Source organism: Anabrus simplex, chromosome X (assembly GCF_040414725.1).
Source record: "Anabrus simplex isolate iqAnaSimp1 chromosome X, ASM4041472v1, whole genome shotgun sequence".
NCBI classification, from domain to species: Eukaryota; Metazoa; Arthropoda; class Insecta; order Orthoptera; family Tettigoniidae; genus Anabrus; species Anabrus simplex.
In genome coordinates this window covers 29,373,254-29,517,432 of record NC_090279.1, presented here as the reverse complement: position 1 = coordinate 29,517,432, position 144,179 = coordinate 29,373,254, and the positions used below count along the sequence as shown (strand labels likewise).

The following is a 144,179-nucleotide window of genomic DNA, read 5'->3' as shown; positions in this document are numbered from 1 at the left end:
AGTTCATATTTGCATGTGTAGAGGGTTTTACAAGATTTTCCTGGTTATTTCCGACTATGCTGGCTACCGCTCAGTCCACCATTACTTGTCTAAGTTCAATCTTTGCTTCTTTTGGTCCGTGTCAATATATTGTGTCTGATAATGCTAAGGCTTTTACATCTAATCTATTTCGTAAATTCTGCTTTGACCTGTCGATCTCTCATGTGACAACTTCTGCTTATTACCCTCAACCATCTCTGGCTGAACGGGTTAATCGTAATCTCAGGTCCGCGCTTATTGCCTATCATCATGAAGATCATTCTAGATGGGACACGTCCCTGCATTGGTTAGCTTTTGATTTGAACTCGGCTGTTCATGAATCACATAAGTTTACTCCAGCTTCTTTGATGTTCAAGTTTGTTCCCAACACGCCGCTCTCTAACCTCTGGTCTCTGAGTGATATTCTACCTGAGACAATAGATCCAGATAATATTAAAGATCTTTGGAAGAAGGCTAAAGCCAATCTTAAAGTGTCTCATGAAAAAGTCAGGGAAAGATATGATCGTGGACGGAGACCCACCCCTTTGAAGGTAGGCGACCAGGTGGTGGTCAAGAATTTTGTTCCCGCGGGCAAGCTTGCCCCCAGATTTCACGGGCCGTGCATAATTCTTGATTTTCTTACGCCGGTCACATTGTTATTAAGCAATCCAGCCACCGACAGGATATTTAGGGTTCACCTGTCGCAGGTGAAATCTGTATAATTTCTGTGCTAACTTGCTTCATATAATTTTGAAAGAAATATGAAGGTTATATTTTTTTTGAGGGGTTTCACTTTTAAGGCCTTCTGTCCTTGGAATCTGTTTCCTTAGTGTGTAACCATTTATTGTAAACCTTCCCCGACCAGTTAAACTGCCATCCTGTCCTTACCACGGCCATTACCACGCTCCCGTCTCCTGCTCCACTACACACAGTGGCTTGTATATGAAACGAATTTCTCCACGCCGCTGGCCCCTCAACCTCACCACAATTAATGTACCCTAAAATCATTCTGGTCCAACAAAAATTCTGCCGCCGAGCTTTAATGTTTCAGTGCCCCCGCAGCAGCGCGGCGCCGTACCGCTACTGAGGTAGGGTATGGGCCCGCCCTTCTCCAGTGAGGCCAACCAGTGTACGGCTAGCCGGAGTCCTCCTCCCGGCCAAGGCTGATGTGCGGCGCACAACCTGTAACTGGCCCGCGACCTACATGTTCGCCGCGGGCGCGGCGTGCTTCAACACCACTACTCCTCTCATAGTGCGGGCGAGCGGTATCTCAGGGTACTTGAGGGGTCCGAGCGGCCTCCTCTGGACACAAGCTGCAGCGGCCGGTCTGGCCATCCAACTTAATCAACCTTGAAAATATGTAATCAGCTACATGGACATTTAATATCTACAATTACTGCAGTTTTGAATCCATCTGCATTATCTGGTGGACTTAGAAAATTTTTCCTCAACTTTAAAAACTAAATGTTTTTCTTCTGAATTCAACTTCTACAAACATAAAGACATTACATCAACTATAACTACAAACTATTTTGAAACTGGATCCTATCATTTAAGAAAATTTGGTTGTAAAGACTTCTACCATTAACTTCGATATCAACATCATAACTTGGACCTTATTTTAAAACAAAAGTTTATGTTCTTCTGTGTTACCCCTTGGAGGAACTTTTTTTTGGGGGGGGGAGGTCTGTACCGGGTGGTACACCTTCACGCCGCTAATTTAAACCTTGCGCCAGTCGAAACTCCTCTACTGGAGGAAGTCTGAACTTTATCTACTGTGTTAATTTTCAAGTTTCTCAGAAGATGTCTCTACTTGTAAATTTTGAAGTTTCTGAACTGGGTCATTTTCGATGTATTTTTATTTTGCCTGTGGTAAGAAGTGTGAACATTCTCTTCTAGATGGCACTACTGAAGGACTACAATTATGCACCCTAGCGCGAAGTGAAAGAACTGTGTGTTTTGGAGAAATTTTGAATTCATAAGTTTGCTCTTTGTTAAATTTCTTTCAGTCATTGTTTAAGTTGGCAATATTAACCCTTTCTTTCCGCCAGTTTTGAATTTGACCAATAATAATTTTCTGTAATAAATTTTCTACCAATAATGTGTTTCTTCTTCATCTTGTGTAGGGGTTTTTGTGGGTAGCCAATAAAATTCTTGTGGGAGGGTGTTCTCATTCCTGAAACGCCTCGAACTTTCCACGAGGGTGTATAAACTGCTGATTTTCGGGTCTCCGGGCCACTTCAGTAACCACTATCAGTGTGTAAAGTACGTAGCAGGGGGCGGGAAGCACCTCTTTCGTCGAGCAGCAGTTCAACCATCAGGTAATGGCCGTTTAATTACTTCTTTTCTTGCTCGCTCAGCAGTTTAACTCTCGGGGCAGGTCCGAAGCCTTTCACCATGTAACTTTCCTCTAAAATGTAAAGACACTTAGTTTCAATCCTATCTTTGTAAACTACAAATTGGGATAGAGAGTGCTTAACCCTCTCGAGCTCCCACTCATATTGCTGTGAGGTGAACTTACTTTCACAACCGTTTCTTCCTTAACGTAATGTAAATTGTTTCCTTCTAAAAGTCACCTCTTTAGTATGGGATTAGCCCTTGCAGTAACGGCCTAGTGCCAAGTAGGTTTTATATAAAGTGTAGTAGGAGTGCAAGAACGCCTCCTCCCAAGTTGGTATTTTAGAGGCCATGTAATTTACCTGTTTCTTTACTTAATAGGCCTCAGTAGGTTGGGTATTTTTACCCCTGTTTTCATATCCTTGGAGGACAACTTGAATGTGGAGTTTGGTGTGGCCTTTGATAGGCTTAAATTTTGAGAACGAGTGGCCCCTTCTTGAAAATTGAGTTGTTGTATGCCTCGAGGAAGCTTTACCGTGTAAAGAGGAGCAAGTGCTCCTAGGCATGATTGGGGTTTTCTCCCTCTTTGTTGAATTCTGTATATCGTAAGGTTGGGCTTATAGCTCAAGAATTGTGTGTCTGGCTCTCGGAGCCCAAATCCTGTAATCACTGTAATTGTACATTTTCGAATTGTGTTTCGCCTACTGAGTACCCGTTCTATTTGTTATTTCTTAATCTTGAAAAGAAAATATAACCTTGTTAAATTTTATCTTAACTTTAATTTCGTATTTTGAGACCTGTTCACCCCCGCACCTTCTTTCACCTCTGCTAGTCCACCAAACCACGGTAACATTAATTACTGAATATAGAAAGTAATACACAAGAACTACACAATTCCAAACTGCAATTAAGCCTATCCTAATTACAACAACAGAATTTTTAATAAAAGTTTCTACGGATACTTCTACTACACCAGTACTACACAAATATTTTACAATAATAAAATAAGCACACTAAATTCTAATAGGATATTACTCGTATACTACTGTACAGTACACTACAGTAATTTTTAAACTACTTTCAGACGTATCCTAATTTCGATGACGGTACCGCATGTCACTACTAAGCACAAACAGATATGAACTTTGCAAGAACTACTGTACTCAAAGATTACCAACAAAGCTAAATGCTTAGACAAATTATTATTAGTATTACGGTCTAATAGATACACACGAAAGATAACACACGAATATAGCAGGCAAGATACGGCACTATCTAAATGTACTGTACCTATACTACAATGTATCTACACTACACTACACTACGTTTGGTTAAATTCTTAAGTATCGAAAGGATTGCCGTACACGAAGAAAAACACGAATATAACTGTCAAGATATTATCTAATATATTATACCTTATCTTCACTATAATTCTACTGAAATGTGGTTACGTGATTATTACAGCTGGTGGATTACTATTATTTTCCCTACTCCACGTGACTGAGAGTAAAAGTGTCCTTAATTAGGCCTACTGAAAAATACGAGGTTGTCTACAATAATTTCTCAAATATTTCTATCAAAACTATTCCTACTACTCCAGGGACTCTAACTGCAATTAGGCCTACTGGGATATATGAACTTTATTATTATTAGCTAACCGCTCATAAATACTGAAAGATCGAGGGAGTGAAGTATAAATTACGGATACTTTAACCTACTCAGAAGTACAAATGACTGGAATACAAGGCCAGCTGATTTATATTTATATTTACTTGACTACACTACTCCATTTGTTCACGACTGTAGTCAACAATGCAATATTTGAATATGAGGAGCGATAATAATCAATAACAATACAACGACTGTTAACTACTACCGAGTAATCTCTTTGACTACTTTTTAAATGGAAGACAGGCGTATAGTCTTTTTAAATGTAGTAAATTATTACCTTCGCGATAGTTCGGACGGATATCTATACGAAATACCGGAGGAATTTCGGCGGAAGTTACGGTACTATTCCTTATGATAAGCTGCCTTTGTAAGTATTATACCAACGAACCTACAGATATTCACAAATATTTTAAAAGTTAATATTATTACCTAAAAGTTAATATTATTACCTAAAGTATTTACTAAACCTAAATTCGAAACAAGGTACACCTAGCTAGCCTACTTAACCTAGAAAACGTAAATTACTGAAGACCAACTGAATTACTTGTTATAAAATTTAAATAAATATCACTACCAACAAGCACTAAACACCACTATATAAATAGCACTAAATGAATCACAAATACAAAACATTAAGCTATTTCAATAATTTTAACTACTTTATCACTACAATAATGCAAGAGCTCTCTCAACAGCCAACCGTTCTCAAGCGCATCCAACAATGCAAGGTCAGATCAGGAAATAATTAAATCTCAACTTTTAAGATTAACGTATTGAGGTGACAATTAATAAATAGATAAACTAGCATCAAATCAATTACTATTTAGGATACAACCACGAAGTGACAAGCGTGAAGAATGTATGTTATAGTCATGTGGTAATGATCCTTCACTATCAGCACATCAGTTGTCTTTCATTATTTTTTATAAACAAGAGAAAGGGCAAAAAAGTATTCGTTATCAAAATAAATGCCATTATAAGGCAACAAACCTGAACAATAGACAAGGCATAATATAACGTACTGTAAACTAGTTTTAACCCTAGAACACTAACCCTTCGTAAATTTTACGACAGTAGGTAGGAGAACGGTATAGTTTAATGCCTTCCGCGCGTGCGTGCGTGCCGCTATTTTGTGTAGCTGATTTTTTCGAGCAGTTATTGACTGTGGCATGTGCGATTGTTGATATCTTTGCTCATTCTTGTAATAATTGGGTGGGTGTCGTCATATTCACGAACGGTTAGTGATAGTGTGAACTTATAAGTATAATGTTTCGTCATGCCTTTTTTACATTTATACATATTTAATTTATTTTCTTGGTAGTTTTGGTTTCTTTGTGATGTAAATAACCTACATTCATAATTTAAGTGTTTATTTTAATATGTTGTGTTATAAAATTAATTTTTTTTATAAAACGTGTTCATTTAATACTTTTTGTGCGCCAAGTTTTCTACATTTAATAAATAATCACATAAAATTGTTTAATATCTACGTATTTTGATTCATGTTAAGTTCACGACACTATAGGAATTCTTAATAACCAAATTCTTGCCAAATATAAGCTGTTCCGTAGAAAATATAACAATTATAAATTGGAGTAGTCAAATTTACGAAGGTTTTCTAATAATGTGTGGCGAAATAATAATTATGAGGCTTCGTTTACATCAGTAGAAAAGAATGTGACGATATATTATTAGGCCCATCCTCGCATATAAGAAACTTCGATAGACCTTGAATAAACTTTATGCAAGAATCAGATTAGAAATTATGTTACCAGAAGAAAAATTTGGTCCGAACGGTTATTAAGGATTCCCAATTTTATAATTATGAGATCGAACTATAGCTATTTTACCTGGTTATAAAATCCATACAGGAAACTTCTATAAATAAACACTTTATTTAAAGCATGCCAATAACAATATTAGATCATTAAGTTTAAGGTTCCGGAATCAGCACATACTTAGTTAAGCTGATTATACATAATGAAATCAAACTGTTACAAGGGCATAAGAAAACATAATTGCCCAAAGTTAAATCAAAATGGAATAAAACATTTTGACGCCTAGCGCCGATGAAAAGTGTTTTTCTAGCCTGAAACCAACAGATATATTTAGCCAGGAACATAATCCAATCCTCTGAACAGCGTCTTTCGCCAGGAACACGAATATCCGCCTGCTGTCGACTCCATCTTACTCCAGACTACATGGGTCATTCGTATTTTGTTTGTATCAGATCATTTTCCACATTGTCGCCACCAGGTGCGCCACCAACTTTAGTACATAGTCACGCCAACAGGTAGCGTTCAAATGCACACCAGCTGCACAATAGTTCCTAAGGTTATCAAGTTCCGTATTAACGTTACAAAAAATATTCCTACAATAATAGGACAATACAATAATGTATTTGTGAAGCACGTTCTATATTTTCTGTTTATTTGTGATAACTTTTGATAGCTCTGTTCATGAGGCATTCTTTCGAAATATGTGTTTATGAATCAAGTTCCTTTTCTGTGTATTTATGAAGATTATGAAAACTAACCAATCTCATTTTCAGTGTCTGTGTCGTTCGTCTGCCCTCTTTGACATCCTGCCAGTTTTTCCTGAGCCCGTCGAGCAGCGCTTTCTTCCACTCCTGTGGTAAAGGGCCTGTCTGTCTTCTGGGTGCTGTCTCCGCCATAAAACCCTGATAGCTTTTCGTCATACTTCTGAAACAACCCGTCATTGATTTCATCCTCACCGAGCTGAGTGGCTCAGACGGTTGAGGCGCTGGCCTTCTGACACCAACTTGGCTGGTTCGAACTTGGCTCAGTTCGGTGGTATTTTAACGTGCTCAAATACATAAGCCCCTTGTCATTAGATTTAATAGCACGTAAAAGAAATTCTGGGGACTAAATTCCCGCACCTCGGCAAATCCCAAATCCGTAAAAGTAGTTAGTGGGACGTAAAGCCAATAACATTATTATATCAATTTAGGAAGGCTCGGAACATAATGGGCTGACTGCAAGGGGTCACACTCTTGATTATGAAACTATAGGGACATATATTAACAGAAATAATTACAATATATACATTTACTAGCGCTTTCCCCGCGACTTCGCTCGCGTCATAGATGAGTTATGTCCCATTATATTATTTTATTTCCCATTTTCTTTTGAAGTCCACTGAACCAACCTTACGCGTTCATCGACTTTTGTACGAAATGTAAGACATGAACATAAATGATGTGTTTTCCCGTCCCGGCTTCGGTCGGAATTGGAAAGTTTCACGCGTGTTCCGAGTTCGCTGTTAAATGAAATTCTCTTGTAATAACAGTAGCTTCTATTATTTTTTAACCCCGTCACACGTAATCTAGTGCCATTGCACAACTTAGGTGGTTTGAGGTTACGTAACAACATTACAGGTGCTCCTACTTTCAAACGAAGTTTGTGAGATGGTAATCCTGGAGGATTAAGGTAAGGTAAGGTTTGTTCTGCCCGAAGGCAGGTCTGAACCTCCGCAGAGGTGTCCCGAGCCGGAGTTTACGTGCGGTAGGGTGGCCGGTTTCTTTCTGCTCCTCCATTCCCTTACCCCCACCAACAGCGCGTGGCAACCCATCCACTTCTCGACCACGCCCAATGTTGCTTAACTTCGGAGATCTCACGGGATCCGGTATTTCAACACGGCTACGGCCGTTGGCGGAGGATTAGGAGTATTTAGGAATTCTACTGGATAACTGAGAGCATCTTCCGCTTGTAATACCGTGTCGACCGATTTAGACTCTATTTCTTCTGCATCAAAATATGTAAGCAATGCTTGATTTAATTCAGGGACTCTCAAACGCCCAAAATCTCACGCGTGCAAATCGAGGCGCAAGAGCTCCGTGCACTGTGCATCGGTCCCGCTCGGCTTGGCTCGCACCAACGCCTCGTCTCTGGGCTACTCGGCTAAGCTCGGCTCAACTCGGCTCGGATTTGGAGCGCTACGGAGCAAGTGAGGAAGAGGGAGACAGGGGGAGCGAGCGAGACAGGCGTGGGGAAAGAAAGAGACAGCGCTATTGCTCCAAATCGAGGAGTGGGGGTCTGCACTCTGGTCATCGAAGCGAAGTCGTCTTTTGCACCGTGCACAGTGCATACACCAGGCGCATGCACCCTGAGAGGACCTGATTTAATTAATTAGCCGTCTCATTAAAGTAAACCTGCAAAAATCAGGAAACTTGATGAGCATTTGGCAATAGACTGCCTATGGAATGCTAAAATTGACCTTGTACTTTGAAAGTAGGCATAAAGCCGGGTTGGATGACTTGCTTAGCACCAAAAGATGTCATTTGAAAACAGCTGCTATGTTTTCTAATTCGATCAAAAAAATTACCATGATCTGGATGGGCACCCATTAGTAACTCTACAATGGTTCAGGTGGAGATTAGAGTGGTGGCAGCAGAACCTTGCCAGAATCGCAACACATGCCTGGTGTTTCATCTTTCCACTCGAGAGCATTGCAGAATTGGCATTTATGGATGATTGTACTGTCCCCGTGAAAATTGGCGATCTTATGAATATTTTAACAAGTGGAAAGCAAAAATTTTATTGTCTGCTTGAAGCCGCAACACATCACTTGGGAAGTCGTGGCGAGCCGAGAACGAGTTTTTTTTGTCGTTCAGAGGGGTGCGATACGTCATCGGCGAGACTGTGCCAAGGTTATAGCAAACCACGTGACTACCTTCGCACGCGCGACCCAGCTTGTTTCTGGAATAGTCTGCGCAAATTAAAGGAGATCATCAGCCAATTACCGTTCTCGCTGAAGAACACACCTCCCTGGGCTAATTAGATAAAAGGCTTTGCTTCGAGTGAATCGCTCTCTTAATGCTTAATGCTCTTTATGCTCTTCTTAATGCTTGTTCGCTGCGTGAGACATCACATTACCGGACCACGTGGAGAGAAAATTTTCAAGTCAAGTCGACGTCCGTTCTACCAGAATTTAGTCTGATAATTAGTGAATTCTGTGGAATGAAAACGCCTAGGAGCCAAGTTAAGTGTGACAGTGTAGGCGAGCTGTTTATATTCTGCGTGTGCTTGTGCAAAATACTTAATTTTGTCATCTCAGTTACAGCTTGTGACCAGCAATCAACGGAAGACGTCTTGGAATTGAACGTCTCAAGATGAAGAATTCCGCAATTACCAACATCATTTCATCGAGGGACATCCATCGCAGAGCCTCCATGGAGCTGTAAAAATGTAAGGCGTCTCTGGTAATGGGAAGGAGACTGGCCGGAGTATGCTGAAATAACTGACTGTCGACGGGAATCGAACTCTACAAAAACTTGAGTACCTTTTTAATTTAATTTATCTGTCTTATCTTTTGTACAACTAGAGGTCTTTCTTCTTAAGTCGTAGATCTATCAGTTTGCTGTAGTTAAAAATGTTTCATTTTCCTACTTCTTAAGGTGTCGTGGTAGACTAGGTACGTGTGAATGAAATTTTGGAATCTATTAGTGTAGACATGTAGGTTGTCTTTGAATGACTTCCCATGCTTAAGGAGCTTAAGTTTAATAATCACTGACCACACGATAAATCTGCTTTCTTTGTAATATTGAAAGTTACCGGACGGAAAATTTGCGTGTACATCTTGAGTGAATAGGGTCGAACCTAGTGTCTTTTAAAATCACTTGTTGTTTTTATGATGAAGTCATCTAATTTTTCGACATTCCAGGAGAATCAGTAGATGTAATAATCACTTAAATAATAATAATATTGACTAAAGATCGGGTAAAACAGATGTAAACGCTCGTGAGCCATAAAACTACTGTAGAGTTCCTAAATGTGAGATGGAATGTGCTCTGTTCATGAAGGGTCTGGAATACGGCCTATCCTGAGGGATATTTGTTGCATAATTGAGTAAATGATGAATTAGTGGTGATATTGATTTATTCTTGTGTATTTGGAGCGCAAGATAGATTATAATTAGTGGAGCACGTGTTTGCGAGTGTATTTCACAGGTAGGAAGTAAAAATAATGCGAGTAAGGCTCACGCTTGCGGTAAATTCAACCTGTAGCCCACATGATGGTAGTGCTTATGGATTTTACTAGAATCTTCCATTATAATCTCATGAATTAGATGAACTTGTGCTGATATGTGAAATGTGTTTCTACCAAGTGATACCCATGACTTCGATCACTAGCCACCATTAATGTAGGAGAATTTCTGTACACGGATTATTCTGCTAGACATTACGCGTCCCGATCACTAATAAAAATCATAAATAAATTTGCCAAATCAGGATTCGATGTAAATAGTGTACATAAAAACGTGTTTCCCTAGTGTGAATATGTGTGTGTAAATGTGTATATTTCTCTTGTGCCATGTTGATTTCATTTAATTTTGATCTGGTCGCGCACTCGCTGTGACGCGGATCACATTCATCGTTGTGTGTTGCCTTAAGAAATAATTTCATGCCCTTAAGGGAGAGTTTAATTAAATTAAGTCAAGGAAGACTAGGAAGGAATTTAATTTATTTTTTTTAATTAGCGAGATTTAAAAGGAAAGATCATCTCGTTACTTTGTGAAGGCACTCGTTTTGTAAACAGAATTTATTTAACTAGCTCACACGTTGGTAATGTAAATTTCTAAAAATCTGAAATACTTTAAGATTAATTTGAATAGAAACGAAATGCAAAGATCAAAGGTAGAAATTTGTCAGCCACATGATTGCTTTGAAACATTGTGAAAATAAGTCATTAATAATTAATTAAAAATCATTACTCTGAAATGCTAATGATGAACATTAGGTAAATGATGCGGTGGAGAATTAATAAGAACACGGTCGTGTGACAATGAAACGGGTTAATTGAATGATAAAATAATAATAATAATAATAATCAAGATAATAATTAATTAATTTTGAGAATTTTGGAAACAGTTTTTCTTTGCTACTGAAGTTCATGTTGGTGTCATTGATCAACATTAAATACTGTAAATGACCAATTCGGTTGTGTACATTGTAAAAACCACGTGTTGAGACGACTTTAAGTTGGTGAAACTTTGAACACATGTTAATTTATTTAGTTCTTTCAGTCAAATGTTTGGTTTAAAAAGGCAAGTGGCCTAATTACTTCTTTGGTTTCATTTACAGCACAGTAGAGCTGGAGATATGAACACGTGTCACTCTAAATCGAGGAAGAAATCCGATATTATGAAAGCTCTGTTATGTTAAAGGAAAATATCATCAAGAATATTTTGTTATCTGTCTGCTTATGTGAATAAATGTCAGAGTGTTGTTTTAATATTTCTTTTTATCCTGCTTGGTCATCAATCCTTAACAACCCTTAAATGCCTCTAGAAAGTGATAGCCAACGATCGAACGGTCCACCTTGGGATTCCTCGCTCGATGGCTGGGCTTAGCTCGGGAAAAATGGGGGCATTTAAGATGGCTTAATCCAAGCGTGGGGCTCGAGATTGGCTTATCCAAGCTCGAAAATGATCTTGTGCTGTCCAGTGTTTATGACATTGACAAGATCAGATGACCAAGTAAATTAGGCTGACTCTGACACATTTATTCGCCCAAATTCTTGTGGCTAACATAAGCACATGTTAAATGTAACTTGTATGAATATTGTTAAAAACAAATTCTTGCTGGTAATTAGATATTTGAATTTGCTGCAATGATAATTAATTAAAGTTAGATTCATAATTGCGACCGATATTGGTGAAAATTTGGAACTTTCATGATATCGACAAATCGGTGCCTTCATAAATTTGATGGAGTTCGATTCCCAATATTTCAGTATTCCGATCAGAATCCTTCCAGTACCAGAATAGCCATTTAATGAATAATTGTAACTATGGAGGACTTAAGGCAGATGTTGTTGGCTATGGAGGAGAGGATTAATGCCAACTTGAATATTAGTCAAACTAACCTAGAGAAAAAACTTAATGATCTTAGTGGAAATCAGGCAAACTTAGAGAAAAACTTAGAGAAAGGACTCTCTGAACTCAATAATAGCCAGGTGAACTTAGAGAAAGGACTCTTTGAACTCAACAATAGTCAGGTGAACTTAGAGAAAAATTTAGAGAGGAAACTTAGTGACACTCAGGTACACTTAGAAAAAGGACTTAGTGATCTCAGTGACGCACAAATAAACCTCGAAAAATCTCTCGGGGAAGCTATTGAAGAAAAGTTGACGGACATTAAAAACCAAACTGAAGAGGGTTTAGGAAAAATATGTTCAGACATTAAACTTTTTAACGGCAAGCTAGCCTCAATGCAGAGCGAGCTCGTAATAGTTAAAAATGATTTCGCTACCATGAAAAAGGAGGTAAACGAAAACATTGCCAAGTCTATGGCGGGCATGTCCAATGAATTCAGTGAACGACTGGCGAACGTTCAGCAGGACATATTAACTGGAATCGACAAATACAAGGGCGAAGTCGAACAATCATTCCTGAATATTGAGGAAAAGATTGACACAAATTCAGAGGACCTTAAGGTTACAAAAACGGCTTGGGCGAAGAAATTCATTGGATTAAACGAAAAGCTACAACAAGTCGAAAAGGGCATTCTCGACAAAATCGAGACATCCCAAGTCGATAGCTCGGAACGGATGGATTATATCCACGAGTCACTGGAGGATAGTTGGGGCGAAATAAAAACGATCAAAACCACCCTGATGAATGCCATACACAAGGTCACGACTGAGTCAAAAACTGAAACCGAAGGGATTCGAAAGGAGTACACGGATGGAATCAAGGAGCTTGTACATGAAATGCATCTCCTGAAAATCCAGAACGAAAACACTAGCAAGGTCACTAACTCATTGTTAGAGAAGCAGGCGTTACTGGAGCAACGTGTAACCGGCACGGGTCAGACGTCAACTCCACTTGCAACTGCAGGGACAGGCGCTGCGAATACAATTGACATTTCTTCAGAGCCGACGGTAAACGCGTCTCAAATGAATACAACCGGCCAGACGCAAATAGTAAATATAATTCGTCTTCACGAAGACCAGCCCAAGAAATTCAATAACGTTAGAGGAAACGTGACTCCGAAAGGCTTCATTCGGGAACTGCAGGATTACTTTCGCGATGCGAAAATTCCACCAGAAAGGCAGTTAAGAGTCACCGAAAAATTCCTGGAAGACTCAGTTCATACCTGGTTCGTCGCATTTCGATTTTCGTTTGACGATTTCGAAAGTTTCAAGAAAGCATTCCTGGAGAAGTACTGGAATAGCGACGTCCAATACAACCTTAGGACGGAGTTATACGCCAGGAAATATGCATCATCTACGCCCACGAGATATGCGGACTTCCTATCCAGTCAATTAAGAAAATTAAGGGAACTAGACTCACCACCATCAGAACCTGAGTTGGTTAAGTTGATCACACGACAGTTACCACCAGATGTGCAGAGGATCATGATAGCCTCAAATACTCAATCTGCAATCCAGGCTGAGGCGTTACTAAGACAATTAGACATGACGTCCAAGGAACCAGTTCGTCAGGGACGAAACTCGGAACCTCAGATCCATCAGGTAACAACGAATAAGGAGGAAGAATCGAAATCAGTCAACCAAGGGAGAACGTGGAAACGTAACCCTGGAGGGCAAGATTCACCTCGTGATCGATCGCCCGTACGCAGAAATAGACCCATTAGAAACTGGGAATATTCCAGACGTAACGAGAGGAAGCGTCCATACTCAGATTACCGAAGGAGCTGGAAACGAAACCAGGACTTCCGCCACTCAAGAGGAAGGAGAGACTGGCGAGAAGAAGAAAAGGAAAAATATCTAAAGGACCTTCAAAACTCGACACAGGAAAACGAACGATGGCGAAGAGCAATCCAAACCCAGGATACCAACCCTGATATCGTGGGGGCGGAAAGCCTTCAATACCAAGAGACCAAGGCTCGGGGAAGCCAACATAACAACTCGAGTCAGGAGCACAGCCAAGGTGCCATTAAGAAAAGACCTCATCTCCAATGAGAAGAGATAGAACGAATCCTGAAGGCAAAATCAGCAAACTTCAAGAAGGAGTGTGATACAGGTCGACGCACGGACTACCGAACACCTACACCACTAGCTGACATCGTGTAACCATCTGTTAAAAGGGAAAAATAAGTTACTGAAGATGGAAATAAAACTTGTGGAACACCCTGTATGGAGAGACTAGGCTACTGGATGCCAGGAGCGGAACGAAGAACTCCGAGTCTCACACCTGTCACGAGCTCAATTAAGTTATTACCAGGTGATTCATCAGCCAATTTTCCGGAACAATAGTAATGGACACTGTTATGTAATAATTTCATCTACAAACGAAATTATATTCCAACCAAGGGAGAGATGTCCCCGTGAAAATTGGCGATCTTATGAATATTTTAACAAGTGGAAAGCAAAAATTTTATTGTCTGCTTGAAGCCGCAACACATCACTTGGGAAGTCGTGGCGAGCCGAGAACGAGTTTTTTTTGTCGTTCAGAGGGGTGCGATACGTCATCGGCGAGACTGTGCCAAGGTTATAGCAAACCACGTGACTACCTTCGCACGCGCGACCCAGCTTGTTTCTGGAATAGTCTGCGCAAATTAAAGGAGATCATCAGCCAATTACCGTTCTCGCTGAAGAACACACCTCCCTGGGCTAATTAGATAAAAGGCTTTGCTTCGAGTGAATCGCTCTCTTAATGCTTAATGCTCTTTATGCTCTTCTTAATGCTTGTTCGCTGCGTGAGACATCACATTACCGGACCACGTGGAGAGAAAATTTTCAAGTCAAGTCGACGTCCGTTCTACCAGAATTTAGTCTGATAATTAGTGAATTCTGTGGAATAAAAACGCCTAGGAGCCAAGTTAAGTGTGACAGTGTAGGCGAGCTGTTTATATTCTGCGTGTGCTTGTGCAAAATACTTAATTTTGTCATCTCAGTTACAGCTTGTGACCAGCAATCAACGGAAGACGTCTTGGAATTGAACGTCTCAAGATGAAGAATTCCGCAATTACCAACATCATTTCATCGAGGGACATCCATCGCAGAGCCTCCATGGAGCTGTAAAAATGTAAGGCGTCTCTGGTAATGGGAAGGAGACTGGCCGGAGTATGCTGAAATAACTGACTGTCGACGGGAATCGAACTCTACAAAAACTTGAGTACCTTTTTAATTTAATTTATCTGTCTTATCTTTTGTACAACTAGAGGTCTTTCTTCTTAAGTCGTAGATCTATCAGTTTGCTGTAGTTAAAAATGTTTCATTTTCCTACTTCTTAAGGTGTCGTGGTAGACTAGGTACGTGTGAATGAAATTTTGGAATCTATTAGTGTAGACATGTAGGTTGTCTTTGAATGACTTCCCATGCTTAAGGAGCTTAAGTTTAATAATCACTGACCACACGATAAATCTGCTTTCTTTGTAATATTGAAAGTTACCGGACGGAAAATTTGCGTGTACATCTTGAGTGAATAGGGTCGAACCTAGTGTCTTTTAAAATCACTTGTTGTTTTTATGATGAAGTCATCTAATTTTTCGACATTCCAGGAGAATCAGTAGATGTAATAATCACTTAAATAATAATAATATTGACTAAAGATCGGGTAAAACAGATGTAAACGCTCGTGAGCCATAAAACTACTGTAGAGTTCCTAAATGTGAGATGGAATGTGCTCTGTTCATGAAGGGTCTGGAATACGGCCTATCCTGAGGGATATTTGTTGCATAATTGAGTAAATGATGAATTAGTGGTGATATTGATTTATTCTTGTGTATTTGGAGCGCAAGATAGATTATAATTAGTGGAGCACGTGTTTGCGAGTGTATTTCACAGGTAGGAAGTAAAAATAATGCGAGTAAGGCTCACGCTTGCGGTAAATTCAACCTGTAGCCCACATGATGGTAGTGCTTATGGATTTTACTAGAATCTTCCATTATAATCTCATGAATTAGATGAACTTGTGCTGATATGTGAAATGTGTTTCTACCAAGTGATACCCATGACTTCGATCACTAGCCACCATTAATGTAGGAGAATTTCTGTACACGGATTATTCTGCTAGACATTACGCGTCCCGATCACTAATAAAAATCATAAATAAATTTGCCAAATCAGGATTCGATGTAAATAGTGTACATAAAAACGTGTTTCCCTAGTGTGAATGTGTGTGTGTAAATGTGTATATTTCTCTTGTGCCATGTTGATTTCATTTAATTTTGATCTGGTCGCGCACTCGCTGTGACGCGGATCACATTCATCGTTGTGTGTTGCCTTAAGAAATAATTTCATGCCCTTAAGGGAGAGTTTAATTAAATTAAGTCAAGGAAGACTAGGAAGGAATTTAATTTATTTTTTTTAATTAGCGAGATTTAAAAGGAAAGATCATCTCGTTACTTTGTGAAGGCACTCGATTTGTAAACAGAATTTATTTAACTAGCTCACACGTTGGTAATGTAAATTTCTAAAAATCTGAAATACTTTAAGATTAATTTGAATAGAAACGAAATGCAAAGATCAAAGGTAGAAATTTGTCAGCCACATGATTGCTTTGAAACATTGTGAAAATAAGTCATTAATAATTAATTAAAAATCATTACTCTGAAATGCTAATGATGAACATTAGGTAAATGATGCGGTGGAGAATTAATAAGAACACGATCGTGTGACAATGAAACGGGTTAATTGAATGATAAAATAATAATAATAATAATAATCAAGATAATAATTAATTAATTTTGAGAATTTTGGAAACAGTTTTTCTTTGCTACTGAAGTTCATGTTGGTGTCATTGATCAACATTAAATACTGTAAATGACCAATTCGGTTGTGTACATTGTAAAAACCACGTGTTGAGACGACTTTAAGTTGGTGAAACTTTGAACACATGTTAATTTATTTAGTTCTTTCAGTCAAATGTTTGGTTTAAAAAGGCAAGTGGCCTAATTACTTCTTTGGTTTCATTTACAGCACAGTAGAGCTGGAGATATGAACACGTGTCACTCTAAATCGAGGAAGAAATCCGATATTATGAAAGCTCTGTTATGTTAAAGGAAAATATCATCAAGAATATTTTGTTATCTGTCTGCTTATGTGAATAAATGTCAGAGTGTTGTTTTAATATTTCTTTTTATCCTGCTTGGTCATCAATCCTTAACAACCCTTAAATGCCTCTAGAAAGTGATAGCCAACGATCGAACGGTCCACCTTGGGATTCCTCGCTCGATGGCTGGGCTTAGCTCGGGAAAAATGGGGGCAGTACCAATGGTTATCAAGCTGTTATCTTCGTAATTCATTTCAGGATCGTAAGGCATCCCGGAACGAAACTTAATTTTACATGGACGCAGTCGTCTTTCTTTTCGGATCCCTGGGTGATGTTGCTCATATCGCATTTGAATTGTCCTGTGATATTCGCGATTATTTTGCTGGCGTGTAGCTGCCGTTGCTCTATGAAACTCGGGATTATTTTTCTGGTATGTCAGTGCCGCTGCTCTGTGACCTTGGGGTTATTCTTCTGGTACGTGACTGCCGCTGCTCTATGAAACTTGAGATTATTCTTCTGGTACGTGTCCGCTGCTGCTCTATGGACTTCGGGATTTTTATTTTGGTATTTACTTCCAGCAATGGTACCGTACGTGCGGAAGGATTATTTTGTAAAAATGTGGCTGCTTCTTTTTTAAATTGTATTTTTCTCGTACGGTTTGAGTATCGAGTACGACGTTTCTCAGAAACTTTTGTAACAACAAATGAAGCACTTGTTTCTTCGCACAGACATTCACATACAGTACGGTACCTCAAAATGTCCGTTAGAGAGATTACCAGTAAATCGCAATCTTTTTACGGGATTAGCTTCATCACTAAATATCCAGTATAACTTTATATCACGATAAACTTCAAAGCGGAATGGAAATATTTTGCCTCCTGCCGTCAACTCACATGTTCCACCATAAGTTGAATCTTCTGACACGATAAGTCGGCACTATTATGAGGAGGAATAGTTATTACCAAGCTGATTTTCGGACAAAATGGAGACAACTTACGAAACAATAGCTTCACGAGCTTCTTTATGCCGCAACTGAGTAGAATATAAAATGTAAGAAAGAGATCTAAATAGACATGCACCGTCACCTACAACAGAAACAATGTTAAGTGGCAACACTTCACCATTAATGTTTAGATAAGTTACTGCCATTATGCTGTGTGCGTGAAAAAGACGTTATCGCGCTGCAGTCTGTTATTTAACCTGTCTCTTTGAAATATCACACACCAGTACGTTGTATCTTCTGGTATGAAATGTTAGTACTCTTCTGAGGAGGAGGAGTAGTTATTAGCAAGGATTGCCAAGGTTCAAACCCTTATTGCTCAAGAGTTCTATCGCACGCACTCACTTCATTACTGGTTGACAATATTATGCAAGTTGCCTCCGGTCTCTCCTTCGTCAATATGAGCGACATATCTTCGAACCATAGACAGCTTTGTTAATGACGCATGCTCGTGCCGAACTGGTACTGCTTTCGCCTAGCCTTTTCTACCAGTTGTATGGATGAAACAATTCATTTAAACTGTAAGCGGCTGCATAACTCACTAACAAAATATAAAACCGTAATAAATCTCATTGATAAAACAATATTCCTGACTTTAAAAAAGGCTGCCCACAGGCAGATTCGAACCTGCATTTTTGCAGTCTGCACTCCGTTGCGCTATCAGCACAACGTAATACAACCTCTCACGAATTTACTCACAAACATTCGTATATGTAGGCCTATATACTGTTATTTGTATTTTCTTTTCTTTAAGGATTTGGTTCATTACCGTCTTAAAATACACGGAAGCGGAGTGAATCGGCACGTGCACGTATGTGTTGGAGAAAGTGCCGCTGCCATTTTTAATTGGCAAAAGCCAAAGATTCATGCGCGAAAGGCAAGCATTTCATCTGGAAAATCTTGAAAATACATATATTTCCGTTGACTTTTCAAGAAATGCAAGATTTTTGCTGTACTATTGAGACGATTTGGATGACTGCATGAATATATATGTAGAATATTGTTAAAAACGGATATTTTGAACACAAATGTAAAACCACATATCATCCCTTTTCACCCCTTTGAAATCGAAATTTTAAAAATTTCTTTTAAAATAGTATTTATGATATATGGAAATAAAAATGTGAATGAATATAAGTACCTACAATATTTTTCACAGAAATGGAGAAAATCAACAAAAAAAGTAAAATCACCTTTCAACCCTTTTCACCCTTTAAAAGAGGAATTTTTTAAAAATCCTTTCTTAGTGCGCATCTAGGCTACGGTAGGAATATGTCCTCAAATTTTCATGCTATTATCTCCAGTAGGTTTTGCTGTGCGTTGATTATCAGTCAGTCAGGACATCTTGCTTTATATATATAGATGCAAGAAATATGCACAGATGATGTCGCTAAACAACTCCTTATCTCCCCTTTTGGGAATCTGTTCCTCAGTATTACTGGAACTGCGGCCTGCTGTTTGGCGTAAGTCAGAGGAAAAGTTGTTCCTAGAAACTTTCTCAGAATGTGGCAGGTGCTCTTTCAGTAGTTCGACGTATGTGTGATGATGCAGGTTTAATGCGGCCAGAGAGCTGTGCAACCCTTCTGGAATAACACCGGTACATGATATTACTGTTGGAACTGTCGTGGCTGATTCTAGTTTCCACAGGCATTGTATTTCTATTGCCACTTCTGTGGATTTTAATATCCTTGTGCCTATTTTTTATTTATCGACTAGAACAATATCTGGCCTATTGTTGCAGAGCGTGACATCGGTTATGCCTTCTTGGTACCATAGTAGTTTGTATGAAGAGTTTTCGAGAACGGGTGGAGGTGTATATTTCCAATATGCAGTTGATGACTGAAGAAATCCATATTTTACAGAAAGTTTCAGGTGAATGATTTTAGCTACCTGATCATGTCGGTGCTTATAATCGGTGTTGGTCAAGGATGGGCAGCCAGAGATGACGTGCTTTATGGTCTCTGTAGTTCTGGAACAGTGGCGGCAGTTGTATGAGACGACTCTTGGATCATTCGTGATGAATCTACGGTGGTTCCGTGTAGCAATTACGTGAATTTGGATGGCCAGAACAAATCCTTCTGTTTCAGGGAAAAGACCAGAGTAGGTCAGCCAAGCGTGCGACGCTGGTTTGTCGACATGAGGCTGATCCAGTTCGTGGGGGCATTTCCCGTGAAGAGGTTTTTCCTTCCAAGTGTCCATATTGATCTCCTTTGTAGGTGGGGTAGAAACCGGCATTTCCGGCGACGATGGATTGAGAGTTGTATAGTTTATGTCAGCTCTGCAAACAGCTTGATGAAGACACGATGTATCAGCTCTCGAGTGGAAATATTCTCTTAGACTTGATATCAAATTGGTTTGTAAATTGACAATGGGTAAGAAGCCTTTTCTGATCTCGGGAGTGTAAGACAATTGATTGCAGATTTAGGATGGTGCATATGGTACCGGGTGAGTGAAAGTGCTGTTTTCGTCTGTAACTGCTGAAGTTCTGATTGGGTCCATTTTATGACGCCAAAGGAGTATGTGAGCAGTGGTACGGAGTACATTATTATTATTATTATTATTATTATTATTATTATTATGATTATTATTATTATAATTATTATTATTATTTCATCCTCCGTAATGCCCACTTCTCTCAGATTTTCCGTAGTAGCCTGTGTTCTCTGTTAAGTAGTTTTATTATTGCGCTGGTTTCATTAATTTTTGTGAATATTGATAAGATGTTTGCCCTCGCATATTGCCTCCTAAGTAATGGCCCTGGATTATATAATGAAGTGTATCACTACCTATTGTTACGTGCCAGCCCTGTCGTAGACCCTTTCACTACTTGCTGAAAGGCCTAAGGAGTCAGATGACCGGGGATCTCCCAGCTGGCCAGGACTTTCTGTGAATTGTACTCATTGGTTGGTTTCCCATTGAGTTTCTGCGAGATACGAGAATGTTTTGTTTCTAGCCATATCACGCGAGCTGTAGAAAGGAGGCTAGCTGCGAACAGTCAGCGTTGGGTTACATATGGCAGAGGTGTTGGCTGTCCCTGGTGACCCACGGGGAGTTGTGGTCCTTGTGTTAAGTGAGCATGTGGGCTGCCATCGTCGTTACACTGGAGTCACGACATTCTTGGGTATGGGACGGAGTACTGTGTGTGCTTTTCTGTGGACTGCGAACTGGAGCCCAGCTACCGTGAGTAATTCCTGCTGCTCAGCACTGTTGAATAGTTGCTGTGCAGTTGTTAATTGTATGCGATAGTAGAGGAGCTAAGGCGGTCACAAAGCCACGGACTGTCTGCCCTCGGGTTAGAACCATCATTGTTCCCAACTAGGGGTCAATGACCCCTAGTATAGTAGAGGTACAATGGCGATTTAGCATGAGAGAGCGAGCCTAACATCACAGCAGCCATCATGAGGGGCCTAACTACACTTTAACAGCTAGTTACACTTCCCGATGCCTAAGAGAGCAAGCCTAACCTCATGAGGGGCCTAACCTTAGTTGTACGGCTAGATGCGCTTTCTGACGTGAACGGTCGTTATCTTGGAGGGGCTTAACCTTACAGGACGTAGTTTTACTGCGAGATGACTTTCCCGACGCTATCTTGAGTGGTAGGACAATGATGATTCTCGCGACGCTATCTTAAGTAGTAGGGCAATGGGGATTCGCATAAGAGAGCCAACGTAACCACATGGAGGAGTCTAACTACGCAGGGCTATAGTTTTACGGCCAGATGCGCTTCCCAACGTGACTTGCACAAGATGGCGGCCATACACAGGTTCTTATAAGAATAAATACTAGAACCTGAGTTAGAGGTTACTGTGCAATATGGCGGCTATACATACGCTCTTACGTGGCCAGCCAGGGGTGCTTGCGCAAGATGGCGGCTATACATAGGCTCTTATGAGACGGCCTAGAGGCACTTGCGCAAGATGGCGGCTGCACACGGTTTCCTATAGAGAAAGATGACGGCCATTGGCGTTTGCGCAAGATGGCGACTATACATAGGCTTTTATGGACAATGATGACGGCCATGGGCGATTGCGCAAGATGGCGACTATACACAGACTCTTATAGAGAAAGATGGCGGCCATGAGGGATTGCGCAAAATGGCGGCTATACATAGACTCTTATATAGAAGATGACGCCATGGGCGATTGCGCAAGATGGCGACTATACATGGGCTCTTATCGAGAAAGATAATGGCCATGGGCGATTGCGCAATATGGCGACTATACTTAGGTTCTTATGGAGAAAGATAACGGCCATGGGCGATTGCGTAAGATGGGGACTATACATAGGCTCTTATAGAGAAAAATGACGCCCAAGGGAGGTTCCATATGATGGCGTCTATACATGGGTCTATTATAAAGAACGCTGCCGGCCATCGGCGATTGTACAAAATGGCGGCATTACATGGGCTCTTATAGAAGAAGATGGTGCCCAAGGGCGGTTGCACAACATGGCGGCTATACATGGGCTATTATAAAGAAAGATGACGGCCATGGGCTATTACACAAAATTGCGGCTATACATGGGCTCTTATAGAGCAAATGCCGGCCAAAGGTGATTGCATAAGATGGCGGCTATAAACGGGCTCTTATGGAGAAAGATAACAGCTATCGGCGATTGCGCAAGATGGGGCTATACACGGCTTCTTTTGGAGAAAGATGACGACCATGGGCGGTTGCACAACATGGCGGCTATACACGCGCTCTTATGGAGAACGGTGACGACTATGGGTGATGGCACAAGATGGCGGCTATGGGCGATTTTACAAGATGGCTGCTATACAAAGACTCTTATAGGGAGAGATGACGGCCATTCGCGATTGCGCAAGATGGTGGCTATACACAGGTTCATGTGGAGAATGATGACGGTTATGGGCGATTGCAAAAGATAGCGGCTATACATATGCTCTTATAGCCTCCTCCTACTCCGACAGGACACAGCCGCCCTCCTCCTCCTCCTCCTCCTCTTCATCATCTGTATAGCAAACCGGCAAAAGGGCAGGGGACACAGCTGCTCTCCTCCTTCTCCTCCTCCTTATACGTATAGCAAGGGGACAAAAGGGCACAGGACACAGCCGCCCTCCTCCTCGTTTTCCTCCTCCTCATCCGTAGAGCAAAATTGGAAAAGGGCAAATAGGCTCCTCTTCCTGACAAAAGAGAAAATGGGAAGAAAGGACACCTCTTCTTTATCTGTGGGGCAGAAAGGCAAGAGGGCTCCCCTTCCCGGCAAAAAGGCCAAAGGGCAGCTCCTTATTCGTGGGGAAAAGGGCAAAAGATTTTCTCTACATTATCTGTTTGGCAAAAGTCTAAAAGGGCTTCCCCCTCGTAGCAAAATGGAAAAAAGTCTCCTCTTTCTGGCAAAGGGGCAATAGGGCTCATCATCCCTACAAAAGGGCTCCTCTTCCTGGCAAAAGGGCAACTCCTCCTCTTTACAGCTACTGAGGTTTGCTCAATCCCTCTTCCTATGGACAGATGCCTACTTACGTTATTAAACTAATGTAGCGTTATCATCTTGTTCCCGTCGCAAAAGTTTTTACCCTTTTCGATTGACGAGGGAGCGGTTGGAAGATGATGAGGTAAGGAGAACGTAATATTTTTTCTATTGCAATTGAAATGAAAACCTACAACCTGTTTTCCAGTCATTGACCGGGTCAGGAATGGAATGAAAGAGGCAGATATAGGCTGTTAGAACGATGGGGTCGCCACTAACAAAGTGATTTATTAATGCCTGATGGATGCTATGAAATGAGAATGGAGAGTGTTGCTGGAATGAAAGAGGACAGGGAAAACCGGAGTACCCGGAGAAAACCTGTCCCGCCTCCGCTTTGTCCAGCACAAATCTCACATGGAGTGACCGGGATTTGAACCACGGTATCCAACGGTGAGAGGCCGACGCGCTGCCATCTGAGCCATGGAGGCTCCTCGATTGCAATTATCATACAAAAATATAGAACTGAATGTAGAATAAGCAAATGTTGTATGTTACTATCCGACAAGGCAAAAGAGGTTCAATGGAGTTACAGAATGCAATTAGCAAAACTGTAGATCTGACAAGCTAATGCTCTATGTCTTCATCCAGCAAGAGAAAACATGTTGACTGTTAAACATAAAACACTTATAACGCAAACACAATAATTACTGTGTTGTATGTGTCTATTCGAAAAGACAAGTTTAATCCTGTTACAATTACTAGAATTGATTGTAGAACGAGCTAATATTGCATGCCTTTATCCGACATAACAAAACATGTTGACAATTAGTGTTGAGAACAGAAAACTTTTAACGCTACTGTGCTGTATGTTTCTATTCGACAAATTACAATTACCACACACTAGAATTGATTGTAGAACAAGACGAAACATGTTTAAAATTAGTGTTTAGAACAGAAAACTTATAACGCAAAATACTATGAGATTTAAAATCTGCGTTATAGGATTAATCTGTGTTGACACAAGCGCACTTCTATGCAGTCAGCCTACACACATAGAATTGCAAATGTTGTATATCTCTATCCGACGTACAGTTGTACATCATCTTAATTACTGCAGATGAAATGATTACTACATAGCAGGGTATACCTATGTTCTAAGGAGATTAATTTTGCGGGATTCGAACACATGCAACAGAGAAACAAATCTGTATAGCGATTTAGTTACCGTAACGGACTAAAAAATAATTCTACTGTGCAGATAAAATGATTTTAGTACTTACCAGGGGGTACCTTTGTCCTACATCATATTGTGTTAAGGAGAAAATTTATGGATTTAAACCCTGTTGTAACAATATAAAAGATTTTTGGGATTCAAGCCTTGTTTAAAGGGGAGAGGAATAGAAGTGTACTTCCTCTTAAATCAAAAATCGCTACTATTATGGAGATAAAATGAGCTGTGAGAGGGATCGGTAATGTATATTGTTAACTTACCTTCATTTTAGGGACGGCTTAGTATTTAGAACAGAAACAATTATAACGCGAAACATTATGAGATTTGAACTCTGCATTATGAGATTAATCTCTGTACTGATACAAACGCACTTCTATGCAATCAGTACACACACACACACACACACACACACACATGGAATTGCCAATATTGTATATCTCCATCCGACGTACTTCTTCATCACTGCAGATAAAATGATTTTACTAATAAGCAGGGGATACTATGAAAAATCTTTTGCCTAAGGGTATGGATTTTTGCGGGATTCGAACACATGCAACAGAAAAAATCTGTATCGATTTCTAACTCTGATTTAGTGGATTTCAAAACCTCGCTCTACGCAGTTACATTAGTGCACACAGGTAGGACTTTGCTAAGATAGCAGGTGTCATCTTAACGACGTAGGCGCACAAAATTTAAAATCTGCATTCTTTTTGACAAGTTCTAACGACATTGGCGTCGATTTTGAACTTCGGGTGCCGACGCAGAATACCACGTGACTGTGACATCACGACCACGTGCTCTTGTTTGTAAACAAAGCCACGTGCTTGGCCACGTTCTTTTTTGAAAGCTCACATCTTGGCGGACCCTAACCTCATTTTTAAGGACAATATATTATCGCTAACCTCACTGCTACCATATTCACGGTGCTAAACCTCATTGCTGTTAACTTGTGCACGTGGTGGCCAGGAATTCAAAATCCATGTGCTTTTTAACAGCTGTCAAGATAACAGCTGCCATCTTTAACCACGTTGGTGCGGTATTCTAAACAAAAGAACATCGCTAACCTCACTGTTGCCATCATGACGAGGCTAAACCTCACTGTTGCCACTTTATGAATGTGGTGGCAGGCAATTTAAAATCCACGTAATCCTAACTCGGTACAATATTCCACGACAGCCAGCCATGGAAATATTTACTTTGAATGTACTGTGTGTTAAATGCAGATCTGTTCTTTTCCATTTCAATATGTAAGTATTGTTAATCTCAGGAAATTGTGTGCTTTTCTACTGTGCGGTGCTAATAATTTACACGTCAACGCCTTCGAAAACAGGATGCTTTTTGTGTATGCATGTGTAGTTTTACGATGCAGAGTAATAGTAGGCAGTGATTATTGTTTTACCGTTTATTCACACGCTACTGCATGTAGCTATCAGGTTGGAGCTGGCAGGTTTGAAGATGCGTTTCCGTAGTTTCTAATTTTTGCACCAGGTAAATCATATAAGTTGTATCTTAGCTGTAATCAATTTTAGACTTTTGGGTTGACGATGTGTTAGCCTCCGGATCGTAAGATATTCGGTTCAAACTGTAATGTTAATCGTGGTAGTGGTGATTGTTGTTTTAAGAGAAATGTAACGTTTAATTCTGTATTTTTGTAGATCGATTTTAAACATTGTGTGTTCTAAGCATGTGCTGTAAGTGTCGAGACCGTCCTACTGTGTGGCTGGGGGCTCGATTAGTGATTGTAGTGTTTCTTGTTTTATGAGGAAGTACATCTCTCCACTATTTATATCGTTCCGCTCACTTGGAGTTGCCCTTCTGTCAATGATTACAGCGTTATCGTTGCACAATTAATTAATCACGTTTTCGATTCCCGGGATTACAAGGAGATGGTAAGTATAGCCTGTTGTGATGTTTTTGAATTCTAATATGAATATCGACAGAAGATATAGTTGCAGAAAATCGCATTTTCTTGCACTATTTTATCTGCATAGTGGTAGTGATTATTGATTTATGAGGAAGTACATCAATTCCTCTCTCCCTGGGATCTAAGGTCGAATCCTATAATTAATTTTACTTTCTCTATGTTATTTGCGATAAGAGAATAGGGTTTGAATCCATGTTTTCTTCTATTGTAACTAAATCAGACTTCGAAATCCATACATTTTATCTGCAGTGATTAAGAAGAAGTATGTCGAATGGAGATATACAACATTTGCAATTCAATGTAGTGTGTGTGTGTGTGTGTGTGTGTGTGTGTGTGTGTGTGTGTACGCGTGCGTGCGCGCTGAATAAATGGAAGTGCCATTTTATCAATAGAGAGATTAATCTCATAATGCAGAGTTCAAATCTCATAATGTGTCGCGTTATAATTGTTCCTGTTCTAAACACTAAGCCGTCCCTAAAATGAAGGTAAGTTAACAATATACATTACCGATCCCTCTCACAGCTCATTTTATCTCCATAATAGAAGCGATTTTTGATTAAAAGGAAGTACACATCTATTCCTCTCCCTTGTAAACAAAGTTTCATTCCCCAAAATATTTTATAGTGTTACAACAGGGTTTAAATCCATAAATTATCTTCTTAACACTACATGATGTAGGACAAAGGTACCCCCTGGTAAGTAGTATAATCATTTTATCTGCACAGTAGTATTATTTCTTATTCTGTTACGGTAACTAAATCGCTATACAGATTTGTTTCTCTGTTGCATGTGTTCGAATCCCGCAAAATCGATTTCCTTAGAACAAAGATATCCCCTGCTATGTAGGAATCATTTCATCTGCAGTAATTAAGAAGATGTACAACTGTACGTCGGTTAGAGAGATACAATATTTGCAATTCAAGTGTGCTCGCTGATTGCATAGAAGTGCGTTTGTATCAACAGTAAGATTAATCCTATAACGTAGATTTTAAATCTCATAATATTTTGCGTTATAAGTTTTTCTGTTCTAAACACTAATTTTAAACATTTTTTGTCTTGTTCTACAATCAATTCTGGCGTGTGCTAATTGTAACTTGTCTTGCCGATTACAAACATACAGCACAGTAGCGTTAAAAGTTTTTCGGTTCTCAACACTAATTGTCAACATGTTTTGTTATGTCGGATAAAGGCATTCAACATTTGTTTCTTCTACAATCAATTCTAGTGTGTGCTAATTGTAATAGGATTAAACTTGTCTTGTCGAATAGACACACACAGCACAGTAATTATTATATTTGCGTTATAAGTTTTTCTGTTTAATAGTCAACATGTTTTCTCTCGTTGGATGAAGACATACAGCACTAGCTTGTCAATTCTGTATTTCTCCTAATTGCATTCTGTAGCTCTATCGAACCTCTTTTGCCTTGTCGGACAGTAACATACAGCGTTTGCCTATCCTACATTCAATTCTATATTTTTGCATGCTAATTGCAATCGAAAAAATATTACCTTCTCCTTACCGCATCATCCTCCTACCGCTCCCTCCTCAATCGAAAAGGGTAAAAACTTATGCGACGAGAAGAATAGAATAACGCTATATGAGTTTAATAACGTGAGTATGTGACGTTCATTTCTATTTGTGCAGGAAGGCATCTGTCCGTAGGAAGAGGGATTGAGATAACCTCAGTAAATGTAAGGAGGAAGAGTTGGCCTTTTCCCAGGAACAGTGGCCATTTTGCTAGAAAGAGGAGCTGTTTTGTAAGGAGGAGGAGCACTTTTGTAAGGAGGAGGAGCCCTTTTGTAAGGAGGAGGAGCACTTTTGCCCTTTTGCCAGAAAAAGGTGCCTTTTCCCCTTTTGTTAGGAGGAGGAAGCCCTTTTAGCCTTTAGCCAAACAGATAATGAAGAGAAACACTTTTGCCCTTTTGCCAGGAAGAGGAACCATTTTGCCCTTTTGCAATTTTGCTATACGGATAAGGAGGAGGATGGCGGTTGCGTCCCGTGCCCTTTTGCCCTTTTGCTATATGGATAAGAAGGAGGAGGGCGGCTGTTTCCCGTGCCCTTTTGCCCTTTTGCTATACGGATAAGGGGGAGGAGGAGGGCGGCTGTTTCCCGTGCCCTTTTGCTATACGGATAAGGGGGAGGAGGATGGGCGGCTGTATCCCGTGCCCTTTTGCCCTTTTGCTATACGCTAAGGGGGAGGAGGAGGGGGGCTGTTTCCCGTGCCCTTTTGCTATACGGATAAGGGGGAGGAGGAGGGCGGCTGTTTCCCGTGTTCTTTTGCCCTTTTGCTATACGGATAAGGGGGAGGAGGAGGGTGGCTGTGTCCCGTGCCATTTTGCCTTTTGCTATACAGATGAGGAGGAGGAGGGCGGCTGTGTCCCGTCGGAAGAGGAGGATGCTATAAGAGCCCATGTATAGCCGCCATCTTGTGCAATCCCGCATGGCCGTCATCTCTCTCTATAAGAGCATATGTATAGCCACCATTTTGTGCAATCGCCTATGGCCGTCATCTTTCTCTATAAGAGCCCATGTAAAGCCGCCACCTTGTGCAATCGCCATGGCCGTCACCTTTCTCTATTATGGCCCACGTATAGCCGCGATCTTTTACAATCGCCTATGACCGGCATCTTTTTCTATAAGAGCCCATGTATAACCGCCATCTTGCGCAATCGTCCATAGCCGTCATCTTTGTCTGTAAGAGTCTATGTATAGCTGCCATCTTGCGCAAGCGCCCCTGGGAAGTCTTATAATGCCTATGTATAACCGGCATCTTCCACACTAACCTCTAAACCAGGTTCTAGGAATTAGTCTCATAAGAACCTGTGTATAGCCACCATTTTGTGCAATTCACGTCGGGAAGGGCACCTGGCCGTGAAACTATAGTCCTGTGTAGTTAGACTCCTCCATGTAGTTACTTGTGCTCTCTTATGCGATTCTACATTGCCCTACTACATAAGATAGCGTCGCGAGAATCATCATTGTCCTACTACTCAAGATAGCTTCGGGAAGGGTATCTCGCTGTAAAACTACGTCCTTTAATGTTAAGCCCCTCCAAGATAACGACTGTCTACGTCAGGAAGAGCATCTAGCCGTAAAACTAAGGCTAGGCCCCTCCATGAGGTCAGGCTTGTTCTCTTAGGCGACGGGAAGGGCAACTAGCTGTTAAAGTGTAGTTAGGCCCCTCTAGATGACGACTGTGTTGTTAGGCTCGCTCTCTTATGCTAAATCCGCAAAATAGCAATTGTACCCCTAATATACCAGGGGTAATTGACCCCTAGTAGGGGAGCAATGCTGGTTCTAACCCAAGGGGAGACCCTCCGTGGTTGTGGGACCGGCTTAGCTCCTCTATTTGCGATTGTGGAATTTCTCTGGAGATGAACCAAGGACCGATCATGGTGTGTCGTTCCTTCATTCCAACCCAGCCATCTTCTGTGTGAGGTGAGAGCACCCTGTCCAACTGAGAGAGTGTGCTCATTCACGTTGAATGGTGTGCGTTATCCTGAAATAAATTAGAGTAATACAACAAACGGTGAGCGATTTGTGAAACTAACAATTGTTAAATTTCTCTTTTGAACTTAACCTAATATGTGTCGTATTGCCGTTACAAGTGCTTTAGGCATCCCAGCCATTAGGTCAGAGGCATCCTGAGTTGGAGTTAACTTGAGGTGGGCTCGCTCCTTCTCTACCCAACAGCATGTTGTGACCAGTTTCCGACTGTTTCCAGACAAACCGCACTGTACCAAATGCCATCACTTCGAGGCCTAATGATATATTTGATTCATTTTCATACCATAATATTTTAAATTTCATAACCATTTTATACGCACAGGATGAGATGGGTATCTCCCTATGGTAATGGAACAGACCATACTACCAGCAACTCTACGCCGAGTGTCGGGTAGTGGAAAATAATCCAACTCCCTGACAGAGTGGTTGAACTATTCTGCGTGGAGGAATTTCCACTCAGTTTGATTACAAGGCATCTGACTTTACATTTCAGGAGAACCTTACAAACAATGTAATCCTACTCCTCACTATGTTTAAGGGTGAGAAAATACCTTCACAGACAGATGAACTGGATATACACCTCGCCAGTCATGTAGGATTTAGGAGGCAAGGGAAAATCTTCTAAGTATTCCCCCAGCAGTGTGTTTCGTGATGTAAATTTGGCTACCTGCCATGTATAGCACAAGTTGAAGCCAAGTGAAGTACTAGTGTGACAGCTGGGCGAGCATGAGAGGGGATGCTGTGAACGCAACGTTACCGATGTAGTAAAGCGCAACGGTCATAGCCAGCTGTTAACACTATGAGAAAAATCTTTATATATAAAAGTCATTGTATGTATGTGGGTGGGTGTGTGGGTGGGTGGGTTTGTACCACATCTCCTCCCAAACCACTGGAGCGATTTCAACCAAATTTGATACACTTATGACTTGGTATCAGGAGAGAAACCACGTGGGGGTAAGACATCCCAAACACCCCTGGGGGCGGGGGGGCGAGGGGGGTCATATATAAAAATAAATGAAAATAGTGTCGAATACATACTTTTCGGGATCGCTGAGATGAATAGTGACACACCAATTTTTTTAAAGTCCAAGTTTAGCCCCCCTTTGGGGTGGGGGCGAGGGGGGAGTGATATATACAAATAATCGAAAATAATGTCGAATACATAGTTTTCGGGGTCGCCAAAGTGAATAGCGACACTCCGGATTTTCAGTATCAGGAGACAAACTACGTGGGGGTAAGACACGCCAGGAACCCTTAGGGGCGGGGGGCGAGGGGGGTCATAAATAAAAATAAATGAAAATAGTGTCGAATCCACACTTTTCGGGGTCGCTGGGATGAATAGTGACACTCCGATATTTTTAAAAGTCCAAGTTCAGCCCCCTTTGGGGTGGGGGCGAGGGGGGAGTGATATATACAAATAATCGAAAATAGTGTCAAATACCTAGTTTTCGGGGTCGCCAAAATGAATAGTGACACTCCGGATTTTTGGTATCAGGAGAAAAACCACGTGGGGGTAAGACACCCCAGAAACCCTTAGTGGCGGGGGGCGAGGGGGTCATATATAAAAATAAATTAAAAATAGTGTCGAATCCATACTTTTCGCGATCGCTGAGATGAATAGTGACACTCCATTTTTTTTAAGTCCAAGTTCAGCCCCTTTGGCTTGGGGGCGAGGGGGGGAGTGATATATATAAATAATCGAAAATAATGTCGAATACATTGTTTTCGGGGTCGCCAACGTGAATAGCGACACTCCGGATTTTTGGTATCAGGAGACAAACCACGTGGGGGTAAGACATCCCAGGAACCCTTAGGGGCGGGGGGCGAGGGGGGTCATATATAAAAATAAATGAAAATAGTGTCGAATCCATACTTCTCGGGGTCGCTGAGATGAATAGTGACACTCCAATTTTTTTTAAAGTCCAAGTTCAGCCCCCTTTGAGGTGGGGGCGAGGGGGGAGTGATATATATAAATAATCGAAAATAATGTCGAATACATAGTTTTCGGGGTCGCCAAAGTGAATAGCGACAATCCGGATTTTCAGTATCAGGTGACAAACCACGTGGGGGTGAGACACGCCAGGAACCCTTAAGGGCGGGGGGGTGAGGGGGGTCATAAATAAAAATAAACGAAAATAGTGTCGAATCCACACTTTTCGGGGTCGCTGAGATGAATAGTGACACTCCGATTTATTTAAAAGTCCAAGTTCAGCCACCTTTTAGGGTATAGGCGAGAGGGGAGTGATATATACAAATAATCGAAAATAGTGTCAAATACATAGTTTTCGGGGTCGCCAAAGTGAATAGCGACACACCGGATTTTTGGAATCAGGAGACAAACCCCGTGGGGGTAAGACACCCCAGAACCCTTAGGGGCGGGGGGCGAGGGGGTCATATATAAAAATAAACGAAAATAGTGTCGAATCCATACTTTTCGGGGTCGCTGAGATGAATAGTGACACTCCAATTTTTTTAAAGTCCAAGTTCAGCCCCCTTTGAGGTGGGGGCGAGGGGGGAGTGATATATACAAATAATCGAAAATAATGTCGAATACATAGTTTTCGGGGTCGCCAAAGTGAATAGCGACAATCCGGATTTTCAGTATCAGGTGACAAACCACGTGGGGGTGAGACACGCCAGGAACCCTTAGGGGCGTGGGGCGAGGGGGTCATAAATAAAAATAAACGAAAATGGTGTCGAATCCACACTTTTCGGGGTCGCTGAGATGAATAGTGACACTCCGATTTATTTAAAAGTCCAAGTTCAGCCCCCTTTTAGGGTGTAGGCGAGAGGGGAGTGATATATACAAATAATCGAAAATAGTGTCAAATACATAGTTTTCGGGGTCGCCAAAGTGAATAGCGACACTCCGGATTTTTGGAATCAGGAGACAAACCACGTGGGGGTAAGACACCCCAGGAACCCTTAGGGGCGGGGGCGAGGGGGTCATATATAAAAATAAACGAAAACAGTGTCGAATCCATACTTTTCGGGGTCGCTGAGATGAACAGTTACACTCCGAATTTTTTAAAAGTCCAAGTTCAGCCCCCTTTGGAGTAGGGGCGAGGGGGGAGTGATATATACACATAATCGAAAATAGTGTCGAGTCCATACTTTTCGTGGCCGCTTAGGTGAATAGTGACATCCCGGAAATTCTTAAATTCCAAGTTCAGCCCCCTTTAGGGTGGGGGACAAGGGGGGAGTGATGTATAAAAATAATCGAAAAGAATGTCGAGTACTCTTCGGGGTCGCTGAGATGAATACTGACACTCCGGATTTTTACTATCAGGAGACAAACCACATGGGAATAAGACACCCCAGGAACCATTAGGGGGGGCGGGGGGCGGGGTGCAAGGGGGTTCATAAATGAAAATAAACGAAAATAGTGTCGAATCCATACTTATCGGGGTCGCTTAAATGAACAGTGACATCCCGGGAAATTCTTAATTTCAAGTTCAGCCCCCTCCAGGGTGGGGGGCAAGGGGGCGTGATATATAAAAATAATCGTAATTAGTGTCGAATCCACAGTTTTTAGGGTCGCTGAGGTGAATAGTGGCACTCTGGACTTTTAAGGTCCAAATTAAGGCCACTTTTGTGGTGAGTGGTTAGGAAGGGAGTTAGATATAAAATAATCGAAAATAATGTCACATCCATGGTTTAAAGTGTCGCTTAAATGAGGAGTGACATTCCGGTTGTCGTTTAAGTCCAAGTTGATCCCCAATTGCCAGGCGGGTGAGGAGTCAAGAACAGAAAATATCCAAATAAGGATGTTTTTTTCTACGTTCCAGTATAACTGTCAGCAGATCTTAATACAAATATTACCTATTACCTGAAAAAAATACTAAGGGGGAAATACACCCCTTGAATCCTTAGATAAGGGTACGAAATGTAATTAAGACTGAAAATGACCGATATTAGTGTTGAATCCATACGTTTCGGGACTACGGGAACAATTTCAAACAAACTTGGTCACTAATGACTTATTATCAGGAGACAAAGTGCGTGGAGGTATGACAACCCTAGCACACCTACGACGGGATGAGGTGTAGAAATAATCGAAAATAGTGTCGAATCCATTCTTTTCGGGGTCGCTGAGATGAATAGTAACGCTCCAATTTTTTTTAGAAGTCAAATTTCTGCCTCCTTTCGCATAGCGGTGTGAAAAAGTGAAAAACAAAATTTCGAAAATGACCGAGAGAATGGACGCATGTGTGTATACTGGACCTACTGTCTCGAGAAATATACCCTAGGGGTAAGAGACCCCTAGCCTCTAAAGTAGGGGCGAAATGTAAATATTAACCGAAAATGACCGAAATTTGTGTCTAATCCATATTTTTCGGGGTCGCTGAGATAAACTGTAACACTCTGGATGCCGTTTAAGATAAGGCTCAGTCCTAATCGGCAGGCGGATGAGAACTGGCAAAAAATTGAAAACGTCCAAAGGGACAGAGTTTAAGTATGTGTGTATGTTTTAGCATATCTCTCAATCAAATTTGGTATACACATGACTTACTATATAGAAAACATTGCTGTGGAGGTCAGATACACCTAGCCCCCGCTGGTGTTGCGGATTGAGAGGGGCTGACGTGCAAAAATAAGGAAAATAACCAATATTAATGTCGAAATCCATTGCTTATGTGTCGCTGATACGAACTGTGACGCTGTGGATAACGTTTAAGTCCACGTTCAGCCTCCATCGAGGCAGGAGCTGAGAAGGGCTTAAAAGTAAATAGTATAAAATGACCGAGATTAGTGTTTACTCGATAATTAAATAATCTAAAACTTGAAGTCAGATACATCTAAATAACTATAAAACTACATGATAAGTCGTAAAATCAACATCTCAAAAATAATTCTATAAGCATTTACTTCACACTCAACTAACTGGTAATACAAATATTAAATGTAAACATTCAAAAACTATCCGGGCAACGCCGGGTACTACAGCTTGTTTACTGTAAAAATACACTTCTGAAAGCAGTGATTCTAAGTCATCATATTAAACAATGAATACCCAGTTCAGATGTGATCTCACAATGCAGTTAAGTTGCCAGCAGAGTAGAACTCTCTACCATTGTGCACTGAACTATCATGTTCAGAGATTGAATCGCTATTCCTGTCACTACCAACATGTATGATGAGTTCTCCGAGCTACACATTCCTCATCCAGTACTCAACTCTTAACTTGTATGCAAGTTCATACTCATTCCATTCCTCACTTGTAACGGCTGCAAAAGCACTGTGCTGATGCACTCTTTATCCCTGAGTACCTGGTACATATTTGTGTCAGCAATTAGTTGCTTCACTGTACTCCAATATGTCATTAGCTAGTTCTCTTAATTCGTATTTATTGCCAGATGTTGAAGGTACTTCATTAATCTGATGGGTGTAGTACAACACGTTGTCACACTTGATATGTTTGGTACCAACTTCAAGTCATGAAGTTATATACCTTCATTTCACCATGGTAATAACATTTCGTTTTCGATTTGAACATGCAGAGTGCGCAGGGTACAAACCGGTTCTCACTACCTGCATATCACCTGCACTGTCCAAAGATAGAAGGTCTAGTGAATTATACTCCCAAAACTTCATTACAGTATAGGATGGACGGAAAAACGTTTCATCTAATAAAAAGGACCGATCTCTTGTCTTTCTCTGCTAAAGTTCTCAAGTACACCAATCTCTTAAGCAGAATTTAGTTTCTTCCATGTTCTTCACACTTATTAAATTTAAAGCCTATTGAAAGCAATACTTACCTCAGACTTTGCGACTCGCCTTGTAATACAGCAACCTTGAAACGAAATGATTCTGGATCCACCTTATTCAACACCAATGCGTATACTGTTGTCAATACAGGACAGCGAATATGAGATTTATAAACTGCAGATCGCCTAATTCCGTCTGATGATGCACTTACCTGTATCATCTAGTAAGTTTTCATTATTCACTGCTCCATTTTACCCAGAGTGGATAGCTTCATCCCATTATCACCTCCCTTCTGATTTTCTTAATAAATGTCTGATGTTTCCTTATCACTGAAGCTCGTTTACTTGCTTGAAAGAAAGGCAAGCTAAAGGAAATTGCACTTTTCTAAACCACGAAAAGCAATTACATTCCCTATGAACAACCTTATTTTAGGACTTGCCATCACCTAACATACGGAGACAATACACTTCCGAAGGAATACAATACATTAAATCAACGGCGTCAGCTAAAATATCGCACAAGACAGTTCAACATTCGCCATGCAAAAGCCGACTGCACAGCTAATTAGGCACCTTTCCCGCCAGTACATACCTCGTTATTACCAAGCTGTGCACAGTACGGACGAGAATTTCTTTTCCTCGAGAGTCTAGAGAAAAATGGCTAAAATGTGGGGAATCTCAAAGCATCTCGAAATAAATGTAATAGTACCACATTCCCTTGAGCACCTTTGCGAATTGCAACAAAATGTTGGTGTTGGAACTTCTAGTTCAAAGTGCGGCATTCGGGTTATTTTAAACAACGGCATTTTTTGTTGATCAGTCCTGGAACACTTCGATTATTTCTTTTGATCTTATATTTAAGTTTATATGAACACATAAAGGAATGACATAGAAAAGAACTTACTTTAGATGATCGTTAGAAATGAACACAAAAATACAAATCAAACTTTCGCAATGGTTTCATGGGCTGTGAATTAGTGGAACATCCTTTTACATTATTTTAAAGACGTAATATTTATTATGAAATGTAAATTTCTCGAACATATGCAATGGTAATTACTTAGTATGTACTTTTTAGAAAATGGAAATTGCAACACCATGAAGGCATAGAGTCGTTTGTGTTGATTTTCAAGATATGGAACGATGCCATGTAGGTACGTAACCGATTAAAGTTTCAGACCCATTGGATTGTTGCTACAAGTCTCCCCACGTGTTTGGTCGCGGAGGAATCAACTCCAGTATATGGACTCTGGTGTGGCGTAGTTGACGTGCAGTCTGTGCAGTGAAGTGTTCCCCGTAAAACATGCCTCGACGTCAGAGAAGAGCACGCTATCAACAACTGTCGCCGTTTGAGAGGGCTCGGATAATTGGGCTGTGTGAGGCTGGATTATCGCTAAAGCTGGGTTCACACGGTGCGAGTAGACTCGGAGCGAGTGGACTCGCATGATGCGTGCGCATGTTTGGCCCGCCACTCGCATCATGTGAACAGTTCATGCGAGTCTAGTTGCCTGAGTTTGAGAGAAGCGAGTCAACTCGGACCGTGCCCAACTTTCTATAAGCGAGTAGCAAATTCAAGATGGCGGAAAGCTTGAAGACGGTGCAAGGAAGGAAGTGGAGCGATATGCAGACAATAATACTTGCACAATTGTACGAATCTGAAGAAGTGTTGTGGAATGCTAGGTTTCCCAGTTATAAAATAAAAGATGCCAGGGATTCAGCGTTGCTACGGATTGCTGAAAAAATGAATATTCCTGGGGTAGACGTCGAAGAAATCAACAAAAACTAAAAACATTCGTAGCACGTACAGAGAACTACTATTAAAAGTTAAGAAATCCAAGAAGTCAGGCACATTACCCGAAGAAATTTATTCACCGACAATGTAATGGTTTAACATCGCTGATGCTGTGAGCTTGCATCCGGGAGACTGTTGGTTCGAGCCCCACTGTCGGCAGCCCTGAAGATGGTTTTCCGTGGTTTCCCATTTTCACACCAGGCAAATGCTGGGGCTGTACCTTAATTAAGGCCACGGCCGCTTCCTTCCAACTCCTAGGCCTTTTCTATCCCATCGTCGCCATAAGACCTATCTGTGTCGGTGCGACGTAAAGCAACTAGCAAACAAAAAAAAACATCGCTGATAGATTCCTGAATGGAGTAATGAATACGAGAAGCAATTTCACCAACTTGGTAAGAGTGTGATATTTATTTATTTATATTTATATATTACTCCGTTGTCGTCTATCATTTATTAAAGGGTCAAAGAATATAATACCTACATTGTAAACCATTCAATATTACAGGGCTGAGTGAATGTTTAACAATGTATTATATTCTTTGACACTTAATAATTGATACATGCGAACACACTATGATTCATTCTTTCAGTGCATCATAGATCGGATCCAACACAGCCGACACAAACGTGGATATTGTAGTCTTTGGAACTCGATATAAAGATTCCAAAGATCTGAGACAGTCACAAGTCGCCAAGTACCGTAGTGTAACCTGGAGTTTTCAGACGGGCAGTTGAAGCCGCTCTCATATTTGTGTTGCATTTCTGTATTTGTACTTTAATCATCTGTAGAAGTTGATGGAACTGGATAGCTGTGAGTCGTAAGTGATTTTTGAATGTGATTTCATCCCCCTCTAGAACTTCACGTAAAAAATGTGTCGACGCACCGAATGCACTACGTCATGCAATCCACTCTCGCGCTCACATTACATTTTCCTTTCTATTTATTTTTCCAACACTATTTACTAACTCGACAATTAACATATCAGCAACAGCTTACGAAGTCCGCCATCTTAATTCAGACGCGAGTACAACGTCGTGTGAACACCCATTACATGCGAGTAGCTGGCCAGAAGAGGCGCACGCATCATGCTAGTCCACTCGCTCCGAGTCCACTCGCATGATGCGTGCGCATATTTGGCCCGCCACTCGCATCATGTGAACAGTTGATGCGAGTCCAGTTGCCTGAGTTTGAGAGAAGCGAAACTACTCGGACCGTGTCCAACTCTCTACAAGCGAGTAACAGATTCACGATGGCGGAAAGCTTGAAGGCGGTGCCAGGAAGGAAGTGGAGCGATACGCAGACAATGAAATTTGTACAAATATACTTACCTGAAGAAGTGTTCTGGAATGCTAGACTTCTCACTTATAAAATAAAAGATGCCAGGGATTCAGCTTTGCTACGGATTGCTGTAAAAATGAATATTTCGAAGAAATCAACCTCTGTGGTGTAGTGGTTAGTGTGATTAGCTGCCACCCCCGGAGGCCCGGGTTCGATTCTCCGCTCTGCCACGAAATTTGAAAAAGTGGTACGAGGACTGGAACGGGGTCCACTCAGCCTCGGGAGGTCAACTGAGTAGAGGTGGGTTCGATTCCCACCTCAGCCATCCTGGAAGTGGTTTTCCGTGGCTTCCCACTTCTCCTCCAAGCAAATGCCGGGATGGTACCTAACTTAAGGCCATGGCCGCGTCCTTCCCTCTTCCTTGTCTATCCCTTCCAATCTTCCCATCCCCCGCAAGGCCCCTGTTCAGCATAGCAGATGAGACCGCCTGGGTGAGGTACTGGTCATCCTCCCAAGTTGTATCCCCTGACCCAGAGTCTGAAGCTCCAGGACACTGCCCTTGAGGCGGTAGAGGTGGGGTCCCTCGCTGAGTCCGAGGGAAAAACCAACCCTGGAAGGTAAACAGATTAAGAAAGAAAGAAAGAAAGAAAGAAAGAAAGAAAGAAAGAAAGAAAGAAAGAAAGAAAGAAAGAAAGAAGACATTCGTAGCACGTACAGACAAGAGCTATTAAAAATTTAAAAAATCCAAGAAGTCAGGCACATCACCCGAAGAAATTTATTCACCGACAATTCAATGGTTTAACATCGCTGATAGATTCCTGAATGGAGTAATGAATACAAGAAGTAAGACTGTGATACTTGTTTATTTACTTCTTACTCTGTTGTCATCTAACATTTATTAAAGGGTAAAGAATATAATACCTACATTGTAAACCATTCAATATTCCCGGGCTGAGTGAATGTTTAACAAGGTATTATATTATTTGACCCTTAATAAATGATACATGCCAACACACCATAATGTATTTCTTCAGTGCATCATAGATCGCATCCAACACAGCCGGCAAAAACGTGGATATTGTAGTCTTCGGAACTCGATACAAAGGTCTCAAAGATCGGAGTCAGTCACCAGTCGCCAAGTACCGTAGGGTTACCTGGAGTTTCAGACGGGCGGGTAAAGCCGCTTTCATATTTGTGTCGTGTTTCTGTATTTGTACTTCAATGATCTGTAGAAATTGATGGAATCGGAGAGCAGTGAGTCGTAAGTGATTTTTAAATGTGCTTTCATCCTCCTCCAGAACTTCACGTAAAATATTTGTCCACGCACCGAATGCACTACGCCGTAGAATCCACTCTCGCGCCACATTTCCTTTTTCTCTGTTTTGATTTTTCCAATACTATTCACTAGCTCAAAATTTAACATATCAGCAACAGCTGATATCCATTCCCTTGCGAGGTCCGCCATCTTAATTTAGACGCGAGTACAACGTCGTGTGAACACCCATTACATGCGAGTAGCTGGCCAAGAGGTGCGCACGCATCATGCTAGTCCACTCGCTCCGAGTCCACTCGTACCGTGTGAACCCAGCTTAAGGACTGTCGCTGCACGTGTTGGCCGACAGGCATCTACGGTACAACGTGTATGGCAGCAGTGGTCAAATGAATGTACCTACATTCGTAGACCTGGCACAGGCCCAGTGCGACAGACAACTGTGAGAGAGGATCGCCGCATCATTCGGATGGCCCGGATGGAACCCCATGGAACAGCAGCGCAAATTCGAGCAGCTGTTGCACCCCACCTTACACAACAAACAGTTGGTAATCGCCTGCGTGCAGCTGGCTTACGAGCCCGTGTTCCTGCAGAAGGTGTTCCATTGACCCCACAACAGCGACGTGTAAGGCTGGCCTGGTGTCGAGAAAGTTCGACGTGGGTCGACGAATGGCATAGGGTCGTCTTTAGTGATGAATCGCGCTTCTGTCTTGCCCGCAATGATCGCCGGAATCGTGTGCGCAAACGTACCGGGGAAAGGGGCCGCCCATATCTTATTGTCGAGAGGCACACAGGGCCAACACCAAGCATTATGGTCTGGGGAGCTATTGGCTTTAATGTGAAATCACAATTAGTGCTTGTTGAGGGCACTATGACTGCTCGACAGTACGTTGATAGGGTACTCAATCCAGTGGTTGTCCCTATGATAACGAACAATGCTAATGGGATGATTCAGCAGGACAATGCCCGGGTTCACACTGCACGCATCTCCAGAGAAGCTCTCCACGACATCACAACCTTAGAATGGCCCGCCAGATCCCCGGACCACAGTCCTATTCAGCATGTGTGGAACATGATGGGTCGACAACTGGACAACCGTCTGCAGCCACCCACAACTCTGGAACGACTGACCCGTGCAGTGCAGCAAGCATGGTTCGCAATTCTTCAGGAAGCGATCCAGGGCCTTATTGACTCCATGTCTCGAGGAATTCGTCAATGTATTGCAGCTCGTGGTAGGCACATCCTGTATTGATTGTTGTCCAAACTTGCGGTCAGAGGGACCTGAAAGTGTAATAATCGAATCACAACCGAACACTCGTCCTGCATGTTCAATTGCAGCAATGTATCATCACTCCTTCTGGGTGTTGCAATTTCCGTTTTCTGCAGGGTGTTTCTGGAGCAGATGTCATAAAATCAGATGTCCGCTTCACACTCGCTCGAAGATACTCCCACTATCCCCCATTTATTGTAAATAATTCACTTTACAGATGTACACAGTGAGCGACATAAACATTGAATCATACAATAATGTTGACTGGACGAATCAGGCAACGTGATCTTGCTGCGACTACCAGAGTCAAGTTTTGTCTGTCATAAACGTGTTAGATTGTTAATAACGTAGTTCTGAATACATGATGTAATGAAAGTAACATGAACATACACTTCTTTAACATGGCATTGCAGTTTATTTTCTGGGTTATCCCTGAAATATTAACGGGCCCATGATTTCCTCTTGGTAGCTATCAATATGCACTCTAAGAACTGCATCGCAGTCAAATGATTAGGCTTAAATTAAATGACTGACTTTTACTCGTAGGTTAAGTGTGATGTTGCATACCTACTTACTTCCCCGTGAATAGAAGGCCAAACTTCCATTCATGACACGACCTGTTGTCCCGTTGCGCACGCTGTCAAAGCCTATCGTTCTCAGTGTGCCACGTAACTGTGGTGTAAGGTGCGTGCTTATGTCCTCGAGAGCCTCATGAGGCATGCTTTTGTGAGAAAAAGCATTCAGAGGTTCTCGAGAAACTTGAGAGATGTCCTCTTGTTTCCTATTCCTAGTGCATAGTGACAAAGCATGGAACTAGAGCTATTCAATACTGGCTTAACGGAAACGTCTCCATTGAGACCTGGGTGAGCACTGACCTGCGTTCACCGTTCGACAACATTGGGCAATCTTCCCTTTTATTGGCTTGTGACGGTACACTCCCCTGTGCAGATTAGAAAGCTATTGGTCTTGGATCACTAGGGCCAAAAGAGCAGGTAAGATATCGAGAAGTTTGCATTTTCCAGAAGTTTCACTTGGAGTTGCTGAGGTCTAGATAAGGAGGTACAGGCCTCACATGTGCTATTGGTGACTTGATCCGGCATGTGGAATGCGGTATCAAGAGTATTAGTTCCAAGGTAGACATTTGTGGCTTCCCCAGAACACATTAGCAATATTGAGACACAACACATCGCAAGGGAAACATTCCTCTACACGATCATGATCGTGTTGATCACCAGTCATATCAGTGCAGAAGTATGGAAAATCACAGACGTTGATCTGAAAAAGCAAAGGGGGTTTGGCTAGGACTGAGAAAGGAGTATGCCTCATACATTTTGTGATTTAGACAATAACACTCTTTCAATTCATGTTTATTACTATTAATTTGCAACATATAAAAGAAACAGAAGAAAAATTCTACTCCTGACATCTCTAAAATACCAAATGAACTAAGATTAGCACAAAATCACATAATCTCTGTGTCACAAAACAATCAAGATCTCGCCACATAATTGCAGAAAACATAACATATCTCGTTCCATAAGCTGTAAAAAAATTTCTTTCTTGAGGAAACCACTTTTCATTGCTCAGAATTTTAATCCAGACCTCCTCGATAACCAACCAATGGCAATGTTATCCAGAAATCATGCCCCACTAAAATGATATTGTAAATGTTATTTAAACACCACTACTAAGTATGTTTTAGATTCACACAATATACTATTCCTCATTCAATTCTGAAGAGCTCGAAATAAATACCCTACACAGGGTGGCGCAAAAGTCACTGTACACTGATTTAAACAGAAGATTGAATTTCTGTTCCATTACAAATACAAACAATGCTAACTGTATTCTGTCTGCATGAATACATCTTCCAAGTCTTTGGAACATTTGCATACTGTATGGCATAGTGTTCTATCACTGTCGAAATCATGAAATGCGTCGTGTATATAGTCTTTTATTTCAGCAATGGTCTGAGGATTATTAAAATCAACAGAGTCCTTGACGACATCACGTAGGAAAAAATCCATGCACGTGATATCTGGTGAACGTGGAGGCATGTCACCCTTCGACCAATCACTTTTCTATGGAAAGTTTCATTTAAATAATCGCGGACGGCAGTGGCATAATGTGGTGGTGCCCAACCATGTTGAAGGTAATTTTCTTGAAAGTTTTCAGCACACGCTGTAAGTTCTGGTAAGAGATAATTCTGAAGCATGTCCAAATACTTATCCACTGTAACTGTTCCGTCAAAAAATATGGTCCAAATACGCCAAATAGTGATATTGCCCCCAGACACCCACACCAGGTTGATTTACTTGTTCTTCTAAGAAAAGATACTTATTCTCAGTATACCAGTACGTGCATTTATGTCCGTTAACTTAAAATTGGCGTCATCAGACTACAGAATGCTATTGAATGGGTTAGGATCATATTTTTGTTCGCCAAGCATCAATTCACAAAACTTAAGACGATAAGGATCGTCTTGAAGTATCCCATGTCGTAAACGTGGTATGTTAATTTTAAACTTCCGTTTGTGTAACATTCTTTGCACTGACCCTCGTGATAAATTCAGCTCACTTGCTAATCGTCTGGTTGATTTTCGCGGACTTTGGTTCACAGCTAAACTTACACGCAATTCATTTTCCTCAATTGTGACTGTTCTTGGGCGGTCAGATCCCGGTGCATCCATAACAGATCCATGTTCTTCAAAACTATTTCGTACGTCGTACGCTGTTTGTCTAGACGGTGGTTTTGATCTAAAGTGTTGTCCCCGTTCATTAACAACTGCAGTAGCACCACTTTTGAAAATGACAAAATTAAACCAAGATTCGTTGGTAAATCACATCAATGCACATCATATTATAAGAAAAACACAAATTACAGAGGACAATGAAATAACATTCTCAACAAATATACATTCACCAGCCTAGTGATACTTGAAATACACAATTACAGTGTATTTATAAGAAAATCATAATTATTGATAAACAATTTGCTAACACCTTAGTGCACATTTCAATCATCGTTTTCAAATTCATACTGCAATGACACTTATCAAGGTTACAAAAACTGCTCTCAATTAGCAGAAATCCTAACAATAGCACCGCCTCTCTTTGATTCTGTAACTTAGGAAATTCTGGTTTGTAACTGTAACCAATTAACACATAGAAAATTCTGAACAGTTTGCACGGTGGCGGCTGTAACCCATCCCCACTCCAAAAAATACAAATATTTAGAAACATACCGGTGTGTGGTTTTGCTTTCTTTGCCATTTGCCTTACATCGCACCGACACAATGGGAATGGGAAGGAAGCGGCCGTAGCCTTAATTAAGGTACAGCCCCAGCATTTGCCTGGTGTGAAAATGGGAAACCACGTAAAACCACCTTCAGGGCTGCCGACAGTGGGATACGAACCCACTATCTCCCGGATGCGAGCTCACAGCTGCGCGCTTCTAACCGCACGGCGAATTCGCTCGGTGGTATGTGGTTTTCAAGGGGCTCTCCACTGAGTTTTCCACACTGAACGAACACGCAAACAACCCCAACACATATACACATTCCTCATATAAAACTATAAACCTATATAATTAAACACACAATAACACCTGCAATGGCAAAATATTCACCAATTCAAACACTTGGTGTGAGCGCGCAAAAACGTAACTTCTTAATGTTACCAACATCATTGAAATAAAACCAGCAACGTCGTAATGCAAAATTACATGTTATGTTTTTATATTGACATTTATAAACTAGAGATTTTTTAATAAGGAAAATCACAATATCATGTCCTTATTTTGACAACATGAAAAGTACAATTTTTATAGTTCATCGATTTACAAATGTGGCTATGGAATAGGAAAGTTGGTGGTATTCTATCCTCTTTGGTATTAAAAGACTTGGCGTGAATAGCTCTACAGCATTTTGTGTGCCCGTTTGCTTTGAGCGAGTCAAGAGGGTGCCAGCTGCCACGTTCTCATATCGGTCGTAATGCAATTGCTGCCTCTCTGTGATCGAACGAAGAATTGCTGTGAAGTGATTTCTTGGCTGTTGTTTCCACAGCCTGTCGGAACACATTCTCTTTGTATCGAAAAAGTTGGGCACGCATGCGCAAAAGGCAGAGTTCCTGGTTTCTGGCTAAAAGCTTAGCTGTCGCTGAGCTGTGACCACACAGCACTCGGCGTGCAGCGCACCAATAGTTACCTAGTTGTGAGGGGAGTTGAATAATTTCTTATTCTTTGGCTGACGCCTTTTCCAATGCACTCTATTTGATTGTAGATAATATTTTTCCAACAGGCAATGTGCTGCAGCACTTCAGCACATAAGGTACGGCCGCCACACAGGACATGACCATCAATGATGGACACTTCTAACCACCTCTCTACACTACTTTGGAATACACCACCATTTCCCTGTCACTATCCACAAGCAATTTCTTTTCAGCCTGCAACATTTTAATGCAGGCATCACACTTTTTATATAATATTTTAATCACTTGCAAACTGATGTAGCTGGCAATGCAGACTAAAATCCATTATGTTTCAAGGGGATCTCTGATGTGAACTACTTCTTCTAATGCAAGATCTAACACATCTAAATTATCAATAACTGTATCATGGCTATTGATATAAACATTATGAGCAAAGTCTTTCAAAGTAAATTCACGAAGTTTTGCAGACCTCATCTTTAATGCACCTAACAGTTTGATCTTTCTTTCAGACTCAAGAATTCATTCCACAGAGGCATTAGAAGTGCAACCACTCAATCTCCTGTAGAGACCAAATCTTCTCTCTGAACTGTCTGTCTACAATTTTGTAGTAAACACATAAGACCAGTGGTAATTATTGAAAACACATTGTGGTAAGTATGTGTATCAAAGTAGTGTATGTTTCACTTGTCAATCTTCCTTCTGCTTATGACATGTGCCTCAGTGCATATATGTTTTAAACATGTAAGGAATGAAAGGTTCATGGTACCAGGACCAGTAATTGGACTAGCATCTTCATTCCTAGTATATGTATCTTTCATGGGATACTGTACGTTACAGACTGACCACCACTTTTGAATTAATTTTAGGAAATGGATTGTGCCATCAGAAACATCTAAACCTTGAGCTTTAAGCAAATACAAATCAGCAACATTCTTACGATCAAAGACTTTACTGCTAATTACACATTTTGCACCTATTGTTGTTGGATACAGAGCCATCCTAGATAATTTTGAAGCCATTTTTAGTAACAATTTCTTCTCTGAACGAAACAGCTCTTTATGATCTGAAAATTTGGCCTGAGTAGTTATAATTTACAGACTGGCTCTGTACCAACATCAACACTGACCACATCACTTAAAACATCAACTGTCTTATCAAAGTTTGGTATAATAAGAGAATGTCACTGCCCATATCATTAGTTCTGGAGAGTATCTTATTTGATTAATTACAGAGAGCTGTAACTGTTCCGGGACAAATTTTACTTCACTAATTCTCTCTGCATTAAACTCACAGGTCTAACTCAAGTGCATTTTTTAAAAGGTACATAGAAAGAATCATCAGAATAACTTGTGAAATGACTTAGCAAAGTGTAAAACTTCGTCCATCTGTCATATTTCCGGTCTTCACAATCACTAAAATTCTCTGTAGGCAAACACACATTTTTGTGAAACATTTGAACTGCAAATGAACTTGAAACTTTAAATCTCAATGTTGCAATCTTAATACATGACTCATCATCCACCTTCACAAACAATGCATAATCTTCCTTCACTATTCCATTGAATGGTTCAACGAATTTCTTCTGAACTTCACAGATGAAGTAGTTAAAATCTGTAAAATTGTCACATTCACACCACTTAACGAAATAACGTATAAATACTAAAAACACCACAACACATAAAAATATCTAGATAACCGATAAAAGGACACTGCAACACTATTTAACACATACAAATATTCGGTGGAAAACAAACCAAAACCAAACCCCATGGCACTACAGCCCATGAAGGGCCTTGGCCTACCAAGCGACTGCCGCTCAGCCCAAAGGCCTGCAGATTGCGAGATGTCGTGTGGTCAGCACGACGAATCCTCTCGGCCGTTATTCTGGGGATTTCGAGACCGATTCGGTGGAAAATTAAAATCGCGAATTCCAGTAGCAAGATAACCTCAACCAACCACACACGTGAGCGGTACAAACCGAACTGAATGTAAACACGCCCCACACGCCGTCTACACGTGGCCCAATGTGACAGCCACTTTGTCACGTATCTATATATGCATTCCGGTCTGATAATATTGTAGTTGGTCCGTGTTCATACGTGAAGAGAAATTGACAATCCTTTCCAACATACGATAAGTCAAAGACGCCAAAATTTGGTTGTTTGAGATGATAGACGACGCGAGGAGGCTGGGTGGTGCGTATACAGACGTAGAAGTACCGCACGATTGAATTTACTGAAAAGTGTTTCTTATTTCTACAACAAGGAGCAACATAATAAATATAAGAGATCCGTCCGACTCCTTGGCTGAATGGTCAGCGTTCAGGCCTTCAATTCGGAGGGTCCCGGCTTCCAATACCGGCAGGGTCACGATTGTAACTGCTTCTGGCTCGAGGACTGGGTGTTTGTCCAACACTCTCCTCTTCATATTTATGCAACACTACCAACACGCAATAGTGATTACATCCCATCACGTAGGCTTGGCGTCGGGATGAACATCAGATCGTAAAACAGAGTCAAATCCAGATGTGAGACACATCTTGCACCCACGACCCCACTGATGTGGGAATAGCGGTAGAATATAACAGATCCATGCCATGGCTGCATGTGACTTATGTTAAATTATCGACAAGAAGCACCAGCAGCCTCAGGAACTTGTAAAGAGAATACACGATTATGTAACATAAGTCGCGCGCAGTTGGTACGATCTCAAAATTGACCCTCTTCCTTTCTCCTTACCAGGATGACGATGAAGTGTTGTAACTGCACGTACAGTATTTTATAATTATTCAAGTTAGTTCACGTACGTAGATTACTAAGTACTGTTCATTAGGTAGTTAAATATTTCATGAAGTTCATATTTTCTCGTTGTCAGAACGTCGAACATTTTCTTTAGTAAAGTGGACTTAGCTATGAAGCATGGTTCATTTACCACGACGCCATCAAGAAACACTGTTTCTCGTGCATTCCGAGACGGAAGTGCGCTGTGTGTCGACACACGGCTTCGAGGAAATTCGCTGTGGCGCATCGAATGTTTCGAAACAGTCAGCGGTGACATTCAGCCAATATTTACTGTTAAAACTGTATTTAAATATACAAGAGGCGGAATAATTCAGGCTTATCGCATTCTATGTTGTACATAGATAATCATGATATAAAACTAGCAATAATTCTTCTTCTTCTACAATTTCCTCATCGCATGTCCGCTGTCATCACGGCGATCGACTCTTGTTCCCAGCAAGTCGGAAAAGTGTGGTGGAACGAAGCCCACAACATTCTCGTAGATTATGTACGCAAGATTTTCTCCTTTTTGCCCTACTCCTCTTTCCTTAAATGTCATCTATAAGATAAACTACAGGAGGTCACTTATTCATTTGAGACAGTCCCATAAAACAGTAAAAATTACAAGAAAGATGATAAATATTAGAGTGGTGCTGCCTAGTACCAGATACTAGCACTAGTATCAGAGGGATGTTTTTCTTTACGTTGTCCTTGGACCTCCCAATTCACTTTAAAGACTTCCATGTCGTCCAGGACTCTTCGTAGTAACAGAGAAGCTTCTGTTCAAGTTTCTCAAGTTCCAAGCGATCTGGGAATTTGCGGTTCCTGCTTCAAACATGGTTTCATTTGGATCTGCAAGTAGACAAGTTGATGTCTATGGAGAGGGCGAACTGTACGTCTCCACATTCGCGGCTACTTCACGTCGAGTGTCAGGTGGAGCTATTAGTTTTAGTTGGTTGGTTTTAGATACCCTGCGATCAGTCAGTAAGCTTCTACGAGTGCAACGTAGAACTTCTTGGCATGTACAGATTTATACCATACAGCTGTGGCACTGTTTCTGGATGAGCGGCCCAATCTGATCATGTCAAAGCATTGTGAGAGGACTTTTGCCTCGGTGTTGGAGCAGTGATAAGTGCAAAGCTTGACCTCAGATACTTAGGCGTATCACTGTGTTCCAGTACATTTCCCAATCACTTCACCTGCAACTATCAGTATTCCCCACGTGAAAAGCATATGTCTGGTTCTTTGATGGATTTGGTTTGAAATTATTATTCCCTAAACGTATAAACCACCACATTACCCCAAAATTTCCAATGATATGACCAAAGTACTCTACTTTCTGATATTGTACGTGACCTCCAGCTCGGAGTACTGTAGCCCCACATCTCGAAGGATGGTGTGCAGGCGTCAGCAACATAAAGAAAACCGGGTGAGTTAGTAATGCGGTTATGGGCGCGCGCTGTGAACTTGCATCCGGGAGGTAGTGGGTTCGAACTCCACTGTCGGCAGCCCTGAATATGGTTTTCTGTAGATTCCCATTGTTACATGGGGCAAATGCTGGGGCTGTATCTTACGAAGGCCACTGCCGATTCCTTCCCACACACAGGCCTTCCCTATCCCATCGTCGCCATAACACCTATCTGTGTTGGTGCGACGTAAAGCAAATAGCAAAACCACCATAAAATAAGACAGGACATACACAACACTGAAGTAAACAGGAACAGAGAAAATGAAGTGACACGGGATTTAAATCATTATCTTGAATGCAGTCCTTGGGAACTAGTTTCAACAGGACTGCTCATACTGTGATCAAGTACGCTGGTGAGAGACCTAAAGCACTCCACATGTTCCAGTGATGTGTCAGGTACTGTCAACTTTATGGGTTGAATGGCATGTTTTCTTACGGTCACTAAGTTAGTATTTTTCGTGTTTAAACTCAGAACTTTTTTTGACCAATCAATTTGCCAATATCTGTGGATTTTCATCACTTACTGCAAACAGAAAAGTATCATATGCATATTGCGGATTATTTATTTATTTATTTATTTATTCATTTATTTATTTATTTATTTATTTATTTATTTATTTATTTATTTATTTATTTATTTATTCATTTAATTTATTTATTACGATTTATTACGATTCAATGGGATGGGTTGAAAGCAATTGTTGAGGAATGTGAAAATAGGTTTGTACCTTTAAAGGTGGTAAGGAATGGTAAAGATCCCCTATATTATAACAGGGAAGTAAAGAGACTAAGGAGGAGGTGCAGGTTGGAAAGAAATAGAGTAAGAAATGGCTGTGGAAGTGAGGAGAAATTGAAGGAACTTACTAGGAAATTGAATCTAGCAAAGAAGTCAGCTAAGGATAACATGATGGCAAGCATAATTGGAGGCCATACTAATTTTAGTGAAAAATGGAAGAATATGTATAGGTACTTTAAGGCAGAAACCGGTTCCAAGAAAAACATTCCAGGAATCATTAATGAACAAGGGGAGTGTGTATGCGAGGATCTTCAAAAGGCAGAAGTATTCAGTCAACAGTATGTAAGGATTGTTGGTTACAAGGATAATGTCCAGATAGAGGAGGTGACTAATACTAAAGAAGTATTAAAATTACCTATGACAGCAGTGACATTTACAGTAAGATACAAAAGTTGAAAACTAGAAAAGCAGCTGGAATTGATAAGGTTTCGGGGGATATACTAAAGACAATGGGTTGGGATATAGTACCATATCTGAAGTACTTATGATTATTGTTTGCATGAAGGAACTTTACTAAATGAATGGAGAGTTGCTGTATTAGCCCCTGTATATAATGGAAAGGGTGATAGACATAAAGCAGAAAACTTCAGGCCAGTCAGTTTGACATGCATTGTATGTAAGCTTTGGGAAAGCATTTTTTCTAATTATATTAGACTTGTTTGCAAAATTAATAACTGGTTTGATTGAATTTTGGCATTTAATAGGGTAGATCATGGGAGACTATTGGCAAAAATGAGTGCAATTGGACTTGACAAAAGAGTGACTGAATGGGTGGCTCTGTTTCTAGAAAATAGAACTCAGAGAATTAGAGTAGGTGAAATTTTATCTGTCAATGTAAAAATTAAGAGGGGAATTTCTCAAGGCAGTATTATTGGACTTTTATGTTTTCTTGTATACATCAATGATATGTGTAAAGAAGTTGAATCAGAGATAAGGCTTTTCGAAGATGACGTTATTCTGTACAGAGTAATAAATAAGTTACAAGACTGTGAGCAACTGCAAAATGACCTCGATAATGTTGTGAGGTGGACAGTAGGGAGTGTATGACGATAAACGGGGATAAAAGTCAGGTTGTGAGTTTCACAAATAGGAAAAGTCCTCTCAGTTTTAATTACTGCGTTGATGGGGTGAAAGTTCCCTTTGGGGATCATTGTAAATACCTCGGTATTAATATAAGGAAAGATCTTCATTTGGGTAATCACATAAATGGAGTTGTAAATAAAGGGTACAGGTCTCTGCACATGGTTATGAGAGTATTTAGGGGCTGTAGTAAGGATGTAGAGGCGAGAGCATATTTGTCTCTGGTGAGACCCCAACTAGAGTAGATTACTTGATTCAGGAACTGGAAAAAAACCAATGAAAAGCACCTCGATTTGATCTGGGCGATTTCCGACAAAAGAGTAGCGTTACAAAATTGTTGCAAAGTTTGGGCTGGGAAGACTTGGGAGAAAGGAGACGAGCTGCTCGTCTAAGTGGTATGTTCCGAGCTGTCAGTGGAGAGATGGCGTGGGACGACGTCAGTGGACGAATAATTTTGGATGGTGTCTTTAAAGGTAGGAAAGATCACAATATTGTAACAGTAAATGTGGTACTTTGGTAGACATGAGACGCAGGGCATGTACCATTCGTTGAAGTGCGTACAGAGGGAGAGGGTTTGTTTAAAAATAAATCTTAAAATTTTTCCCCTGAGTTTATTAACAAATTCAAAGACCATTTTCATCATATTCTCAGAAACCATTTTCCAATTGTTCACCGAGCATGTCACCTCTGTACAGCAGATACTGTAGAAAATGTTCCTCGTCCTAGGGCTGGCGATGTCCTTGGATTCCGGCAGCTCCTCCTTTTCCCATACCAGTGAATCACCATTCCTCCCCCGATGGAAGTTCTAGAAGATCCATCCGACGTCTTGAAGATCCATACGGTGCTGATGAAGGGCGTTGAGGTAGTCCTCGTAGACGATGAACGTGAATGAACATCGTTAAGCCTTCGGGCGAGTTAATGCAAAGACTGCTTCTGCACAGATGAGAGGAAAGTTTATCAATGGTTTTAACAAGGTTCAAACACGAAAAAAAGGTATCTTTGAGAGTTTATCACACGGTGAAATGTCACTAAATTTTGTGCCGTGTTAAATGAAAAGAAGGCCACTAGACTCGAATGAGCATGTAAGTTTAATACTCATAAAAATAAAAGTCCACTCGAAACTTATCGTCGAATTTTAACAGAGTCACTTGAAGTTTGTGGCACTTGGCATAATGTAAAGTAATGCCGCACGACTCAGTTGTTAGTTTGAAACATTGTTCAACGTAATTTAATTGGATTAGAAAATGAAGATGTTTCACTCGTGAATTCGAACTCATTCACGTATTGATAATAACATCAAATTAAAAGACGAAATTAATCATGTATTGACAGTCCTCGGTTCGACTGTTCGTAAAATCGAAACGCACAACTGAATGTTCGTAGAATTGAAACGTGCTGTTTAGTATAATTGAAATGCACAGTTCACACATGCACAGTTTACAGTTCACGAGCTAAAGTTCATGAAATGGTAAATTAGTGACGTGGTCATGCTTGCAATCGAGTAAATCTGGATTAAAACACAGTCTCATAAACTTGAAGTATTTAGTACTCTGTAAGGAGCAAACTGTTCTAAGTCCTGTCCAGAACATTAAACTTCAAATTACGAGCACTCGAAAACGTTCGCAAGTCTTAGACACTCGTGTAGAATAAACAGTCACTTGATAATGTTCAGACGAAGCACAATTTATATCACGTCCCGTCGGAGTAAACGTTTATCACTCACAGTATAAAGAAATCCGTACAAGTCCATATTCGACGCGATTGGGTCAAAGTCTACGGACTCGAAGATTGATAGCCGCTTCACGCTAGATCACGGTCTTCGCGAACCGACTGTATGAACTCCACTGCCTAGCGTGCACATACACACTCTGGCCACACACTCAGGCCACACATTGCTCTGCTGAGCGAAGCAGTACTGTATTTATATTTGATCCGGGCCTCCACATCTCGTTCCATAACTTCATCGCCTCATGTCAGATTTACGTGAAACTCTGCAGGAACGTAGATAAGGGATCGAGTTACACGATGATATTGTTAAATATGTTTAATTATTATTATGGGGAAAGTTATTACCCGTAGTAACTCGAAGAACATTCCACATCAGTCTAGGCTCTGTGTTGTGGTGAGGCATGCTGTGACGTCACCCGCTCTCTACGTCACACGCACACAGCTGTTGCTCGCCATCCAGTCAGTCTTTCGTAGCCGGCCCGGAGCGTAACGCGTAAGTTTTTAAAATTTCTATTGCGGGGACTTAATTTTGTACCGCCGTTACGGTACATCTCCCCCTCCTCCTGGGGAAAAGAAAATTCGATAGGATTTTCTTTTAATGATCTCTCCTGAAATATTTCTTTAGGTTGGCTGCATTGTAAATGCCCTCGATGCTTCCATCCAGCTTATTAATTTTGTATGCCCCGGTTTCGAGAACCTCTGCAATTCTATATGATCTTACATAAAGTGGGCAAAACTTTGCATAAATGCGAAGTTCGGGGTGCGAAACAGCTGGTTTTCTTATCAATGGCCAGGGAGTTTAGATACGGAGTGACACATTTAGAAATGATACCATTATTCTCCATCTCTTTGATCACCGTCCTGGCTTCCTCTCGGTACTTCTCAGGAACTGGATAGGGCCGTTTTTTATAAGGAGAGGTGTCCTTAACATTCAATTGGTACTCAAAATCTCTAATAACGCCGGGTTTGTCATCAAAAACATCAGGAAATTTCTCAAATATTTGTCGAGTTGCCTCTGCCATGCGGGAATCGAACTCTGGGCTTTCAGCCGCACTGGTGAGAAATATGAAGTGATCACGACCTTCGTCGAACACATCCTCAATAATGGGCACTTCCTGGCCCTCGACGGGTCCCCCTTGACCGGGTCTACCCTCTTCGCAATCTATTTCATCGGCAGGCAGAGCATCGCTCATGTTGCCTCCGGTTTCTATGAATGGGGTACCCAGACCTTGGCACTTCAAATTATTACAGTCTACCAGCTGCAACTCTACAGAGTCGATGTTAAAAAATCGTATGACGTTGGCAGGATAATCAATGATTCCCCCATACTTGGCTAGGAAATCTAACCCTAGTATGACGTTGAATATCATCGGCGAAATGACTAGGAATATATGCTCCAACTGGACACCTTCAATGTCAAATGTAACGAAAGCTTGAAATTTACATTTGATATGCCTGTCCGGTACTATCCCTTTAATTTTGATCTGTGCGACTGGTATCAATAACATGTCTTCTCCCCCCTTCCAACATTTCAATTAACCTCTCAGAAATTAATGAAGCCTGAGCTCCAGAATCGATTAAGGCGGTTACGTAAAGGGTATCCAAAGTAATATTAATAACTGGATGTCTTCGTTGGACCTTTGGTGTTGTACGAGTGGGATCTTCATACAAGAGATCTGAGTCATCCAAGTACCAGTAATTAATATTAGTGACAGAAATTATTTCTCCTCTACTCCGGTTTTCAGGCAATCTTATTGTTGTGTTGTCGAAGTTTTTCTTAATTGCGCCTGTCGATTCGGGATTTGTCGCAGGCTTCGTGTTCTGTCTTTTGGCGTGCTCTTGGTATTGTAAAGAGGTAGCGCCAGGTAATCCTTCAACCCGGTTTCGATTCTGGATATATTCGCGAGTTTCCATCTTCTTTCGATCTCGGCTCTCGGCGAATCTCCATCTCGAGTAAGCGACTCAATGGGTTTCTTCCACGTTTGATTACGTCTCCTAAATCGCCGGAAATGAGATAACGAATCACTCCGTGGTTCCACTTCCTCACGGGGTTCGGGATTCGATCTCGGCGGGTTGTTAACTTCGTCTTAGCAACCCTGGGAGGATTTTGTGTATGGGCAGTGTCAAGTTTCCTTAATAAATAATCAAGTTGTTCTAGGTCATGAACATTGGCTGCCACAAGAATTTCTTGTACATGCGCCGGAAATTGTAAAGTTACTACCTGTATTAACTCCTGTTGTGGCAAAGGAGGATCAAAGAATTGCATCTTCTTTAATTGAGAAATGAGAAAGTCAGAATATCGTGAAGAATTAATCGCTGTGTTGTATCTCCTGGAGTACAACTGTAGCTTAATCAAATGTTGAATTTCTGAATTCCAAAACCTCTTCAACAAGGCCTCCTTGAACTCATCATAGGTTTCAATGTTAAATTTAAATGCTGTGTACCAATTTCATGCTTTCCCTTCCAATAATCTAGAAGCTATCCTCAATTGATGATCGGATAGTACTTTATTCTCTTGAAAGTACTCTTCAATGTTGAGGAGGAATTCTGTCGCTGTGTACTCTTCCTTTCCGGAAAATTTTGCAGGTTTATCGTCTGATAATTTTAAAACTGTGGAAATGCTAGAAGTATCTCCGCTAGACCCTTGACATTGGTGTGTAGACACCTCCTTCTCCACCTGAGATATCCTATTATCAATGGTCTATTTTTCCTTGCAATTCGACGTTGATAGTCTTAACTTGTCCACGGATGGAGTTTTCCACGCTCTGGACTTCCTTTTCGAGGTCCTGCTTCACTTCATTTACGTCGCGGCCTATGCGAATGATTTGAGTACGTGCGCTATCTAATTGGGTTTTTACATGCTTATCTGTTTCCTCTTGCTTTGTTTTAAGTAAATTAACCTCATTACTTATTTTCTGGAAGTTAGTCTTAAAAGATTCATGGATGTTATCCTGAATAGAGGCTATTTTTGCTTGTGCCTGTTATAACTGACCACGAGATTCTTTAAATTCTGCCTTTAAGCTTTCAACTTCCTTAATCAATTGATGTGAGGTGGGAAACGAAGCTTTTAAGTCTTCAACTATTTGTAGTTTAAGGTCTTGTTTTACTGTTTCTAAGTTACGGATGAGGCGTTCGTTTATTTCCGTAAACTTAGAATTAATCTTCGCATTAGTTTCTGAGAATCGTTTTTCAATTTCAGAACCAGCTTTAGTATGCCTATTTTCCAAATTAGCATTAACTTCGGTAAACTTGGTATTAATTATTTTAGTTACTTGTGTGATACGACTTTCTAAGTTGGCTGCAGTTGCGGCATTGGCCTCATTAATACGAGTGTTAATCTCATTAATACGAGATTGTAAAGTAGTACCTAATTGAGCAGTTGCAGCATTGGCCTCGTTAATACGAGCTTGTAAATCAGCACCTACTTGAGCATGCGATTCGGCAATACGTTCATTTATGCTAATCTTAAGAGCTTCAATAGCAGCTAAAATATTTTCCATTTTGATGGTAATGTATTTAAACCAAGCAACAAGAAAATCATAAATCACTTGAAAAGAATTCAGATATCACCATTATTGTCCAATGGTTAAAAGTTCATGTTCAAAGTCATTCAAACATTCTCAAAAAGAAAATTCTCCAAGACATTTAAGACACAAAAAAATTATCCCATATCACTGATAAGACTTCTTATAAAAGAAAAGTTAAATCTTGTTAGAAAGTTCTTTGGAATGTTTAATGGCTATTCCACACAAAGCACTGGAAATGTATCTGGATTAAGTTGCTAAGTCACACGATTTTCGTGCGATTTTGTCTATCACTGCACTTCTTAATTTATTACTAGTATTTCAAAATTGAGCATAGAATGGTCAAGTGTCAATTTAAATTCTACTGCACTCATAATTAAGTTCTTATATTGCTGAAACGCTAATTTCTAGTTCTACTGCACTCCAAATCGGCCCCAACACGACTGGGGCGCAAATTTCTCCCCCTCTCATCTGTAACAGTAAATGTGGTACTTCGGTAGACATGAGACGCAGGGCGTGTACCATTCGTTGAAGTGCGTACAGAGGGAGAGGGTTTGTTTAGAAATAAATCTTAAAATTTTTCCTCTGAGTTCATTAATAAATTCAAAGACATGTCACCTCTGTACAGCAGATACTGTAGAAAATGTTCCTCGTCCTAGGGCTGGCGATGTTCTTGGATTCCGGCAGCTCCTCCTTTTCCCATACCAGTGAATCACCATTCCTCCCCGATGGAAGTTCTAGAAGATCCATCCGACGTCTTGAAGATCCATACGGTGCTGATGAAGGGCGTTGAGGTAGTCCTCGTAGACGATGAACGTGAATGAACATCGTTAAGCCTTCGGGCGAGTTAATGCAAAGACTGCTTCTGCACAGATGAGAGGAAAGTTTATCAATGGTTTTAACAAGGTTCAAACACGAAAAAAGGTATCTTTGAGAGTTTATCACACGGTAAAATGTCACCAAATTTTGTCCCGTCTTAAATGAAAATAAGGCCACTAGACTCGAATGAGCATGTAAATTTAATACTCATAAAAATAAAAGTCCACTCGAAACTTATCGTCGAATTTTAACAGAGTCACTTGAAGTTTGTGGCACTTGGCATAATGTAAAGTAATGCCGCACGACTTAGTTCTTAGTTTGAAACAATGTTCAACAAAATTTTATTGGATACGAAAATAAAGATGTTTCACTCGTGAATTCGAACTCATTCACATATTGATAATAACATGAAATTAAAAGACGAAATTAATCATGTATTGACAGTCCTCGGTTCGACTGTTCGTAAAATCGAAACGCACAACTGAATGTCCGTAGAATTGAAATGTGCTGTTTAATAGAATTGAAATGCACAGTTCACATATGCACAGTTTACAGTTCATGACCTAAAGTTCATGAAATGGTAAATTAGTGACGTGGTCATGCTTGCAATCGAGTAAATCTGGATTAAAACACAGTCTCATAAACTTGAAGTATTTAGTACTCTGTAAGGAGCAAACTGTCCTAAGTCCTGTCTATAACATTAAACTTCAAATTACGAGCACTCGAAAACATACGCAAGTCTTAGACACTAGTGTAGAATAAACAGTCACTTGATAATGTTCAGACGAAGCACAATTTATATCACGTCCCGTCGGAGTAAACGTTTATCACTCACAGTATAAAGAAGTCCGTACAAGTCCATATTCGACGCGATTGGGTTAAAGTCCACGGACTCGAAGATTGATAGCCGCTTCACGCTAAATCACGGTCTTCGCGAACCGACTGTATGAACTCCACTGCCTAGCTCCACAGGCCACACACTGCTCTGCTGAGCGAAGCAGTACTGTATTTATATCTGATCCGGGCCTTCACATCTCGTTCCATAACTTCATCGCCTCATGCTAGATTTACGTGAAACTCTGCAGGAACGTAGACAAGGGATCGGGTTACACGATGATATTGTTATATTTGTTTAATTATTATCGTGGGGAAAGTTATTACCCATAGAATCTCGAAGAACATTCCACATCAGTCTAGGCTCTGTGTTGTGGTGAGGCATGCTGTGACGTCACCCGCTCTCTACGTCACACGCACACACCTGTTGCTCGCCATCCAGTCAGTCTTTCGTAGCCGGCCCGGAGCGTAACGCGTAATTTTTTTTTTAGATTTCTATTACGGGGACTTAGTTTTGTACCGCCGTTACCGGTACAATATAAAGAGATAGAAGATTTAATACAATATGTAAAAGTGACGAGAATCTAATTGTGATGGGAGACTGGAATATAGTGGTATGCAAAGGAGGATAAAGTAATATAGTAGGAGAATTCGGATTGGGACAAAGGAACGAAAGAGGAAGTCGGCTGGGTGAATTCTGCACTGATCATAATTTAGTCCTTGCTAATACTTGGTTCAAACACCACAAACGACGGCTGTATACGTGGACGAGACCTGGAGACACTGGAAGGTATCAAATAGACTTCATTATGATTAGGCAGTGATTCAGAAACCCGGTGTTGGGTTGGAACACTTTCCTGGGAGCAGAAGTGGACTCCGACCACAATTTGTTGGTCATTAAATGCCATCTGAAGTTAAAGAAATTGAAGAAAGGAAGGAATGCAAGGGGATGGGATCTAGACATGTTGAAAGAAAAGAATGTGAGGGATTGTTTCAAGGAACATTTTGCAAAAGGATTAAATGAAAAGGCTGAAGGAAACACAATAGAGGAAGAGTGGATATTCATGAAAAAAGAAGTCAGTAGGGCTGCTGAAGAAATTTTTGGAAGGAAGAAAAAATCAAGTAAGAATCAATGGATAACTCAGGAGATCCTAGACCTGATTGATGAACGACGAAAATACGAAAATGCTGGAAATGAAGAAGGCAGAAGAGAATACAAGCGATTAAAGAATGAAGTGGATAGAAAGTGCAAGGTAGCTAAGGAAGAATGGCTGAAGGAGAAGTGCAAGGATGTCGAAGGTTGTATGGTCCTAGGGAAGGTAGGTGCTGCATACAGGAAAATTAAGGAAACCTTTATAGAAAGGAAATCTAGGTGTATTAATATTAAGAGCTCAAATGGAAAGCCACTTCTAAGAAAAGAAGACAAAGCAGAAAGATGGCAAGAACATATCCAACAGTTGTATCAAGGTAAAGATGTAGATGATTTGGTTCGGAGACAGGAAGAGTCTGTTGATGCTGATGAAATGGGAGACCCAATTTTGAGGTCAGAGTTTGACAGAGCTGTGAGTAATAAATAGGAACAAGGCTCCTGGAATTGATGACATTCCCTCTGAATTACTGACTACCTTAGGAGAAACCAGCATGGCAAGATTAATCCATTTAGTGTGTAAGATGTATGAGACAGGAGAGTATAATTAATTTATCTCCCATTTAAAAAAATATAAGAGCGGAAATGAACAATCAAATCAAAATCACTTCAAATGCAATGGAGGTGTCTACCTTGGTGGCAAATGGCTCACAAAAATATCTTACTATCAAGCATTAAATTGTCAATGAACAGACAGGAAGACAATTTCCTAAAATACAGTATTATACAATTTACACTAACTTTTTCTTTTAAACACACAGCTCATCATTAATAAATTTACAATATTTACAAAATTTAACTAATGATGATGATGATGCTTGTTGTTTAATGGGGCCTAACATCGAGGTCATCGGCCCCTAATGTTACGAAATGGTATGACAAATTAAAAGTCCAAAATTCTCAACTGACCAGAACTCAATACGTGAGGACGAAGAATGAATGAATGGACATGAATTTAAAGCAATCAGTGGATGCGACCCGCAATGCCTTACATTCACAGAAACTTACGTAAAACAATAGGATTACTGACCAAGGGACCGTTGCTATAGCGTAACACTGAATGGATGATGCTTGCAGTCTAAAGGGGGTCGAAAATCCAAGTTATCGGCCCCGCATAACGCTAGTTTCCTCTAGGAAGGTAGAATATGGTATTTGTCATGTTGCGGTACTAATCAAAAGTAGCAGAGACTTGCGGTATTCCACAAATTATGGTACTACACACAGGTCATGAAATTCGACATGCAATATAGACCTATGGGTTTTCTCACCTTGCGTCGCCATTTACAGGCAACGCAAACCTATGGTGTTCATCACATAAGAGTACTAGCCACAGGGACCTGCACTATCCTGCGGTGTTCCGCATAGAGTGGGTACTAATCACAGACAAGGCAGGACCATGGTAGCTATCATCTCATGGTCCCGCTCATATGGTGGTACTAATCACAGGTACTGCAGAAGCCGATCGCACGGTGCTCCTATGATACTAATCACAAACCTATTTGGTACCTAATATAGTGGTACTACGCGCAAGTAAAAGCGAACCATGTTGTTCTCCGCATGGTGGTACTAATCACAAGTAGTTTCGTGGTTCCTTGGTCGCCGCTTACGACAGGCAGGGAATAACGTGGGTGTATTCTTGGTCTGCGTCCCCCAACCCACAGGGGGGTTGTGTGTTTGGTCCGCGAGAGGTATTTTATTTCCCTCAAGTCCGCCAGCAAGCCGCTTAAGACCCCCTATCCGCCACCTGGGACGCGCCACGTGGGAGTATCACTTCTCCCCCTGCTACGCCAGCGTAGTAGGTTCGTGGAAATTTTACTCATAATATCCTCTGTATTTAAAAACATTATCAACTCATATACAACATGTGGAGTTATTTCAAACAATAATATACAACTGCTATTAGATTAAAATTTACGTTGCATTTATATATTTTATTTTCTTGTACTTTTTGGAACCTAACTTGCATAGCGACCTGCTGCGTCTTAACCCAAGTCCTTTCGCCACTGCTTTTTAGATAACTGATAAGAGATAGGAATGTGAAAAGGGACACACTGTAGGATAGCAGTAGACAACTTAGCGTAGAAAAAGCGGAACATTTGTAAATATGTAAATTTAAAATTACCTATATATTTGTGAATATTCAGCAGAGAATATGCACACATACATACGGGGATGGAGGCACTTCCGTGTATTTGTACATGCACAATTTTAGGAAAATAAATAAATTATAGTATTAATAATAAATACTATCTCCAAATATTACCCAATACTATTCCTTGCTTCCTTTTTCCTTTCTGCTGATACCTATTTCAAGAATGACTAGCTATTTTATTTATCCTCCTATTACCGGAGTAATAATGTATATCCTCTCTGTGAATACTTCAGTGCTGGCAGCATGGCCATTGAAATTCGTGTCTTTAATGTGGTTTGCCGCTGCGTTATTCATCAAGTGATTCATGGTCACAGATACTATGGTTTTCAATATTTATAAACATTAACTTCCACCGGCTTTAAAGTTATTAATGAGCCCATCTGCGGTGTATGGCCAGACAGTGCCTTTTCCAGTATTCTTCTGCATTCTAGTGTCGTCGGTATGAACCATCTCGCCACTCTCCCCCTCCACCGAGCGAGTATGCGCACGTAAACATTGCGACTGTGGTCTGACTTCTGGCCTCTGGGTTGTCGCCAATAAGGTTCTGTGATGGAAGGACGGCGTGCTTCTGCGCTTGGCGGGGTGGATAGACCCAGGGTGAAGTTGGTTTGATAGGGCTTACGCCCTCGTCAACTTTGCAATTTAATTTCAAATTTTGTTATCATTTAATGCACTTCGCCTGGAATTTTTGAGTGCACTCTAAGGGTTACCTTTACCATACGTAAGTAAGGATATTATGCTGAAGCGTACTGACGATTACGGCAAGATACTACACTGTAACTGTTTTTTCCAACTCATCTTTAACTTGTTCCAACTGGTGAACTGAATATTTCTAAATGCCTTGTTCCCCCATTGTGAGGGAATCCTGAAACCTGAAATTTCTGAAGCTATTTCGAAGAATATAAAGATTACGGAATTTCATGAGCTTGTACTATCAAAATTTATCCCTTCTTTAGCACTGCAAAATTTGTTTCCGCAATATTGTTTTACGACTCAACTATATCTTAGACTCGAGGTTTTATTGCATGGTATTTCGAATTTCTGTGCCAGAAGAAGGAATGGTGGCACATATTCTGAAAGGTTTTCCTCCCTACAACCGATCCTACCTACTCCTCAGGAAGAGCCCGACTAATTTTGTGGAATTAGAGGCTGCTTGTACCTTTGCTGAATATGTCAAGCACGGGGACGCGGCCAGACCCATCTGCCACCCTCCTCCTTTTAACCCGGCCTCGCCTCAATCTAGGGATAGTGGAAATCTTAAAAATGATATAATTGTGGATTACGTGACCACCTTCGGAATGCTCGCCCGTCAATAAAGCGTAGTACTGGTCCTTGTTCTTATTTGTGTGGGTCGAGGCAGCACATTAAAAATAATTGCCCAACCTCTTTCAAAAAACGCAATCAATGACTGAAGGTTGATAGTAATACTTGTGAATCTTGCCACTGAATTTTCTGTGGATTCAGAGAGTTATTTGTCGGGAGGAATGTAATAAAATCTCCGATTTGGTTGAGTCTAAAAGTACCTTCGCGAAGGCAGAGCTGAATAATGAACCGATTGTTGCTTTAAATGACTCTGGTAACGTCACTTTAATATATGATGATGCTTGCTTTTTTTCTATTTGCTCTACGTCGCACCGACACAGATAGGTCTTATGGCGACGATGGGATGGGAAAGGCCTAGGAGTTGGAAGGAAGCGGCCGTGGCCTTAATTAAGGTAGAGCCCCAGCATTTGCCTGGTGTGAAAATGGGAAACCATGGAAAACCATCTTCAGGGCTGCCGATAGTGGGATTCGAACCTACTATCTCCCGGATGCAAGCTCACAGCCGGTAATTTTACTTGGAAGGTTCATTGCTTGGTATCTCCGAAGCTAGCTTGTAGTATTATTTTAGGCACTGACTTCTTGTCAAGGACCGGATTCGTTTTAGACCTCCAGGCTAGACAATTCTACTTTAAATTTTCCTCAAATTGTAACGTCGATATTATTGATGCTCCTTTGGGTACCTTCAGAATTTCTTGTGTAGGTAGACCGCTACCAGGGAAGAACAATGAAATCGATCAGTTGGATCTTGATCATTTGGATTATCAACAAGCTAATAAAGTTCGTAACTTGTGCCATCAATATCCTGAGGTATTTACCAACAAGTTAGGACTGACGGATGTATTGGAGTACGATACTGAACTGTCTGTCAACCAACTTGTTAGAACTCCTCCTTACCTCCTTCGCCTCCTCGCATGCTAGAACTCTAAAGGAATATCGACCAAATGCTTGCCAATGGTGTCATCAGACCGTCCATTTCTCCTTATGCCTCTCTGGTTTACCTGGTACCTAAACCCTCCGGAGGATACCATGCCGTTGTCGATTACAGATCCCTTAATCCCACAAGCATCCTGCAATCTATTCCTTTGCCAGATTTACATGTTTTGGGTGGTTCTCCGCCCATGTTCTTTACCGTGTTAGATCTAAATCAATCCTATTATCAGATTCCGCTCTCTAAAACTTATATTTCCCTGAACCGCCTTCATCAAGGACTGGAATATTTATGAGTACCTCAGGTTGACGTTCGGACTATCTTGCGGAGCAGCTGTTTTAACTAGATTTCTGAATTCTATTCAAGGGGATATCAAGTTTAAGTTTGTTTTCAATTACCTTGATGACTTGTGATCTTCTCGAATACCTTTGAAGAACACGTGGATCATGTCACGGAAGTCGTTGAGCGTTCGTAATAGGCTGATCTTACTGTGAAACTATCCAAGGTAACCTTCGCCAAGCTATATATATCCTTTCTTGGCCATGTCGTGTCGCCCGACGGAGTCTCCGTTAATCAATCTAGGACCCAGGCTATCAGAGAATTCCAACCACCTAAGGACGTAAAAGGTGTTGCACGCTTTGTGGGTACGGTAAATTTCTTCCGCAAGTTTATCCCGAATTTTGCTGTGGTACCTCACCCCTTAACTATCAGAGGCGTAAGGATGTCAAGTTCACCTGGGTCCCTCCCAACAAGAAGCCTTTGAAACTCTGAAACTTGCCTTATCGAATGCTCCTTGTTGGCCATACCCGACTTTAGTAAACGTTTCATTGCACAAACTGATGCCTCTGGAGAAGCTGTTGCTGGTGCACTCTTTCAGGACCATGAGGACGGTCGTAGACTCGTTGCCTATGTGTTTAGGATACTCAATAATCTGGAGAGTAAGTACTCAATCTATGAGTTGGAATGTTTGGCCGTGCTGTTTGCACTTGAGAAATTAAGACCCTTTATTGAACATGTAAATTTCGACCTTGAACCGACCCGAAAGAACGGGCAAAATCACTAGATGGGCACTTAGGATACCCGCTTTTAGTTTTCAGGTTAAGCGTATCAGAGGTTCGGAGAATGACACCGCTAACAGCTTAAGTAGATGTAATATTGTTAGTGTGGGCGCCATTCTTCCGGATCTACCTTTGTTATACCATGAGTTTGGCGATCAAAACGCTGATCCTGAGTTGAATGAAATCACCGACAAGCTTTGTGACGGAATGGTAGTAAAACCTTATTCTCTGGTGAAGGGTGTTCAATGTTGAAAAGGTCGAATTGATGCTAATTTCATTATTGTTGTTCCCAAGGTCCTAGTGCCAATCATCTTCAAATATTATCACTGTTGACGCATTGGTGGTCACTTAGGCACATTTAAAACTAGGCAGAAAATTAGAAAATTCTTCATTTGGAAAATGGTTAAGTCCTGTAAATCTTGTGCTATCAGTAAACACAACCTGAAGAACCGTGTTGGTTTATTTTCATCTTCAGAAGCCTCTCGGCAGATGGAAAGGTCATTCATCGATTTTGTAGGTCCGCTCCCTCGCTCTACCTTGGGAAACATTCATATCTTTGTGTGTATTGACGCGTACTCTGTTTTCTGGGATTATTCCCACTAGATTTATGACTTCTCGTACGTCTATTAAGTTGCCTTAATTCTATCTTCGCATCCTTTGGTGTACCCAAGTTTCTGGTTTATGACAATGCCAGTGCATTCACTAGCCACTTGTTTAAGAAGTACCTATTCGAGTTGAGCATTTCCCATGTTACTACAACTCCAAACTATCCAAACCCATCTTACGCCGAGAGAATGGACAGGAACCTGAAATCTTCCCTGATTGCATATCATCACAATAACCAATCCAAGTGGGATTCTTGCCAACACTGGTTAGCCCATGCCTTCAATTCTGCCACACACGAATCTCATAGTAAAACTCCCATGTTCCTTATGTTCTGTTACACCCCGTATTCTCCTATGTCCAACGAACTTGGTATTAATAATCTTCCCGACCTGGCTAAACCCATGTTCAGAAGAAGAAATTGTCGGTATCCTGTAAGACAGGCAGAGATAAGTACAACGAATGTAGAAAGTAAACTAGGTTGAAAGCTGGTGATCAAGTTTTTGTCAGATCCTATACCATTAGTACAGAAATTAACAAATTGTATGCTAAGCTTGCTCCTAGGTATCAAAGTCCCTGTACTATTTTACAGTTTTTGTCTTTATTATCGGTACTGGGGAGTGACCCCATCACCAAGAGGATTAGGCGAGATCAATTTTCCCAGTTAAAATCAGGTTATGTGTGATCCCTCTTCTCTCTTAAGGGCTTCTTGATAATACGTATGGTATGTAGTTCGGACCTGCGGATGAGGGCTACATTTCAGTAAGAAAATTTGTTTAATTATCTTTAGATTATTTTGTACCTATTCTGGATGCGTGTGAATTTTATTTAGTAACTTTTCCATGTATAGTATTTTTGTTTTGAGTATTGCTTCCTGACCGTATGACCTTTTTCTCCCAAGAAATTGTTTTTAGTAGTGTGCGAATTAATTACAACGTGTTATGATTTTCTGCACCAAATCTTCTGCATTCATGTCTCATGTCAATCTTAATATCACTGTGTAGTAGCTTACTACCGTGTACTTGTTACCATTGTATTTTAAAGTGTGATTGTGGTTCGTGGCGTGTGGATCCTTTCACTTGCGCTATTGGCACCTATTTATTTAATCGTTAATATCTCATTGCTCCTTTGGTTTGGGCGCATGCCTGCTCTGTCCATCATAAAATTGATTCTATCCTGATCATTGAAGATTACTAAATTTTCATCATTAATTTAATAATGTATTATGTAGCAGCCTTTGCTTTGTAGCAAATTTTGGAAAATTGTATATAATATTAGGTCTGTGCATTGTTGTTCACTGATATGAAAACTGTTAAGGTGTCCTAACCTGTATTTATCTTTAACTGTTCTAGTATTCTATTGCCTATGTCTTGTTATCCGACTTTAATTTGGTGATATAACTGTCTATTCCGGTTGTGGTATTGTTAGCTGTGCATTAAACGAACCGAGTAATCTGTTAGGTTAGTTTCTTTATTTGGGGGGTTGACTAGGAACTGGATAGTACCCAGTGTTAGATCCTATTTGTTGAGTTTTGGATTTGCCTGTGGATATTGGTTATTGCGGAACTCTGTCGATCGGACTTGGTGGTGATTGTCTGTTTGCCTTTACGGCATGGACTTAACTGTCTTCACTGCTTTCGGTCTCCAACTTCTGGTGGTACGATTTCCTAATTTCCGATTGGTCTCATGCCCAACTTTTAATCATTTCTGTAATCAGTTGTGAATTACCCGTTAACTGAGTGATCTATTTCTAGTCATTCCTGTCCTTTTGATTTTCTGGTGAGTAAAATTTTACCCTATCTACCTTCTCAAAATTAGGCATCTGGGTTTTTCTTTCTGGTAATGGTGGTTAACTACGTTGTTATTTGTTGTATTTTTGGGGAGCATGTGTTATTAATTCTGCATTCTTCTACAGACCTTACTTGCCTGGTTTCTGTCTCTAAATTGGTGTATTATTCATGAAGTGTGTTAATCTATTGAGTTGTAACGTCCATGTCGTCCTACCTCGTCTACTTGTTATGGTGGTGTTATTTTTCACAAATTGCACCAATGGATCCTCTCCTTTCGAACCTAGTAGGTAATGGTTTTGGTCCTGAGTTAGTTATGTTGTAACGGTACGTGATTTTGTTTAAAGTTTGCATTGTGAGGTGGCATGATGGCTTCACGGCATGTCGTTGAGGATAGTTAGTGCTCCCTTCCCCCCCTTTTTTGCTAACGCATGTCCGTTGAGATTCATTAAGGTTGTATTGTTATTGTGTAGTACAATTAAATGGTTATAACACTTTGGTATGGTCGGTATTGCACTTAATTTACCCCTGTGTGCCCGTAGATTGGGAAATAAATCCTGGCATGCGTTTACCACTCTTCTTAGAAAAAGCCTGGTCTGCTTGCATGTAATTTGTGATTCCTGTATGACTTGGTCTATTCTTGTTTTGTTTTAATTCTCTGCATACCCAGGTAATCTGACGTCATCATGTATTTATCCTGTACTATAAAGTTCATTTTGGATTAACCTGCCAGTCTATTGGTCCTTTTCTCTCCGGAGTGTTTGTATCCGTTGCTATTAATTTTTGGTCATCTTGCCGTTCTGCGGGGCGCCAGTTGAGTATGAGATTAACTAGTGCTTCATAGGTGGTATTGAAGCCTCCGACTATTCGATGATCGGGTCTTTTCGTGGCGTTTTCTCCTTCTTCATCGTTCTATTGAGCGTTTTCCGTCGTCCTAGTTCATGATCTACCATTTAAATTTTATTTACCTTGTTTCATATATATTTCGCACGGTACCTGTGGCTGTGTGGCTACAGTGTGAGTCTACGGATGTCACTTGTTACTGTTCCAGATTTGTCCGAGATCCCTTGTGGATAACCGGTAGGGAATCGTGTCAGGTCTATGCTCTCATTTCCAAATTGGCCACTTAATTGAGGGGTATTTCTAAAACAGTTATTTAAATGAGTATTCCATGGTTGATGTATATGTTTGAAAATTCGGTGAAGTTGTGAGGAATATAATTTAAGATTGGGTGACACTTCTGAATTTCTTTCTGCCATTTTCTGTCCTGCTCCACCATGGAGTTAATGATTGTGTTATTATGAGTTCCTATACCCTAATACTATTCTTGACTTGGTGTTGCTGATACGCGTATCCACCATCTGAAAGATCTTGAAGTCTCAAACTGCAGCTAACTATATTCATCTTGCCTTGAGTAATTATTTACCGTAACCCATGGATATTGATCTTTTTCTCATGTCCAGTTTCTCAGTGTTTCTCTTATTTGTGAGTATAACTATATCTGATCTTATCTCTTCTTTAGACGGGTTATGCATGGAGTGTATACGTAGCATTACAATTGATTAATTGCAAAATATAATATCTAGATTTTGTCGTGTATTTAATGTGTTTAAAAATTTATTTATTGGCTCACTGATTAGTGGTTCTACTCCACTAATTTAAAAAATTAATTGTAATTTTAATTAACTTGGATTACTGTGTAATGTGTCATTGCTTCGCAACATGTTCTCCCTTGGTCAACGTCTGGTTATTTTGAAATTATGTGTGGATTGCTGTTCTCTTAGTATTTCAATTCTGGAAATGATTTGACATCTCTGGGTAGGTCATCTATATGAAGAGTAATGTCGGTGTGGCTGTGTTCGATAATTTGATGTGTTTCTTGCTGTGTTATCATGCATTGCTGGATCAGGTGTTGTGATATGTAGCGTGTTCTTACTTGATTGATGTCTGGACTTATTGAACTTACCATGTTTGTGGTTTGTTGTATTCTGTCAGTATTTTCTTTCCTAAGCTTAACTTATTTCTGTGTATTGTGTATGTTTGAAGTTGTATGTCTATGCAACGGTAGCTTCTCGTTTTCATTGTGGCTGGTGGTGTCTTTATTATGTGGCATTCCGATAGGGTTGCTGACGTGCAGAGAAAACTAATTTGAGGAGATGACTATCTTTAATTTTCAAGCTAATTCTTTTCCTTATATGTTGTCCATAAACTTTCTGCCGATATATTTAATTTTAGCATGATATATTTATGGTTATATATTTCCTAGTACCTGGTCAAGGGCCGTTTAGGTAATTATTGTATTCTATTGTAATCCTGTTCTCCTTTTGCTTTTACTAGTAGTTTTATCCAATGCCATACTGTAGTCTTAAGTCAAGTTAATCCAGTTTAAGATTATGTAAAGGATTTACCTGTTGGATCTTGTGATCTTATAACATGCTCACCAAATTTGTTTTCCTATATTTGTTCATTTCTTTTCCTTGCCCTTCTGGGCGTTTTTAATTTGTTAAATTGGTTTATGCCACCCTTGCAATAATAATAAAATGGAAACCAAATGAAGGCGTTTCTTAACTTACGCAAGTCCGATAAACAATACTAAAATGAATGTCTAACATGTGATAATCTCAATTTGGGTGTATAATCGCGTGCATTTAAATCTAAGAAGGTTTATTATTCTACCAGTGAACATTTAATAAATTGTTCAGTTTTGTGTGTGCACCACAAAGTAACGAAATCTTTGAACAGTTGATACATATGAACTTGCGAGACTTGTTCATTGGAATTAAAACTTAGCAAATGATCTGGAGCATGAGTGTCACCATTTATCTAGAACATTAACAGATTTACCTGCGACTTGCGTGTAGCACCCCTTTAATGCATGGGACTTCTTAATGATTGAAAGTAACTGGACAGCTAGTGTCATTGAAATGCACTCAATTGTTTTTTACTCAATTCATATATGTTTTGGTTCTTAATTGACTATTGGATTCATCTTGCTGGTGGTGCATAAACTGGGACATGTGATCGGTGGTCATTTTCTTATTCGGACGATTCCATTAAAAACTCACCTTGTATCCAGACCACCACCTTATGAAAGTCATTATATGTTGTACATGTCGAGCTTCGGGGAGGGAGACTATTACCGGATTAAGAATTTATACCTCTCTGTGAATACATTAGTGCTGGCTGCATGGCCATTGAAATTCGTGTCTTTAATGTGGTTTGCCGCTGCGTTATTCATCAAGTGATACATGGTCACAGATACCATGGTTTTCAATATTTATAAACATTAACTTTCGCCGGCTTTAAAGTTATTAATGTGCCCATCTGTGGTGTATGGCCAGACAAATCCTTTTCCAGTATTCTCATGCATTCTAGTGTCGTCCGTATGAACCATCTCGCCACTCTCCCCCTCCACCGAGCGAGTATGCGCACGTAAACATTGCGACTGTGGTCTGACAAGTAGGCTTCTGGCCAGTCGCCATTAAGGTTTTGCTAGTGAGCTGTGATGGAAGGACGGCGTGCTTCTCCAGTTGCCGGGATGGATAGAGCGATTATCATGGACCCAGGGTGACGTTCGCTTGATACGGCTTATGCACTCTTGAACTGTGAAAGTTAATTTTAAATTTTATTACCATTTAATGTACCTCGCCTGGAATTTTGGAGTGCACTCTAAGGATTACCTTTACCATACTGTACCATTACGTTACATTTGAGGCAGTAACTATTATGGAAATACAGTGGACAAATATGGCGCGGAGCAGCTTCAGGTGGCGTAAATGCGAACGGAATATAATCTTACTGCAAATCGATCTTGATCAGTAGGCGGAGGTCGATATTGACCAGCAAAAGAGTAAAGAGTTTCCAAGATTGAACAACTATGGACCATAAAATAATTGAATTGACTCGATTCTTGGATACCTTGAGAAGAAAAACTGCGTGAAGGAAGAACTGTACGTTTTACTACCAGACAGCGAAAGAAAATCAACGAATTATAAATACTAAAGTAATTTATATATACTAAATCGAAGGAATAAACCTCCAATATCTGCAGGATACTTCAGGAATCAAAGAAAAACGCCAAGATATTGAAGTAAAGTGTGACTGCAGCCGAGTCAGATATCGACGTAAAGAAAAAGGCCGGAATAGCATAAAAAGTGGCCAATCTACACTAAAAAACGCAGAAAAAACTATTTCAAGTTATAAGCAGTACCTGTTTAGGCGACATAATTGACGAAAAGCAGACCAAAATTGAGGAAATATATAAGAGAAATATTTATATCAGTTGTAAAATATATAAACTCAAGTACACGTATTGGAAAACCTGCAATTCATCAGAGAAATATGTATTCTACAAAATATTTGCTGTCTTTTCGTTGCATGATCCCTGCTGACGTAATGAATCTCGCCTAAACGGATGGAGGAAGATTGCGCAAGATGAGCTCAGCTCAAGCCAAGATGCCCAGCCGAATCCAGCCGTGACGTGATCCTGGGACATGATTGGCTACTCCGAGATGTACTAGTCGATGAAGGAGCCAGCAACGGGAAAGTCGACACGAGATAAGTAATATGGTTTCGAACTTTGCATTATAAAATTTTAATTATTCGCTAGAATATATATATTTGAGGGCAGAAGTGCCTACAGATATATATAAAGTGCCAATAAGTGAATACTATGGTCTGGATTTAAATAATTAACCGCTGACATGTGCTATTTTAAGTAATACAAACCCTGTGCTCGTGAGATATTTGTAGGTTGTTATAAACAAGATCAATATGAGCATATCCATGTTTTACATGCTAATCTACTTGAGAAGACCAATTAATATCGAACTATTTGTGGTTAAGAGGAATGTATGCGATGTACGTAACGTAACCTAGTTTTTATGAGCACTTGATCGGCAGACATGGCCAGTACGATTATTGTATTGAAAGGAAATGATGAAATATTAGGGAGTTGCAGTTTATGAATGGAAACTCAGGTTATTGGACTGTTTTCACCGTAACACAGAGGTTATTGAAATGAAGTTGAATTTGTATTGTTTTTATATGAAGGTATCGGGAAGAATTGAAATATGAGAATTGCATAATGTTGTTAGCCTGAGGAAATGTGAATTGTTCTCGGCGTAAGCAAAGCCTAGATGAGGTTATTGCGAGTTTCTGTGTCGGTTACGGTTTTTAATATAGAGGTTAACAATGCAAGAGATGGAATTAGGTCATGTTTATGTGAATGTATGTTACAGTCCAAGCGTTATATGATCGATAAATAGCATTGATGCCAGACATATCGCTAGGTTATTTGTGTATTACATGCAATATAATCTGAATATACGTACAGATGAAGGAACATCGCATAACTATAAAATATGTCTTATTATGTGAATGTAGATCGGTAGAGTAGGTTTCTAACCTAATTTTGGCACAGCGGTGAATAACTTGAGAGTTGGTTTTATATGCAATGGCACGTATTTATGAAAACATTTGGCACAACTTACGCGTTTACAGCTGATTAATCATCGTAATGGTGGCGCTCTATAGTAAGAATACTTGAATTAATCTTGCACATATAATGTATATAATTATAATAAGCTTGATATCGGTATCGATAGGTACATTTATAGTTGCATTGATATATTTTTAAACCGCAATTAAGAAACATATTACTTATCTCATGTCGTGAAGAAGTTGTAATGAAAATCCAAACCAAAAATTTCAAATGAAAATCCAGTGGATGTCCCAAAGCTAGCCCAAATAATACAAACAGGAAGATATACCACTCCCTCCATGATAAATAAAGAATTATCCCTCTCTTACCCAATGAAGCATATTAAAATAATGAAAATGGTTATATGACCGGATTATATTCAGTTTAATGAATATAATATGATGAATTCAATTATGTTTACCATGAAGATTACTAGTTCAAGAATGATATTATAATATGAATCCAATTTCTTTTCACTCTTGCTAATAATTTAATTCCTATTTTAATTATAAAACATTAGCATGCTAATAAATTAGATCTAGGCTTATTTATCTGTTTCTTTTCCCAAAGTAACTTATAATACGTAGAAATAGGATAGTATTAGAGCTATTTAAGGTTAGATATGCTGAGTAATGAACATCATATCAGGTTTTCACCTACTTGCGGGGGAATTGAATGATTGATTAGAATCATGACTACTCTTCAACGGAACCTACGACTGTTTTGTATAATTTGAGAGTTTAATGAGATGTTTTACCCTGAGAACCAAATGTATACCTCCGACCATCGTACTTATACATGCGAGAGACCCACCGCGTACATGATGGTTATCTTAGTTTTGGGTCATTTGCAGCCGAGGCATGATATTATGATCACCCAACGAGAGTTATATGAGTAGATAGGTGCCGATGACAGGAGAGACGATGGTAGGAAAGGTGTAATACGTAAGTAAAGATATAACGCTGAAGCGAACTCACGACTATGGCAAGATACTACACTGTAAGTGTTTTTCCAACTCATCCTTAACTTGTTCCAACTGGTGAACTGAATATTTCAAAATGTGAAGTGCGTACCGTAATAGGATGTAACTTTGCATCAACTAAACTCTACATTTTAGCCCTGCGGTGTTTGAACAATTTTCGAGTCAAAAACTTATATATAAACTCTTTTAGTTTACCAGGGACTTGCACCTGCTGTGAATTAATATTAATTCTTATTCTTGGAAATTGTAAATTTAATACTCAATGATTGGTAGCGGCTTTCTAGCCCTAATAAGTAGGGGTTAATGCAATGTTTTGGCAGGGTTATTAACCAAGTGGGTTGCTGCAAGGATGTGGAACAAACGTTCGTTTTCCATCTTAATTTTCCTACTTCTGGGTTATATTATTAAATTAATTTGTTTGGTATTTTCGTGATTTTTCGACGTCCTGTTTTTCTTTTGTCTCTTAATATGTACATGCCTATTGTTGTTTGGTGGCCTATGATTGGCCATTTTCCGTAACTGCCTAGCGTATTTTCGTTGCCATGAGAATATTATGTTGATTGATGGTGATGTTGATTGTTGATGGATGTTGGTGGAAATGAATTGATTTCCCTGTTATGAATTTAGTATTGTGGGTTGTTTAACCTGTTTTTCTTTTAATTAATTTTGGCATTTTTCTCTCCCCGATGGCATATTTTCCTACCATGTGTCGCGGACCTTATTATTATTATTTTGGGGTAAACTAATTCTTGGAAAATTGATCGTAATATTCCACCCTTCCTTGTGGGAGCTCCTTGGAATATACCGCAAATAACGTTTCAGTATCAAGAAAATCACTATTTAAGTACAACTATATAACCATTCTCTAAAAGAGGGGGTGTTTCACTGACATGGACATGACACATATGAAAAAGATTTGGAAGTCTTTTAAGACTTTCTGGAATCAAAACTGATAACTTCCCTAAAACCAGTAGCTAATTATAATGAAACTGAAGCAAATATTTATTTAAATCAAGAGAATTGGTCAAACAGACAAAGGTCAGCCTTCCAAAAATTAAAATTACCAAGTTTCGACAGAGACATAATGTTGTGACTATACTTCAAGGGCAATTTTTAAAAAAGATCACTAGAAATTAAGGCCTAACTGGAATCAATAGTTTCAAAATATCACCTTGTCCCTGAAAGTTTAGACAAAGAAAACCCTAGTAAAACATTGCCATGAATGAACCAAATATAACCATACTGTAGAACTTATTTCATAACCACTACCACTGCCCTAAGCTGATTGCATTGGAGTATGCGAAGCACATCCTTGAATGTACAAGTAACCTCTGCCCCACTTGTAGCATTATAATGACGTTAGACATTATTATCAGCATCTCGACATGTTCATTAAGGCTCGTCTCTACCCCATTTAATCCTTCTGATCTGAATGGATTGCATCGACCCACATTTAATATTCAATTGCTTGTAACTGACAAAAAATATGAACTGTATATGCCAAAAAACTTGTGTATTTGTTCATCTCCTTCAGTAGGTATTGACACGATTTAAAAATATTTTTCAGTTGCTGACTACTCTACCAGTTCAAAAAATTACATATATGATGAATGGATCAAATGGACATATCCATTAATATCAATGCTGCCCTACCTGCTGGTCACTACACAAACCATGTTCGACTACCCCCACGACTAGGGAGTGCTGCATTGTTTCTGTGATCAAATATGGCTGGTCATCAGCGGTTAATGAGAAATCTATATGAAATATATTATATGAAATTAGTGAGAGTAAACATGAAGAGGAAGCTGATGATGCATTGGCTGATCCTGAATTTGTTTTTTCCAAAAAACTGATAATGATCACTTTTCTCTGGAGGGAGAAGAAAATTACGAGCTCCAAGTATCTGGTTATAAACTACAAGATGAGATTGACTCTGTACAAAAAGAAGTGTACATATCTCGAAATGGGACGGAATGGAGAAAACAACCATATTGACAATCAGGTGTAAGGTACGTTCCACATTCAGCAGAACCCCTATTTAACATTTTTACAGGGACCTGAATTTTTATTGCTAAATGGGGGTTAACATATATTGTGCCATCATACGTTATTTACACAATGACAGCAATAAAAGGAGATATCTACATTATACACTGGACTGTAGTTACAGTTTGTGCTTCATTTTGGCAATTTTTTTGTTGGTGAATGCAAATGTCTTTAGTTTAAGGTTTTTCTAATAAGGCTATGCATGATTTTTCATAAAAGGCAGGAAAGATACCGAACTCACACAAACCGATTAAAATTACTACAGAACAGCAATCAGTTTGTTTAAACATTATTGCGGATGTTTTCCAAGCAGCAGCCGACTCATTAGCATGTATTTTCTAATTCCAATAGACTGAACACCCATATTACATTTCCTTCTTAAGAACTGCAATAGCATCAGTCCAGAGGATTGTTGCAAACATTGCCAGTTTCCTATTTCAAGCGGCATCACCTAACCTAGGTATCAATTGCAAGAAATCAGCTTCATTTCCCGTATCAAATCCTATTTACAAAGAAACAGTAACAGTAAAAATGTCCACCTATTTGATACTTATATTTGCATTAAGCAAATCAATTAATCACACACAGTACATGTTTCATTCCATTTTGAAACATCTTCAGCTGTATTACACTGCTTAGGTGAAAACATAAGTATTTATCTTTTTAAGAACATCTCAAACAGGTACCTTGTTTTTCTTAAAATCTACATAAATTTAAAATTTGAAATAAATTAAAATCAATGTGGATGGTTGAATGGGGTGGTGAAATGAGAGGGAAATGGATCTGTTTATGGTTAGCCTATTTTAAAAAAATCTATTCACTTGAACAGATGATGTAAAAATGTTTCCAGCACTTTTATCAGCAAAATATTCTGCTTGTCTCCTAATAAAAAGTTTTTTGAAAATATAACTTTCCTTTGTCACTGTTCTGAATATTACAAGGTGTTCTCTTCGTTTGCTCCTTCAAAGGTGATTGCTATTTGTTTTAAATTTACAAAAATAACTCTTGAATTCAGTTAGTTCAGGATCCCTGAAGCTGATTGCTGTTTACTATTAATAAAAGAGCTTCCCTGTAATCTTGTTGCTAAAATCTACTATGTCCTTGGAGGAGCACAGCTAATGCAGCCTTCGACCTCATTCAACCATCCACATTCATTTTAATTTATTGCAAATTTTAAATTTACGTAGATTTTAAGAAAAACAAAGTACCTGTTTGAGATATTCTTAAAAAGGTAAATACTTAGTGTTTTCACCTAAGCAATGTAATACAGCTGAAGATGTTCCAAAATGGAATGAAACATGTACTGTGTATGATTAATTGATTTGCTTAACGCAAATATAAGTATCAAATAGGTGGAAATTTTTACTGTTATTGTTTCTTTGTAATATAGGTTTACCGCGCACATTTTATAAAAATAAATTTCATGCTCCCTGTAGAATAATAACAATTTTACTATAAATATACATGGGAACAGCCATTCTGAAATTTAACAAGATGCAAAGGTACATAACCTAACCTCTGAAATTAGTTATGCACACCACTGTATCTTTAGAAGTATCACATTCTTATTTTATTTCAGAACATAGTAAATTAAGGAATCGTTTACTTCAGCTTTTATTTCTAAGAGTTAACAAGTGCTGTCATTGCACTTATTGCAAAAATATATTATCCCTATGTTTAATACACCAGTCCGTGTTGTGAGAAGACCTCAGACTCACTCAAGATCAATTCACTCATGCGTAGCAACGAATCAACACAGAAGACGATTGATCACATTCAATATAAACCCTGGAGTAGAGTGTATGAATATTGGTAATGGATGAAAACTAACATCCCTGAATTCGCCTGTGATAATGGATGAAACGGTAAAAGGATTCTCATTGTATTGTAACTAAAGGATATTGCACAGATTAATACAGGAATTTTCATAGATTATAATAACATTGTCATTAAAACGAGGGTTCTGTTCTACTACATCGGCTGCGAACAGATGTCAATCAGAGTCAGACATCTCATTTTAGCTCTAAGTGCTCAGGCTCCAAATTCCTCTTCTGCCTTGAATCATCCTTAGCAAGCTTATGGCGTCTTTTGCAGTAGTTCTTAACGTCCCATAACAAAAATTAATAGAAATATAGGAAAATTTTAACATTTCCTTAATGCTAAATGCGAGTTTTGCCCTACAGTGTTTTGAATTATGTAAAATTGAATATAAAATTGCATTGCTCTTATGGAATAATTTTCAGGACCTGAAATTTCTTCCATTAAATGCGGGTTTATGCTAAATCGAGGTCACACAAAACTGGGGTTGCACTGTAATATGAACAATGCTATTGCTTCATTTACATCATGGACCTATATCTATAGGCCTATATGCTCTTCAATATTTTAGTTGTTTATATTAATAATACTTCAGAGAAACGTAAATTTCAATTATGAGTATTCCAGATTGAGTAACATAATGAGAATTGCACCTGGACCCACGAGATATGCTCTTCAGAGGACAGGTGATCCCAGATGTTGACAATGAAGTTATTCATCATTGATAAAATGCTGGAAACCACTTTATGGGAAACAAATTTTGAAATGAAGAGGGTTTTTGCAGATAAAGGGTAAAGCCCATTTCTTTGATAGAGTTTGAAGCATTTCTAGATATGTACGATTTACACAATTTGGAAACAATAGCACTTTCTGTTTTTTGTTAACTGCTAATAATCACAATCAACAATAACATGCAGTTATTTATATTTGCAGGCTTGATTTTGCTGGAGTCTACAAATCAGTGGGCAAATCACTTCGAGAAGTATGGAATGAAGCAGACAGTCACCCTATCCTTCGAGCTACAACATTTCTTCAACGGTCCTCTATGATAACCCAGTTTTGAGCTTCAATAATAAGGAAGAGAGACCAGCCCATAGATGTAATGGCAAATTAACAGCAATAAGAGAAGTTCATGACATGTTCGTTTCACAACTACCTAAAGTGTTTGTTCTATATGAAAATAATACTGTGGCTTCCTTTAGGGAAAATGCCTCTTTAAGCAGTATTTATCTACCGAACCAAGAGGAAAATATGGAACAAAATTATGGCTCCTCTGGGATTTGGACACGGTTTATGTGTGCGCCTCTACAGTTGACAACGCTATACCAGTAAACAGAGAGAGAGAAGTGAACAATGGAAGGAATGTGGTATTGAGACTTGTCAAAGATATTGAGGGAACATGGAGAAACGTCACTACAGACAATTTCATCACCGACTTTACCCTGGCTAGTGAGCTTCTGAAAAAGACCACAATTTCAACAATGATAATTTCCTACTGGAGCATTCCTAGAGACTTAACACTTGCTGATCCCATTTTGCATACTCCTCAAATGGACCCATTCCCAAGAACTCAAATTTTCATACACCATTTAATAATGTATCAGCAAACTCATAAAAACTAACCAGTTCTCCAAAACACAAAATTGAGATGAATCTCTGATGGACAGGTTAGTACAATTACTTACGAAAGATAAAAGGTGAACATCAAAGAGACATATGCACGTGCTGGTCAGGAAAGATTATACTATGGATTGTACACAGGGGTAAGATATAAATAATGCACAAGCAGTCACGAAAATACAAGGACACTAGTGCATGAACAAGAACTGGCTACTTTAGATGTATTGAAAGACAAGGCACAACAACTTACAAACAGTACAACACAAAAAAATCAAAAGGTAATTCACAACCAAACACAAAGGAAATACTACAAAGATCAGTGAGAGTGTCACCAACACTCACAATTAGTTTCACTAAACGGAACAGACATTTCCTAACCAACTGTACAATGAGAAATAAAGGAATATTATGTAACAAATAGAAAAAAAATAAGAACAGGTGACCGAATAAAAGATCAGCATTTTCAATTACAAAATCTGGGCATACAGTAAGAATTGAAATGACTAGAAAATATAAGCATAAGCAAGTTCAAGATGAGACTATTATGCAGTTCAGGAATGTAAAGAAATTTTTAATTCCAGGATTTTTTAGAGAATTGACACACAGAAAGTTCATTTTCACATAAATTCCAAAAGCGTTCCAAATAAAGGAATTAGACATGCAGCTGCACCTTTATGGATACATAATCAAATATTACCACTCAAGAGTCTTGATGATGATGATGATGACGATGCTTGTTGTTTAAAGGGGCCTAACATCTACGGTCATCGGCTCACTCGAGAATCAAGCGCAGTTTACAATACCTTATGGTCAAGAATAAGTCCCATACCAGTGTGAAAATTTACACCAGCATAACACAAAGATTTTGCCCCCTGTCCAACAGCCAAAGAGTGCATCAAGGTAACAGGTAAAGACAAATACTTATATAGACGACATGAAGAGGGGAGGTAGAGGAAAAGCAATGACACATGGCACTAGAAACGCCGAAAACATCCATGAAGAGTGTAGTGTGTACAATCTAAACCGATGATGCCATCCATGTTTGATGCAGGTAATCGGCTGACTTCAGTCCCGTAACTGCAGCAGTGTGCACATGCCAAATGCCAGGAAGAAAGCAGTGGTAAATGACGAATGCGGCAGAGGTGAGTTGACAAGATAAAACCTATGCCTCATCAATCTCTACTCGTATGCAACCTACAAAACAAAATTCACTATTTTGGATAACATAAGATAACAACACCAATGGAAAAACAGCATGAAGCAAACTTCCAGCAACAAATGATGACAGACACGTCAGTTAGATACACTGTATAACTCCCTGTGAAGAAATGCTTTAAAACTTGGTTGATCTAAACAAATGGCAATTAAGCATGTCCTGTCCCTGGAAAAATGTCTGAAAAATAAGAAGTTTTGCCAGGAATATATTAAATTCACGTTAGAATTCAAATCACTTGATAACATATGAGGAATGTGAAAACCTGCAGGAAGAAAATCACTATTAAATTCCACATTACCCTGTCATAAATCATTCAAGTAAAACAGCAAAAACACTTGTTAAAATCAACGCTTCAGTCAAGACTGACAATGGCATTAGTCTTAACTACATACACCATGAAGGGTCATCCACTCAAGAACATCTCTTCTCTATAATCATCTGACTGCGGGCTCAACAAATAGCATTTACGTGTGCATGTCAGATTGTTTAGCAATAAAATGTTGCTCTGTGCAAAATGCAAAGCAGCAAAGCCTTAAAAAAATTGGTTTTTCATAACTCTCCCTTCAAAGTCTGAGATTTGCGGAGCCTTTCTCTTGACAAGACTACTCAAAGAAAACATTAAAGGCTCCCAGTTTGAAGTTGCTAAAGATACAAATGAGTGGCACAATGTGCCGTCCAATGAGAAACCCGCTGACTTAGTGTCCAGACGACCACAAATGAACACAATTGTCAACAATACAGTTTGTTGGCATAGTTATGGGTGGTTGAATTAAGATCTTTGAGTAGGAATAAATGAAAACGTGATGTTCGAATTAATCTCCCAGTTCAAAAAATGCCACAAATGCCTCTTAGAGACTTGATGATGACTTATTCATAACAAAAGTATCAAGATTAAAAAAGGTACAGAGAGTAGCTGCATATTGCTTTCGATTTATCTCAGATTGTTATAAACAAATGTGAAATTCAAGTCCACTGTTCATATCGGAGTTGAACCCTCCACTCAAATGTTGCATTAATGTTCTGTAGAAAATATTAAATCATATTGATTATAATCATAATCATAGATCAAGAAGCCATCTCTTTGTCGGCAGAAGACTGCACAATATCTTAATTCTAGTAGGGAGGAAATATTAGATCATTCTGTATATATATCATCATCTCACTAATCTAATTATCATTGCGAAACAACTTCGACTACTTCATCATGGCACTCAACCCTTAATCACATCTCTGAGAGGCAAGTTTCGGATCCCATCAGCAAGGGGGGCGGCAAAGAAGCAACATTTATGCACGTCTCAAGGGTCGTAAGTTGAATGCAGATACTTCTGAACAATTAACGCGAAATACACAAAGTGTGCGTGTACCCATTTCTGAACACTAGAATAGACTATGCTGGCTCAATTCTCATAAACATTGGAGTGAGATGGAACAAGACCAGACTGCCTAGCTACCAAGTCTCTCCACATAGACATGATACCTGATCTCACAACAACTACATTGCTCGCCTCTCTTTGTTCACTTATTTTCACAGAGGTCACCCCTTGAACATTTACAGTGATAATGGCACAAACTTCTACAGAGCAGCTAAGGAAATCAAGGCTTTTCTGAAAAACAATCCTGAGAAAAACCAGCTCTTCCCTACAACTGCAGGCATGGGACTGATACAGCATTCCATCCCTCCTGCAGCATTACACTTTGATAGAAAACGAGAAGCAGCTGTCAACAGTCTGATATATCACCTTAGAAGAGTGATGAATTCTTATTTCTTGACCAACAAAGAATGGACCACTCTTACAACACATACTCACATCTCCTCGCTAAAGTTAAATGACGACCCTTTTGACACTTCTTACCTAACTACATCAAATTTCCTTGTAGGAGAGAAAAATACTACACTCCCTGATCATGATTATACTTCCTCTCTCATTATCCAGATGGCTGTATATTGAGCATCCAACCCAGAATTCCTGAAAGAGATTGTCAATTAAATATCCCAATAAATAGCCCATAACAACATAGTCACATGCTATGCAGTGGACGATGGCAGTGATCAAATGTGTATCCTAATTAATGTAACAAATGTTCAGGTGAGTAATGGGGAACATACAAAGCCTATTCACAAACACTGTCCTTTACCACATATGAAACAGAAAGGCAAGATCACTCTTGAAGGGCTCATTTATTCATTGAAACTTTAAGTAATATTATAAGTCACCATAGACTAGTATCATCACAGACCACATTAGGAAGGATAAGAATGTTTTCTACTTGCCACAAGATGGCTACAATGTGTGTAGTACGTAAGTGAATTCTGACAGTAAGCAAGCAATCACCTGCAACTTGTATCTACAAATAATTGTATTATCTAGAAGTCAATAATTAATATAATCAACAAGATTACAATGGTGTTTCATTTTGAACAACTAGTAGAATACCCAGGAACAGTAACAAAAAAGTGCTCCTTATAACAACTCCGTGTTTGAAAATATTCACTAAGTCAAAAATATTAGTAGAAATGATACCACCTCCCAAATGATATACAGTAGAGGTCTTTGGATCTATCCCAACCGCTGCGTGATACATAATGCAAGATCTTAAAGAACATGAAGGAAACGTGAAAATTAGGTAAGTAAACAGTCAATCTCATAAAAAAGTGTATCAATCATATGTATTGAAATGAAGGGTCAACCACTCATATCTGTTCAGCAATTTTCTATTTTCAGTACCTAACAATGGCTTATCAAATTATGTACATTACCTCAAGTGAGTTTTCCTGCATTGGCCCTGGCTCTGTTAACTCTGATTTGGTTTCTTTTTTCAGTGGTATCATTTCTGATACATTTTCAATATTTTCCTGTGGAAAATAATATACATAAGTTATGCACGTAACACACATTTACAAATACTGTCACCAACAAATGAGCGTGATAATTTACTACTTCCAAGTATTACAGTTACTTTCAAAATTTTACTACTGTTTAAGAGAGATTTCTACCAGCAGAGGATTTCAAAACCAAAGGCTGCACTGAGAATGGTGTTATCATCCTTGCTCAAACCTAATGTCAGAGAAAGCATGAGACTGAGAACCAAATATAAAGTGAGAAGCATTTTCTAGCCATATCAGAAGATATCCCACCAGAGATGGAATTGGGACCATCTCGCACAAAATTTTGGAAGGAATCTGCCACAGACATAAACACTAAATTATATTAATTGATTTTATGTATCGAATTACGTCTGTCAAATCATTGAGGTTGTTTGAATCACATCCAAGTATTAAAACTGTCCTAAATCTTTTGCCATACAGTGAGAAATATTAATACTATGCTCTTAACATACATTTTGTTTAGACAGACAGATCAAAATCCCTTGAAACATTTGAATCACTTTCTATAATCTGGTTTTGCCATGCTCAGAGGGGATAAACACTGCATTGAGACAGTTCTGTTCATCCAAGTGTAAAAATAAAAAAACGAACATGAAAGAAGCAGGCTTATCACAGTCATAGACCACGGAAAGATTTGATGCAGATCAAACATAAAGCAAGTACAAATGAAATGTTTTACTACTACAAGGATGTTATGCAGTGTTCTGTGAAGAACTGTGCGGATGAGAACACCATCAGTGTTGGAGTGTACATCTGCAGTTACAGAAGCTCTTTCATGATCTACGAAGGTTATCCAATAAATAAGTTTCCTTATTTTTCTCTGCAAACCACATGTTTTAGAATTAACCTGGTACTGTAGGAACTTCCATTGGCGTATGGCTGGGGTAAGGTGATCCTCAACCGCACGTGCTTGCTCTGTGTTCACCAGTACGGCGCTACCTGCCATGGAGCTACCACTTGAAAGCGTTTCCACTTGTGAACTCTGTCCTGTTATTCGCTTTTCCACGGCAAAAAATGAAATGGCTACCAATATACATTGCCATTTGGTGTGAGTTTATAGTGAAAGATGCATGCTCGCATTCATGGTTCCTGGAATGGCAGCAAGATGTACATGATGACAGCGCAGTGCCAGGCCCATTACAGCCACTGTTGGTCAGAATGTGGTGGACAAAGGTTAATGCGTCAGCACTGATGAGATAATGAATCTACTGCCTCCCGGCACGGAAACTGGGCAGTCCTTTATTGCAATGATATTGTTGAATGTCTTGCAGTATTGAAAGGTCTGTGCAAGATGGGTCCCAAGTTTTCTTACTGATGCTCACAAGCAATAACAGAACGAGGTAGCCTGAGCTTTCCTGCAAATGCTTCAAAGAGAGGGAGATCAAATGTTTTCCCGCATTGTTACTGGAGATGAAAGCAGGGTGCATTATTCAACTCTAAAAGCAAAACCACAAAGCATGCTATGGAAGAAACTTGGCGAACATGCTCATAAAAAAGGGCCAAGACCTCAGACTCTTTTTTACAGTTTACTTCACATCGCACCGACAAAAATAGGTCTTATGTTGACAATTGGAGAGGAAGAGCCTAGGAGTGGGAAGGAAGCAGCTGTGGCGTTAATTAAGGTACATCCCCAATACTTACCTGGTATGAAAATGGGAAACCACGGAAAACCATCTTCAGGGCTGCCGACAGTGGGGTTCGAACGCACTATCTCCCAGATGCAAGCTCACAGCTGCGCGGCCTTAACCGCATGGCCAACTTGCCCGGTTAGTCCTCAGCCTCTGTAGGCATAGTTTTGGCTACTGCCTTTTGGGACTGTAATAATGTAGTATTGGTTGACTGACTGCCCCAATGCACTGTGGTCACACATGAGAGGTCCCGCACGATCTTCACGAAGCTCAGAGTTGAAATCCAATGAAAACTTTCTGGTCTTGTCTCAGAAAATATTGCCCATTCAGCTCAAAGGATGCAGGATTTGCTGAAGAACTTCAAAAGGGACCTTTTTCCCCATCCACCTTATTCTGCGGAACTTGCCCCGAGTGATTTCCATTTCTATCCACAACTCAAGTTGCACCTTGGAGGTAAGCGGTTTGCAACTGATGAAGAGGTGGAAGAGGAAGTGCACCGCTGTCTAGAGAGATGGGACCCAACCCGGTATGATGAAGGTATCAAGAAACTGCTGCCAAGATAACAAAATGTTTGGACTGAAATAGTGACTATGTGGAAAAGTAGTGTACGAGTTGTAGATGAAAATTAAATATTTCTCAAAGGTAAATAAAACCAAGCACCATGGGGCAACAACCCCCGTAGGGCCATGGCTTACCAAGTGACCACTGCTCAGCTCAAAGGCCTACAGATTAAGAGGTGTCATGTGGTGAGTACGAACAATCCTCTCCGTCGTTAGTCTAGACTACCTAGACCAGGTCCACCATCTCACTGTCAGATAGCTCCTCAATTTTAATCACATAGGCTGAGTAGACCTCCAACCAGCCCACAGATGCAGGTAAAAATCCCTGACCTGAACAGGAATTGAACCCGGGGCCTCTGTGTAAAAGGCAGGCATGCCATCCCCACACTGCAAAGCCAACACAAGTGTAAATAGCCTGCTTGTATTTTTTGTAAAATAGGGAAACCTATTTATTTGGTGGTCCTCGTACTACGAGACCTTTAAATTTTTCACTTGGATTCATGAAACATTTTATCACTACAGGGGTGCAGGAGGGACTGTGATTAAAACTTACATTCTATTACAAGTTAGTTTACTAATAAAAGCGAATTAAAGTATAAAATCCTAGAATATACTCACTTATCCCATTTAATACAGAAGAAATCGAACAGTAGCTGAACTAAGGAAAGGAAGATAAAATGACGCACAAAATGGAGAGTTTGTTAAAGATGAAGCCATACTTTCCATTGTAGACTTAGTTAAATGTAACAAAAAACTTTCCAGTTTGACACACATACAATTTTAACATAAATTATTACACTATAAACATACCCGTAAAATATAAACACTCTATTATGCAAAGGATGACATGTTTCATTCTACAAGAACATCCTCAGACTCTATGAAATCACACAAAATATGCATATATGTACAGCATTGTTTATGTTGCATAAACTTATCAATGATAGAGAGTTCAGTGATAATATGAGCCAGTACTGACAAATAAGAAATTTACAAGTATTAATATATTGAGAAAACTCCTGAACTTATCTAGACTGCCAATGCCAACTTTGTTGTCACTAAATACTATTTCAGGACTGTGGTCATGGAGAGGTAAATGGAAAGTTTTGAGTATAGCACAAACCTTACGGAGAGGGGAAAGGAAGCGTGAGAGGGGAGTGCCAAACATTGTGGATCCCTCCTACTGGATGTTAAAATCTAGTACACTGTACCTTGGAGAGGAGAGGGGGAAGTAGGATGGAACGAATGGAGCACTGTGGAATACTCTTTCCACACTGGAGAGGGGAGAGAAGGTTATTAACCTACTTCATGTTATAATGTACTTTTATGTAAGGTGTATGAATGCAACTGAATGATTTTAGATGAATAATGTATGGAATTGAAACGGAGAATATCTATAGGATATTATTGTGATAAATGCCAATTTAATGAGTAAGTATGGTCCAGATATTATGTGAGTAGAGCGATGTGCGGGGAATTTTTTAAGTGTGTATGGTCATTTAAGTTGGTTACGTTAGCACATTTTGCGATGTAGATCTCGACTGCTTCCCTAATATTCGAAGATTTGATTTTATTTTCAATGTGTAAAATTTTTAGATCTGTGTTGATGTGTGTGAAATAGTGTGAACTGTCGTATATGTGCTCCCCAAAGGCTGAATGCTGATTATATCTGATCGTTTATTGTGTTCTTTGAATCTTGTGTGGAAATTTTGTTTTGTCTGACCTATATAGGTGGCATTGCAGTTAAGTTCTTGGCACTTGAGTTCATAGACTTGTGACTTTGAGAAAGGGTCTTTTTTGTTTAGGTGCACTTGTTGATGTGTCTCTGCAGTGTGTTGTTCATCCTGAAGGTTAATTAAAACCCTGTTTCCTAAAAATATAACCTACTTTTTATGTGTTATTATTAATGTAGTTGAGAACCAAGTGTGGTGGTCTTCCAGGGACTTTTCTTTTGTTTGTTTAATGTTTTATCTACTGTGCCTGGAGGGTGGTTGTCTTCTTTCATGATTTGTTTAACAATTTGTGCCTCTTCATTGAACTCCATTGTGCTCATTGGTATGGAAACAGCTCTGTGTATCATTGTATTCAATCCAGCTATTTTTAGTGTGTATGCATGGTTAGACTCGTCAATAGCGTGCAACACCTGAGTGGGCTTGCTGTACACTTTGTAAGACAGGTTGCCATTATTCCTGCTGATTGTGGTGTTATTTTCTTATTAGATTCTTGCTCCACTGTGAAGCTGGTGGAATTTTGTAAATAATTTAGTGTGTTTAATAACTGGTGTGCATTAGTGAAGTCATTATCATATGCACATGATGTCACCTACATACCTGCTCCAGTATAATATTCCTTTTGAATGCTGATACATTCAGAAGATGTTTTCAAAGTTATTCAAAAAATGTTTGCTATTATACCTTATAATGGTGAGCCCATGGCTAACCCTTCTTTGTGGCAATACATCTTGTCAGTGAATGCAAAGCAATTTTGGTGTAGCATTGTTCTAATAAGGCTAATTATTTCTTTGGTTTCCTTCAGTGAAGTATTTTATTTATGAAGATTTTCGATAATTTTAATGGATTCATCTATTGTTACGTTGGTGTACATGTTAGTGATGTCAAAGGGTATCTTTAACCCTTTACCACCCACATTTTTGCTCCGCTTATCCCCAGGTTTCAACCTATTAATTAGGAAACATTCAAGCAGAGCACACCGTTTCATTTTCAATAATATTAGAAAACATGCCATCATTTACAACATTTAACATACCATCATGTCCATTTCTCTATTCATTGAGTCATAAGTTTGTCGGTTCAAACCCCCACCCGTGCTGGAGATACTCAACACTGAGGTAGGCTGTATTTGTCATATTCTCATGTTGTCCAAATCCCCCTAAGCCAATAAAGATTAGATTCTGGAAGTGTAATGGTGACCTTGTATATCAACTTTCATTTCCTCTAGCAAGTGTCTTCCCATTCTGTTTCTATTTTACTGAAATGCGCCTGTTTGATTGCTGCATTGATATATACGCAATCGGTAATGTCACTGAATAGATTGTCCCCGCCTAACATATGTAAAAATATAACCTATTTCTCATAATACTCTTTTGAAATTATTGATAGGTTCAACATCATCTATATAATCATTGAGTAATGAAACAAAATATTTGTGTTACCTGAATTGCAGCCGCATCATCATCAGGTCCGAATTCTAGATATCGGTTTTCACTTATATCACAGTTATCAGTAAAATTATCTTTGTTGATATGTTATTTACTCACTAAAAATTTACCTCCACCCCTGCTCAACAATTCTGTGTCATTTCTTATGCCGTTATTCAGCTCAGTCTCAATATCCGCAGTATTCAATCCCGTCATGTTTACGAACTAAACAGCTGACCAGCACTCGCGGAAGTTCAAGTCCGTTGCCTAGACAACTTCAAGACAAATTCTCACTCTTATTTTATTTCGTAAGCCTTGTATATTGTACTGCATGTTCATCAAAGCCTAATAAACAATTCACTACCAAAAATACAAAACTACTGCATAGATTGCACACGTATGCAGATAATGCAGCTGGGTGTTTTTGGGCAATACGGACCGTAAAGCAAAGTGAACAGTCGGGCGCTTTCGGGCGGGAAGGGGTTGATTAGTTCTAGGCTGGTTTTAATTTATCTGTCTTCTTTAATTGAGATTTTCTCTTTTAGGATTTTTTCAGTTGTTAGCTTAAATTTAAATTGGCACATCATAATTTACTATTGGTCTAATGGGACATGAGCTTTTGTGTTTTTTGGGGATGGCTCTTACTGTGGGGAGTTTGGGATTTTTTGATAGTGAGGCTTTCCTTTTCTTGTTCTGTGAGAATAAAGTCTGTTTGCTGGATAGCGTGTTTTATTTTGTTTTGAAATTTATTTGTAGGGTCACATTGTAGTTCTTGAATTCCGTTGTTGTTGATGACAGCTATTGTTTTGTTCTATATACCCAAGAATAGAACATAACAAGAAGTGTCAAGAGTATAGATCTTGAATAGCAGTGCACTCGCATCTCAGATATGTTCAGACACCGTTCTCTTCTGTAGTGTCTGTAATTTAGAACTCAACCAGCAAACATTTATTCAGAGAACAGTGTGCATTAGCTGCAGAATTTCACCTTTAAGCAACTCCTGGACAATATCACATCTATAAATTAGCAGTTCACAGTGTTGGGAGTAGATTTTTGCTGCCGAGTCACAATTATTCATTGAATATCCCTCTTCCAACTCTCAAGGTTTTCAAAGACTCTGAGGTGCAAGAATGAGGTGCAGGAATTCACTTTTATGCCAGTATAACTACAGACGTGTGCTGGGATATTCAGCTTCATCAAATACCTCTAGAATGGACCCAAATTACACTCCCCAACATGAAAGTAGAATGTTATCACATCACCATGTAAGCTATCAGATGAATAGAGACTGAACTGTAAGCCACACATTCAGAAGATTACAATGGACTGTGTTTACAGTAGCAACAGACAGAGCAAGGAAAGATGATGACAATAAGTCGCTTCTTCTCCAAAATTATTTCACAGCTTCTCCGCCAAGGCAGAGTTTTACTATCAGATCACCCAACATTAGTAACATTGTAAAGAAGTTTAAATAATGCAAATCTTACCTGGAATTTCTTTTGGAGGAAAAATATGTTCACTATGAGATTGAAAGACCTACTGGCCATAACCGAATTAAATCCAGCACCCAAATTGTCCTTCAGTTCAGCAGCTACTAGCACTAAAATTGGATAATGTATGATAGGAGATGATGTAAATCTCACAACGATACCATTACCAAACCATGGAGAATAAAAACATAACCATACAACCTACAGAAATCCATTTCAATAAACGCCAGAGGTAATCAATAAAAAATAAACAGTCATTTGATGGGTACATAGCTCATGAAATATCCTGATGCCTCGATCTTGAAACGCTGCCTGTCACTACTTCATTGGTAGCTGGACCTAACCAAGGTTCCTTCTCTATCAAGTCCACAACTTTAATTCAGCTTTTGCCACTATCAAACATAGCATGCACTGCCATCTCCCTAGTAAATGCTAGAGGCCAAGTGTCCACTTGGCGACCATAATCTGGGGGCATGTGCCACCAGAAGCCCTTTCCTTGCCCCAATGAACAAAGTTTCTGTCACTAGTTGGACCTATAGATGTATATAAATACTGTTGTTTGTACTTCCTAAGAGTTGGCTTCCTTGCGTAGCACATTATCACATACTCCCAGACAAAGAAACAAAAGAGAGACATACTTTTCCTAGAAGCCCATGTAGCAAATGGCGACTGCTGGGGTTAATATTGGGGAAGCACATAGTAAATTATGCTCCTGCCAAACTTATTCAGCTACTAAGGGTTAAATTCTGACCTCTATAAAGTTATTTGCAATGAGACTCACAAGTGATGCATTTGTTGTTCTTTCAAGCCAGGCTGGTTCCTCTTTGATTTTTACTTGCAGGTCTATTTCACACTGCAACTGAAGTAGTTAGAAGGTACTGGGGTTCTTGATTACTTCCAATGATTTTACACTAAAACATAGGCCAGAGAAATATATTACCTTATTGCTGTCATTGCTACTTAGGTTATCTGTCAACAGACTAAGCATTATGCTTGAAATTTTACATGACCGTCAATATTATGAACATACAAAAAGACTCAACATTTTACATGACTGTTAATATTGTGATCATACCTATTGGACCTCAAGTTTTCTATGACTGATACTATGCAGAAGAATCTCCATAACAACACTGATAACCATAACAAGAATTCTACATATGATATCCTAAACGGAAACTTCTCAAAATTTCGAAGCCTTCTACTGCACCTTTCGTCTATTAATGTTCCCGCGGTGACTTCCTCTATTACGCCGCGTTGGAGCATTAGTTGAATATACATTTGTTTAAATATTGCTCCGGCTACAAAATTCAAAGCATCGGGTCGTAAATCATACCAAAATCTGAACTGGGATATATTTTATGATCACGAGCTACCACAACATGGTGCATATTCGTTTCTCAGGGTAAATTCGCTTCATTATATTCCCATACGCTTTAGACAAATCGTAGATTCCGTTGAAGAGTATCTGTCCGTTCAACCAGTCATTCCGTATCCATACGTCAAGGAAATTATCTGATCATCACCTAATATCTAGCATAAATTAATTCAATAGATCCGTATATTATCACACTACTATGTACTACAAGTTACTTAAGGAATAGAAACGCAAAATCAAAATTATATCTAGTTTATTAGCATGCTAATCTATATAAATAAAATTGTTTCTGTTTGTCTGTTTGTCTGTCTGTTTGTCTGTTCCACCATCACGTCGAAACGGCTGGATAGATCTCAACCAAACTTCATATTTAGAGTATACTGACCCCGGGGAAGGTTTCGATATGCATATCATTTTAAAATCTTTGAAAAGACGGGGGTTTTATAGAAAAACGGTTTTCCTCCATTTTCTCTTATACTATTATAGGCAAAATATCGAATTTGTCGTATAAGGACGAGACAAAGCTCAATTTAATCCTCTTGACGCAAAGAACAAAACTCGGTAAGCCCTACGGGCCCGAAAACCATGTTTTAAGGCCCTAAAACCAACCGTTACGGAGATATTGGCACCACACTACCCCTGCTCTAGGAATCGGATAAAGAAATGAACTGCCGTAACCATGGCAACGTCAGCTCCAGGATTCTAGAGCAGTGAGATTATGCATGTACGTTTGGGCATAGCTGTCAACCAAAATAGGTACAAATAAGACTTAATATCTGGGAAAAAAATATACTGTTGTGTAAGGCACTCATAGGACTCCTTTGGGCGGGGATGGAAAGGGGGTGAAGAACGAGTGTAAAAATCTTACTATATATAGAAATGGAAGTGTGTGTGTAAATGACACATCTCCAACTAAACCACTGGAGCAATTTCAACCAAACTTGGTACACGAATCACTTACTATCGGGAGACGATCACTGTGGGGGGTAAGCCATCCCTAGCGCCCTTAAGGGAGAGGGTCAGGGGGGTGGTAGTTACAATAATAATCGAGAATAGTGTCGAATTCATAGTTTTCGGGGTCGCTGAGTTGAAAAGTGATACTCTAGAATTTTTTTAAAATCCAGCCCCCTTTTAGGTTGGGAGCAAAGGGTGGGGGGGTGGGGTGAGATATAGAAATAATTAAAAACAGTTTCGAATCCATAGATTTCAGGGTCTCTGAGATGAATAGTATTACTCCGGATTTTTTGCAAATCCAAGTGGGGAGCGAAGGGGGTGAGATATAAAATTAATCGAAAAAATACATATAAAAATATTATCTTCTTCTTCTTACTATATATAAAAATTGATGTATGTGTGTGCGTGGGTGTGTGGGTGTGGGTGTGTATATGACACATCTCCTCCTAAACCACTGGAGCAATTTCACCAAACGTGGTACACTTATCAATTAGTATCAGGAGACAAACCGCGTGAGGGTAAGACACCCCTAGCACCCTTTTGGCAGGGGGCGAGGGGAGTGGTATAAAAATAATCTTATAAATAAAGTTGTTCGTTTCTGTTTGTTTGTCTGTTCCACCATCACGTCGAAACGGCTGGATAGATCTCAACCAAACTTCATATTTAGAGTATACTCATCCCGGGGAAGGTTTAGATACGCATATCATTTTAAAATCTTTGAATACACGGGGGGTTTATAAGAAAACCAGAATGGTTTTTCTACTATCACGTCGAAACGGCTGGATAGATCTCAACCAAATTTCATATTTAGAGTATACTCATCCCGGGGAAGGTTTCGATATGCATATCATTTTAAAATCATTGAATACACGGGGGTTTATAGGAAAATCAGAACGGTTTTTCCACCATCACGTCGAAACGACTGGATATATCTCAACCAAACTCCATATTTAGAGTATACTCATCCCGGGGAAGGTTTCGATATGCATATTATTTTAAAATCTTTGAACGCACGGGGGGTTTATAGGAAAACCAGAATGGTTTTTCCACCATCACGTCGAAGCGGCTGGGTAGATCTCAACCAAACTTCATATTTAGAGTATACTCCTCCCGGGGAAGGTTTCGATACGCATATCATTTTAAAATCATTGAATACACGGGTGGTTTATAGGAAAACCAGAATGGTTTTTCCACCATCACGTCGAAACAGCTGGATAGATCTCAACCAAACTTCATATTTAGAGTATACTCCTCCCGGGGAAGGTTTCGATATGCATATCATTTTAAAATCTTTGAATACACGGGGGTTTATAGGAAAACCAGAATAGTTTATCCACCATCACGTCGAAACGGCTGGATAGATCTCAACCAAACTTCATATGTAGAGTATACTCCTCCCGGGGAAGGTTTTGATATGCATATCATTTCAAAATCTTTGAATACACGGGGGGTTTATAGCAAAACCAGAATGGTTTTTCCACCATCACGTCGAAACGGCTGGATGGATCTCAACAAAATTTTATTTAGAGTATACTCATCCCGGGGAAGGTTTCGATATGCATATAATTTTAAAATCTTTGATTACACGGAGGTTTATAAGAAAACCAGTATGGTTTTTCTACCATCACGTCGAAACAGCTGGATAGATCTCAACCAAACTTAATATTTAGAGCATACTCCTCCCGGGGAAGATTTCGATATGCATATCATTTTAAAATCCTTGAATACACGGGGGTTTATAGGAAAACCAGAATGGTTTTTCCACCATCACGTCGAAACGGCTGGATAGATCTCAACCAAATTTCATATTTAGAGTATACTCATCCCGGGGAAGGTTTCGATATGCATATTATTTAAAAAAATTTGAATACACGGGGTGTTTATAGGAAAACCAGAATGGTTTTTCCACCATCACGTCGAAACAGCTGGATATATCTCAACCAATCTTCATATTTAGAGTATACTCCTCCCGGGGAAGGTTTCGATATGCATATCATTTTAAAATCTTTGAATACACGGGGGGTTTATAGGAAAACCAGAATGGTTTTTCCACCATCACGTCGAAACGGCTGGATAGATCTCAACAAAATTTCATATTTAGAGTATACTCATCCCGGGGAAGGTTTCGATATGCATATCATTTTAAAACCTTTGAGTACACGGGGGGTTTATAAGAAAACCAGAATGGTTTTTCCACCATCACGTCGAAACGGCTGGATAGATCTCAACCAAATTTCATATTTAGAGTATACTCATCCCGGGGAAGGTTTCGATATGCATATCATTTTATAATCTTTGAATACACGGGCGGTTTATAGGAAAACCAGAATAGTTTATCCACCATCACGTCGAAACGGCTGGATAGATCTCAACCAAATTTCATATTTAGAGTATACTCCTCCCGGGGAAGGTTTCGATATGCATATTATTTTAAAATCTTTGAATACACGGGGCGTTTATAGGAAAACCAGAATGGTTTTTCCACCATCACGTCGAAACGGCTGGATATATCTCAACAAAACTTCATATTTAGAGTATACTCATCCCGGGGAAGGTTTCGATATGCATATCATTTTAAAATCCTTGAATACACGGGGGGTTTATAGGAAAACAAGAATGGTTTTTCCACCATCACGTCGAAACGGCTGGATGGATCTCAACCAAATTTCATATTTGGAGTATACTCATCCCGGGGAAGGTTTCGATATGCATATTATTTTAAAATCCTTGAATACACGGGGGGTTTATAGGAAAACCAGAATGGTTTTTCCACCATCACGTCGAAACGGCTGGATGGATCTCAACCAAATTTCATATTTGGAGTATACTCATCCCGGGGAAGGTTTCGATATGCATATCATTTTAAAATCTTTAATACACGGGGGGGTTTATAGGAAAGCCAGAATGGTTTTTCCACTATCACGTCGAAACGGCTGGATAGATCTCAACCAAACTTCACATTTAGAGCATACTCCTCCCGGGGAAGGTTTCGATATGCATATCATTTTAAAATCTTTGAATAGACGGGGTGTTTATTGGAAAACCAGAATGGTTTTCCTCCATTTTCTCTTATACTATTGATTTTCTGTAAACTTCGTTTACCGTACGTGAAACGTCTCTTCATTATAAACAACTTTCGTTATGTTTATAATTTACCTTACTCTTTACATGACGGAGAAATTTACAATTTTCTGCTGGTACCATGCTCTGCATTGAGTGACCGACAGACCGACAACGAACCTACAGGTTACCATGGCAACGTCTCTGACTGCATGCCAGCAGGGAAGTAACGTATTGCCATTTTCCTCATTATGCTTTTAAATTCTTGGTTGTTCCTTGGGTAGAATGCAAGAAAGGCGTCAATCGGCCTATCTGCGGGATATTGGCGGAATATCGTTGGATGTTATAACCGCCTTCGAATAGATTAAATAATAACACCATTAGTCATCTTCTTATTATTTGTTTACCTAGGAATCAATGGACCTAAATTGCTCCTCTGTTACCGTTTTATTATATCCATAACTCACACTAGCATAATTTATGGAGGGGCATTTGTTTTTCCAATACATTAACTTGGCATTTACATATTTGTCGTTTTCCGGCTGTCCTCAGTTATAATCCATTTTCTATTACTTTCAACTATCTTAACTGTATTATTTTCTTCCTTAATTACGCCGTATGTACGCGAGTGCTACAAACTACTGGATGTATTTCCACCAATACTCATATTTAGAATACACCTGTCCTTGATAGATTTTAGGGCAAATATTGTTCCTAAATCCCTGAACTGACTGGGGGTTTATACGAAACCGAAACAGTGATTTTGCACTTCCACAAAATATACACAACCAACGTTAATTTAAATCTACCTGCCTTGGTAGAAATTAATTTCTAAACCTTTTTTCTCATGTGCATCATTTCGATACGAGGATTAATAAGGGAGATATCATTAACGGACCGTTTTTTTGTACAAGTCCCATCGGACTTAACTCACGAGCGGGTGCGTGTAAAGCGTATTCCTTACAACTTGAAAACTACTGAAGACATTCGAACCAAAATTCATATTTAGCATCCACCTGTCCAAAGGTAGGTTTTAAACGTAAATAACATATCATATTCCGGAATGGACTGGCGGTTTATAGGGAACCGAAATGGTGATTTTACTCTTGCACAATATATAGAGAACAAGACCAACCTGACTGGAAATCGACCAAACGTGATGGAATTCCACCTCTAAACCTTTTTTTCATGTGCATTTTTTCGTCAGGAGGATTAATAAGGGAGATATCATGAATGGTCAGTTTTGCAGGTTAAGTCCAGCGGCCATAACCAAAAAGGTGTTTTACATGGAGCAGATTCCTTATCTATATAAATCAAATCGTAACGACTGTGTGCCTCTACACTGACTATTTTGGCGAAATTTTCGTACAGCTTTCCGTTTAAGGGGTAATAATGACCATCTGCATAATTTTTGGTTTAGTTTCTGAAAGTCCTAATTTTTACCCGCCTCGCCGAAAATCCAGATTGCGGCATAATCTGCCAGAAGAAAAAGAAGATAATTGAAATTTGACAAAATTATACGTTTTAGCCTGTAACGAACGGAAAACATCCAAGATCATTAAATTCTTCACTTTTTATCCCCGAAGAATATCGAAATATGCAGGCAATTTTAATAATGGTGCAGACCTTCTGAAATTCCTATCGCATAACAGATTGCACAATCTCCGTTCAATTTGGAATGATCTACAACCTTGGTCTTATTACTCTTTGCCGTATCTGTATCAATTTTACGTTTGATTTTTCTCTATTAATGGATGTTAAGTCAATTTGGAATTTTCACATGCATAATTTACACCTTCGATTACTTATATGAAATACAGAATCATCAAACTCTTCACGAAAATTGGCCCACCCAGTAGCCATATATGAGCCAAATGCTATGTATATAGCTGTCACATAATTATCCGAAAAGTAATGTAATGTGAGATAATCTTACAAGAACGTTACCCTGCTCCACGTTTCTAACTCAATCTGACCCAAGAATAGATTACATATCATAGGACCAGCCATTTAGGCCACTAAATCCGGCGTGTCTTATGGTATAATCCTTTGTCGATATGACGTACGTTTAGTAGCAGTTAATCTGTAAATGAAGGTCTTCAGTATTGTAAACACGCATATAGTTTCGTATGTCGATCTATATATATTCACTGATGTCGATTTGTAGCGATCGAGAAAGGGTGGGTCTGCTATTGTAATCAGTACTCCCCACACCGACTTTGACTGGCAGTATGAAAGGGTTCCTTCTCCAACTCCTGTGTAACTGTCATTAGTAAGGAAGGTCTACAATTGTAATGAATAGTTCACTTCTCGATTTGACTTGCAGAAGGCAAGTGAGCATGCAGTTTTGTTTAAAACTCCCCTACCCGATTGTGTTTGGCAGTAGGCAAGGGTGCCCGCCATTATAAAGAAATGTCCTCATCTAAAATGTGACTGGCATTAGGCATAGTGGCCTGCTATTTTGATGGAAACTCACCAACTTGGTGTGACTGGCAGTAAGCTGGCTGAAAGTAGGAAAATGGGCCTGACATTATAATGATAACTGCACAACTTAATTTCGAGTGGTAGTAGGGTAATTGCATGCCATTATAATAAAAACTCTAATCTGTCTGGAAATAGGAAAGGGGGGCTGCCATTTTAACGAAAACTCCCCAAATCGATTCTGTCCGCATAGTAGGCAATGGGGCCTGCAATTATAACGTAAACGTCCCAACTCGATTGTGAATGGCAGTAGGCAGTGAGCCTGCCGTTATATCACAAATCCATAACAAACACTTTACATTGGAAACAACGTACGGGGACCTCCCCATGCTCTTTCTCGGATAACGCTAAGAGACATGCAATTTTAAAACAATCTTATTTACTGCATGCACACTATTTACTTCGATATTCGAATACAATGTAGAATACCGTAGCGAAGCACGGGTACATTCGCTAGTGTATTATAAAATTGAATAGTATGCATCCATCGGAAATATAGGAAGGAAAATCGTGTGAAATTACGAATATCATTCTCAAATGCTTGGCTTCCGAGATAAACATATTTGAAAGATCTTTAAGTTATCATCATATTTGCTCACATTTTCGTTAAGTTTCAAAAATATACCATATCTTCCATGTTTAATTTGCTACAAGGGGAAAAATAGGGACCAAAACTTTATTAATCCAAGGAGGAGTGGAATATCTTCCTTTTAATATTGTTTGGGATTTTCTTTGGGGCATCATTTAGGTTTCATCTTTCTTTTCGGTCTGTTTGACCAAATTTATTTGGATACATGTTTGGATTCTTGTCTGTGACTCATCACGTTACGAGATAAGCATTACCATGTTTAAATTTGGGTTCAAAACACCCATAAAGTTCTTAATATTCCTATCATAACCCAAAATGAATAAATTAAAACAGTACATCACCATATGTACAAAAAAACAAATAATCTTAATACAGAGTGCCATAGATATGATAGTATGTCAGTCTAACCTGCGAAAATCGTGCCATGTATTCCTAATCATGTGCCAATATATTTACATATTCTCAAATATCTCTTCGCTGTGCCAAGGTTTTGTCAAAGTAGACCGTACTTCATATTAGCGTTAACGCGCTGACCTTCAAATACGTAAATATGAGAGACTCCATTCTATTCCTGAATATATATATACCATGTAATGTATAACAAACACGTAACCTATCAATATCTTCCGCTGAGAGTTACTACGAGACGCATTTTGCTTGGCTCGAGACATACATTCAGCTTAACAAGGCCTAAACCCTTCACTTGCAGTGCTAATCCAAATATAAATATAATATGTAACACAGGAATTCGCAATTCAATTATCTATTCCACTCTCAAGCAACGAACAGAAACATATCTCCTCACTCTAATTACAACTTGTCACATTAACATTCCATTTCCTTCATATACACTGACTGACAGAGCAAATGCAACACCAAGAAGGAGTGGTTCGAAAGGGATGAAAGTTGGGGAAAACACAGAGACGGCACGGACGAATAATTGATGTGTATTTCAAACCGATATGCAGGTTACACAATGCGCACGGCATCGACTCAGTAGGATGCAGGACCACCGCGAGCGGCGATGCACGCAGAAACACGTCGAGGTACAGAGTCAATAAGAGTGCGGATGGTGTCCTGAGGGATGGTTCTCCATTCTCTGTCAACCATTTGCCACAGTTGGTCGTCCGTACGAGGCTGGGGCAGAGTTTGCAAACGGCGTCCAATGAGATTCCACACGTGTTCGATCGGTAGGAGATCCGGAGAGTACGCTGGCCACGGAAGCATCTGTACACCTTGTAGAGCCTGTTGGGAGATGCGAGCAGTGTGTGGGCGGGCATTATCCTGCTGAAACAGAGCATTGGGCAGCCCCTGAAGGTACGGGAGTGCCACCGGCCGCAGCACATGCTGCACGTAGCGGTGGGCATTTAACGTGCCTTGAATACGCACTAGAGGTGACGTGGAATCATACGCAATAGCGCCCCAAACCATGATGCCGCGTTGTCTAGCGGTAGGGCGCTCCACAGTTACTGCCGGATTTGCCTTTTCTCCACGCCGACGCCAGATTTGTCTGCGGTGACTACCACTGACAGAACAGAAGCGTGACTCATCGGAGAACACGACGTTCCGCCATTCCCTCATCCAAGTCGCTCTAGCCCGGCACCATGCCAGGCGTGCACGTCTATGCTGTGGAGTCAATGGTAGTCTTCTGAGCGGACGCCGGGAGTGCAGGCCTCCTTCAACCAATCGACGGGAAATTGTTCTGGTCGATATTGGAACAGTCAGGGTGTCTTGCACATGCTAAAGAATGGCGGTTGACGTGGCGTGCGGGGCTGCCACCGCTTGGCGGCGGATGCGCCGATCCTCGCGTGCTGACGTCACTCGGGCTGCGCCTGGACCCCTCGCACGTGCCACATGTCCCTGCGCCAACCATCTTCGCCACAGGCGCTGCACCGTGGACACATCCCTATGGGTATCGGCTGCGATTTCACGAAGCGACCAACCTGCCCTTCTCAGCCCGATCACCATACCCCTCGTAAAGTCGTCTGTCTGCTGGAAATGCCTCCGTTGACGGCGGCCTGGCATTCTTAGCTATACACGTGTCCTGTGGCACACGACAACACGTTCTACAATGACTGTCGGCTGAGAAATCACGGTACGAAGTGGGCCATTTGCCAACGCCGTGTCCCATTTATCGTTCGCTACGTGCGCAGCACAGCGGCGCATTTCACATCATGAGCACACCTCAGTGACGTCAGTCTACCCTGCAATTGGCATAAAGTTCTGATCACTCCTTCTTGGTGTTGCATTTGCTCTGTCAGTCAGTGTATATATATATATATATATATATATATATATATATATATATATATATACATATACCTCCATATTTAAAAATATCTTCATTCAATTCCACTTAAATAACTTCTGTGTTACGGTAGCAAAACTTAATAACCTGATTATTCTCTCATACACTGCAACTTCGTAATATTTCAAATAGTTCCTTACAATACAATTATCGTACTGGCCATGATTGCAACACATATTGACGTGAAGTTTTAGGTTACGTCTCGTATCTTGCCTGCATTTTCTACAACCACAACTGGTTAATCATTTCACGGTCTACACGTATGGATTGGCACTAAACATGCACAAATACTCAATCAGATCTAGTTTCCAATAACCTTAAAATTATCACATTAGCACCACAGTTATATAGCATAAATTGGCACATTTCATCGGCTAATAATTGGCATTTATATTTACATATCCTTTCGTTGGCACTACAGCTCTTACTTCTAGCACTCCTGCACACATATAAATATTTTTCATCAATTGATTTCAAATTCATTACGATGCAACTTATAATACTTATCTCGTAACGGGATTTTGCTGCTGGATCTCTCATGGACTATGGCATCTTGGAGTAGGCAGCCCCTGCGATCCAAAGATTACGTCATCTGCGGCTCCGGCTGGGGATCTTGGCTTGAGCTATTTAGTCTTGAGCGACCAATTCCATCTGTTTAAGCTGAGTCCATCTTGTCACCAGTTCTCATGCAATCATAAAAGAACAAGTACATAGTAGAATTCATAGTATACTGGTGGATAGTAGGCTATTCAATACGTAATATTTGTTTTCGGAATCTCTTATTGGTCGAGAATATTCCTTTCTTTTAAATTTAGAGATTTCTCTAATTCGGCCTACTTCTTGTTATTTCTTTCGCTTAAACAGATATTGTCTCCCTCCTGCAAACAATAAATTATGCTTTCTTTAGCAAGGATTTGCTGCTATAATGCTAATTTCGGCAATGTATAACTCGGCTGAAGTTTCCTTTCGCTTCTGAGTTTTCGTGTTATAGTACCAAATATTTCCTTCAAATCTACGCCTTTTCTGCCGATATTTTTGCAGATGTAGTCTTCACTGCTGTTTGTATATTAATACTTTAATATTTAACGTTGCGTTGACCCTTTTATATCCTTCCGTAAGTCGTGCTACTCCTCTTCAACTCTTAACTCTTTCTTCTCAAGGTAGTCAAGAATCGGTTTCATTCAAATTTTTTAGTCCATTATTATTTAATCTTGAGATTCTTTTTCCTTGCGGCCGGACGATATCGATTTACTATATCTCTACTCTGTGTACTTGCACATTACCTGAAGCTATTGTGCGCCATATTTGTCCACTGTTTCCATGACATTAACGGCCGCTAATGTAACGTATTGATACACTACCATATGTCGCAGCCTACAGTGTAAAGAACAACTCAACATTCACAGCGTCACTATTAAATTGCAAACATAGGTAAATAACACAGCAACACAATAATTAAAATTATGCACTATATATTGTAATTTCTTTCTGAAACTAATATCCGCGATTCTTCACCTGAGTAGCCCTTCAGAAACATTCCTCACTCCAAAAAATTTTGATAGGTAAGGTAAGTTACGTTATATTGCTACAACACACTAGGAACAGATTTGCTGGCACTTGTGACACAAAGGCCAGGAGTTTTCAAAAAGAATGCCAGTTATATGCGTATACAGTTTTAATGCTTAAGTTGAAATAAAATTTAAGAAAATTAAAAATATTAAATGTTAAAAATATGTAGAATGCTGAAACTGAGAAAGATTAGCATTAACTTCTTACTCTTCCCAATGGAGATGTTTAATTTTCGCAAAAGTAAATTATAGAACTTGAACCTTACCGACAATAGAGATTGTGGACACAGTGTAAATGATAGAAATCACAATTTCTCAATGAAGAAAATCTGTAGCACAATAAATTAACGGAATAGGCTGTACAAATGGCTAATACGCGTCTTATGTAACACATACCTCACACCTAGAGACAAAACCTGATATTTTAATTCAGTGTAATCACTTAAAACAAACACTTAAAGAACGGATTTGATTTGTATCAGTCAGTAGAACGGGCTGAATTTAGGAAAGGATGAATTACCAGTGAGAACTCCAGAGTACACGACACTTCTTGAAAACAGCACTGGGTGCAATGTCCCGTTATATTTCTAACTATCTACTATCAATGCAGTCCTGCTCTAGTGGGCTTTACACGTGGTCAAAGAGAATCAGTAAGAGATGACTCTCAACGTTATTTTTCACTTCTGTACGCAACGGCTGCGCAAAGATCACCAGGAATTGCACACCAGCGCCTCTAGTGTAAACAGGGCTGAACTAAAATTACCGAGCGGGTGATTTAAATCGTTTAGCGCGCGGAGGGTCCCCAGGTTCTCGTCCCCCCTCCACTCTTAAATATTATATTAAATATATTTTTCTTTTTTTATTTCTCTGATATTTTTCTTTCATTTCCTTTTCTTTCTTTCCTTCTTTGTTACCTTTTTCTGAAATACTGCATTCTGAGCAACAATACACCTGGAGGTTGGCCTGTGCTTTATTGTTATTATTAATAATTTTTTTGCTGGAGAAAAGAAGCTTACCACTTGTGCTGGTTATTATAATTATTTCAAATATGGAGCTATATTTTATTTTTACTAATTTACAAAGCCTTGAAGGATCGGAGTGACTGGCCTTGCCTGTGCTGCTTTTGTTTGTTTCTGCTGAGGAAAAAGGAAGCTAACTCACAAAGGGAGGAAGGAAGTGACCTGAAGGTGAGTGGGATTGGCAATCCTTATCTCAGATTAAGACCTATGACAGAAATAGACACTAACATCCCCTCGTACATCAGTCCTCTTTAACACTACTTAAGCCAACTGTAACAGTCAATAGTATCAAGATATGCCACTTATGCAGGAAATAAAATATAAATACAATGTAAGAAAGAAAACCATATACAGGAACCAAAATGATGAAAGGAAACTCATATGCTAAGGAGGGAGTTTGTAGGATTCAAAGGTAAATTGAAATGAAACATGATCTTTTGATTTATGGAGCTATATTCTACCTACTATCCACAGTGTTACAGGTATAAAATTTTGTAGAAATTTGAACAAAAGTTTTAGTGATCATAGTATATCATAATCTCATGACATTATATTCAGCAGTGTTAATCATCAATTAATATTCATCAGCCAGAAAACTATTCAATACAACACAAATACAAGATCATTCATTTATGAAAGAAAGACTGGAACTGACAAGGTACAACATAATGCTTTTCTCTCTTCTTGCTGTTTAACGTAGCACTGACATTGCAAAAGGTTTCAGCAACACCATTTGTATTTTCCCAAGGAACTTACTATATGATACATCTTTCAGTCTGTCAAATGAGGCACCTAGGGCCACATACTGAAAAATATTGAGATTTGTACTTCTTTTTCATCTACTAGAGGATGGCAAATCTCTGGCAGAGTAGTGTTTGAAGAAACCAAGACATGATAGCACATACTCTGTTCCTACATACTGCACCAAACAACAACATATCATTCAATCAGTCATCTGCATTTAGATGATAAACAATGTCAAGCTACAAAATTGTATGCATCCCTTGTATTCATTAACCTACACTATTTACAATATAAAATGTTCTATTTTATGTGACAGCAGGATATATCAAAATTTTTCTGCTACATGGAAAAGGATGGAATCATGAATATATTTGAGGGTTTACAAGACAAGAGAGAGCTTACAGATTCTGTGATTGCTCCCTCTTACAACATGCAAGAGGTACAAATAATGCTTCCTTTCAGTCCATCCGCAGGAGAGGAGTTCTAATAAATTTATAGAAATATGTAGCATCAGGATCTACAAACAATAATATGGCAGCTGATCCAGCACAAAACATTCCCATGCCAAGTCACAACATAGCTCCACCTATTAAGAGCTATGTCCAAGGAATTGCTTGCTAATTTAGTACAGTATTATGAACAATAAGCTGCTACTTCCACAACATTACGGTGTGCAAGGGACTTTGCTGTGACCTAGACGAAATGCCAGTTGAAGACAGTGGAAACTCACTTCAGACAGTGCCATTTGTACCTATTGTATATCGAAGGCAGAAATCTATGTTGGTGGTTGGAGAGTAGGCTGATCTGTGGTCTGACAGCATGCACTCCAACCGGCCAACCAAGCAGAGGAGGGGTGGATATGGTTCCACCGTGTTTCTACACCTCTGCATTTGGGACACAGAAACGGGCTGTTCCCCTACCACTGGCTGTCCTCAGAATGGTTTTTCCTTTCGCCTGCAGTAAGGCGAATGATGGGACAGTTCCTAGTATATGTCATGGCCACCAAACATCTTGCCCTCACCACAAATCTCCTTGCTTAAGATGATGATGCTTGTTGATTAAAAGGGCCTAAAATATAGTTCATGGTTTTAAGAGAAAGTACAACTAGGCAACCATCCCCTATACATATTAGTAATCGGAGAGAAGAAATGGAAGGGGGCTGACACCAGGAAAAATGATGGTATCAGCTAAGGAGGCCCAGGGCCATGGAGGGAAAATAAGACTCCGTAGGCCTACATACATAATACAATCGGGGGCAGAAAAGAACAGGTCGTGATCGAGGTAGATCAGATAGGATAGATGAAAGTGGGGAGCGTGGCACAAGTAAGCGGAAGCAGTACCAAAATTCAATTAAGGGCTCCGTGGTCGCCTACCCAAGCTCCCAAGTGCAGAGCCCACATGGGACCCGTTTTATTCGTCTCTTACAGCAGGCAGAGGATGCTGTGGCTGTTATTCTACTGGCCCTACCCACAGGGGGACAACTATGATAAGGCTAGTTGCTTTACGTTGCACCGACACAGATAGGTCTAATGGCGATGATGGGACAGGAAAGGCCAAGGAATAGGAAGGAAGCAATCGTGGCCTTAATTAAGGTACAACCCCAGTATTTGCTGGTGTGAAAATGGGAACCACAGAAAAACCATTTTCAGGGCTTCCGATAGTGGGGTTTGAAACTACTATCTCCCGAATACTGGATACTGGCCGCACTTGTGTTTCAAATTATCCGAAATTCACTTGCCTTGGTGTGGTATGTTTTCATGTTCTGGCCTCAGGAGATTAGTAAAACAAGAACAGTAAGGATGCATACCTCAAATATCTTGTACTTTTTCTTCAACCACGCAAACGAATATAACAGGTATACGCATACAAATCAAAGTAAAGCAAAATGTCACAAACGTCAAAAACGTGGTCGTCCCACGCGGTCCAAGTTGTCAAACTCAAATCGATCAATAGCAATCGGAAGGTGTTGCTACCAATAGGAGCTGCCGTATTCGTCACGTGGGCTTAGGGTGAATGACGTGATGTACAACAGCGCGCCCACGCGGGTGGAGGGCAAAAGTATTCAGTCTGAGCCGGGCCCTCAGAAGGGTAGGACCTATGCCGCTGTCAAACCCTTGCACGTGGTAGTGGAGGGGGTAAGGTTCGGCAGTTCGGTTCACTGCCGTCTCAATCCTACATATATAGATTGAGACGGCGGTGGTTCGGTTATTGATGTTGGGGAGGAAGGGGCGTTAGCCTTGAAGGAGGGATTGGATATGGGTGGGGTATAGTAGCCATTACTGAATGAAAACGGCTCATTAGGGAGCTTTAATTTGAAAATGCAACAACCCGACAACATTATAGAGATCATTTTGCAGTTGCTCACAATTTTGTAACTTATTTATTACTCTGTACAGAATAACATCATCTGCGAAAAGCCTTATCTCTGAATCCACTTCTTTACACATATCATTGATATATTAAGAAAACATAAAGGTCCAATAACACTGCCTTGAGGAATTCCCTTCTTAATCTTTACAGGGCAGGATAAAGCTTCACCTACTCTAATTCTCTGAGTTCTATTTTCTAAAAACAGAGCCACCCATTCAGTCACTCTTTTATCTAGTCCAATTGCACTCATTTTTGCCAGTAGTCTCCCATGATCTACCCTATCAAATGCCTTAGGTAGGTCAGTCGCGATACAGACCAATTGACCTCCTGAATCCAGGATATCTGCTATATCTTTGCTGGAATCCTACAAGTTGTGCTTCAGTGGAATAAACTTTGCAACAGTACGGCTTCTCTTCTGGTTGTGTCCGCATATGAACAGTTAGGTCAGACTGCCTTTCTTTGTGAATGATTTGCCACAGATATAGCAGCTGTTGGCTTCTCGCCTGTATGGATCCGCATATGACAGGTTACACTGCCTTCCTGTATAAATGATTTGCCACAGACATTGCTGCTGTAAGGTTTCTCGCCTGTATGGGTCTGCATATGTTTGGTTAGTTTGCCGCTCTTTATGACTCACCTGTATGTCTCCGCATATGTTCGGTAAGTTTGCCTCTCCTTATGAATGATTTGCCACAGACATTGCAGCTGTAAGGCTTCTCGCCTGTATGGGTCCGCATATGTACGGTTAGTTTACCTGTCTGTATGAATGATTTGCCACAGACATTACAACTGTATGGCTTCTCGCCTGTGTGGGTTCGCATATGAAATGTCAGACTGTTTTTGCTTGTGAATGATTTGCCACAGACATTGCAGCTGTAAGGCTATCGCCTGTATGGATCCGCATATGTACGCTTAGTTTACCTGTCTCTATGAATGATTTGCCACAGACATTACAACTGTATGGCTTCTCGCCTGTGTGGGTCCGCATATGAACTGTCAGACTGTTTTTGCTTGTGAATGATTTGCCACAGACATTGCAACTGTGAGGCTTCTCTCCTGTATGGGTCCGCATGTGTTCGTTTAGTGTAACTCTCTTTATGAATGATTTGCAACAGACATTGCACCTGTAATGCTTCTCGCCTGTATGGGCCCGCATATGATCCGTCAGAGTGCCTTTGCGTGTGTATGATTTACCACAGACATTGCACCTGTGAAGCTTCTCGCCTGTATGGGTCCGCATATGTTCGGTTAGTTTACCTCTCCTTATGAATGATTTGCCACAGACATTGCAGTTGTAAGGCTTCTCGCCTGTATGGGTCCGTATATGTACGGTTAGTTTACCTGTCTGTATGAATGATTTGCCACAGACATTACAGCTCTATGGCTTTTCGCCCGTGTGGGTCCGCATATGAACTGTCCGACTACTTTTGCTTGTGAATGATTTGCCACAGACATTGCACCTGTGCGGCTTCTCCCCTGTATGGGTCCGCATATGTTCGTTTAGTGTACCTCTCTTTATGAATGATTTGCAACAAACGTTGCACTTGTAAGGCTTCTGGCCTGTATGGCCCCGCATATGATCGGTCAGACTGCCTTTGCTTGTGAATGATTTGCCACAGACATTGCAGCTGTGAAGCTTCTCGCCTGTATGGGTTCGCATATGTTCGGTTAGTTTACCTCTCCTTATGAATGATTTGCCACAGACATTGCAGCTGAATGGCTTCTCGCCTGTATGGGTCCGCATATGACCGGTTAGACTGCCTTTCTGTATGAATGATTTGCTACAGACATTGCAACTGTAAGGCTTCTCGCCTGTATGGGTCCGTATATGACTGGTTAGACCGCCTTTCTGTATGAATGATTTGCTGCAGACATTGCAGCTGTAAGGCTTCTCGCCTGTATGGGTCCGCATATGATCGGTCAGTTTGCCTTTCTTTGCGAATGATTTGTCACAGACATTGCAACTATATGGCTTCTCGCCTATACGGGACCGCTTATGATCGGTCAGACTGCCTTTCTGTATGAATGACTTGCTACAGACGTTGCAACAGTATCGGTTCTCGCTCGTGTGAGACCGCATTACGCCCGGCCTTTTCCTGAAATTTGTATGGGTTACTGAGCAATCGTTTATAATCCCACCTTTATGCAATCTCGTGTCCCCTGTCAACATTTTCCTCTTTGTAAAGCATTTATCAGAAAATCCGCACACTTGGAGCGGGTGGATCCTGAGGTATTTCGACAAACTGCTTCGGCTACATAACACCTTTCCGCAGTGATCGCATTTGAAGGGTCGATCTTCTTTGTGTCTCTTCAGATGTCGCAAGAGGTCCAACTTCCTAGCCAAGATTTCACTGCACACACTACACCTAAAACTAGATGATCCGCCGTCCGGAGGTTGATGATCTCTATAGCTCACCTCGGGTCTCGATCTGCAGTGACAAATTAAAACCATGTGACCAATAGTTCAAGAGCCAAATCCACTACAACTCTCACACAGGGGATTTGCTACTGGACATTCCAATCACTGATATCCAGTGCAGAGAGCTCGTTACTCATAAACATTACATTCCTGAAAGTAAACATCATCTGAGGTTAAATTTCAAAAGCTCTCACTTGTTACGAGAAAATATTGCGTCTTTTCTTAATCATGATATCACGCGCAAGAAACTTGTAACGGTTTAGAAATGTACGAGTTAATTTTGAAGAAAGCATGAGAAGTGGTCCAGCCTAAAAGGGTAAATACTCATACAAGCTCTTTAATCCAGCACATATAATTCTATCGAAATCCGTAGTCTGTTCTCCTACATAAAGAACGGCATATGCTTTGGAGTTTTGATCTTCTTGAAGCACTCTGCGCTTTGTTGCAGGCAAGTAATAATTTTTGAAATGGACCTTTTTCTTGAAGTTGTTTGAGAGAATGTCTGTGTTGTAGATATTAATAAAGTTGAGAACGTTTGTCGACATTCAGCAAGATCTGTTGAAACATGGCTAATCTTTTATGAATGTTATTTTGACACACAAATATGCATATTGTATTTGTAAATTGTTAACATATCACTATACCATTTTATTATGTCACTGTGTCGCTTCTCCGAAATATGTATCTTTGATGTGCAATCAAACATAGCCAACCTACATATAGGACGGTAGGTTTATACAAGGACGTTCATACTTACTACCATGTACTACATCAGTCTACATCTTAATTGCTGTATTTAACACGGAAACCACTAATCCTGATGAAATCCTGGAAAAACTGAAATATAACAAGTATACGACGGCTCTCACGCTAGCAATGATACTGTCCTTTCTCCTCAAGACACTGCTGTTAAAGGCATTATGAAGGCAACACAGAATATGGAATTGGTGGTAGCGTTTTATTACAATGTCCTAATATCCTGATTTTGAAACTAAAAGCAACCTATCATGCCCTTCAATACTCTTACACGTATTACTTTAACAATACGGATAGAAGGAGCATGAAAATCAATGCTTGAGCCAAAATTCGAGATGACAAGACGTTGAATTGCACTGTAGTGGATATTGCTGCTATGTAAAAGAAGGAATATTACTCTATTTATTTCAAAAGATCACGGGCAACGTGATTATTTTTAGTGGATTCATAACATAGTTGGATAGCATCCAATTCTGAGCCTGTCTCCCCACCACAGGGTAGTTCTATATATTCTACGGAAGAAAGGCGGGAAATGCAAATTTCTTGGTTAAAGGTGAGATCCGCTTACAACTGCCACATGGGAAAATCGATCACGCAGGCTAAAATATATCGTAACATGAACTGGTACTTTCCAATTCATGCTCTATGAACTGAATTCATATGGCCCAGTCGAATGCATGACTGGCTCACAAGCAAAGTAATGGGAGGCTCGACCATGCATTGTACTGCACTCTTTGGAGAAAATAAGTGGACAAATGAAAGGGGGGCATTGATTCCAGGTATAACAGACTAAATCTCTTGATCATGAAACAAATATTGATGTTGACACCACTAGACAACAGGGGGCAGAAAATACGACACTGGTTTGTATGTCATGCGTTCTGTGGCATATCACACCAAGCAAAGGTGCAAAAGCCTGTAACCCTTCTTCTTTACGTGAATACGTGATTCCTGTGACAAGTAATTTATCAGGTTCACAATTAGTTTTCAGTAAAATAATGTTTCATTTTGCATTGATAAATATTCTACACGAACCAGCTATATTGCTGTAACATGTGGCGCTTCCCAGGTGACGGATACGGGTTCCCCGCTGGCCTTCCGATGAACATGAGCAAAATATAAAAGCTATCGCGTACCAAACATGTACAAAGTTTTTAATGGCAACTTTGGCGGAGATGGAGACGTTCACTAGGGACCAGATGGCGGAAGAGGTACACTAAATTTCTGGAAGTTAATGCAGAAAAGAGGGTAGCATTTCTTCTGTAGAGGAGTGGCTGCAAAAGGCATCTGTTCTCCATGTCCGCAGATGCGTTACTAAATTCCGTCATGAGCCCTTAAATGCTTCAAGACACTCGGCCGTATAATAATACCATTACATCATTACAGAAATATGTCTCATGGTATCGGAGCCAAGGTTAGGGCAGCCCCTGGAAGGGACGCGCATTGGCAGTGCCCAGTCAGCATGAAAAGTATGCTAGGGTTACCGTCGCACGGGCTGTGACGGCTAACCATGCTAGTACCCCCATTTTGTATCCCATCATTGAATTATGCCTGGGTGAAGTAGCGAATAAGCCACTGCACTTGAGAGAAGGCTTGTAGGCATCTGAGAGATGCGGAAAAAAAGATGGAATAGAGAGAAGTCATGTGAAAAGAGGTGTGGTTACTAACTGGTGTACAACAGAAACCGAAGAACAGCTCATGGAGTTGACATTGTCATATCAGCTAAATTTGACGGTTCAGTCTCCGAGGTGCAAAAGTTTGACAATCGCTTGATGTAACACGTCCGCATTGGGGAGAGAAGGAAATTCCAATTTTTCAGCGCAACGCTCCACAAATTGACGTGCGCATGGAAACCAAAGATGCGTTCTGGGCACTGCCTGACATGAAGACCGCTGCCGCTGATCTGAATGGACGTGTCGGACCGAAGAAAGAAGAACAAACAGTCCATGGCGTTCATGGACATGGAGAAAAGACCAACGATGCCCAACAAATTCGCGATTACGCAGAAACTGATCACCGCAAACACACGGTTCGAAAAGAGTGATATTCATCTACTCTGTACTACAGTGGCTCCCATCCAATTCGCATTGACTACATCCTTGTGAGAGGGTGAAATCTCGAAGATGTTCTAGAGATAACAGTTGCCCCTTATCAAATCCTTGCGATGCAACAACGACCAGTCATCTAAGCTGCGGATAATGTCACCAAGAGCCCAATACTTCACAGGAAATAGACAAATTGGATCAAATGGTTGCCCCTGAAGAAGGAGACTAACGTCGTTGCAAAAGTTACAGAGTCACAAATCACCATAGTTGAAGTGAGCCGGACTAAACTGAAAGACGCCTTTCGCTCTATTCCTGGAACAATTAAGTCAGGGCGACGACAACGAAGGATTAAACATGACATATGGTCAAGGAATGAAGATGTTAAATATGCAGTACGCTTGAAGAAGCAGCTGTACCACGAGTTTGTTGCTCGTTGGAATGCCTACAAGACAGCCACTCGTAAAATGAAGGAGGTATTTACCGTAATAAAATCAAAGCGGTAGGCAGGTCTATATGTGAAACATGACATGCGCGAATTCGAGCGGAATTTTTAACGGCTAGTCAATCGAGCCATCGCAAAACGTCAGAAGTCCAACGTTTTTACGGCATCAATGAGGAAACAGACGATTTGCTACTGGACAGGCGGGAAGCGCGAGTACACTGGTGGAACTATTTTGACAACATCTCAATCATGGAATTTCCGTATCTACCAATCCTAATCACCTCCGCTGTTGAAGGTCCAACGTAGGAAAATGACGTCACTAAAGTCCAGGCTATGCTGAAGGAAATGAAATCAGGGAAAGCCATCTGTCCCGATTATCTTCCAGCAGAGTTTTGTTTCTCTCAATGGGGGGATGCAGCAGTGTGGCTAAAGCAAGCTTTTCAACGATATCATCAAGGAAGGTCAAAAACAGACTAGCGACAGAGTATCAATTCAGAAATAAGGGAAGCCCTGCCGATTTTTCTTATCACGGCCCGAACATACTTCTGAACCTCGCAATGAGAGACTTAGAACAAATCTTCGACAAAAGAATTAGCGATTTAGACAAACAAACAACAAGCCAAGCTGAATTTGTGTAAAATTGTGGCACAATAGGAGAAATCCATGCTGCCGGACTATTACTTGAGAAACACTGTGAAAAGAATAAGAGATTTCATCACAAATTTGTGGACCCTTAGAAGCCCTTCCATCGGGTACTTCATGACCTAATCAGTCAGCCCTACAAGTACATGGCATTCCAGAGCACCTTGCTGAGAGGGTATAATTGCTCTACAAAGAACAAATGAGTTGTGTTCAAGCTACCGCAGGAGCGTCTGATGACTTCCGCATAACTGTAGGAATCCATCAAGGCCCCGGCTTATCACCACTGCAGCTCATTCTTGAGATGGACATAATTACCACAAACCTGCGCAATCCAATACCATTGACACTTCTCTAAGCAAATGACATCATTTGGCTGAAGAGAATAAGCTAGACCTGCAGCGTCAAACAGAAGACTGGAACAATCGACTAGCGCAATAAGCCCCGCGCCTCAACAAGAACAAGACAGAATACATTGCATTACATCGTCGAGAAGTTGGAACCATACATGTTGACATTGAAGATATAGCACGAGTAGAGATATTTAAGTATATTGGCTCCACAATCTATGATTATGGCCGACTTTCTGATGAAATCAACTTAAGGATATACAAAGCCTGACTGAAGTGGAGAATGACAACAGGCGCCCTTCCGAACTTTGGACGAAGGGCCATCTCTAAACTAAGTTCTACCGAACTGATATCTGTCCTATCGATATCCATCCTGTCGTTTTCTACGGCAACAAATGCTGACCAGCTCTAGAGGTAGAACGCCAACTAAGCATCATGGATACGAAGTTTCTTAGGTGGAAGGCTGGCATAATTATACTAGATCACATTTCAAATGATGTTATAAGAAAACGTTTTGGCATTGCACCGATCCAGAAGAAAATTGGGGAAAGGCGTGTGCGCTGGTTTGGGCATGTGTTGCGTGTAGAGGACGATACATTGGGAAAGTCAGACTATTACACAGAAAGTCGGTGAAAAGAGGCGCTAGGGACGAACCAGACAGCATAGACTGATAAAGTGCACAACGGCCTGAAAGTTGGAAGACTACATGCAGACATGGCCCGAGACCGAACCAACTGCAGTCAAATGAACCACAACACCGGACCCTGCCACCAGATGCAGACTGATGAATATTCTGTTACAAAAATGAAATGTAATGGATATTTTACACATCCTAACATTCAAATTAGTTTATTGTATGTTCAAATTTTCTTCCCTAATGCGTATGTCCGATATCTATAAAAACTTATTTTCACAAAATAGTGTTTGAATGGCTGAACGCTTCTGGATTTCGTGTTTAAGTGACTAATATAAATGCATTGTGAAGAAAAACTTATAACTCAAAAAAAAAAATTGGTATATCTGTGTTAAATGGGAAGGACAGTTTGAATATCCGGTGAAATTCTACGAGTACCTACAAGAGGGGAGTCCGTCAGTGTATTCTAGCCTGAATAGAATTTTGCAATTCATATTTCTGCTTACATACGTCATAGACAGCAGACGATCATATTAATCAGCTTGTTATTTTCACTCCGATCACGCCTATAAATATGAAGACCATGGAGGAGTGGCACAAAGTGGTCAGCTCAGGGCCATGTGACACTCAACGCTCTAAGGCTGGAAGGAAGCCACATAAATAAGTGGTTACTTCAGGACCATGTGTCTCTATGCAAACGGAAGTAAGCCTCATCACTATTTAGCTCAGGACGATGTGTCTCTCCACAAATGGAAGGTAATCTCATCACTAATTGGTAATCTCAGAAATACGTGTATTTCCACAATTCTGCATTTAGGAAATTTTATGAATCTTAAAATCTTTTCTTATGTAATTCAATACCCAACTGGCATGGCAAATAGTTTAGACATTTTAAGGGAAGTAATTTAAGTTGTGTAATTTAAGTAATTTGTAGACTGCTGAAATGAGAGTGAGGAAACAATAGCGCCTGAGGTGAGATATAAAACAAAGTGGGAAGTAGCAGATAAGATCCGGTCGACTGAATCCTTCAGAAGCATCTAAAATCTATGATGTAAAATGGACTAAGCTACGTAGACAATGAACTGTCCTCTGACATATATGCCAAGAAAAAAGAACACACATAAAATTCATGTCGCTTTGCTGGTCTCTGCACAAAATACGTTTAGAAAATAGAAAGCCAATTTAGTCTCCACCAAAAATAGAAATATGATTTTGTGTGTGAAAAGGATTCATAAGCAACATTTTTACTGGTGGTCATAATACAAGATTGTTCTCTAACGTAGCCTATTGTGTCCTGTTACACATTAATTACAAAGAAACAGAGAGTGTGAGCTGGTACTTGGAAGTTCTGAGGACCGACATGGATATTTCTTGCCACTAGTTGTGAAAGTACAGTAGGAACAAGTCAGTGCATCACATAAGAGCCGAGAAGACTCTAACCACTCACAGAATCAAATAAACCATTCAGAATTCATAGTTTCCATCACAAATCTGGTTTGAAGTCAAACCTCAGGCTATGACTAGCCATCGCATGACCCGCTGATACAAGGGCTTGGTTAAGAGCACCAATCCGAGACTATACAATCATTTCCCACGGATTATCAAAGATCACTTCACACAGTAACCAACAAAGGTGTGACAGCAAAAAATTAATTAGCAATGTAACAATTACAGTTCAAACACACTACTGCATTAAATGTTTTAAAACAGGACATACACTTGTGGTACTTTGTAAGGTCAGTGACAATAATTACAATTTTGAAAGAATATTATATCACTACATTATTTACTTATTATTATTATTATTATTATTATTATTATTATTATTATTATTATTAGTATAGGGCAACAAGTTAGATACATATATACAAATATGTAGTATTTACAAATATACACAGACAAGAAACATGTTTTATAGCAGAATGTCCAGTTGAGTGTTCCACTGTATAGCTTCCTCTGTTGGTTCCAAAAAGTCACTCGGGCTACCTGTGTAGGAACGTCGTGTACATTCACTTACAATATGGGGATCATCTGTCGAGATGCACCACAGTCGCACTCTGGTGATGAGATATATTTCCACTTATAAAGGGCAGCCCTGCGTCGTCCATGATTTGTTCTCACCCAATTCAGAGTGGTTCAAATCTGACGCGGAAGATGACGTTCACCAGAAAAGATGTTGTGTAAGGAACTGTCTGTGGCAACTTTCCAGCGACTTCTCCATTCTTCTAAAGGGTGAAAATTCCCATCAGCCAATGCGACAGCATCATGCAAAGATGGATGTCATGACTCCAACCTCGTTACCTTGAGAACAGGAATATCATCCAAAACAGGCAGTTGAGGGTATATTTCTATCTTCTTGAACTCTCGGATGGGAGCATTTTATCTCTTAAAAACAGGTGGCATTTTACCTGACAGAATTGTGAGCCAATAAACAGATGTGGACTGGATAGTAAAAGATATTAACCGCAAGCTAACATTCAGTTGAGTATCAATTAGTCTTGTATATGGGCTATCCAGCCAAACTGGTGCACAGTACTCACTACACGAGAATACCAGTCCCAAAGCAGATCATAAAGTCTTTGCTGATGAACCCCAACTTGAGCCATACAATTTCTGAAGGATAATATTATGTGTTTTGAGCTTTTTTACAGATTCATAAGATGTTGTTTGTAGGATAGTGTGCGATCAAGTGTAATCCACAAATATTTGGGATAGCCACTATGCCGAAGTTCTTGGTGACAAAAACGTATGTGAAGTTTAATGCCAGCTTGGAGATTATTCAGGTGAAAACATGACACCTCTGTTTTGTTACAGTTAGGACACAGTTGCCATTTCTTGAAGTACGTTTCAAGTGAAATCAGGTCTCTTTGTAGCACTTCTTCTGTCACACTAAGGTATCGATTTTGAGTGGCTAGTGTTATGATATCAGCATAACAAAATATTTGGGATGATGTTTCTGGGAGATCAGAGATATACAAATTGAACAGTAGGGGAGACAGTACCGATCCTTGAGGTAATCCATTTTTGAGCTTCCTTTCTCTACTCATACTATTTCCCATACACACTCGAAATCTTCTGTCATTGAGCATATTGCTTATAACCTGCACGATGGTCCTACGGGGTGCAATTCAGAGAAGCTTGTAAATTAATCCTTCCCTCCAGACTGCGTCAAATGCTGCTGTAAGATCAATGAATACAGCTGAGGTCTTGAGTTGTTTCTGGAAACCTGCTTCCATGTGGAATGTCAGTGAAAGCACTTCATCGCAGCAGCTGAGATTTGGCCTGAATCCAGCTTGATCAACTGTAATACGCTGAAAAATAGTTGCGCTGATTCTGTTGTGGAATAGCCTCTCAAAAAGAAGGGCAACTGGTCTATAATTGCTTGGGTCATTGGCATTCTTACCTGGTTTCAAGATGGAAATCACTTTCGTTCATTTGAATTCTGCCGGGAGTTGTCTGTTCTGTAGAAGGTCAGTAAAAAACCTTAACAGCCAACTTCTTGCATTCTTCCCTAAATGAATGCGAAATTCTGGATGAATGTCGTCAAAATCTGGAGCTGTACTTGGTTTAACGTCTTTGAGAGCAGCATTGATGTCTTGCACCGTAAGCAGTTGTGAATACCTTGATGTGCGTGGTGTTCTTCATTCCAGAGTTTGGAGCTGGCACCGTATGTATTTGGTATGTTTCTTATCTGATGGAGTTTGGGAAGTTGTGACGATGTGAGATGCTACTTCATCCGGAGTAACTCCAGGCTCTTGCTTCACCAAAGGTGTCCTTCCTCCAAGTTTTCTGCGGTGCCTCCAAGATCTTCTACTGGAATGAGTTAGGTCGATATTCTCCACTGTCTCAATCCACCGTTCTCTCCGGGTAGTATCCTTGCTGGAAAGAAGTTCATCAGCTATGTCTTCATCACCAGTATGCAGATATTCGTTATAGAGTACATCAGTCTCTACATTCCAACCAGGGATGTATTCTTTTCTATGGCATACTCTTCTTAGCCGCCATCATAACTGCATCTACGAAACGCTTGTAATTGTGCTTGGGAGCAATCCACCGAACACATTTATCCAGTTCAGTGGTGAATGTTGACGAATTAGCTTTTCTGAAGTTCCTCCGAGCATGTGGTATTGACCGTACAACGGGAATTTTAATGCCAATATCCACTACAATGGGGCCATGTTGACTGTGGGGAAAATGTCTTAACACTTTATGACTGGTATGTAAGGGCTGTCCTGCATCACTGCAGCTAACAAATCACAAATCAGGATTGAAATCCCTATTTCATGCAGCTGACTGGAAAGTACCAAGATCTTTTGGGTCAAAAATCAGATGGAGATTGTTCATTTCTGTCTATTCTACGAGTTTCTTTACACATTCATTGTCATTCAAGTACTTCCATAGTTCGTGATGGCTGTTGGAGTCGCCTATATAAACTGCAGGGTGTTGAGCATTCGGGAGTACGGTACCTGACCACTGTGTGTTTGGGGGTTTATAAATGTTAAAAATAGTAATATGTGCCACACGCACAGCAACACAATGGATGTCTTCATCTTCGTCTTCGTTTTGAAAGAGCATTGAGGCATCTTGGATATTATTACGAACATAAGTAGCTATACCATGTGCACTGTGATATGTTGCACCAAGAGCTGTGAAACCATTAATGAGGCACCTTTTCCGAAACTCTTCTTCATTGGCTGTATGGATTTCATGTATACCCACAACATCTATATTATTCTTCAGGATAACTTTGGATAGGTAGTCACATTTTGCTCTGCTGATGCTTTCTACGTTAAGCTCGAAAACATGGATGAAAGGTCCGATGTTTCTTGTCTGGTAGCTCTGAGAAGAGCCATTTCCATGAAATACTTCTGCCATTGCTGGAGTATCCTTAAAAAGATAGGTCCAGCTGCTACAGTTATTGCTTTCTTAGCACCACCCGGGGGTCACGTGTAGGGCACTCTGAGGGTAAACCTACAGACGTGAAGCAATGATGATGATGATGCTTGTTGTTTTAAGGGGCCTAACATCGAAGGTCATCGGCCCCTAATGGTACGAAATGAAAGAACAAAAATTGCAAAGGCATCCACTGACCAAAATAAAAATAAAATATGACATGAAGAATGAATGGATGGACAGGAACTCAACAAAACACAAAACAAACAAACAAAAACCAGTGGATCGGACTCAATACAGATCGAAAATAACATTATTACCGACCAAGGAACCACTTATAAAGCACAATGATGCTTGGTGTCTAAAGAGGGTGCAAAATCCACGTCTAAGACCCCACAGAATGATACATGTCGCGAGTAAAATAGAACCATGGTATGTGTCATGTTGGGGTATTAATCAGAAGTAGCGAAGACTCACGGTGTTCCACAAAAGATGGTACTACTCACAAGTATTGCAAGACGTACAAGTAACGCAGACCTATGGTGTGTCTCACACAATGGTCCAACTCAGAGCCAACGCAAACCGAGAAGGTTCCCCACCTAGGTGTACTAAACACGGGTGCCGGTATTCCCGTGGTGTTCCTCACATAGTGGGTACTAATCACAGGCAACGCAGACCCACGGTGCTGCTCATATAGTGGTACAACTCACAGGCTACGCCCAGACCCGCGGTGTTGCACACATGGGTACGACGCACGGGTACTGGAATCCACCAGGCCAGGATTTTACTGCTACTAATCACAAACCGATTTCGTACCGAATTTAGTGGTACTACTCGCAAGTACAGGCAACCTATGGTGTTCCCCGCGTGATGGTGCGATTCAAAATTAGTTTCATGGTTCTAATTCAGTCAGCCCTTGGTTGCCCCTTTTAGTCGCCTCTTACGACAGGCAGGGGATACCGCGGGTGTATTCCACATGTGCGTCCCCCACCCACAGGGGGAAGTGAAGCAATAATGTAGCGCCTATTTATCAACTTTTATGAGATAATAAATTCACTTACTTGAAGAATTCTGAATTTTTTTAGGCAACCTGCACAAATTTAAAACTCCACTTGTACCTTTTCATTTTATTAGTTAATACTAATTGTGTAAGTATGCTTGCAATCAACACACTAGAAGCACCTGACTGACAATGAACACTAAAATGAATCAGAAAGTGTGACCACTTCACTGGAATGAACATGAATTAAATAGCACAATTTTTTTACGCTTACAACAATGCACAAGTTTTATTTGAAAACTATGATACCGAAGATGCAGCATAACTGACCTCAAAGTTTCATTTCTACAACACATTATCTGCTTTGGCGTCCACAAATGGAGGAATCTGACTTAACACACAAGAGAACAGAAATGATCAGAAAAAAAAAATCTAGCCAAATAATTTCAAAATTACATTCTTCGAGTCATCACATTATCGAACTCAGCCATCATTATATTGATTAATGAAACTGATTATGTTAGTTTTAAATATTTATTGTTTACAATGTACATAAAACTTAACAATTTCGAATTTGTAGATTTAATTTTTAATCTACAAATATCGCTTTTTCTGTGTGTCACTTTTGGTATGAACGTATAAAAATACTACTCAGAATATCTGGAAGCAATAGCTTCAGATAGCATTTCAGATGATACGAATGTGATGAACAAATGATGCAGAGAAAGTGAAAGAAAGAACACTTTTTCATGGTTGCTTAAAGGTATTGTAAACAAATACACTTCAAAAATATCTAGCTTTACCAGAGATTCTTTTTGTAGATATATACTGAATAAAACTACGAGTACATGATAGAACATTAAATATGACCTTAAAGTTCCTGAATATTTTAGATAATTTTAACCAAAAGAATTTTCACATATTAGTGTTTAAATGTAACCTTGTAGAGACAGGATTGAACTGATGAAAATGGCCACTTTTGGAGATAAACCAACCACTACTGAACACAACTGTGAATAGGTACAACATATTCCATATTGTATAGGACTTGTAGTATACGTACTTTGTTTCTTCTTTGATGTATGGCAACAGCTGATCATCAGTTTGTTCCTCTATGAATATTTCCTCCTTAGTATCTACGGAAGGCTGTCAGTAAGAAATAAGAAAAGTAGAATAAAGAAGTAAGGAAATAAAAATATATAGGCCTAAAATAGAAACAGCTGAGAAAATAAATTTCATAGGTGCACAAAAAGACTATAATTAATTTATCTCCCATTTAAAAAATATTTAATGGAAAGGAACAATCAAATGAAAATCCCATTAAATGCAAGGGAGGTGTCTACCTTGGTGGCAAATGGTACACAAAAATACATTATAATCAAGCACTAAATTTTAAAAGAACAGAGAAGAAGACAATTTCCTAAACACAGTATTATACAATTTTTGCTATTTTTTTCTATTAAGCATACAGCTCATCCTTAATAAACGTAAAGAATTTACAAACTCCTACTCATAATATTTTCTGTTTTACAAACATAATCAACACACATACCACTTGTGCAACTACTTCAAATAATACTATACAAATTCTATTAGGTTAAAATTTACATTGCATTTACTTATTTCTTTTATTTTTTACCCTTTTTGGAACCTAACTTGCACAATGACCTGCTGTGTTTTAACCTGAGTCCCTTTTGCCACTGCTTTTCAAACAATTGATGAGATATAAGAACATGAAAAGGAACACACTGTTGGACAGCAGTAGACACATCAGCATAGAAAGGGAGGAACATTGCAAATTTGTAAATTTAAAATCACGTACATATTTGTGAATATTCAGCAGAGCATATGTACACATACGAGTATGTGAATATGTACAATTTTAGGAAAATAAATAATAGTAAGCAGTATCTCCAAATCATTGCCCAATACCATTCCTTGCTTCTGTTTCTCTTTCTGTTGATCCCTAATTCCACAATGACTAGCCATTTTCTTCATCCTCTTATATTCATATTCCCCTGTTCCCAACTTCCTACATATGACTTGATTTGTCACCTCTTTGTTCATTTCCATGTTCCTATATACTTTCTTTCCAAAAACACTTCACTGTAATATCAAATAATCCCAAAGTACTCCCACCACTTTCCCAACAAGTGGACAATGCTTATATCATAAGCATAGAAATATCCATCATCCCCTCTGCACATCACATTAAGACCAAAAGCATAAATCAGTTAATGTCCCAATGAATGAATGAATGAATCAATGAATCAATCAAACCACAGCAATTAGGGCTGTTGGTTGTTTAAATAGAAAAAAGATTGTGGAAATATATGAAACAAATTATTTCAATCACTAAATCATCTTCCTATAAGTGAATATTTGCCAAAATTTGTCCCCTTGAATTCAAACTTATCTTCATGTTGCGACCTTTCCTAGACTTAAAGAATATGATTTAAATGTATTCATCAACTAATGTCATTCGAAGCCATCTCTCCAATGATATCTCAGAATATACTGCTTAATCAAACAATTTGTCTCCTTTCTCCAAGTCTCCCCAGCTGAAACTTTGCAACATTTCTGTAACACAACTTTTTGTTAGAAATCACCCGCAAGAAATGGAGCTATTTCTGTGGATTATTTCCTGTTCTCTAATCAAGTAATACTGGTGATGGTCTCACACTCTCATTGTGGCTTTGCTGGAGATTTATATGCCCTCTCCTTTACAACCCCTAAAAAACCTCATAATCATATTAAGAGATCTGTAAATTTTATTTTCAATATGTTTAAATGATTACCATAATGAAGCTATATCCTTATTATGAATAGCTAGGTACCTACAGAGATCCCCATGAAGAAATTTCACCCATCAATACAATAATAAAACCGGAGAGGACTCTTTCTATTTGTGAAACAAAGAAACTGACTTTTCACCACGTTTACAAATATAGCATTGCCCGATGTCCATCTTACAATATTGTCAAGGTCTTTTTCAGTTACTCATAATCCTGAAACTTATTTATTGCAAAGAGCCTCATCTCTTATTTCAGTTCATTATTCATATTGTATATATATATATCAGAGAATAAAGGTCTCATAATACTGCCTTGTGGGACCCAATCCCATAATTGTTACAGGATCAAATAAAGCTTCACCTACTCTTATGCTCTGAGTTCTATTTTGTAGAAATACACCAGACGTGGCCAAATTTTAATGGTAAAAGGTATATTTCTACCTTTATGTAAACAATCGACCTTTATAGCCTAATCCTTGAACTTGTTTGGAGGCAAAGTTTCCACTTGGGATATCCTGGTCCACACTGTTGTATTTTTTCATACAGTGGCTACAGTGAGAACCACGATGTAATTTCATTATTCACATGGCTTTGTGTCATTTTTGTTAGTGAGCATGTTCTGTTGTTTATCTTTATTATATACATATTGTTGCTGTTTGGAAGTAAATAATGTGACCTATTGTTAAGACTGTCCATTCTGTAAATTACATGTATTATTGATACTATTCAGGAGTTCAGTTGTATTTCTTAAGAGTGGTTCTAGAGAACTGTCAAATTTTGAGGTTATGGGAAGACGAAGAGACCTTTCGCCAAGAAAGGCACTGTCAGAGAGCTACTTCTTGAGAAACGTCATTCACAACAGGAAACAGATTCTAGATTGCAAATACCACAGCAATCTGTAAGTAGAATTTTAAAATGTGAAGATAAATGGAAGACAAAATGTGATGACGATGATGATGATGATGATGATGATGATTGTTTTTTAAGGGGCCTAACATCGAAGGTCAACGGCCCAAGACAAAATGTCAACAACGTGTTGGAAACTGTGAGCAAAAGAAGAAACCAACCCCAAGGAGGAAGCAAAACTGATTAATTTGTCAGTAAACAACCGCAAGGTTACTAGTTTGGATTTATGTAAGAAATTAGGAGAGTATGGGTCATTTGTATTAGCCAGGGCTCTGAGGCGAGAGCTGTTTAATGCTGGAATGAAAGCAAGATGACCTCAAGGCAAAGCGAAGTTTACTCCTGCTATGGCTGTGAACAGGTTCCAGTGTGCCAAGACTCTCCAGAATTGGTCATCTGATGAATGGAAACAGGCAAGTCCATGACAATTACTGTAATTCCTAAATTATCATTCATTATTCCATTATAACCCAATCTAAGTGATGTAACTGTACAGCACAGTAAATGTATGAAATTCTTCTTTTAAACCTTACAGCTTATTGCATTTAATGCTAGGCTTATTTGTTTTATTTATTTCAGGTTTGCTTTAGTGACGAATTGGTATTTCCTGTCGAAGAAGAGACAAGTCAATATGTCAGAAGATAAGGAGAAGCATTCCATCCAGATTGAGTGAGGCATCCAACTTCAGTGATGGTCTGGAATGTGTTTTCTTGGTATGGCCGTGGACGATTATATATTGTAGAAGGAACTATCAGACGTGAACAGTATAGTATTAAGAACTCATTTGGTAGCTCAGGTGCAGGAGTAGTTTGGCCAAAGTGAATTTATTTTTATGCAAGATGGGCCTCCTTACCACAAAGCCTAGAAACAGTCCAGACATGAATCCCATAGAATATCCTTAGCCGATAGCAAAGAAAAGTCCAAAGAAAAATAACGACAAAAATTGGCTTGATTGAGAAGCTCGGTCAGATGTGGTGTCATGATGACGATTTAAAGAGTCAGTGTAAAGTACTGTTTGAGGGTATGCCCAGTCTAATCAAGTCGCTCATGAAAGCTAAGGGGGTGCATACCAAGTACTAATGTCATCAACTTAAAAATTGGTAACATCTCATGTGTTCAATTCTCAAATTTTTTATGTTTAATAATTTGGCCATATCTTTATAGTCACCCATTTAGCCATTGTTTTATCTATCCCAAACACACTAATATTTTGTCAGTAGTTTCCCGAGATCTACCCTAAGAAAATCCTTAGATATGTCAATCGTGATACATTTGACTTCCTGAATCTAATATATCTGCTATATCCTGCTGGAATCCACAAGATGAGCTTCAGTGGAATAATATTTCCTAAACCTGAACTACCTTCTATCGAGCCAGTTGGTAATTTCTTAAATGTGTATAACATAATCAGAAAGAATGCATTCCAAGTGCTTGCATGCAACACAAGTCATGACGACTAGTGTGTAATTACTGGCTTTAAGTTTAGCACATTTTCTCTATACACAGAGTGCTACTACACTAAGTATTCATTCATCTGGTATAGCTGTTTCATACATAGTCTAATCAATATCTCAAAGAACTGACTTTCGTATATGCCCAGAAAATTTACCCATCCCAGCAGCATTTCTAGTTTAAAATTTTTGTATATTACCTTCAATGTTCCTTATAGTGGATATTGTAAAGTAATTTCAAAGGATTAGGTGAAATTGTCAACTGCGTCAGGTACTGCAAAAGGACATGATCATACCATTGGTGACATATCCTATGCATCACGAGTGATGGCTGCAATGCCCATTGACTAATGAAGTATACACATTCCCATGTTGTGTAATTGCTACTTCATACCTTTCTTAATCTGTCAACATTCAACACCGTACACAGCAACAAGCCGTAGTAACACAGCTGAAAGTAATTCCAGTATCAAGGAAGACAATGTACACTGCCGGCTGGTGCTCTCAGTGCTTTTCAATTAGCATTCTGGCAGTGAAAATTGCATGAGTTGTTCCAGCACCCTTAATGAAGATGCATTGGACAGCAATAATGCCGGCGATTTCACCCAGTCAATAATGAAGGCTACTCTAAAAGATCTTCTCATGTACAATTGGGTGCAATTTGGATGGTAATTTGCACATTCTGCTGAATCGTCATTTTGCTCAAAAATAGGCACAAGGATGTTTACAGTCCAATGACTGGGAACAGAGCCAGAGTCAACTCTGGCACTGAATAAGCTTGTCAGCCAGTTGATAATGAGTTCTTTAAACTGCCTCATCTTCCAGAAGTTTGCTGGATGGTCATCCGGTCCTGGCGCTTTTTGGTCCTTCATACTCCTAATGGCACTCTCCACTTCCTTTGATGTGATGCATAAGATGGGACTTACCATCAGGAATAGGGTGATGTGGTAATTCAATGCAGGAAATATCTACAAATGTTGTTGCCAATGATTGAGGATTTATTGTTTGTCCTCTAATCACTGGTCATCTTTGTCTGTAATGCAGACAGAGTGCTCAATACTTGTGTCAATTTTCGTCAGATGGAAAACAGTTCTCTTCTTCTTCTTCCCTTGAGCTCAGTGGTGTACAGTGTTTATCAGAATTACACCGACAAAAATTCAAGGATGCTCTTCGTATTATGTTAAGAATAATGGTTAATCAGACTGGCGGGAAAAATTATATTTTTGAGAAAATGAGGTTAAATTGTTACTTCCTGGTGCACGATTGAAATTGAAGAGCTGCTGCCGCTTTTCAGGGAAGACAGGGTTAGGGAGGTGTTGTGGAGTGTATGAGCAGACAGAGATAATGCTTCCTCATACAACTTCGAAAGGATTCTCTCTAACAGGCAATATCCACAGTCCATTTATCTAATAGCCGTAACTGCACACACAGTTAAAGAACACACTGTATTTAAGACACACATGTTAGTCAAGGAAAGCACCAGATTGTTTCTCCTCTCGTCTGTTTGTCGCAGTAATATTCTATATTAATTAACATGCTCGAAGATTGTGTATTCCTTCCCTCATAATATTGTAAACTCAGTGAAATACTGAATGAAGGAATCAACACGCCGAGTGATTTGATTACAGTGTATGTTCAATAAGGCCCCCTCCTACTTTGGTGTATAGTTCACTATGGCGTAGTAGTGATTGACTATGGACTATGTGGCGAACGGTTTGGAAAGCGGCCTGTATTCTTGTTACAAGATGTCTTCTCTTTCTATAGGGTTACATAGTAGTCAATTCGTGTAGAACAAACTGTACAGTGCCTACCGGAGTGTGGAAGCGACTATGCGAAAAGAACGAGAAACTTGTGCATTCGCATCGAGAATTACCTATTTCTCCAAATTTCACTTCCCCTCCCTTCTCTTTTCTGACGCACAGTGGCTGACTCTCTGACATAGCAAATAGAGCAAGTTCATCAATCTGAACTGCATGACCGGAAGTAACAAGGTCACTTTAATTTCCTCAAAAGGAAACATTACCCCGAGGATCTGACTGCACCATCATTCTCAACATTCCACGAAGAGCATCCCTGATTTCTCTGTCAGTATATTTCTGATACACCTTGTACACAGGTCATTACAGTGAGTGCATCTCGATTGAGATTTATATACAGTATGCCTTCGTCTTATCCTACAACTCTTCTTGGACTGCAATCATCCATAGGAACGTTAGATATTCAATACAATAGGAACTAGGTTATATCGTACCCAAGTTTACTGTGATGGTTGCAGTGAAAGATCTGTAGAATGTGTCTACATGTTGTCAAATGCAGTAAGATCAACAAGAGGAAAATTTATGTTGTTGCTAGGGTCTCCTTCTAGTCTTTAAGCTTCCACCACTTGATATTCTCGGGGGCATAGAGGTCCTTAAATCCGCTATGCCTACCTTATGCAGAGGTGGGATACAGTCAGATGATATGGCATTCACATCCTTTCTTCGTCGTAGATCACGGTGCTGAACAACGATCAGGTCAATTTGCTTGCTGCAGTCACCACAAGTGAAACCTCAAGTATGAGTTCCATCATCATATCAGATACCGAAGGTATTACCAACATGGCAGCTATAAAAATTCTTAGTGACCATCATGCGCATTAAGGTCATCACAGAGAAGTGGAAACTCATCTTCAGGATACGCTGCAACATGACCTCGTAGTTCCTGCCAATGCTCTTCCTTATCCAGGTCATCACAGCCTGATTGTGACATAGAAAACACGAGTTCGAGAGGATGCACTGTCGAGTGTAATTTACATAAGGCTGTCGGAATAGCGCTGAACCACAGCAACTCAATCTTGCACGTTTGCGCACACAAGGAAATCAACACCATTCCTGCTGGATGTAACCTAGCAGATGAGTTCACAGACATCTTTGATGTCATGAGCTTTCTGGCCTTTCCAAAGCGAGCAACTTGAAATCTAATTACATAGCTACACTTCAATTCTAAACCGGACTTACATTATCCAAACTACAACAAGTTAACAGGAACAATAGAATGAAAAGATTAAGTAATAATAAAGCAAGAATGATATTTACTAATAAATTAACTATTCAACAATAATTCTAAGCCACATTTAGATGTATCCTAACTACAGAAGTTTAACTGAAGCAACAAATATTCCTAAAGTATGAATCTATGGAACTTATGAGAATGTTAATATTCATTGACTATGTACATAAAATTTAGTTTCCTTGATTTATCAATGAGACAAAAAGGCGAAAAGTTTGAAAGTAATTATCAGTCAAAGAACAGTGGCCAGATATAATCATAAATTTAAGCCTTATTAATGAAAGTTAATTGAACATAACCTACGGCATATTGTTTATTTGATGGTTTCTACCATTTCTCTTTCAAACCGACACAGATAGGTCATATGGCGATGATGAGCTAAAAATGGCTAGGAATGAGAAGGAAGCAATTGTGGCCTTAATTAAGGTACATTCGCACCATTTGCTTTCTGTGAAAATGTGAAACATGCACTTCCGAGTTATTGACAGTGGGTTCGAGCCCAGCATCTTATAAATGCAGGCCTAGAGCTAGATGGCCAGTTATTCAGTACAAGGAAGCAATTGCTTGAATTCCTTCTCTTCCAATAATTATTGTGAGAGTATGTTAATATGTAATTTCAAACAATACGTTAAAAAGTAAGTTTTTATTTTAGAAATTCAGCTTTCACAGTTCCCCAGATTTACATGCACATTTGGACATAAGTTTTCATATACATGTCCAAAATTTTATGATACATGGGGTTATTTTGGAAAAGTAAACACTAAAGTCGAATCCCAAAATTCTATGCAGAGCATGCTTTCTTCCCTGTGAAGTCAAGATGGGCTGCCTACGTATGCTCTTCGGATCTAGGTGGCCCTTACTTCTTCGCAGCTTCTCTGTATGCCCTTCACCAAGAATCCCTTTCAGAGACTTATCAAGCTTATCGGCATTGTAATTACGATAGACAATGCTTCGAAATTTATGCTTATATTCTTGCAACACATTCCGAAGTAACCCCATGAAAGAACCTTACACAGAAGAACAGCCAAAGACATGATTCTTGAGGTGATCAAGCTAATGCAATTCGAACCTAACAGCACTTCAGTTAGAGTAAAACAATTCACTTGAACTAACATTTCTTGACAATGTGAACATTTGGTAGCACACGATACAACTAGCAAAGTCTCTCACTGAGGGACAAAGAAAAAGAGACAACAATCAAGAAAAAGGTTTATCACAATAGTTCTATGAACTTTGACAGTCCTACATCAACACAGATCTATCCATATTAAGAAACAAAGTACACATTTATGTGAAGATAAACCGACGTCCAGAATTATCGCATGGAATATTTGGAAGAGAAGTGTACGAAGATACCAGTAAATTGCAGGGTATATGCTCTAAACGGGAATCATGGATCAAAGGTATCTGGGCATAGAGAAATACTCACGGGTCAATTTATCTCCAAAAGTGAGGAGACAGGGTTGGATCAAACACATTTCAATGACACATGGGTGAAATATCAATTAAGAAATAGTAAATGTTATGATTATCATTATTTTACTGTAAAACCAATTATAGTATAAACATTAACAGCTAAAAGATAGCTGGGCATCTCAGAGAAGTTAACTGTTAACAATATAGAATGACGATGCATAAGCACTGTACAAGTCTATAGATAGTTCCACCTTAAAGTTCTCACAACACTTTATAGTGCAAATGCAGTTTTCACACCACACACAGGATTTCTACAAACCAATTTTACTAATTCAACAAGGCATCAATATATCAAAATAATACACTTTTAAGACTTCTGTATAATTTATACAGCAGTATACACTGTGGAAAGAAATCCTTCATCTACAACACACTGTACCCGAAAATGGCATAATTGGAGTTAAAACTGAGACTGCCGCAAAAGCTTAATTTAATTCGGTCAGTGGGTCATTTATAACAGCTCTGGTGAAGGCCAGAATCTGATTACCTTGGAGAAATTCGCCTTTAAGCTCATAGCTGCATGGTTGTGTTGCGACCCATCCCTATTTTCTTATTGGTCAGGAGGTTAGCATGCGACAGATATGAACAGTTAACATTTCCAAGGCTAACACCACCCGGCAAGTTTTCAGAATTCCTCACAAGACCAGTTTTGAACCATGATACTTTAAGATGACGTGAAGAAATGTACGATTGGTTTCCAACTAATCACACCTTCTAGACAGACGGCTGATAAAGGCAGTGTGTAATCCACGCTCAACTTATTCAGATTTTGCTCTACTGCTTTCATACTGCTCTACTTTAGAGCACAACTTCACTTCGCTATCCCACTACAATTCTTCAAGATATTCTATGCCAAACGCCGTTTTTTAGCCGTGATGCCTTACAAAGGGAACACATTATTTTGTCTTCTGCACGACATAACCACTACAATATTAATTCCAGAACACGTGTGGTGCGCAAATCATCTGAACCCACAAGTTACGTGTCGACTGACATTTAAATAGGCTACGGTATCGTAATCTATAATCTTCATTTCCGTATTGACGAATTACACAATTAAAAATAGGAAAGAATTTCCACCAATCAATTTTTATTATTGCTTATATTAAGCTACAGGACCGGTTTCCACCCCATATACAAGGTCATCTTCAGCTGAACCATGAATACATATTTATATAATGAAGCTTTGATTAAATTGCATTGTCAAAGGAATGTTATATGATGATGTGCATTTAGTCATATACAAATGGGGCATGTCTTATCGTGAATTGGCATATATGTCAGTATGTACATTATTGCAACTGTATGTCTAAAATATTATGTTGAGGTCCTAAAATTAGTGTATAAAACATATCTTCACTTAAACTAACTTATATATATATATATATATATATATGTACAGGATAAAATACAATATATAAAAAACATTTCGTGTACATGAACATTCATATCTTGCTTGTTGATCAGTTCATAAACTCTCGTATTTAAGTCCCATTTACATTTGTACACTCAGCTGCTGTTCTTGGAGTTTAAAAGATATGGTTGTAAAATTGCATGAGTAAAAGATTAGTCTTCATGTGAGATAAAACACTTCCCAATTTAAAAAAAGAAGAAAATGTTGCCAGATGTATGGATAAAATTCGGCTAAAATATGTTCAGCCCTGCTATGTATGTTGCCTTATGTTAGTTTTTTTTTTTTGCTAGTTTTTTACGTCGCACCGACACAGATAGGTCTTACGGCGACGATGGGACAGGGAAGGGCTAGGAGTGGGAAGGAAGCGGCCGTGGCCTTAATTAAGGTACAGCCCCAGCATTTGCCTGGTGTGAAAATGGGAAACCACGGAAAACCATTTTCAGGGCTGCCGACAGTGGGGTTCGAACCTACTATCTCCCGAATACTGGATACTGGCCGCAATTAAGCGACTGCAGCTATTGAGCTCGGTGCCTTATGTTAGAATCAAATCTTGTTGTCCTGTGGCGTCCGTAAAATTGGGTTCAAAGTAATGGCTCCTTTCCCATTTGTAGCTGTGCAATAGTGTTATGTTTATCTGTGGAAGATAAGATTGAGCTATGAGAGATATTATGTTGGAGGAATGTCTAAAGGTTATGTGTGTGAATTTGTATATGTACTTACTATTGTTGGTGTAGCAGAGTTGCGTTTGACGTGCGAGCTTGCAATAATGTACATACTGACATATATGCCAATTCACCATAAGACATGCCCCATTTGTATATGACTAAATGCACGTCATCATATAACATTCTTTTGACAATGCAATTTAATCAAAGCTTCATTATATAAATATGTATTCATGGTTCAGCTGAAGATGACCTTGTATATCGGGTCGAAACCGGTCCCGTAGCTTAATATAAGCAATAATAAAAAAACAAGTATTGATTGGTGGAAATTCTTTCCTATTTTTAATTGTGTAATTCGTCAATACGGAAATGAAGATTACGATACCGTAGCCAACCAGGCAAAACGGAACGCATACAGATTGCGAAACTTAAAGATCAAACTAACGAATGCGATTAAAAGCATTGATTTTCTGAAGGAATGTCTAAAGAATGACTTAACACCTAAATTCTTGAGAAGATACAACAATAAACACAGGCACACATTACAAACTCATAATACGCAAAAAAGAACAAACAAAATCTGGCTAAAAGAAGAAATAAAGTTTTTATACCGTAAAAAACCACATCTCAACAACGAACTATACAGAATACATTTAAAGGTATCTAACGAGTTACCACACAGCTATTGGGATGATTTTCAGCAGATCACGGCAGAAAAAATAAGGAACTTAGCCATCAACAAACAGAATACACTAAATAAGAAATTAGAAGCACTTAAACAACCATCCAAACCAAACCCAAAACTCTGAACACGAACTCTCCAACTTTTCCTAACGAAATCACTGAACACAAATTCCACCCACCCGTAAAAAGTCTCACAAATACGACTTTCAACGAAATGGAAACTGTTAACTTGAGCAAGGGACCCAAGCACAATTGGGGTAACACATCAACCTTCCAGAACATTACAACCACTATCACCGAAATAGAAAACGCCGTACAGAAAATCCCACACAAGCTACGAGATGAAGTCAGATATGATATTAAAAAAAGGCTCCCACAATATATCGACAAAATTCACAGTAACTCCCAAAACAATAACTCTACTAATAAAGAACACATCAATAAACTCAAAGATACAATAAAACAGAATAATCTACTGATAACGAAAGCCGACAAAGGCAATACCACAGTTATTATCGACAAAGACCAATACATATTAAAAACCAAAGAATGTTTTCAAGATAACACTTTCCTTATCAAACGCAAAGACCCTACTAATAACATACAAAGGAACCTCAAAATCTTATTAAAAAATACACACTTTCTTTTAACAGAAGTAGAATCCTCTAAACTTATAGTAATGAATCCCCAAATACACGCTGTTAAAGCTTATCCTAAGATACATAAAGAACATATTCCAAGGAGAGCTATTATTAACTACAGAGCAAGCCCAACCTATAAACTCTCGCAATTTATTCAAAGATTTCTCAAAAAGCACTACGTATTCTTAGCTAAAAAAACAGTACGGAACTCAATAGATTTTTGTAATAAAACAAAAGGATTAAAGATTTAACCATATCATAATCTCGCATCATTTGACATAGTAAACATGTACCCGAACATTCCCACAAAACAAACAATAGAAATAATTGAATCTAACCTAAAAAGCCACAGCAATCTAAGCACTTTAGAAATAGAAGAGTTAATTAAATTACTTAATTTTGCCATTAGTAACAACTACTTTAAATTTCATGATACTATCTATCAGCAACAGGGTTTACCGATGGGATCTCCTGCTTCTGGTATAATTGCCGAAATTTACATAGACTATTTAGAGCACACATACATCAACAAAATAGACAATATTTTTTTTGGTGCAGATTTGTTGATGACATTTTTGTCATCATCGATAATAGGTCCACAAATGAAATTGATATATTAGATAAACTCAACACAATAGATTCCCATATAAAATTTACCATGGAAACCGAAAACAATCGCAATCTGAACTACCTGGACATAACGACAACTAGACATGATGACCACCTTTCTTACAGAATATACAGAAAACCCACGCAAACCTCAAATACAATTAAAATGGATTCCGTTCACCCCAATACACACAAAAGAGCAGCCTACTATAGCATGATACACAGAGCATTCAATATACCGTTAACAAAAGAAGATCTAAACAAAGAATTACAACTAATTCATGACATAGCTAAGAACAATGGATACAAGAAAGAAATGGTTAACAAAATCATTCACAAAATAAAATCCCAACCCAAAACCAAACTAACAAAAGTAGACAAATCCAAGAAAGATTACGCACTATTCACCTTCAATGATGCAAACATATACCCCATAACCAACATTTTAAAAAAAAAACCTAAGAATAGCTTTCAGAACTACATACAATTGTACCAACATCATACACAACGTCAGAACAATCAATAGCAACAACAAATACAACCACTCAGGGGTATACCGTATCAAATGTAATAATTGCGAGACAAGCTATGTCGGACGCACCGGTAGAAACTTCCTAACCTGATATAACAAACACATAAATGCGGTAAAACACAATCATTTTTCCTCAATAGGACAACATGTCGCAGACTATAAACACAGTTTTTTTTTTTTTGCTATGGGCTTTACGTCGCACCGACACAGATAGGTCTTATGGCGATGATAGAAAAACACAGTTTTACAAACATCGATAACGATATGCAAATCCTAAACGTCAACCCCAAAGGCCCCATGCTCAACATAACAGAGGAATTTTACATTACTCTAGATCAGTACACCAATCCAAATTACAACATAAATGAAACCACAGAAAAAACTAACATCATCTTCAATACAGTTATCCCCGCTCTAAAAAACTCGTACCTTAAGTTAATTGACAAACAGAACGCGACACGTAACAGAAAAACATCAAACAACACACCCAGCTCCACCCCTACCCCCACAACAACAACTCTCCCTAACCCGCCTCCTTCCCTTCCCCTCACAACAGCTAGTATGAGCCCAAGAAGAACACGAAGTAGTACACTACAAGCTCACACGTCAAACGCAACTCGGCTACACCAACAATAGTAAACACATATTCAAATTCACACACATAACCTTTAGACATTCCTCCAACATAATATCTCTCATAGCTCAATCTTATCTTCCATAGATAAACATAACACCATTGCACAGCTACAAATGGGAAAGGAGCCACTACTTTGAACCCAATTTTACGGACGCCACAGGACAACAAGATTTAATTCTAACATAAGGCAACATACATAGCAGGGTGAACATATTTTAGCCGAATTTTATCCATACATCTGGCAACCTTTACTTCTTTTTTTAAATTGGAAAGTTTTTTATCCCACATGAAGACTAATCTTTTACTGATGCAATTTTACAATCATATCTTTTAAACTCCAAGAACAGCAGCTGAGTGTACAAATGTAAATGGGACTTAAATACGAGAGTTGATGAACTGATCAACAAGCAAGATATGAATGTTCATGTACACGAAATGTTTTTTATATATTGTATTTTATCCTGTACATATATATATATATATAAGTTAGTTTAAGTGAAGATATGTTTTATACACTAATTTTAGGACCTCAACATAATATTTTAGACATACAGTTGCAATAATGTACATACTGACATATATGCCAATTCTCGATAAGACATGCCCCATTTGTATATGACTAAATGCACATCATCATATAACATTCCTTTGACAATGCAATTTAATCAAAGCTTCATTATATAAATATGTATTCATGGTTCAGCTGAAGATGACCTTGTATATGGGGTCGAAACCGGTCCTGTAGCTTAATATAAGCAATAATAAAAAAACAAGTATTGATTGGTGGAAATTCTTTCCTATTTTTAGTTGTGTAATTCGTCAATACGGAAATGAAGATTACAGATTACGATACCGTAGCCAACCAGCAAAACGGAACGCATACTGATTTCGAAACTTAAAGATCAAACTAACGAATGCGATTAAAAGCATTGATTTTCTGAAGGAATGTCTAAAGAATGACTTAACACCTAAATTCTTGAGAAGATACAACAATAAACACAGGCACACCATACAAACTCGTAATACGCAAAAAAAGAACAAACAAAATCTGGCTAAAAGAAGAAATAAAGTTTTTATACCGTAAAAATAACATCTCAACAACGAACTATACAGAATACATTTAAAGGTATCTAACGAGTTACCACACAGCTATTGGGATGATTTTCAGCAGATCACGGCAGAAAAAATAAGGAACTTAGCCATCAACAAACAGAATACACTAAATAAGAAATTAGAAGCACTTAAACAACCATCCAAACCAAACCCAAAAACCAAAACTCCGAACACGAACTCTCCAACTTTTCCTAACGAAATCACTGAACACAAATTCCACCCACCCGTAAAAAATCTCACAAATACGACTTTCAACGAAATGGAAACTGTTATCTTGAGCAAGGGACCCAAGCACAATTGGGGTAAAACATCAACCTTCCAGAACATTACAACCACTATCACCGAAATAGAAAACGCCATACAGAAAATCCCACACGAGCTACGAGATGAAGTCAGATATGATATTAAAAAAAGGCTCCCACAATATGTTGACAAAATTCACAGTAACTCCCAAAACAATAACTCTACTAATAAAGAACACATCAATAAACTCAAAGATACAATAAAACAGAATAATCTACTGATAACAAAAACCGACAAAGGCAATACCACAGTTATTATCGACAAAGACCAATACATATTAAAAACCAAAGAATGTTTTCAAGATAACACTTTCCTTATCAAACGCAAAGACCCTACTAATAACATACAAAGGAACCTCAAAATCTTATTAAAAAATTCACACTTTCTTTTAACAGAAGTAGAATCCTCTAAACTTATAGTAATGAATCCTCAAATACCCACTGCTAATGCTTATCCTAAGATATATAAAGAACATATTCCAATGAGACCTATTATTAACTACAGAGCAAGCCCAACCTATAAACTCTCGCAATTTATTCAAAGATTTCTCAAAAAGCACTACGAATTCTTAGCTAAAAAAAAAACAGTACGGAACTCAATAGATTTTTGTAATAATACAAAAGGATTAAAGATTGAACCATATCATAACCTCGCATCATTGGACATAGTAAACATGTACCCGAACATTCCCACAAAACAAACAATAGAAATAATTGAATCTAACCTAAAAAGCCACAGCAATCTAAGCACTTTAGAAATAGAAGTGTTCATTAAATTACTTAATTTTGCCATTAGTAACAACTACTTTAAATTTCATGATACTATCTATCAGAAACAGGGTTTACCGATGGGATCTCCCGCTTCTGGTATAATCGCTGAAATTTACATAGACTATTTAGAGCACACATACATCAACAAAATAGACAATATATTTTTTTGGTGCAGATTTGTTGATGACATTTTTGTCATCATCGATAATAGGCCCACAAATGAAATTGATATATTAGATAAACTCAACACAATAGATTGCCATATAAAATTTACCATGGAAACCGAAAACAATCGCAATCTGAACTACCTGGACATAACGACAACTAGACATGATGACCACCTTTCTTGCAGAATATAAAGAAAACCCACGCAAACCTCAAATACAATTAAAATGGATTCCGTTCACCCCAGTACACACAAAAGAGCAGCCTACTATAGCATGATACACAAAGCATTCAATATACCGTTAACAAAAGAAAATCTAAACAAAGAATTACAACTAATTCATGACATAGCTAAGAACAATGGATACAAGAAAGAAATGGTTAACAAAATCATTCACAAAATAAAATCCCAACCCAAAACCAAACTAACAAAAGTAGACAAATCCAAGAAAGATTACGCACTATTCACCTTCAATGATGCACACATATACCCCATAACCAACATTTTTAAAAAACATAACCTAAGAATAGCTTTCAGAACTACACACAAGAGTACCAACATCATACAGAACATCAGAACAATCAATAGCAACAACAAATACAACCACTCAGGGGTACACCGTATCAAATGTAATAATTGCGAAACAAGCTATGTCGGACGCACCGGTAGAAACTTCCTAACCCGATATAACGAACACACAAATGCGGTAAAACACAATCATTTTTCCTCAATAGGACAACATGTCGCAGACTATAAACACAGTTTTACAAACATCGATAACGATATGCAAATCCTAAACATAAACCCCAAAGGCCCCCTGCTAAACATAACAGAGGAATTTTACATTACTCTAGATCAGTACACCAATCCAAATTACAACATAAATGAAATCACAGAAAAAACTAACATCATCTTCAATACAGTTATCCCCGCTCTAAAAAACTCTTACCTTAAGTTAATTGACAAACAGAACGCGACACGTAACAGAAAAACATCAAACAACACACCCAGCTCCACCCCTACCCCCACAACAACAACTCTCCCTACCCCCCTCCTTCCCTTCCCCTCACATCAGCTAGTATGAGCCCAAGAAGAACACGAAGTAGTACACTACAAGCTCGCACGTCAAACGCAACTCGGCTACACCAACAATAGTAAGTACATATACAAATTCACACACATAACCTTTAGACATTCCTCCAACATAATATCTCTCATAGCTCAATCTTATCTTCCACAGATAAACATAACACCATTGCACAGCTACAAATGGGAAAGGAGCCATTACTTTGAACCCAATTTTACGGACGCCACAGGACAACAAGATTTGATTCTAACATAAGGCAACATACATAGCAGGGCTGAACATATTTTAGCCGAATTTTATCCATACATCTGGCAACCTTTTCTTCTTTTTTAAATTGGAAAGTGTTTTATCCCAAATGAAGACTAATCTTTTACTCATGCAATTTTACAACCATATCTTTTAAACTCCAAGAACAGCAGCTGAGTGTACAAATGTAAATGGGACTTAAATACGAGACTTGATGAACTGATCAACAAGCAAGATATGAATGTTCATGTACACGAAATGTTTTTTATATATTGTATTTTATACTGTACATATATATATAAAAGTTAGTTTAAGTGAAGATATGTTTTATACACTAATTTTAGGACCTCAACATAATATTTTAGACATACAGTTGCAATAATGTACATACTGACATATGCCAATTCACGATAAGACATGCCCCATTTGTATATGACTAAATGCACATCATCATATAACATTCCTTTGACAATGCAATTTAATCAAAGCTTCATTATATAAATATGTATTCACGGTTCAGCTGAAGATGACCTTGTATATGGGGTCGAAACCGGTCCTGTAGCTTAATATAAGCAATAATAAAAAAAAACAAGTATTGATTGTTGGAAATTCTTTCCTATTTTTAATTATTTAAATAGGCATCGTTGGAACACATATTAATGTGCCATTTTAGTTTCAGTATGTGTCAGTATGTGTGTATGTCTTTGAATGTGTGTGTGAGGAAGCCTACTGTTACAAGAAGCCTGCAAGACAAGGAGAAAGGGGAATAATCATGCTGCTTGTAAGAGGAATCTCTACTTTCATCATGGTGCACCTTGCAAAGGATATTCCTTCCAGAACGTGCCACTAAAAGGGAAATCCCACCATACCCTAAAGGGTGCTAAAGGGACTAATCGTGAGACGTTGCCAGCCAGGACTTAATCAACTTCCATCATAAAAGGTTAAGAACCTTTTTTAAATATTAATTTCCTTTTCAGAAGGACTTCATTCTTGAAATAATATTTTCTATTATTTTGTGTTGTTACAGATTCTTATCACTTCTCATCTACTTATTGGTGTTGGTGAACTTTGTGAATGATTGAAATACACTCATGTCCATAAAATCCAGAGCACCTTGAAAGACTAGGAATAGGAAGTTCATATTCACAGGATATGTGCATTAGTATGTTCTGAAGAAAGAATTAGCATTTGAAACATGTCGATCCTCAGGTTCAAGGTCAAATATCAATATCCCTGCGCACAACCACGGACTGGTAAATTGTGCTTGCGGCTCTCGTTGTCGCTATAAACCAAAGGTAATGGATCAGTGTGACTTGAGCAGAGGTGCATGATGCCTCGCAGACGTATGCAAGAAAAGTACTGTCAAATTAGTCACTTTGAATGAAGGCGAATTATGGGCATGAGAGAACGTGATACATCTATCTGGGAAATTGCAGCTCGTGTGAGATGACGTGTGTCAGCAGTGCAGCGGATGTGTACAGAATGTTCATAGAAGGTCAAAGATAACTACGAGGTGGGTCCGGTCACACCAAACAGACCAACCCCGAGATGATCGACACCTCATCCGGATGGCACTGCAGCACAGATTGGCATCCTCCTCGGCTATGGCGCAACAGTGGTACAGTGTAACACATCGTACACTATCAGGAGTGAAAATCCATCCCCGTTGATTACGATCTGGGTTACCAACGCGTCGTCCAGTTCTCCGCCTACCTTTGAATAATGTGCATAAACATGCTAGACTGTAATGATGCATGGAACGACGTCACTGGGAACAGGAATGGCAGCAGACAGTTTTTTTCAGATGAATCCAGGTTCTGTTCGTTTATAAATGATGGCCGCATTCTCGTTCGCCGCAGACAGGGGGGAGGCATCACACTGACTGCATTCACACAAGACATACAGAGCCAACTCAAGGCTTTATGGTGTGGGGTGCTATAGGGTACAAACATGAAACACAGCTGGTGCATGTCCAGGTCACTGTTAAAAGTTTGACATACGTGAACGATATCCTGCGACCCGTAGCCATACCCTTTCTGCACGACACCCCAGATGGCATATTTCAACATGACAATGCGCGATCACATGTTGCTGCACGAACACGTGCCTTCTTGTTGTCACAGGATGTCAGGCTGTTGCCCTGGCCCACCTGATCATCGGACTTGTCGCTAATCAAAAATGTGTGGGATATGGTGAAAGGGCGGGTGCGGCGCTGCCAACCACCAAAGATGAACTGTAGGACCAGGTGATGGCTATACCCCAGGATGCCATTTGCGCCTTGTACGCGTTGATGCCCTCACACTTGGAACAAGTTATCAGTGCCCCTCGAGGACAAAGTGCTTACTAAGCAACAGGGCACATGCCATACCTGGGTGACTGAAATGCTAATCCTTTCTGCAGAAGATACTAATGAACATGTCATGTGAATATGAATTTCCTATCTCTAGTCTTTAAAGGTGTTCTGTTTTATGAACATGAGTGCACTTCTATCAGTTGAAATGTGTTGATAATTTAAGTCTTCAATTATTTGAATGCCACTAACAGTGTAGTGCACTAACAATCAAGTGTTAAAAATTACAGACCAATTTGTTTAACTTAGAACCTAAAAGACTAACTGGGATGGATACGGTGCATTCCTTTGTGAATTTTTTATATAATGACACCTCATCTTGCATCATTTCATCAATGAAGTATCAACTGTCACCCAAATGTTATTCATGTACATTAGGAACTAAACTTATGATATAAAAGTAAGTTATGTTAAAAGTAATGAACGTGGATTTAATGACTGAGTGTTAATAATAGGCTTTAATGCCACAGGATGCTCTATTTAAGAAGGCAGATAGTGCTCAATGGAAATAGTCTAGCCTTGTTAAGTGACAGAATGGGATGATAGCTCATATTTATGAACACTGAGGAAGTAGCAACGAATATTGCATTATGGAGAGTATATTACTGAGCACATGAGGCGACCAGCTTAGTTTAAGGTAATAATCACCCTCATGTTTAAATTTGTTCCCACATGCCGCTGTCTAATATATGGTCACTTAATGACATGTTGCCAGTGCCAATAGATCCCGATTATATTAGAGATCTATGGAAGAAGGCTAAGAGTAACTTTAAAGCTTCCCATGAAAAAGCTAGAGAGGAATATGATCGTGGACGGAGGCCTACCAATTTAAAAGTTGGAGAACAGGTTATGGTAAAAAAAATTGTGCCTGTGGGCAAGCTTGCTCCCAGACTTCGTGGGCCATGTATTGTTTTGGATTTCTTAACCCGCTGTCACCTTATTGGTCAGCAACCCAGCCAATGGGAGGATATTTAGGGTTCACCTTTCTCAGGTGAAACCAGTAAAAAATTCCTTATTTTAGTACATAGGCCACTAAATCTTGGCAGAAAGCAAAGGTTATATTCCTTACAGTAATGATCTTAAATCATAAAATTAATTAGGTAATTTATTTTGAAATATGGAGGCCTTCTGCCCCGATCGTAAGAAATTCATATCATGTATTGTAATTAGATTTATACAACCTTCCCCTCCAATAAGGGTTTCTGTTTGTCCATGGCCTAGTGGCCATAACCTAGCCCGTCTCCAAACCCCGGTAAACAGACACACACTCATCCGCTATGCCGCCCACCTCATAAAAACCTGCAAAATAATAAAGACCCTCAATCTCCAGCAAACAATCTCTGTCATAGAACAAATTACTGCTTCAGTGCCCTCTAAGCCAATGGCAGCCATGTTGCAACATCTGGCGAGCGATGCCGGTGTAGGGTAAGGGCCCACTCCACCCTGATCCAGTCTCCTTCTGAACAGTACGCCGAAGCTCCATCCTTTCCGGCAAGGACTGAGGTGCGATAACTCAACCGCCTACCCATCTTGGAGCAGCATTACTATATCTTGTCTGTGGTGGGCACCACCACGGCTAACCCTCTCAAGGTAGTGGGAGAGGCATGTCTGAGGGTACATGGGGGGTCCCGGGGGATACCACCCGGGTATAGGCAGTGTCAGTCACTATTGCCCTTCAAACTTGAACTAGGCATCACGGACTTTGAAAACTTCAGAAAGACTTCAAGACTGGTTTTCAAATTTTTTTTTCTAAATTGAACATTCAGCAAGAAGTTTTCCATCCATGAAATTCCAACATTTTTTTTTTTTTGCAAATTTCTACAGTGTCACCCAGGGAAAGACTACTGGGGGAGGGCGTCTGTACTGGGAGGTACACCTCAACCCTATGCATTTAAATGAAGTGCCTTGAAGAATGCTATCTATCACATAAAAATTGAAACATCTAGTGCAGGAAGTTGGCATGTTGGTCAACAGATGTTACTACTAAAGTGTTAGAGTAATGTGTTATTTTTAGATTTCCTAGACTGACTGGATTTCACTTGGTTTTTTTGTGTATCACAGTTGGCAAAAGCTATTTCAAGAAGTTTGGACTTCTCCCCATAGATGTCTCTATTAAAAAACTGATGTTATGAACTCTGGTGTAAAGGGGAACAACAAGAAATTTAAAGAAATGTTGTGTTTATAGGTTTTCTGAACTGAACGGATTTCCTTTGTTTTTGATACTTCCAGGTTTTCAACACTTCTTACTCATCCCGCCAGCTTTGGACTCTGGCCAATAAAATTTTTGTGTATTTATTTTTCTACCAATCATAGGCTTCTTTTAACTTTTCGATTGTCCAATAAAAATGAGGGGGTGTGTCTGGTCTTAGCCCAGAGCCATCGCGAACCTTCCTCTCGGGAATAAAAGCTGACGCTTTTTTGAGTTAACTTGTCTTACTGATCGTCATGCTACTGAGTGTGTGTGCTAAGAGAGGGGAATGGGGCCTCATCCATCGGCAGGCAGAACATCAGATAAGGTAATGGCCACCAATTTTCTCTCTCAATAGTTATCTCCGCAAGCTGACTCGAGCAGAAGGTTCCAATCTCTAACTATGTAACAGTCCATTTCCTAAAATGTAAACTTCTCTTTCTTCCCATGTAAAAGTTCGAGTAAATCAAGTGTACTTAACTGAAATTTGGGAATAGAGAGTGTGATACTCTCTCGTGTTCCCTATCAACTTGTTTTGAGGTGACTATGTTTTTGAAACAATATTCTATCTGTAGCCATGTAACTTAAATGTCCTCCATCTAGTCACCTCAGTAGTGTGGGACAAGCCTCTGCATCGTCGGGCCACTAGCCCAAGTAGGGTTTTAATCTTTGATTTCAGGGAGCGCATGTTTCTGCCTCCATAATTTTGATTTTTGGGCCAGTAATTGAAAATATTATTTTTCACAAAGGCCCGGCAGAAAGGGTACTCGATACCCCTGTGTAAACTTAAAAATCAATTGATAAGGTCTTGTTAAATGTAGGTTGTGCCTAGAGAGGCAATGGTTTGCTGAAGTCCAATAATACTAGAATTGTCAGTTTTTGCTCATCAATCGTCAGTCACGCTTAGTAAG

At 39.5% G+C, this 144,179-nt stretch overlaps 1 pseudogene; it reads right to left on the bottom strand.

Annotated features, from left to right (window-relative positions):
• Positions 1-49,137: 49,137 nt before the first annotated feature.
• Positions 49,138-109,093, bottom strand: LOC137503246 (zinc finger protein ZFP2-like; annotated as a pseudogene).
• Between the last annotated feature and the right edge of the window lie 35,086 nt (positions 109,094-144,179).